This window comes from Henckelia pumila, chromosome 4, assembly GCF_033568475.1.
Source record: "Henckelia pumila isolate YLH828 chromosome 4, ASM3356847v2, whole genome shotgun sequence".
Classification (NCBI taxonomy): Eukaryota; Viridiplantae; Streptophyta; class Magnoliopsida; order Lamiales; family Gesneriaceae; genus Henckelia; species Henckelia pumila.
This window is the reverse complement of record NC_133123.1, coordinates 152,177,214-152,321,392: the sequence shown is the minus strand read 5'-3', so window position 1 is coordinate 152,321,392 and position 144,179 is coordinate 152,177,214. Positions and strand designations below refer to the sequence as shown.

The window sequence follows — 144,179 nt, the reverse complement described above, 5'->3', positions numbered from 1 at the left end:
GTGCACTACTTTGGCAAATAAAGAAGATGAATGCATTGTTCATCATTGAATGAGATCAATATTGGTGACATATTTATTTTATAATGACTACAAATTCATAATTACATGACATTATTATGGGGTCTCGGGTTGCTAATCAAATCTTGGGGCAATTAATCACTAAACATGATTACTTAACAAAGGATCAAAGATAAATAGAACAACAAATTTTTTTTTTCAAACATGGATGCGCTCGGTCGGTCAAAAACCGCCGACCGAGCGCCCCTGTTTTTCCTCAAAACAGTAAGCCAGATTCGGGGCTGCGCGCGATCTGCATAAATCAACGGCTCAGGCGCTTCCTGGGCAGAAACATGTCATGTTCTTCTACAGCAAAACTTGATCCTTCAACTCTTTTCAATTCATGGTTTATCAAGTTTAAAACCTGCATTGATCTATAAAAGAAGTTCTTATCATACTTCCAATCATTTGTTACATCTAACAAGTAACTTAAAGTACATCAAAAGTACTACAAAAAGCAATAAGTTACAAGTGTTCTTCACTAATCAAGTCATACGCCTTCTAGCATATTTGGCAAGATCTAAACTCTACGTTTCTGCTACAAACCCGAGACACCACGTGCTAAAACTCTCTCCCGAGCTATCAATGTCGTCTCTGACTAGCTTCTGCCCCACCTGATGTCATGCACACATACAAAACAAGACAACAGCCGGATAAACTTCGGTGAGAATATAATTCCCAGTATAAAAGACATATACATGCGTTAAAATATAAACATGTCAACTCTAACCATTTCAATTCAATGATAGAGTAATATAATGCATATATCAATTCGAAACATATCACTCAAGACTTCAAGACTTCAAATCATACTTCAAATCAAAAGATTTATATAGCGTGCTATCAAGAATTGATTCATATCAAATCACTGCCATCAAGATTTGTATCCGATCTTGACATGGATATCCATCTATCGTTGTCATATCTGACTCGAAAATAATGTTCATCAAACCTTGGCATTAGAATCAATTCATATCTCATATCATATCAAAATCAAAATCAAAGATCCAGTACCTGTGATGGATCGACAATAACATAAGTTCTAACTCAAGAACAAGTAATAAACAAGTATGTGATTTGTTCGGGATAACTCAAGAATCATCATTCTCGAGTATCGAATCCCTGACTCTCGATATCATCTTATACCTTTCAATCTTGGTTTTCAAGCTCTTCAATCTTCACCAAAAGTCTGCTCAAGTTCATCATCTCAAGTTCATCATCTAATCTTCAAGGTAGAGTAACTTAAACTTTGAGCTATTCGATATCGTTTCCCAAAAGCTAAAGTCTCGAGTCCGAATTGCTTCTTTACAAATCTGAAATATAGCATATCAAGCTATTTATATCAGCTAAAAACTCACATAAAAATCTGCTCAATCACATCTCAAACTTCAAGGTAAAACTAGTTACAAACTTTGCTCAATTCTTGGCCGATTCGAAATTTAGCTTCTCGAACTCGAAACATTCAAATACAATCTGATATGAAGTGTAAATATGCTGCATATATCAGCAAGAAACTCCTATCTAACTCAGCTCAAGCAATCTAAACTCAAACTTGATCAAAATCTTGAACCGACAGCATAATGATATAAAATCGGTAACCAAAACAATATCGAACTCGAATATCAATTTCATATGAGAATATATCACATAAAATCAGCAAGAATATATCCAAAATATCAGTATATCAGATGTACAAGGGTTTGAATTAATGCTGGAAATCATAACAATTGTAAACGGCATCCAATCTTTGAACTGATTTTGATATAACACTATATAGAAACTCGGGAACAATTATTCCTAATCAATTCTGATTTCTCCAACTTCCAAATCATGCTGGAAAGAAGATAAAACTTACTTCAAATCGAAACTCTCGTTGCAAGGATTCCGGAACTATGCTCGGTTCTGAAATCGGACGAACGGAACAAAAGATATCGACTTTGGAAGATTAAGTTTAGCTTCAAAAATCTGATCTCTCGATTTTGGCTGTTGTAATCTGATATAATTCATCCATTCTACCTAATTATATACAACTCACACGTGTGATTTCCCACTTGCAAGGGAAATTTCACTTTGGCCCCTAAACTGGTGCATAATTGCAAATCAATCCCCGTACAAGTGATTTAATTCAATTTCAATCCAAAATAATTTTAAAATATTAGAATTTAATTATAAACTCTAAATATTCTCAAATTAAATATTCTCAAATTAAAATTAATTAATTTTGGATCTTATCGCATTTTAGTCCTTGAAATTCTCAATATTTTAAATTTGATCCTTGCTCGGATTTCACCATCTCATTAAATCCTCTTTCATTCTCGGAACTCGGAATTTAATTCTTAAATTCCATAAATATTCAATTCAAATATTTTCATATTGTAATTTAAGAATCTCGAAATTTAAATCTCAAAATCCGTAAATTCTCAAATTAAATATTTCCAGCTCGGAAATTAAATCTCTAATTTTCATAAATTATCCAATTGATATTTTCCCAAACTCGAAATTTAAATATCAATTCCATAATTAATAACTTAATCTTTCAGAGCCTTACATTTCCTCCCCTCTAAGGAATGATTTCGTCCTCGAAATCACATTCAATCGGTATATCAAATGTTATAAACTGAATGACTATCTGAAGTAATTCTCACTTCAATCATCTATCTCAGACTTCTTTTATCACCTCATAATCTCTTTCCAGTTTATTTCTTCCTTCTGTGTCTATTTTCTGTTGTACTTTTGCTCAGTCAAGGATTTATCACGTAGTCGATTTAGCTCAGAATCATATCAGACTCTGGCTTGACTGATTAAAATACATAGGAAGAACATCATTGATACTTCCTTAACTTAGACACATAGAACATATTTGATCTTCTTGAGCTGAAGTACAATCAATTCTGTTAATGGAATTCTCAACTCTGGCTAATATCGTAAACAGTGTAATTCATCTTTGATGATGACGTATTTCTTTTGCTATATTGTTCTGCAAAAAACATATATCAAGTCTATATTGTCATCATACTCACAACTTAAAGATCAGTATCCATTCTTCATTTCAGTGTTGTGTGTTATAAATATATTTTCTGATATCTTTTCTTCTTCAATTTGATGTTCTCTTCTGTAATCATATTTATGTCATACTTCCGTACTCACTAACTGATTTCACATTTGAACTGTTCCTTTCTGAATCACAAACAGTATCAATTATTCAGACTAGCTCAAAGGCTGATTGACTTCATCTGAATACAGTTCACAGATAAAAATTTAGCTGATGTTCTTCAGCTGACACACTAAGATCAAGGATCATGTCTCATTTATCAAACAATGCATACTAGATAATGTATACATCAATGAGGTAAATTATCATCTCCGGACTAATACTCATGAGAATCCATTATCAGATCGTTTTTGGAATCTCTTTCAAAAGGAAACGATGCTTCAGAACAAACATTTCTCGCTGAACATTCTGTTTCAGCTTTAAAATCATTAATTTCTCAACTTTATCTAATATGTTCTGTTCGTAATCTTTACAATGCAGTCTTCACATTCTGTATTTTTCTCAAACCATATCGGGTCTGATAGTTGATAATTCAAAAATTCTATCTCAATACAAAGAATTTTTTATTTTCTTCTCATTTCATAATTAAAATCATCATCTCTATATTTCTCAGATAGCTGTCACAGGAATTATCATCATTAAGTGACAAAATCAATCAAATAGTATCAAATCGGATTATATAATTCTGAGCATTTCCTCAAAACTTTGGATAGTCATATCAGACAATCCATTGGTCAAGGATGGTATAATGCAATCACATTCAACCAAACACTCAGAATTCAGAAAATCAGTGCCACAATCTATCAAATAAACCTATAGTATCAATCTCAACCATAGATTGCAATCAATTCCTGAAATCTCATAACATCAGTATCTTCTTCACAGCTAGCTATTCATATCTATATCACATCTATTACATCACATTCTTGAATTTGTCGAAATATACTTTACTTCAAATCTCAAGCTCATGAAGATTCGAGTAATTGGAAACAAAAAATCTTTCGAATAGTTGCTCATATTTCGACTCGATAGTTGCTCATCTGTTCCATAGATTATCTGATCTCTTCTTTTCTACTTCATTTATTGTCAATTGAAGTATTGTAAAGTCAATTCTATCATATCTGTTTTCATTTTCTTTCATCAATACTGATTTCCCAGTCATTCATATACATTGGAGACACTTGAATAGATATTAATTCTGTGGTAATGCGCTTTTTCAGAATCTGATATTCCATATCTAAAATATCGAGCAAAATCCAACGATTCATCACTTCAATTCCATTCATTCTGATCCGTTGTCTTATCTCACATCGTAATTTAGCATTATCAATCAAATTCTAATCGTTTGATCTCATATCAATGTTGTTTTAAGCTTAAAGCTGATATTCATCAAACACTCAAATCGAGTAATGCTATCAGTCTCTATCAGTTACGAGCGAATCATATCACGATATATGGAATCAATATATCCAACTAGATGAAAGATAGCATGACAATGACCAATGAAAATCGATTCGAAATCAAGAATCAGATAGCGTCAAAGGACATTGATCAAAGTCGGATCGTAAAATCAAATAAATTCTAGACAACAATCTTTGCTAAGTGAAAACAACTCACTTGCATTTCAAACCTCATGGTGAACAAATCAAATTAAGGTTTGATAAATCAAAGAATACGAGCCAAAGAAAAATAATCACATCGGTGATCCAAGTCCATATCACTACTATTCCCCATATACCCCAAATCAAGGTTGATAGCGTGGCTTTACGATGAGATATCTACACACACTAATCAAATAGAACACCGTCCTTAGGCATATTTAGATAGTACAACAGGAGCTCTAGATCACCAGAAAGGATTCCAATTGAAGGATTCAATTATTCAAAGTTTACTTCATTTCATATCAACGTCCAAAAATAGGATTTATTAATCTATACTGAATAGCAAGAATATTCAAAATTAAGATCATGCAATTCATCAATGAGTCAATAGCATGCGAATCAAGAAGTGCATGCATCAAATATCGTCAAATAATTATAGGAAGGCTCAACTGTAACTGAATTCGCTATTGTTCTTCACATCAATCGTCACCACTTAAGCTAGGGACATAAAAATTCATTTTCTTATTCTCGAGAAGTAGAGAAGAAACATGTCAGATTCATTCTCCCATTTCATTCACTATCTCTGTGAGTCATTTCAGTTAATACATGTTCATGTAAAACTCAATCTTAGCATCCGTCATGTAAAAGCAATATCACATCATTCAGTACATTTCAAGATTTTCAACTAGCTTTCACCTGGTTTGCTTACTAACATCACTTCTCAAGATTCAATCAACTTAACATAATCAACTCATCTCAGAGCTAAGTAGCTAAACAAAATCCGTATCTTCATCATCATACTGCTACAAGCATCTAGCGTAATCCCAAGGACATCGTAAATTCAATGCCTTACCTGGGTATATCTCAATGTTGAGCAAGAGGAATAAGTCGATTCACCTATTCAGGATAAAATGTTGCAAATCACTAGCTTTGGTCTCCGAGTGTTTTACACATCATTCCAAAGCCTACAACTTATACCTGAATTAATCAATTCAGAAGAATAGAAATTCCATTCAAAGCTGGCGGAGTCTTACCATATCTTGCAGAGTCTTACCATATCTTGCAGTGCTATAAATCTCTGACATTCTCCATACCGAGGAGTTATCATTATTTTGCTAGAGATTTGAGGTTTTCTGACAAAATCAAGTTAAGTGTTGCTAATCAGCAAAATACTAAATCTTACCTCAATCCCAGCTTAATAAATTCTCGAAGCTGATAGAGCAACTCCCTCGATATAGGATGGTCTCCTTTTCATCTCAATCTCATGACAGCAATAGCCAAAAAGGCTCTTCCGCTTTTAATTCAGGTTTATGGCGATGCGTCATCATTTTCATGAGCTGAACATGCAGTCAATCTCAGACAAATATCCACAATCTGTATGCCCTAGTCAAGGTATACATCACCTAATCAGATTCTAAAATTCATAATCATTCATTGTATTGCCTGACATCATCACGTATCTGTTCTTAAGAGTGTTCAGCCAACAGAGCAATTCAACAAGAGCTAAGTTCAATTTACCATTTCTCAATTCCACTAGCTCCTACGCTGACTAATAAATGCAGTTATCTTCGTAGTCCAAAATCACACTTGCTTTATTCTCATATAGCAAATTTATCAAATTTATCAACTCTATATTATGATCAACCTCATAGTCCTCTCCTCATCAGCTTACCTCTGATCAAGACTCGATTCTGATATCTGAAGACAAATACACGTGCTTCCACTCGATTCAGAGATTCAGGTAAGCATGTAAGGTCAAAGAATTCAAGTACACCTGCTTCCAATCACTTCAGATATTCAGGTAGCATGTGATAGTTCAATATTAAAACATGTTATTCAACTAAAACACAGTATCATGTGATAAGTCCATAATACGAAAGCATGTACCATACTAGCAATTAAAGCATGAAATTCAACATGTAATTAAATCATCTCATGCTAGTATACAATTAATCAAGGAAGAAAACTCGATCTACCCCACTCACTAATCGTCTATCTTAGTCCAAAATTTTCTCGCTCTGATACCACCTATTGTGGGGCCTCGGTTTGCTAATCAAATCTAGGGGCAATTAATCACTAACATGATTACTTAACAAATGATCAAAGATAAATAGAACAACAATTTTTTTTTCAAACATGGGTGCGCTCGATCGGTCAAAAACCGCCGATCGAGCGCCCCTGTTTTTCATCAAAACAGTAGGCCAAATTCGGGGCTGCGCGCGGTATGCATAAATCAGCGGCTTGGGCGCTGCCTGGCCAGAAACATGCCCTGTTCTTCTACAGCAAAACTTGATCCTTCAACTCTTTTCAATTCATGGTTTATCATGTTTAAATCATGCATTGATCTATACAAGAATTCTTATCATAATTCCAATCATTTGTTACATCTAACAAGTAACTTAAAGTACATCAAAAGTACTACAAAAAGCAATAAGTAACAAGTGTTCTTCACTAATCAATTCATACGCCTTCTACCATATTTGGCAAGATCTAAACTCTACGTTTCTGCTACAAACCCGAGACACCACATGCTAAAACTCTCTCCCGAGCTATCATTGTCGTCTCTGACTAGCTCCTGCCCCACCTGATGTCATGCACACATACAAAACAAGACAACAGCCGGATAAACTCTAGTGAGAATATAATTCCCAGTATAAAAGACATATACATGCGTTAAAACATAAACATGTCAACTCTAACCATTTCAATTCAAGGATAGAGTAATATAACACATATATCAATTCGAAACATATCACTCAAGACTTCAAATCAATACTTCAAATCATACTTCAAATCAAAAGATTTATACAGCGCGCTATCAAGAATTGATTCATATCAAATCACTGCCATCAAGATTCGTATCCGATCTTGACATGGATATTCATCTATCGTCGTCATATCTTACTCGAAAATAAGGTTCATCAAACCTTGGCATTAGAATCAATTTATATCTCGTATCATATCAAAATCAAAATCAAAGATCCACTACCTATGATGGATCGACAATAACATAAGTTTTAACTCAAGAACAAGTAAATAAACAAGTATGTGATGTGTTCGGGATAACTCAAGAATCATCATTCTCGAGTATCGAATCCCTGACTCTCGATGTCATCTTATACCTTTCAGTATCGGTTTTCAAGCTCTTCAATCTTCACCAAAAGTCTGCTCAAGCTCATCATCTCAAGTTCATCATCTAATCTTCAAGGTAGAGTAACTTCAACCTTGAGCTATTCGATCTCGTTTCCCAAAAGATAAAGTCTGGAGTCCGAATCGCTTCTTTAAAAATCTGAAATATAGCATATCAAGCTATTTATATCAGCTAAGAACTCACATAAAAATCTGTTCAATCACATCTCAAACTTCAAGGCAAAACTAGTTACAAACTTTGATCAATTCTTGGCCGATTCGAAATTTAGCTTCTCGAACTCGAAACATTCAAATACAATCTGATATGAAGTGTAAATATGCTGCATATATCAGCAAGAAACTCCTATTTAACTCAGCTCAAGGAATCTAAACTCAAACTTGATAAAAATCTTGAACCGACGGCATAACGATATAAAATCGGTAACCGGAACAATATCGAACTCGAATATCAATCTCATATCAGCATATATCACATAAAACCAAAAATAATATATCAAAAATATCAGTATATCAGATGTATAAGGGTTTGAATTAATGCTGGAAATCATAACAATTGTAAACAACATCCAATCTTCGAACCGATTTTGATATAACACTATATAGAAACTCAAGAACAATGATTCCTAATCAATTATGATTTCTCCAACTTCCAAAACATGCTGGAAAGAAGATAAAGCTTACTCCAAATCGAAGCTCTCGTTGCAAGGATTTCGGAACTATGCTCGGTTCTGAAACATAGTTCCGAAATCGGACGAACGGATCAAAAAATATCGACATTGGAATACTAAGTTTAGCTTCAAAAATCTGATCTCTCGATTTTGGCTGTTGTAATCTGATATAATTCATCCATCCTACCTATTTATATACAACTCACACGTGTGATTTCCCACTTGCAAGGGAAATTGCACTTTGGCCCCTAAACTTGTGCATAATTGCAAATCAGTCCCCGGACAAGCGATTTAATTCAATTTCAATCCAAAATAATTTAAAAATATTAGAATTTAATTATAAACTCTAAATATTCTCAAATTAAATATTTTTGGATTAAAATTAATTAATTTTGGATCTTATCTCATTTTAGTCCTTGAACTTCTCAATATTTGCAAATTGATCCTTGCTCGGATTTCACCATCTCATTAAATCCTCTTTCATTCTTGGACTCGGAATTTAATTCTTAAATTTCATAAATATTCAATTCAAATATTTCCATATTTTAATTTAAGAATCCCGAAATTTAAATCTCAAAATCAATAAATTCTCAAATTAAATATTTTCAGCTCAAAAATTAAATCTCTAATTTTCATAAATTATCCAATTGATATTTTTCCAAATTCGAAATTTAAATCTCAATTCCATAATTAATAACTTAATCTTTCATGGCCTTACAATTATAAACTTTAGAAATTGTAAAATATAATATTTAGAAATTTATTATCTTAATTAGTAAGATGAAACTTATGAAATCAACTATTAAAAAGGCATGTCTGATCATGTTGTTTGACATAACACATGAACAATAAGAGTACAAATGCTTCATAATTCAGCATAAATTGTTTACTTACCGGGATAAAATTTTAGGCCACCAAGACCAACTTTTCCAAGAGAAAATAAATTAGGATCAAATTGTTCCGGATTCGGAATCATTCCATATTATTTTGGAACAATCTCGAATATTTAAGGCATAACAAAGAAACAATTGGGTATGAGATAAACTCATTCTCTGCACACAAACACACACACACACACACACACATATAAAGATGTTATGATTTTGTGCATAACACATATTATAATGTTTATAATATGTTTTCATTGTCGTAAGAATTGTCGTCAAACTACATTGGTATTGGTCATATAATATCATGTGCACTACGATGACAATGTAGAAGATGAACGCATTGTTCATTAATGAATGAGATCACATATGGTGATATTATTCATTGTAAAATTTCATAACTAGATGTTTATCCGCGGAGATTAGAGAAGAAAGTGTTTTATGAACAGTCTGAAAATTTCTTGAGATCTTTAAAAAACTTCATATCAATATCTCTTTCGCCGATGCTTTCCTACAAATGTCGAACTATGCCAATTTCTTGAAAGATGTAATGTCTAGGAAGTGGAAATTGGAGGAGCTCGAGAAAGTGAACCTGACTGAGGAATGTAGTGTTATCCTTCAAAAGAAGATACCACATAAACTAAAAGATCCAGGGAGTTTTACGATTCATTGCACTATTGGTTCTTCTCATTTTAATGAAGCACTTTGTGATTTAAGAACTAGCATTAATTTATTGCCTTTGTACAATGAATATATGTGATCTAATTCAATAATGAACAATACATTCATCTTGTACATTTACCAAATTAGTGTACAGATATTATATGACCAACACCAAAGTAATTTGATGACAATTCATATGACAATGAAAACTTATTATAAACATTATAATATGTGTTATGCACAAAATCTTAACATCTTCGAATGTGTGTGTGGAGAATAAGTCTCTCTCATACTCAATTGTTTCTTTGTTTATATCGTAAATGTTTGAGATTATTCTAAATTAATACAGAATGATTTTGAATCCGGGATAATTTGATCTTAATTTATTTTTACTTAGCAAGATTGGTCTTGGTGGCCTAAAATTTTATCCCGATAATTAGAACAATTTATGCTGATTTAGGCCACATTTGTACTATTTTTGTTCACGTGTTGTGCCAAACACCATGATCGACATGCTCTTTTAATAGTAAAGTTCAAATATAAGCTTAATCTTACTAATCAAGCTAATCAATGTCTAAATATTATATTTAAAATTTTTAAAAGTTTGTAATGGCATCTAGTTATACAATTGTAATCATTGTGTAATGAATAACATCACCATATGTGATCTAATTGAACAATGAACAATGCATTAATCTTCTATATTTGCCAAGGTAGTGCATATCATATTATATGACTAACATCAATGTAATTTGACGATAATTCATACGACAATAAAAACTTATTATAAACATTATAATATGGGTTATGCATAAATCATAACATATTTGTTTGTATGTGTGTGCGTGTGCGTGCGTTCGTAGAATGAGTCTATCTTATACTCAATTGTTTCTTTGTTTATGTCGTAAATATTCGAGATCGTTCCAAATTACTATGAAATTATTTTGAATCCGGGACAATTTGTCTTAATTTATTTTTACGTTGCAAGGTTGGTCTTGGTGGCCTAAAATATTATCCCAATAAGTAGAACAATTTAAGATGAATTAAGTCGTATTTGTACTCTTATTGTTCATGTGTTGTTCCAAGCATCATGATCAGACATGCTCTTTTAATATTGGAGTTCAAATATATGTGTTGTCTAATAAATTGGACTAATCGATGCCTAAATATCGTATTCGGAAATTTTTTAAGTTCATAATTACATTTACTTGTACAATTGTAGACATTGGACAATGAATGATATCAACACATCTGTTTTCATTCAACAATGAACAATACATTGATCTTCTACATTTGTCAAAGTAGCACACATGATAATATTAATATAATTGTGTGTAGACATTGGATAATGAATGATATCACTACATGTGACCTCACTCAAAGTCTTTCACTTTCACGTTGAAATTGAGCACAAATTCGTTTAACCATTTTTATCTCATCCATTTGTTCTTTCACATTTTTTTTCGAGTTTACAAGTATCATAAGTGCCTTCTTGTTGCTTCAAATCCGTCATACAAACTACAATAATATGTAATTAATAAAGTCTGAATTTTTTTTAAAAAAATATAATAAAATATGGACGTTGTCTGAATTACTATCATTTTTAAAAATATATAAAATATTAACATTATCATTTATCACACCATCAAATATACAATAAACAAAAACAAGAACAAAAAGATCAAATTTGGGAACAATATAATAATAATCGAGCACTATATCAAAATTTATGACCTTTAAGTAATCATTCAGGCAGTTCAAAATTTGATCAAATACAACCATGAAATACATTAATCTCTGGATCTCTGACAGTACCATCATAATCAATCTTAGCCTTCTTTATATGTGTCATGAATATCATGCCTCGCCAGCTTCTTGTCTTTCCACACTTTGTGGTAGTTTAACTCTACCCTATAATCTATTTGCAAGTTGTTCTGAATAGTAGAAGGATGATAAGAGATCTCACACCTCAATTTTTATTTCACCACATTCGCGAACTAATATGTATTTGCTCTACGATGTCATCTGCTATATAGCTTGTTTTCAACGCATGTATCCAATTTGTGATCTTTAGTTGAGTGTCTTCCTCACGAACCCTTATCAGTTTAATATAAATTAAAAATATCAATAAGATCAAACTGTAATTATAAAATCTCATATACAAAGAACATAATGTAAATAATATTATTACTAAAACATTGATCAATATACAAAACAATAATATTAAAAAATAATTTCAATCTTAATAGATGTAACATAGACCATGATCAAAACCAAAATATGAAGACACACACATATTACCTCTAAAAATTAAAAAAAAATGTTGAGATGTTCATGTTTGCTCTCTGATCTCAATTTGTTCATTGTGAGTTCATTCACATATAAAGATGAATTATAATAAGGACATTATCGTTATCATTTAGAACCATGAACATCTTATGATGTGGTGTTATGTATTGCATACTCATGAATTCCGGAGAATTTTTTGCACGTTTTTTGTCGAGACTCACAAATATATCCATCAAATACACCCACTATAGATTGAGAAAACAAATATATGTTATTGTATTCATAACAACAAAAAGTGAAAGGTTGTAAGAACCACTTCCAGATTTTATTTTCAACATAATCAATAAAAACATAGCATGCATTCAGTACAATAAGATCAAAAATAAAGATCATGACTTTATTCATATCTCATTCCGCAACAAAAAAAAATCAAAAATCATATTTTTATGTATCAGGTTCGAATACTATAAAGACTATCTATATAATCTTTATAATCAGTACTAAACTATAAAAATTGGCAATGAAATCGTTATAATCAAGAACAATAACGAATTTCAGATAATCAATCTATAATTGGTTGAGATGGATCATAACCCACTAAGATACGTAAAACCTAAATTTTGGCCATCAAATATGTATAATTCAATTGATGTATGAAACTTCACTGCACAATAAACACAAACCTCAAAGAATCACTCAATTGAAAAAGATTAAAAAAAGAAAATCATCAAGATGAAATTGATCTAAAAATTTTCTTAATTTTCCAGAAAAAAAAAATCATACCTTGAAGTTGTTGTTTCGATGACTGTTCTTCACAAAGATTTTTAAAATCCGACAGTTCGTCACTGTAAACTCCTTTCGCCTCATTTTTTGGCACCAAAATTCGACTTAAATGTACAAATACTTGCTAGTTTAGCTCTTAAGGATCAAGTAGAATGAGGTTGGGGAGACGGAATATTGAAGGTGAGAGAATTGTTATTAAAATATTATTTATTGTTCAAGTGGGCATTAATGTGTTCCATACTTTTTGAGGGCAATTTCATAGTTTATCTCAAATGGGGAGTTTAAACACATAACAATATTTTGTCAGGGAGTTGCAACAAATCAATTCTGGCGCGGGGGCTGAGAGCAAATCTCAAGTTTCTATTAGGGATTTATTGATCATTTCCCCTGTGTACTTGATCAATGCACTTAATTTCATCTAATTAATAGCAAAACGAAGTTAATATTTTTTTTTAGAAAAAAAAAAAAAAAAAAAAAACCTTACCCTTTTATCTAGGTATAAAGTTACATGGAAGTGGCTATAAATACTTAATTAGTCGAGTAAACTGATGTAATGTAATTAATTTAATATCAATATATATCTTCTATTTTATAATAGTTAAGAGACACATAATAACTACTATCTTGACGAAACCAACTTTTATTTTCGATTTTACTCTCTCATCCCATTTATATCCACTATCCTACTAAACATTTCACTCACTCGAGAAGTTCTATGCTAGCAGATGGATATTGTCCATTTGCCTAAATCAATGATTCTCAGACGATCTGCATATCAAATCAATTGATCTGAAGATCAATTTGGACCATTGATATGTCCTTGGGGTAGCAACCCCAACGGCAGCATAAAACTTCCCCACTCACTCCATGTACTCACAAAAAAATACAAATAAAAAAAATTTCTATTTTACACACGTATAAGCGTGTGAATTTTTTTTACTAGTAAATATAATGAGTCTAGGTACTAGATATATCAGTGATAACGAAATTAATTAGGAATTGAACTCTAAAACAATTCATTATGAAAAATAATAAAACGAAATTCAAAGTCATGCAACTAATTAAGCAATGTTTGTAATATTATAATACTAATAGAAAATTCTAAACACTAAGAAGGTGTTTGGTTACACAATCAATGAAAAAAATTATTTTTTATAAAATTTAGGCGTTTGTAAATGACAGTTTTTTTTAAAAAAAAAAAACACTTATTTAAGTGCAAATAATTTTTGTTAAAAAGTAAAAAATTTTGGTTTTTTTGCTTCTGCCTCTCTGTGTATTTAAAAAATCATTTTTCAATATTTATCCAAAATCTGAAACCCGGCCCTTTCAGCATTTTTTTTAATTTAATAAAAACACTTTTAAAAAATAGACTTATTTAAGTGTTTTTTTAAGCTAATGTTTTTGTATCCAAACTAAATGCAATCGATTCACTATTGGTAATTAAATAAACTTGTGATCTTTATATTAGTGAAATTGAACTTGGTTTATATGACTTATTCAATATTAATAGTTAATTAATAAATCTAGGTGATAAATATTAGTGTTACCCAGGCCCAAAACTATTTATAAAGATAGAGATCGATGGAATACCACTCAATTAATTATGTAAAATCTATACTATATTATATATAAATTTGACATCTTTTAGTATCATGTTTGTCTATTTTTTATTCATTGTGAAATTTATCCCGATCTGATTTAACATTTATTATTATTTAAAAATTTATTATCGTAAATTTATCGTTATAGAGTTAAAATAAATCAAAATCATTTAAAGATAATCTATATAATTTTTTAAAAGCTTTTACTTTTTTTCTTTCTTTTTTTTTGACATCACGTGCCGAACTAGTTTTAAGCGGAATTTGGAGATGAACCTAATTCAAAACACGAGCTACGTACCCTTGAATAATAACAAACTCACCATACATAAATGATAATTTATTCAAATGTTTAGTTAATTTTGTAAAAAATAATGTTGACAATTTATTATCAACAAGAGATTTATTAATTTAAAATTCTGTTCGATTCATTTTATTTTTATAACTCAGATATCTGAGCTTTTGTTCGATTTATTAATCTGAAAGAGTCGATTCATGCTCATTTTTTAGTTTGACACCTGATAATATTTTTTTTGTTAATGGCGTGGGTCGTGGGAACCCGCAAGAGGTCGTCGCTAATTTTCGGTAGCACTGATTTGAGTAGTGTTTGGTAGAGCTTCTAAAAGGTGTTTTTTAGTTTCTAACTGCATATAAGTGTTTTTGAGTATTTGTAAATGCTAAATTCTGCTTTAACTTCTATAACTTTTACCCAAAAGTAAGAAGCTAAAATTTGATATTTTTTTTACTTTTGTTTTTTTTTTGTTTAACACACAAAATTACAAGTTGACACTTATATCATTAATAAACTTATTATATTACATATGCTTTTATTTTTTAAAAAAAATATTTTTTAATTATACATTATTATTACACGCATTTTTTTAAAAAATATTTTTTAAAATTTTACATTATTATTACAAGAATTTATTTAAATATATATATATATATATATATTGCATTTTCATAAATTTTTGAACATATTTTGTATATTTATAGAAATTTTTTCATTTTTTTTATTTTTATTAATCTTATTTATTTTTTCAAGTATTCATGTTATAAAAAATAAAATATTTTTGATACAAAATATATGATGTAATAATAATATATAAACTCATTTTTTATAATGTGAATATCAAAAATTAAATAATCAAATAAGAGTATGGTTGTCATTTAATTAAAAAATTAAGTTTGGAAACAATTATTCTCCAAACACTAAACTTTAGCTTGTATTAGCTTGCAACTTCTATTTCCAAACACTTCATACTTTAGCTTCTCACCAACTTCAAAATAATATCTATTGGAATCATTTTTAAATAGTAGAAACTCTACAAAACACTCCCTTAATCTCTTAACTAACATAATAGCATGCAACCTGCTAAAATTATTTTTCTTAAATTATTACAAAATAGAAACTTATATTCGATCATTTATATTTTTATATGATCAATAATGGTATGTTTTCGTATCGAATATATGAGTAATTTCCGCCGGCTCAAATTCAGTTCGAAATTAAACAATTTAACGAGAGGAGTATGCATTGAACGTGTACATATAAATTTTGTTGAATAAAATATAATGAGGGATTAGTCGATCTAAGTAATATCAATGCGCCTAACTTGGAATAATGGTGGCTGCCTCTATGATCTTCGAATACAATTCACAAAGACATCTTCAAATATTTGGATTTTTTGTTTTTAGATTGATATGTGATATTAGGGAAAATTACACACACAAAAAAATCTCATAATTAACTGGATTTTTTTTTCTTGTTATTAGTCAATTCACGTTCTAATACTTACCATGCAATTTTTTAAAAAAAAAATTTACTAACGAGACACTAAGAGAATGTTTGAAAGTATGCTTTTGTAGAAGTGGTTGAATTTATAAATTATAAAAAGTTAAAAAAATCAAAAGTTGGTAGTGTTTGAAAACAAATGTGAAAATTTAAAAATCAAAGTTGGGTAGTGTTTGATAAATAAGTTATTAGAGTGATTTTGACATTGACATTTTTATTAGAATCACTTTTGGAGAATCATAATCACCATATGACTAGATTTTAGATTTCAATTAAGTTAAGCATAAACTAACACATAATTTGTGTTTAAAAAACACACAAAAGTGATTTTTTAAAGCCAAAATCTAAGAATAATTTTTTAGTGATTGCAAACATTCTCTAAAAAATTGTTAAAAGCAAAATTCAATTTAGTTGACTAATATGATGAATTGATCGATTCAATGACAAAATATTTTTAAAAAATATGCATATTACAAAACTAAAAATATTATTATCCTCTTACTATTATTAAAACGGGAACTTACTCTCGGTGATTTCGAATTTTGTATGGTTGATAATTTATGTTATTGTGTCAAACATATTTTTACATTTTTGTGTGACTCAACTTTGGTTCAAAATTAAAATAATGGACGGAGTAGGCTTCCACATATATAAATAAATAAATAAAATCTTGTTAAATGTACGGGTATTAAATATATGTAGTGTTTGGCTGCATTTGATTATCTTCGCCTCATGAGTCATGACCTAGGTGACTACATGCTAGGAGTCGTGTTAATACAATGGAGTCGATAGCTCACACTAGGTCGTGTTAATAAAATGGAGTCCGATATCTTACATTGGTGAGATATAATCTATTTTGGGTGTAATCATCATGATTTTTGCTTTTGAAATCACCTAAAAGACCTCATACAAATGAAAATACAATTCATTTATTAAATCATGATCATTTTTTTATCTACCAATATGGGACTTTGGTTGATAACCCAATAATTCTTCCCTCAAACGAAGTCCTACCGTTATTCACATGATCTGGACCTCCCTCACTCCGTCTCCAATCGAGTCCACTCAACTTCAATGTGTTGAGAAATGCGCCTTACATGAATTACCCATGAGCATTACCCATCGAAAACTTATCACTTGTTAACCAAGGAAATCCGGATATCTTCATAATAGTATGATATTGTCCACTTTGAGTATAATCCTCATGGTTTTGCTTTTGGAATCATCCAAAAGACCTCGTACCAATAGAGATGTCATATCATTTATTAACTCATGATCATTTTTTTGATCTACTAATGTGGGACTTTGGTTGACAACCCAACAAGTCGAAATGAATTATGCTATATAATTTTAAGAAAAGCATTAGAAGAGAGCAATATATGTATTTATGATATGAGTCGAGTCGATCTATATTTACATTAAAAATTCGAATTTTTGTTATAATAAGTAATGTTTTATGGTCGGGACGAAAATATGACTCATAAAATTGATCAATAAAACGATCTAATAAGAGTTTTTTGCGTAAAATAAAATATTCATATTGTTGTTTACTGGTTGGTTTGCTTGAATTTCAACATGAACTTTAAAATTAAAGAATTTTTTTTACTCCAAATAAGATTTAAATTCAAGTTCACTTAGCTTGATTCTCAGGACTTAGGAGTAATATAATATTTAAAATTTTATTTTAAAAATTGTTGGAGCCACTGCTCAAACAGGCAAACTTGTTTTGATTTAAAATAGTATAATACAATTAATAAGCATTATAGTTCAAATAAGTATTTAAAAGAATTGGATGTGTCTTACAGCTGATGCTATCTCACATCCTTTCGAGATCAGTCGTACTGTTCCATACCTTGTCCTTATAAGAGACAATATTAACCGTTAAGGTCTGGTGTCGTTCTCTTATAAATAACCCATCCAACCATATCAAACAACGCATTGTCATCAGTTTGACACACTGAAAATTCACAGGAGATCACTCATCACAGTACTATTCTCACCTATGCATAAGTAGCTATAATATGCAACTCCCAACCTATACCGTCTCAATATCTACTTGGTTCCGTCCACAGAGACATAGACGAGTTGGTAAGGTCCGAGGTGACGTGGAAAGAAATTTCTCAGCATTGCGGATTCGATTATCGTGTGAAACATATTCTCTACTGAAATATTGTGGGGTATGTTTTGGGGGTTGACCATGTTGCTTCCTTCCTCAGGTCCCGATCGCTCGTGCACATCCCTCGATTTAACCTCCTCATAAGCCAATAAACCTCTAACTCATGTGAAATAAAATCTCCTTCGAGGTTAACCCTTTTAAATATCTACTTGGTTCCAAATAGGGATGACAATTTCCTCCGAATCTAATGGGGAATCCGATATCCGACCCGAACGGAGGAGGGTATGGAGACATTTTTTGGACCCGATTAAATAAATGGGTAAATGGGTATGGGGATCTCGTAAATGGGGATAGAGAAGGATGTAGTGGTATCCTACCCATATCCGATTTTATATATATATATATATATATATATATATATATATATATATATATATATATATATATAGTTTCTTTCAGGTGCCCACCTACCATGCCTACTACCATGCCCACCAATGATGTGACATTATTCTATTGGACCTACAATTTATCACATCTTTATCACATCCAATAGAATAGTGCCACATCATTGGTGGGCATGGTAGGGGGCATTTGAAAGAAACTCTATATATATATAAACACACACATACACACAACATACATACATACACATATTAATTTATATTGAATAAATGCTAATTTAATTTTTTTGTTGAATTATGTTAGTTGGATGAAATAATGAAAACTATTAATATAAAGCTAATGCTATTTTTTAGAAGTTTTATTTTTTATATAAATCTTTGATGTAAATTTTCTTCGGCGTTTTATTTTTTTATTGTCTTAAAAATTTTGATATAAAAATCTAGTAAATAAGTATAGTTTTATCAAAATAATTAAAATTTTTAAAAAAAATTATTTATGGAGTATATACAGTAAATGGGTATATGAGTAGAGTATGGATATCCGATCATCTGACGGGTATGTGGATGAAGATGAAATTAAATATCCGATGGATATGAATATGGATATGAGGATGAATTTAATAAATGAGTATAAGGATGAAAACACAATATCCTACCCATATCCGACCCATTGTCATTACTAATACCAAATACACCGCATAAAGTAGCTATAATATGCAACTCCCAACCTCGTGATGGCCAATTAGCTATGGTATATTAAATTTGATAGCAACCATAGTGGAGTCACTTTCTGCATTTTAAAAATGAAATAATAACAAAAGTAATAAAATTATATTAACATAATTTCCACCACTCAATTTTATGCTATAAAACAATATATACGTGCTTCTCTTTACTTCTCTACCCATACAACCCTAGTAATACAAAAACAGCTGCCATCGCCGCCGCCGTGCTCCTCCACCGTCTATAATGGCGGCACCTGCCCCGACTTCCTCCTCCTACGCCGTGTGTAACCACTCTAAATTCTCGTCGTCTTCCAATTCGCCCAAGCTTCTTTCCCGATATGCCATCCGTTTCCCCATTAATACCCAGAAGGCAGCCGCATTTGTTTCCCGTCGCTGGGGGCTTCAAATCTCTAACGTTTTATCTTCTCCGGACAGAGACACCCGTCAAGAAGAAGCCTTTATCTCTCGATTTGCGCCTGACGAGCCGAGAAAGGGATGCGACATACTCGTGGAGGCGCTGGAACGAGAAGGCGTCACCGACGTGTTTGCCTACCCGGGTGGCGCGTCGATGGAGATTCATCAGGCGCTCACGCGCTCCAAGACCATCAGGAATGTCCTTCCCCGCCACGAGCAGGGTGGTGTCTTCGCCGCCGAGGGGTATGCACGCGCCTCCGGGCTTCCTGGCGTCTGCATCGCCACCTCTGGCCCTGGTGCCACCAATTTGGTTTCCGGCTTGGCTGATGCCCTCCTGGATAGTGTCCCGATGGTGGCCATCACAGGGCAAGTTCCCCGCCGCATGATTGGTACTGATGCTTTCCAAGAAACCCCCATCGTCGAGGTAACTCGGTCCATTACCAAGCACAATTATCTCGTGTTGGATGTTGATGATATACCCAGAATTGTGAAAGAAGCATTTTTCATTGCGCGGTCCGGCCGCCCTGGTCCGGTATTGATTGATGTTCCTAAGGATATTCAACAGCAAATGACGGTTCCGAATTGGGGACAGCCAATGAGTTTGACTGGTTACTTGTCTAGGTTACCTAAGCCACCTAGTGAGATGTTGTTAGAGCAGATAATTAGGTTGATATCCGAGTCTAAAAGGCCGGTTCTTTATGTGGGTGGTGGGTGTTTGAATTCGAGCGAGGAGTTGAGGCGGTTTGTGGAGCTCACAGGAATTCCTGTCGCGAGTACTCTGATGGGACTTGGTTCCTATCCTGGCTCGGATGAGGAATTGGCATTGCAAATGCTGGGAATGCATGGTACTGTTTATGCAAACTACGCCGTGGACAAGAGCGATTTGCTACTTGCTTTTGGGGTTCGGTTTGATGATCGTGTGACTGGTAAGTTGGAGGCGTTTGCTAGTCGAGCTAAAATCGTTCACATTGATATTGATTCGGCTGAGATCGGTAAGAACAAGCAACCACATGTTTCCCTTTGTGCGGATATTAAATTGGCTCTCAAGGGTTTGAATTGGATATTGGAGGAGAAAGGGAAAGTGGGTAAGGTTAATCTTGATTTTTCTTCGTGGAGGGAGGAACTAAAAGAGCAGAAGATGAAGCATCCCTTGAGTTATAAGACATTTGGTGATGCCATTCCTCCTCAATACGCAATCCAGATTCTTGATGAACTGACAGGTGGAAATGCAATCATTAGCACTGGTGTTGGACAGCATCAGATGTGGGCTGCACAACATTACAAGTACAACAGGCCTCGGCAATGGCTGACTTCTGGTGGCTTGGGGGCTATGGGTTTTGGACTTCCAGCAGCCATTGGAGCTGCCGTTGCAAGACCAGATGCTGTCGTTGTGGACATTGATGGTGACGGGAGTTTCATAATGAACGTTCAGGAGCTGGCCACCATACGAGTGGAGAACCTTCCAATCAAGATCATGTTACTAAACAATCAGCATTTGGGAATGGTGGTCCAGTGGGAAGACCGCTTCTACAAGTCTAATCGGGCACATACATATCTTGGAAATCCTGCGAAAGAGAGAGAGATTTTTCCAGACATGCTCAAGTTTGCAGAGGCATGTGATATACCCGGGGCTCGTGTGTCAAACAAGGACGATCTAAGGGCAGCAATTCAAAAGATGTTGGATACCCCTGGACCGTACTTATTGGATGTAATTGTACCTCACCAAGAACATGTCTTGCCCATGATCCCGAGTGGAGGTGCATTTAAAGACGTGATCACCGAGGGCGATGGAAGGACTAAATATTAATGCTATAAGTAGCAGGGCTGGATATGGATGCTTTGTAGTGGAGTAGAGGTGGTAGTAGAAAGAGATATGGGCAATATAAGTTTCGGCTCTTGAGTTAGTCATATTCTATGTTTTAGTCTTGTAAGATGAGTATGTTGTTATTTATGGTTGTTGGGTGTTTTGTGGATCCCCTTATGTTTCAACTGATGTTGAATAATACCTCGGTGTTGATGAACTCTTCCTATGGATTAGGTGCTTCTGCGGATGCATCTATGAGTCGTGATTATCAATACCACCTCTCTTGTTTGGTTCTTTATGTTCTGTAATGTAATTATATGATTGAATAAATCCCTTTCAGTTTGTATTTCCTTTGTACTTGTGACATTTTAAGGTGAAAACTTGAAAAGAACGATGAGCTCTAAATGAACAAACATTGATAATTGGCGCAGGTGAATTTCAGGAAAAGGATAATCGACTTCATCAATTCTTCTTGGAAGGCCTTTATTCCACGGTTTAAAAAATTTACAGCATGCTTGGTATGAGCAAACATTGTTAAAGGGGTTTCCTCGCCTGAGACTGCGAAGATTCTATGTAAATGGATTTTTTTTCCCCATTCCAAGTTTAGTTCTCGTCTTGAGCTCTCGAGTTCTCTTATTTGCTCTATTTTTTATTGAGTCAATTCGGGTTCGATTTGTCGTTTCAACCCACACCGTCAATAAAAAAGGTCGGGTTAGGTTGTGCTTTTGATAACCTATTTGAAGGTGGGTTTAAACCCAAACCGCCACTAAAAAAGGTCGGGTAAGGTCGTGCTTTCGACGACCTGGTTGAAGGTGGGTCGAAACGGACCTCCTGTCACATATATGTTTTTTTTTTTACAATTTTTAATTTTAAAATTACATTATAATTAATATTTTTATAATTTATTTATTAATTGTGATTGACAAGCTTTAAAGATTATATGATTTATAATAATTTATGAATAATTGATTAATTTTGAAAATTTATATTATAATTTTTAGTGCACGGTTTGTTTAATTTTTTTGGAATATTTTTTAATTTTTGGCAGTTGGCCTACCCAATTGGTAACCTTTTGGGTTGGATCGGGATACGGTTTGGTGGGGTTTTCCCAAACTGCAAAGGTAATATATAAACAAATTAAAAGCAAGAATCAAGATACCATTACTACATGAGATCACGTAAACAACTCACCGACTCTCCCGATCGAGGTGGTGCTACGTATCTCCATCCTCTAAACTTTGGTGCGACTATAAGGAGTATGCTAGCACTAGGTGAAACGGCTACACCCAGGCCACTCACAATATAGCCCCAAAAACGTCTAACATAAAAGGGTCGTCCTGCCCGCTGAAATCAAGGATTCTTAGCTCAAGATGAATGCAATGCAAACATAACTCAATCAACTAAATTCAAGTAAAAACAAATAACATGCAAGTATGTGATTCTTCGGAACACTCGAATCAAGTCGGATTCGAGTCACTCGTTCCATTCCAATCTAAGTCATCTTATACCTCTTTCAAACGTCGATGCTCCAACCTGGAAACAACAACAATTCCTCAATCAAGATTTAATCAAACTTCCTCAATCGATAATAAGAAAGTCGATATTATACCGGCTACAATCTTCAAAGCGATTTAACTCCTGAAATCTCACAACTCAACGGCCTTCGAACGAATCTGTACGGAGGCAAGAGAAGATCAACAACGACGATCAAACTCAATAGCCAAATATCATCAATTCAAAACGGAGACTTGGCTCAAACAATTCAAACCGATTGACAAAACAAAACTCAAACCGGCGGCATAACGACTGTATTCTGATCAAATCGGAAACGCAGACAGCATAATATCAATCCAAACAACTCACACCAATCAACATTCAACCATAACAATCCAATTCCAACAAATCATAAAAACTCAACTTTCAAAAATCCCTTCAAAAATCATAACAAATCCGAACGACGCTCTATTTCGAAATCGACAGAGAATAAACGATCAGAACTCTGCCAAGAACAACATACTCGAATCTCGAACGATTCTAACAACATCCGAAAAATAGAATGAACCTTATCGTAGAAAAACTTACGATAGAACGAAGCTCTCGCAGCCGTGATCGCTAATCTGCCTTCAGAAATAAATTCTAACGGACGGATCGAGCTCGGGAGGAAATCTGGAAGCTCGAAGAACTTGGGAGGTGCTTCAATGGAGGGAGACGTGAAGGAGGAGGAGGATGAAGTGAAAAAGAGAGTCAAAGCTTGCTTAAATATCTAACAAAGTCCAAAATTGCGTTTTAGTCCCTGAAAATTCTGAAATTTGCAAAAAGGACCCTGATCAAAATCAAGTCGGCTCTTGAACTCTGGAATCTCCGATTATCTCAAATAAGGTCAATTAAGATAAAATCGGGGCGTTACAATTCTCCCCCTCTAAGAAAAGATTTCGTCATTGAAATCAAACACTGTTCCAACGCGAACTGTGTTTCTCAAGTTACTCCTTCAAGTCCGTCAATCAAAAGTCGACTCCTTTTCGTCAGAAAATCTTTCTAAGCTCAGTTACAATCAAATCATCTCTGGTTCCAACTCAAGGCATAACATCTAATGTTCTACTCGTCTGACCTGGCTGTCCGTCGTTCTGAGGATATCGAACTGAAAAAGTTGCAATCAGACAACAAAATCTCATCGAAGTCTATGCCGAAAGAACGAGTGCATCAAGGATCTCTGTCTAAACTGACAGACTTCAGCAAATCATGCAATCTGACAAAATTTCTGACAGAAATCTAACATCTGATCATGTCTGGGAATCATTTTGTAGGGAAAACACGGCAGATTCATCAATCGATCAATCATAAGAGATAGTAGATAAAATAAGAACAAAGCTTTCGGCTCCAAAACATCCGCTGTTGCATACAATTCTTCAGATAAAGATTCGCAGTCAGAAATCTCATACAATCTAATCATCTTCTCTGCCTCCAAGTCAGTTCCGTCTGCCAAAACAAATACTTCAACTCTTAATATTAGAAAAGATCGCGGAAATTTCCTCATAAGACAATAGATAACAGATCTTCTAATCAATAAGATCGCTGCGAGCTCAAAGTCCAGATTCAGACATGGAGTCTCGAGCGTCTTCAGTTGTCTCAATGTCTAGACTAGAGCGCGATTCCTCTGAATAAGAATACATCCCAAAATCTCGATAAGAAGAGAGCGCTGATCGACATAAATTCCATCATCAAATCATACAATCGAAGAAGACCATTCGATCCAAAAAGAATTCAGACATCGAAGAATAACATACAACTGCTTGGTACCAACATCTGCTATACGATTCTCAAAAGCTCTGAAAGATCAGTACAATTCTCATTCCAAAAAGATAAGAAATCAACGATAAGAATTCCTAGTCTCAACTAATTCTTCTGAAAGATCCGGTTAATAGAAATTTAACAACACTGCAGGAGTGTTCGTCAATTCGAACGATTCAACAAATGTTTAGAGGCACGTTAAACATAAAACAGATTCTTCAATAAGAAGGCAAGAGACTCGCCAGTATCTAACAGTCCAATAAGAATGGAAAACCAAAATCAAACGTTACCTGATCTGTCAAAATCAGATGCAGCCTGAGTCTGCGGATCTCAGACAGAGCAAAAACTCGTGCATGCTGTCTGGGAGGCTGGTTTGCATACTGATTACCTTCCTGCTTATTCTGCTGCTGAGGTTGGAATGAGTGGACAGTAGGTGCTTGCTGCTGAGGCTGAGCTGTCTGTCTTGAAGAACTTCCACTCTGAGCTTGCTCAGGGACACGCTGAGGACACGCTCTGTCAAAGTGCCCCGCCTGGTTACAAATATAGAAGCTTCCAAAAATACCTCTACACTGATCACTGGAGTGACGACCTCCGCAGTTGGCACAAGACATGCCTGACTGACCCGAACTCTGTCCCGCCCCGAACTGCCTCGAGCCACTAGAGCTCGAAGAACTGCTTCCGTGCTTCTTAAACTGCTTCCCTTTCGAGATATAGTAATCTTTCTTATTACCTCCACTGCTACCACCTTCAGAACTCGGCGGTTGATTCTGAAATTGAAAAGATTGATTCTGGAAATGATATGGTTGGTTCTGGTATTGAGAAGATTGTGCCTGAAACTGTCCTTGCCGCTGCTGAGGCACAAACTGACCTCCTCTCTGTCTCCACAAACCTGCTTCAGCTCCTTTTGCATGATTCATTGCATCCGCAAAATTATCTGGCCTAGCAGTGTTTACCAGCGTGAAGATGTCAGGGTTCAGATCATTAATGAACTGGTCGACTTTTGCTTCTTCGTTGTCGGCAATGTGCGATGCAAAACGCAACAAGCTGTCAAACTTGGCTACGTACTCCTCAATGTTCAAGTTCTCTTGCCTCAGATTGGCAAACTCTGCTCCCTTGTCCTTTCGGTACAACACTGGGAAAAATCGCTTATAAAACTCAGACTTAAACAGATTCCAGTTAATAATTGTACCTCGGTTCTCCATGGATCTCTTCGTCGTGATCCACCAGTTCTTAGCAACACCACGAAGCTGATGAATGACCAACCTGGTTCTGCGGTCATCAGAATAGTCAAGGGAATCGAACAACTGATCAACGTCATCCAAACAACTCTCGCAGTCAACTGGATTTTCTGTACCCAACAACAAGGGTGGATTAAACGACTGAAACCTCTTCAGCAAGGTTTCCATTGGCGTCGCTGTGACATCCAATTGATAAACTTCAGTACTAGCTTGCTCAGTCGCAGGAGTAACTGGCGGTGGGTTCCTGTTAATAACTCACCGAGGACTCATCTGATAATCAAAGGTTAGGACACAAGATATCTCAATCGCTGCAATCGGTGCCCTTGCAACCTCTCAGAATTTGGATACCGGTCGATAACAGAAACAGTTATATCTCAAGTAGATCATGCTTTATAAATTTAAATCACATAATCATGTAACTCAAATAATTCTCAACAATAAAGCATGCTCGCATGGTATTTAAATAAATCAATTTAAATAACTCAATCACATGCGAGAATTCAATTTATGCGGACTCGATCTACCCCGCTCACTTCTAAATTCTGTCCAGGAATCTTATCGCTCTGATACCACTTAATGTGAGACCTCGGTTCTAAAAATCTAATCTCGGATTAAATAACAATTTAGCATACAAGATCCAAGACTTAAAAGCAAGCAAAACAAAAAAATTTTTTTAAAAAAAGTGCTCCACTCGATCGACTAAATCATGCCGATCGAGCGAGCCAAAAAGTTCTCATTTTCTGCCCGGGTAAAACCAGCTCCGCTCGATCGGTAATATTCAACCGATCGAGCGGGCACTCATTTTCAAAAAAATAGAAACAGGGCTGCAACTCCACCGCTCGATCGGTCAACTTCTACCGATCGAGCGGCCACTTCTGCACATAAAATCAGAAGGAATTCTAGTTCAATAATCCATTTCCAAAACAATCCAACAATGCATAAATCATTCATAATTCATCCAAACATCATACAAGCTTCAATACAAGGTAGTTCTAGAGTTATACAATTTCCAACTAGTAGAACATGCTTTCGTCTAGCTTATTCAATACGAAACATAACGAGTACGAATCCAATCTAAGTTCGATTACAAAATCAACTTCTACAATAACAAGATCTCACTCTATCAACTCGACCACCTATCCATGCGATCTCTGACTCGATCCTGCCCCACCTGTTGCCAAGCACACATACAAAGACAAGACAACATCCGGATAATCCGGTGAGAATAATATTCTCAGTAAAAGAGACTAGCATGCAATATCAAATAAGCATCTCAAAACGAAATACATCAACTTCCAGATACTCAAATATCAACCATGCAAATTCAAGACAAATCAAAATGAAATGCATGTCTTTAAAACTCTGGGATTATCAAGTCTGGATAATCACAACATTGCTGCTTTTGCTTTTGGGATCCCGAGAATGAGATCACGTAAACAACTCACCAACTCTCCCGATCAAGGTGGTGCTCCGTATCTCCATCCTCTAGACTTTGGTGCGACTATAAGGAGTATGCTAGCACTAGGTGAAACGGCTACACCCAGGCCACTCACAATATAGCCCCCAAAACGTCTAACATAAAAGGTCCTTCCTGCCCGCTGAAATCAAGGATTCTTAGCTCAAGATGAATGCAATGCAAAATAACTCAATCAACTAAATTCAAGTAAAAGCAAATAACATGCAAGTATGTGATTCTTCGGAACACTCGAATCAAGTCGGATTCGAGTCACTCGTTCCATTTCAATCTAAGTCATCTTATACCTCTTTCAAACGTAGATGCTTCAACCTGGAAACAACAACAATTCCTCAATCAAGATTCAATCAAACTTCCTCAATCGATAATAAGAAAGTCGATACTATACCGACTACAATCTTCAAAGCGATTCAACTCCTGAAATCTCACAACTCAACGGCCTTCGAACGAATCTGTACGGAGGCAAGAGAAGATCAACAATGACGATCAAACTCAATAGCCAAATATCATCAATTCAAAATGGAGACTTGGCTCAAAGAATTCAAACTGATTGACAAAACAAAACTCAAACCGGCGGCATAACGATTGTATTCTGATCAAACCGGAAACGCAGATAACATAATATCCCAAACAACTCATATCAATCAACATTCAACCATAACAATCCAATTTCAACAAATCATAAAAACTCAACTTTCAAAAATCCCTTCAAAAATCATAACAAATCCGAACGACGCTCTATTTCGAAATCGATAGAGAATAAACGATTAGAACTTTGCCAAGAACAACATACTCAAATCTCGAACGATTCTAACAACATCCGAAAAATAGAATGAACCTTATCGTAGAAAAACTTACGATAGAACGAAGCTCTCGCAGCCGTGATCGCTAATCTGCCTTCAGAAATTGTAGTAGCCCGTACCCTAATTGAGTAATTAAAGGATTAATGCTAATTAAATAAATTGGGTATCGGATGGATCAGAAGCTCCGAAGGCACGATCGGAAGCTCCGAACAGGATCCGAAGCTCCGATGAGCGATCGGAGGCACCGATGATATTATGTCATTCATGACGTGTGGTTAGATCGGAAGCTCCGATCAGGATCGGAAGCTCCGATCACCCCTATCCGAAGTCAACAAGTGATATTTTGACACGTGGCAGATCAGGATCTTCGAAAGCTCCGATGGCAGGATCGGACGTTCCGATCGAGGTTCGGACATTCCGATCGAGGATCGGAAGTTCCGATCGTTGTCTATAAATAGAAGGCCGAGAATTCAGTTTCAATTGCCAATTCCGGATTTCCTCTCTACTCTAGTCGTATTCGAGTTGTTCTAGCCTTCCTAAGCTTGACCCGGGAGTCGTCGAGGCGTTCGATAGTCGTAGCAGAGTTGTGCCCAAGTTCTGGAGGCATCGACATCAAAGGGCTAACGACGGACGAAGGTATAGCTTTTGCTTCCTATAAATATTTAGGAGTATGCAATAGCTTAGTTAAGGCTTTTAGAGCACTTTAATGATAGTAGTATCATTTGGCAGTGTAGAGCAGACTATAGGCGTGTACCTAGAGTTGGTAGAGCTTGCACTGTTTTGAGGTACAGAAGTACTGTTCGAGATATCCTGACTGAGTATACATTTATTATGTGACTGCATGGTTTATATGTCATTGATTTATGCTGCATTCATTTGCATACTGAGCTATCTCCTTCGAGATGTCTGTTAGTAGGGTTGTACCCTATCCTGTTAGTGGTTGGACTTCCATCGATTTGGGTCCGGCATATCCACTGGTATTATGGTATGGGAGCCACCTCCTGAAGCGACGGCACAGCGTGCTACATACCAAGGCCCGGTCTGTCTCTGTTATCTGATCCTTGACCTCGAGTTTATAGGGAGTTCACTTTGCATGCATGTATACTCATACTCTCGTACTGAGCGTCTTATGCTTACATCTCGTACTCTGTGTTTCTGGACACCCTATTCCATGGGACAGGTTTGCGATTGGACGAGGAGGGTGGATCCAGGAGGGGCTATTCAGTGGTTGGCCAGCTGGAGCTTCGTTTAGGTTTTATTTCTGTTGTTTTGAGGTTTATACAGCTATTCGATTTGATTGTATATTATTTGGATAAATTACAAATTCATTTACTTGGGATTGTATAATGTTTATGGTTTCCGCAGTTTTATTCTGATATCTGATTAATTAAGTTAATTGCATGCCTAAGTTCTGTTAGTAGGTGATCCGGGTAAGGGTCACTACAGAAATAAATTCTAACGGACGGATCGAGCTCGGGAGGAAATCTGGAAGCTTGAAGAACTTGGGAGGCGCTTCAATGGAGGGAGACGTGAAGGAGGAGGAGGATGAAGTGAAAAATAGAGTCAAAGCTTGGTTAAATATCTAACAAAGTCCAAAATTGCGTTTTAGTTCCTGAAAATTTTGAAATTTGTAAAAAGGACCCTGATCAAAATCAAGTCGGCTCTTGAACTCTGAAATCTCCGATTATCTCAAATAAAGGCAATTAAGATAAAATCGGGGCGTTACATAGTTGATCTATTGGAAGTTCATCAATTATCAGTATTTCTAAGAAACCCTCGGGTTTGATTGTTTTCTTTGACCTATTAAAATTCATTTGTGATAGATTTTGGTTGTTTTTGTGTTATGTTTTGTCCTCCTAATTTTGTCTAATCATAATATTTGCAGATAAGATTCGTTGACAATACAGATACAGCTAGAATCGATCATCAAATCTCGCAACTTGGCTCTGAGCTAGCATCGGCACTTGTCATTGTAGTTTCAGAGGTATCATCTATCTTTCCATTGTCAAATTGCTTGTCTGATTAGAACTATCTGTATGCTGCTGACCTGTCATTTTCCGTTCATCTCTTAGAGTGGAGGCAATCCTGAAATAATAAATGGACAACTTGAGGTTCAGAATGCACTAATATTCAACGCATTCTTCCTCTGTCAGGTATGGTGATAAGGCTTGTGAAAAGATTTCTTGCAGCTTATGATACTTAATTGTTGGAATTGTGTGTTTATGTGCACTATGGCTATCTACCAAGACAGGACATGAAACATTCCAAAATATACCGTTTGTTTTGGAAATATTTTGCTCTTTATTTAATGGTGTATGATATTTATGTGAAATTGTCTAGGAAAACTTATATGATTGTGATTGTAATTGTGATTGTGTGAATTACATTGTTAGATAATTATTAATGTTTTTTATATCTCATTATTCCTAATTCATAAAGGTGAAATGAGTATTGATTAGACAGTACCAAACTCAAAGCTGTAAGCATCTGTCTGTATGCGTGATGAATATTTGGATGGTTTTGGTTGTCCTTTGAAATCAATGTAATGCGTTGGTTGTCTTTTAAGATCTTTTTGACTCGATCTTTAGTAGATGGATTTCTTAACTCTTCGACTCAATTGTTTAAAATGAAATATTTAATATCCTCCACCAATTTTGAAATTGATTGTTTTTTTATTTTTTCGATCAAGATCTCTTCTCGTAGAAACTTTTTGCTGATAGAAGAAAGAATATCATATATGACTGCACAAAAGACTTGGGTATGTTGGTTTTTGTTATAAAAATTATTTATTTTTTATATTGCTCTATAAATCACTTGAAAATAATTGAGTGTTTAATTAATTGATATTAGTAGTTGACTTGATTTATTTTTTTGTGCGGGTTAATCTTCAATCTCAACTATCAAAGGAGAATTATTTTAGTTGCAAATTTAGCTTACATTCAAAATATCAGAAAGTAAGTGAGATCATATTAGATTGCTTGAACGAGGAGGAAATGATATTCATGGTTGAACAAACACAGTTTGGCAATTTGATCAAATATGCTGCAGAATATAATTTATCTAGTCATATTTTGTGGTTTATGATGATGAGACAAACTAATGTAACTGATGATTATGAAATGTGGTTTGTTGTGAATGATAGACCAATAAGATTTTTTAGAATGGAGTATGGATTGATAACAGGGTTGGAATGTTCTGATAATTTTCCTGAAGAAGTACTTGAAGTCTCTGATTTTTGTGATAGATATTTTCAAGGCAGAAATAAAGTTTCTGTGATGGAAGTTGAAATGAAGTTGAAGGAGTTGAAAAGTATGGATTAGTTGTTGACTATAGAGAGGGTGAAGATGGCTTGTGTGTATTTCGTCAGTGGTGTATTGTGGCCTCTAGCGCCAGTTAAGAATCCGCTAGTCGATAAAAAAAAACTTCTGCTTGATTGATAATTTTGATGTTTTTAATAAGTATCCTTGGGGTACAATAGCTTTCAGAGGAGCTGTTTGTGATTTAAAGTGTGATTTGAAGAAAAAAGAAATTGCATTGAGCAAAAAGTTGAGAAATGGTAAGTGTTCGAACAGTGGAACACATGATATGGTTGGGTTCGTTCACCCGCTACAGGTAAGTAAAATTTTTTTGTACCTTTTTATTTGTTTCGAACATGATTGATTGCATGTGTTCTTATAATTTTTTAATTGAATTTGAATTTAGATCCTTGCATACGAATGCGTTTGTGGTATTGGGGAGCGTTTTGCGAAACAAAAAAAAGAAAAAGACAATACATCTCTTCCACGCATGTGCCAATGGACTTCGAACAAATGGTCACAAAAAGGATCTCCTAGATATATTGATATTTTAAATGCATCAAAGAGTGGTAAAAAGGTTTGTGTATTTAGAATATGATTGATTTCTATTAAACAACTTATTTATTTATTTCTAATTTAAAATATGTTAAATTTACAGATTATTAGAAGTATTTTGTTACCAACGGATCAAGAATATACCGCTTCTTACATTAGCAATATTTTGATTGAAGATTCCACAGATTCTCATTTGTCATTTGTCAATTCATTGTTGTTGGCGGAAAAATCTGTTTATTGCATTAGGAATTCCGCTCTTTGTAAGACTCTTCAATCCAAAGAAGAAGGCCAAGAACGTAAGATTTGTCCCAAAAATAAGTCAACAAGGTCTTCTAAAATTTGTTCATCCAAGAAAGCACCAGAAATACAATGTCATCAAATGGAGCGAGATGATGTCCTTGGTTTATCAAATATTGTTGGAGAAGTTAAAGCTTTGCAAGAGCACATGGATAAAAATTTTGTGGAGTTGAAAAATATGATATCGAATTTGGATAGCAAGCTCAAACGTGTAATGCAAGTGTTGGACATTTTAAGTTCATCCAAAAGGCGTTTGAGTGAACCAACTTCTGTATTTGCACGATCTAAAAGAAAGAAGGCTCATGCATGTAAGTTTTTTGAAGTTTAGAATGTTGGAGATAATTATGTATTTGATTATAATATTATGATTGTTTGAATTGTAGTTGACCCCGTGACACATTTTTTCAATCAAGGAGTGTCTCTTGATCAAGAGGCGACCGTTGAACTATTCACATCTCCTTTGACACATCTTGGTATATTTTCTTTAACATCCAATTCCTAATATGTTATTTATTTATTTTAATTACCAATATTTAATTTTTAAAATCATAGATAACATGATGAAAGAAACAAATTTTGTCGCTCGATCGACACTTGAAAGAAGGATTGAGTCGTGAACAAGTGGTGGTCGATGAAGAAGTGACCAATGAACGAGATGTTTTTTTTATCCACCTCGTCTGTTTGATTTTTTTTAAATTTTTATTTAACTGTTTTCGTAGTTTTAATAATATATTTGTTTTTAGTAATATGATTAATTGAATTGTAGATGATCCGGCGACACATTTGTTCAATCAAGGAGTGGTTCTTGGGCAAGAGACAACCGTTGAACCGTTAACATCTCATTTGACATCTCTCGGTATATTTTCTTTTACATTCAAATTGTAGTATGTTTTTTTTAAAATTTTAATTATAATTATTTAATTTTTTAAATCATAGATTACACAGTCAAAAAAACAACTTTTGTCGATCGAGACTTGAATGAAAGAGTTAGTCGTGAGCAACTGGTGGTCAATGATGAAGTGAACAATGAACCAGATGTTTTGTTTAATCCACCTCGTATGTTTGATTTTTTTAATTTTGATTTAACTGTTTTCGTAGTTTTATTTAACCTGCTTAATTCGTTTCATCATAGACGAGCCACCTTCCAACGAGCGACAAAGATTTGGTAAACATATTTTTTTCTACACACGTTCCAAGAAAAAAATGGTAATGCATGCAAATATCGATGAAATTATATATTTGAAAAATTCGTTTGTTTGTGTATGATACATTACTTTCTTTTAGTTGTAGTTGAGTCTCAAATGAATCTTATCTCTGGTTGTTGTGTGAATGAACAATATGTTGATACTACGGAGATTTAATTCAAATATGATGATGCAAATGTCATCACAGTTGATGATGATGCAGCTATGAATGATCAAGCATTATCAAATGAGATCACACCATCCATTGCAGTTAAAAAGTGTATGCATTATATTTTGTTATAATTTGTTTGAAATATAAGTTTTGAAGGTATGCATCACTATCTAAAACACTTGCTTTCCATATGTAGATTCTCGAAGGAGTAAAAAGTCTCAATTTGTCGCTCTCCATATGTACAACTACCTGAGACACCTGCTTTGACTGCACTTGGATATACCGGTCCTTACAACGGTTCATTTGAACCAGTGCAGTGTGTTTACATCAAGAAAGTATTGTCAACTGTCACCAAAGAAGTAAATAGATTACATGATGGATTTAAAGCATGTACATATGGATCATATGGCAAGTCATGGTTTACGGACCTTCTTAATCCGAGGCACTGGCTTGATGAAAGCGTGAGTAGGATATTTTTTTCTAGTCGTGTTCTAATAATAATATTTTTTATATATAATATGATTCCATAACATGCAGCACATATACGAGAGCATGTATGAATTATCTGTCTTGCAAAAGACATACCCACATTTGGTGAAATAGGATGTTGCCATCAGGAGTCCGTATTTCTCTCAAGATATAGGTTTTGCATATCGGAATGCTCGTGATGATTTCAGCGATAGCATTTGGAAGAAGTTATTTGGCTACGTTGATGGATATTGTCGTCGTTGGACTTCAGTACCATGGGCAAATGCATCTTCAATATTGATTCCATTGAATTTGCATATACATTGGGTAGCAGTTGTAGTGAATGTGAAGGATGAAATCATCACTATATTTGATTGCAACCACGGCTGCTACATCGATGCTGAAATAACTGCTTATATTGATCCAGTAGAATATGTGGTTCAACATCTTCTATATTATTGCAAAATCAAGATTCCTGATATATGGACAGTTGCACGCCCCAAAGATTTCCCGCAAAATATGAGCAGGTATGTATGTTCTTGAATTTTCTGGAATTTTTATTACAAAACATAATTTATCATTTTATTTGATCTCAAAATATTTTGCGGGAGTCTAAAATAATTCATTTTTACAGTTCTGATTGCGGTGCATGGATGCTAAAGACTTTTGAGGTGGAGTTGTCTCAGCAGTCTCCATATGGATTGAATGATAATATTGTGAATTCATATAAAAAATATTTAGGAACATCTGTATGGTATGGTGAATAAATTTTATAGATTTGCACTGATGTTATATATTTGGAATTATTTTGTCGATTTATTTGTGTAGTTGGAAGATGTTAATGACGTGATGGTTTGTGGACTAATGTTGATGTGATGGTATTTAGAATGATTGATTTTGTGAAAATTGATTGATTGAATACACTATAAATATAAGCATAAGTTATTAACCGACTGAATATATACATTGAACCGATACTTTTACTAACCGACTAAAATATAAGCATACTTTTATATTTTACATTTAACCAACTGATTTAACACAATCAACCAACTGTTATATTTGAATTAACCGACTGATTTTAAATCTAACAAAATGATATATTTGCATTGGTCGACTGATTAAACAATTTGAACCAACTCAAATACCTTTATTAACCGACTTATTAAACACATTGAACCAACTGAAATTTTTAATTGCGCCTGAAATATAAGCATTACCGACTGAATATATACATTGAACCGACTGAAATACTTTTACTAACCGACTGAAATATAAGCATACTTTTATATTTTACATTTAACCAACTGATTTAACACAATCAACCAACTGTTATATTTGAATTAACCGACTGATTTTAAATCTAACAAAATGATATATTTGCATTGGCTGACTGAATAAACAATTTGAACCAACTCAAATACCTTTAACTTATTAAACACATTGAACCAACTGAAATTTTTAATTCCGCCTGAAATATAAGCATTAACCGACTGAATATTAACACATTCAACTAACTGAATATTAACACATTGAACCACCCGATGTATGTACAGTAACCGACGGATTTCACACATCAAACCAACTGATATATTTGTATTAACCGACTGATTAACACGTTGAACCAATAGAAATAGACTAAATAAACACATGAACTATTTGATATATCTCATTGAATCAGTTGAGAATATAGTTTACGTAGTTAAAATAATTACAAAAGTTCGGACAATCTTCTTTCGTTTGCATCGACGGACATAAGAAACTAAAAATATATCAGATGTAAGATATTTTTATATCATTGAACTAATTGACATGTAGGATTTAGCCAATTGAAGTGTGATTGTACATCATATTGTCATATGTAAATCGTGTAACATACTTCTATATTATATAGTTCTGATATTAACACATTGAACCAACTGAAATATGATTAACACATTAATCAACTAAAATACTTTAATGGTCAACATAGACTGATTAGTACTAAAGGTTTGTGATGGTGAATGTGATTATGCATTAACTACCCGATATGTATAGTAACCGACTGATTTAACACATTCAACCAACTGATATATTTGCATTAACCGACTGACTAAATACACTGAACTTGCATTAACCGACTGATTAAATACATTGAACCACCCGATGTATGTACAGTAACTGACTGATTTCACACATCCAAATACATTCACACATACATTTAAGAAATTAGATCATTTGCCAATAGAAAGTTTGATAACTTGTTTACAAAATACAACCTACTCGAAAAAAACTAATCAAAATCCAAATACAATCTTTTAAACAATAAACTAAACAACTTGTTTACATATCAGTCTGTCTCTGTGGGAATTTTTTCCGATAATGTCCTGATTCATGACACACACCACATTTTTTACTCAGTTTCCAGCAAACTCTCCAATATAGGGTATTCTTTTTTTTTGTGCTCTGCCACGTTTCCTATTGACGTATGGGGGAAGTACATCATATCTAAGATCATCTGGAATATTCCATTAACTTGCAATCGGCACTGGATATATAGTACCGGCATAAGCAAGGGCCCATATCTGAGACGAGTAGCAGGGCAAGCAAAAGTCATACAAATCTAGTTTTGCAAAGTAAATTGCTGCAATTGATACTCAAATGCATTAAGTTGAGATGCTTTTAGACGTTGCGACACTGTAAAATTAGCTCTCAAGATAGCCTTTGTCGAAGGAGTAAGTGTTGTCGTAGCTGAACCTATTAATTAAACACACTTAACCAACTTAAATATTTTATTTTTCGACTGAAATATAAACATACACCTACTGATTAAACACAACTAATTGACTGAAATATACGCATCAACCTACTGAATAAACACGCTTAATAGACTGAAATATAAGTAAAAAACCTACTGATTAAACACACTTAACCAACTGAAATAATTTTACTTTCCGACTGAAATATAAGCATAAACCCGCTAATTAAACACAACCGATTGAAATATAAGCATAAACCTACCGATTAAACACCCTTAACCGACCGAATTAAACACACTCAACCGACTGAAATATGAAAACCTACTGATTAAACACAGTTATCCGACTAAAATATACGCATAAACCTACTGAATAAAAACACTTAACAGACTAAAATAATTTTATTAACCGACTTAACCTGCTGCATTTCGATGCTTGTTGAACCACTTTGAAGTTAATTTGTGAATTGCATCCAACAACGCTACAACAAGTAACTCTCTTTCTTTTTTAAGTATTGCATTTATTGACTCCACTCCATTTGTCGTCATTATATTGTATCTAGCACCGGGAGAATGAGCTTTAGACCATTTGTCAGGAGATGAATGCATTTCAAGATACGATGCAATGTTAGGATACCTTTTTCTCAAACATCTGTACAACTCTTCAAATTTGGATAGTTTGTATGCATATGCTGTTCTCATAAACAAATCAATCCCATCTTTTCCACCAGACATTCTCTTAAGATTTTGTGAAATATGCCACGAGCAATGTACATGTGACGCATGCTCATATACAGTACGGAAAACATTAATAATAGATATATGTCTGTCAAAAATGATTACCAAGTCAGGATCATCATGAATAAACTCCTTCAATTTCTGCAAAAACCAAGCCCACGAATCATCATTCTCAGAATCAACAATGGCCCATGCTATAGGATACTGATGAAAGTCACCATCTTGTGCAGTAGCAACAAGTAAACAACCTCTATATTTGCACTTCAAAAATGTTCCATCAACAGATATAACTTTTCTCATTCGACGAAATCCATCAATGCATGCCCCATATGCTAGAAACATATATTTAAATCTACCCGTCGAATCTGTCACCAAATCAGTTATTGAGTATTTGTTCACTTGCTTCACCATATGCAAATACGAAGGCAAAATTCTATAACTCTCTTCAGGACTTTCAAGTAACTTATCCAAAGCAACTTGTCTTCCCCTCCATGCTTTGAAATAACTAATTTCAACACCTTTATTTTGCATCATCGTGATAATGGCTTTTGGTTCAGGCAAGTTGAGTTGTCCTTAAAATTTTCAACCAAAATATTTGCTTCAAAGTCTGAAGTTGCTTGCCGATGAATTTTCCTCCGATGTGAAAGATCACAAGTATGGACGTTGTGATAAACACGTATCGAGAATCATGATGAATTCTTTATTTGTGATGCACGTATTTTCCAACTGCAGCTCGGTGTCACACATCTAACATCATAAACTTTTTTGTTGGATTTTCGAACATCTATTTCAAAGAAGACATTTAAACAAGTCTTGAACAAATCTGTTTGAAATTCATCCTTGCTTTCAAACTCCTGACCGACAAAAAAATTAGACAAATCATTAAATGAATAAGTCGCATTCCCTTCAACATCTCGTATTTGTGTATTCTGTGTTGTGCACAATATGCGCTCATCAACATGATTCTCTTCATGATAAGACGATTCAACTCGTGTAGTTCTTGGAGTACACAATGTAAGCTCATCAACACGATTCTCTTCACTCATAACAAGCTCAACTATTTCGGTCACCGCATTATCAATCTCTCTTGTGTCATCCATCAAAACTTCATGTTCATTGATTCCATCGTCTAACTCATTTTCAAAAAATACCCCGTCAAAATATTCATCATATGTTCTCGTATCACCACCATATATTTCAGTATCATAATTGGCAACCCTCTCATCATTAAGATCTTTACAAACTTCAACATCTCTAGCATTATCATTTGCTTCATCAGTGGTTCTGAAGCCACTTGTTTCTATCAATTCAACATGAAGCAAATGTCTAACATTTGAAACGCCAAAAGACAGATATGTTGCCAATGCACGTGAGCTTTTTATATATATTGGTCTCGGATTGCATGCCTCAAATTTTGACAAGTAACTTAGCTTCAACACCCTATCATGCCTATCCAATTGAATGTCTCAAAAATTGCATCTTCAACATCTTCAATACTCACATTACTCTCATCAATAGATATAGCATGCCATCCCAAATTACTTCCATCACACCATGAATATTTACGTTCACCGTCAGCTTTCCACTCGCCACCAAAATCAATTAAGATTTGAATCATATCTCGGTCCACAAAATCTGTTACAAAAAAAAAAGAATAATAAATAACCAATTAAAAATTAATCAACTAATCGAATGCTATTAACCGACTTTAATATAAATCTTAACCTACTGAAATAAAACCAACCGATTTTATTCTTGAAACCGACTGTAATATATAACTAAACCGACTGAAATAAATGTTTCAACAAACTGAATGACATATCAAGTTACTCTTTCACTCAACCATCAAAATTAATTAAAATTTGAATCAAAGCTCAGTTCACAAAATATATTTTTAAAATAAAATAATAATAAATAACCTATTGAAATTAACCAACTAATTGAATGCTAATACCCGACTGTAATATATGGTTTAACCTACTGAAAGGTAACCTACTGATTTAATGCTTTCAACCGAATGTATTATATAATGTAACCGACCGAAATAAATATTTCAATAAAATGAATATGTCAAATTACTTGATAAATGGTTAACCCAAAAACATGAAAAATAAATGAAGAAACAAAATACCTTATCTTCCAATCATCCTATGAAAAATACATTTTGTGACAATGATAATTTCATTAAGCTTTGGTTTTCATCTACATTTCTTTGGAGAGAAGAAAATGAAGAGGTTGAGAACTACAAATTAAATGAAGATTGAGAGTGAAAAATATGGGAGAAAAAAAAACAGAAAATTGCGATGAACCAGAAGAAGAAATAAACGATCAAGAATGAGGAGCAAGATAAGGAAGCCGTTGTGATTTTGGCGGACCTAAACCCTATTAAAGATTAATTAAACTTAATATTAAATATTAATTTAAAATAGATCTATTCACTCAATTAAAAATGTATGGAGCCTTTAAACTTAAAATTTTTTTGTGTGGGGTCATTTTTGCAAACAACCCTAATTTGTTATATCTGTTTAACTTGAAAATTATTTATTTATCCTTCAAAATTATTTATTTTGTTTCATTAAAATTGAAATTATATAATAATAATTATTATTATTAAAAGAAAAAAACATGAAATTTTATTTAAAGACAACTCAAGGGGCTGGGCTTTCCTGGCGGGTGAGAGGGGGAGGTTTTGCAAGCCTATATATACTTAAACCCTAATCCCACAGTAAAACCCCTCTGAACTTGAAGCGGAGAGAGAGACGAAAAATACAAAATCGTAACAAAACGCTTTCAATTTCTCGAATCCCGGGTATGAAGATTTGTGAATGTGAATTACCACGAGGCTCAAAGTGATTATATCATTGTTGCACTATTTGGTTGTTAGTTAACTTTTAATCTATTTTTTCTGCAGGGAAAATCTGTAAAGTTTCCAAATTTTTTAATTTTAGGTCAAATTATCGAAGTTCTGAATGGAGGTTGATGATGGTAGTTTTTGTCTACAAACGGAACTTAGAAGGTTTCTCGACAGGCGTCCAAAGCTCAAGTCTCTTTCCCGTTTCAGTGACTTGTTAAACAAGGTACTGGACTTGTGGACAAGTGTTCCCGGATGTTTTGTTTTGTTTTTTGTTTTGCCTTCTGTATATTTTTGATCAGTGACATGGAATTAGGCATGCCTGTGCTCGATTGGTTACAGGGGGACCTAGTTACAGAAGTTGAGGTGGTTGATGCAGTTGGGCAATTGCTTCTGCACCCAAAATACACAATCCCGTTGTTGGGATGCCTCAGGCGTATTGCGGAGAAGATAGTGAAGAGGACCACAACTTTGGTTCACTCAGCTCGAAAACTAATGCCGGACGATGATTTCACACAAGAATTTGATGAGGAAGAGTTCCTCAGAGACTCTGAAAATGTAGACGGTGCCGAAGTTACTAACATTATGGATATTTATGTCTGTCGGAGGAAGGGATTGCGTCTTCATGAGCTTGCCTGCCTTGCCTTTTACCGAGCTCTTGATCTGCTTCCTTTTCTCTTGGGGTAAGCTAGTTAATGGGATTCCTCTTTTTGTACCCTTCGATAAACTTGTGAACATGCTAATTTAATATTGTGCGATTCTGCATTTACATTTGGTTCTCTAGAGATGTTTGAGGAACTAGATAAGAACAGAAGCTTGGACGAGTGATGGATTTTTTCGTTATGTTAACTGGTAATGGATGCCATAATAAACCCTAGATCTTGATTTTAAGGTCAATGCATTGTAATCGTTATTTACAGAAAGTAATCATGCACATGAATTCATATCTATGAACTGCTGAGCTGTGGAGCCACTATGTATTGAGGTCGCTTCAATGTTCAAACTCTCAACTTAAAAGTTAAAATGTATGTTTTAGCACTATATGTTTTGACAAATGGACAAATTTCTTCTTCACCCCCGTCCCCAAGAGAGATGTTATTTGAGATTTTGACCTCAACCTTTAGGTCTCTGCTCTACTTCTGTGCTTGGGACTGGTACGTGGGTCAAAAGATTCAAATTGCATTGGTACTAAAAGATATAACTTTTGGTAAAACTCGAATAGTTGTGTTCTGTAATTGGTATTAGCATCAATGTCACGTGCTCGATATAAGGGGGTGAAATAATTGCTTGTACCGAGAGAATCGTCAAAACATGATGCCTAATCTGTTACAGCTTTAGTAAATCGGCAAATATTGGATGTTACGGTTATTTTACAGGGTTGAGAACTTGAGGATCAATGATATAATTAAATATAAGATTTTATTTTCTCGTGCTCAACAGTTTATGTTTTCATTAATGCCGCATGGTTTGGATTTCTGGTTCAGATTGAGAAACTGATTATAGTATCTGTGTCACTGGTGCAGGTCTATTTTAAAGTATTTTGAAGATGCTCCTGCTCCTTTCGAAAGATTAGTGCGTTGTGAAACATTTTCGAAAACTGATTCTATGGTATATGTAACATTTTTTTAAAATTTATTTCCTTTGATATGAAGATTTCCATTGGTTAATGTCCTTTTCAAATTCAAATTTAATTTATTCTTCTTGTGTTTCACTTGCAGTTTCTTTGACTCGTATATTCGTTATTTTTCATATAAATATGTTAGCGGGATAAGGAAAATAAGCATAGAGTTAGATTGATGTGTACAACATGCACTGGTTAGTTGACTGAGCAATCATCCGACGATTTTTGTATTGGGACTTGGGTGCAACCCTTGTTTTGCAATTTGTATTGTGACTTGGGTGCAACCCTTGTTTTGCAAGCACAATGACAATAATCATTTCAAGTAACCACTAGGTAGTATGAAGCAGTAATATTTTTTTAACTATGTGAGTCAATGGTTGGTAGAATAACATGTTGTTTTGGTTGGCAGGTCATCTACACATTGATGACATAATGTGAACATGTGCTTGATAATATGATATCATGTCATTTATTTTTAGGACATTCTAATTTGTGGCTTTATCAATTTATATTTTCCATTATTGAAAATTATAGATGATTTTCTTTATCAAATAATTATCTTCTATTCTTCTATTTGTAGGGAGCAAATCAATTGTTAAATGTTGTCCGAGCTTCATATGGTCTTTTGATGATGGAGACAGATACTTTCATGGCATTTTGGGATTGGTCATGTTTTTTGGACCTTTTACAGAATTATCCAAATTCAGTCGCATCAAATAATGTATCGGACATGAGATTGAAAGATGAATTGAGGGAGATTGTGTCTGACATAAGATGGTGCAGCATAAATATCTTATCATTGGTTTTGGGGTTAAGCTTTGAAGCATCTGCAAACCTTGGTCATGACTCTAAACAATCCTTTCACAGCCTGATGCGGTAAACTCACACATTAGTTGTGGATGCATGCTATGAAATTTCTGTGTGCATGAGGATTTCATTATTTTAATTGACAAAGCGTCCATGGTTCAAAAGAGAGGGGGATGAATTTGATAACTTTCATTTCTCATCAGGATAATATTCATCTGAAGCTAAAAAATGGGGAGCAAGACATGTAGGGAATTAATATCAATGAGATCTTTTTTGTAATTGATATCAAATAAATCTTTATTAATATAATCTGGTTTCCTATGAAAAACAATGTGGAAGATAATTGACACCGTGCTAGTAGAAAAGAATTTTATTGATAGAAAGTTGGACAATAGCTTATTATTTTGAGTGTGTAATTATCTTTTCCTGACTTTTTTGTCGTCTGCAAATTTTGGTGTTCACATTCTGTATCTATTTGTTACTTTTATATTTATAGCTGGCAAGAATTTTGCATGGAAGTACCAATCGAGAAAGGTAGTTGGTATCTCGAATCTGTCATGGTTGGAAAAAAGGCCGATCCTGAGGCGAGGTATGTACTTCACCTAAATCCTCATCTTTTGGTCATTATTCTTTTTCCTTTGTTCCGATGTCCTTTTCGTCATTCGGTGTGTCTGAGGTCTAGGGGAAGAGTGGCAGCCACTGTTGAGTGAAAAGTCGGGTCTGTCGGGATATAACATCTTTGGGCCTGAGCCATGGGAGAAGCAATTTAAGGGGTGTTGAGGGGATGGATACGCGGTTGGTAGGATCGGATGGTGATGGTGACTGCCTGTTTAAGACGAGAGTCGAGAAGGTGGATTAAAGCTTGACAAAGGGTGCAGAACAAGTATGAGTGAAGTAAGTGCTTTAAAAAGGGGCAGCTGCGTACAATATTGAGAAAGGAGTGTGTCAAGGGGGTGGTGTTGTGTTTAGATGAAAATTTGTTCTAGGAATATTAAAGGCGGAGGGTTGGTTACACGAAAGGGTTCATTCGAGCCGTTCTATGTATGGAGAGGCCACCCTTAGTCGTTCTCCAAGAAAATGATGGATAGAAGATTTCTTGCTAGTGGAGGGAGGGGAGGACGTTCGGAGGTGGAAGTGGGATGATTCAGGAGTGTTTTCGGTGAAATCTTTCTTTGATTCTTTCTTCTCGGATGATTTGTTTCCAAAATTCGATTTTCTTCACAAAATCTGGAAGGCTCAGATTCCCTCTAAGGTAAAGGTATTCGCATGGACAGCAGCGTTGAGTAGATTGCCTATTGTGATGTGATTCAAAGGAGGTTTCCGAACTGCTCCTTGAGCCCTAATTGGTGTGCTGTGCAAACAAGGGGGAGAGAGTCAAAATCATTTGTTGGTTCATTGCCCTTACACAAGCTCCTTATGGTGGTTGCTGCTGCTGCTGCAGTACTTGGGTCTGTCATGGGTGACACCAAGTACCACGAGGGAGCTGTTCGCAGCAGATTTGGGATGGTCACTGGGAACAAGGGAGAAAATTATTTGGGGGGTTTTAGTGCATTGCGTTTGTTGGATTGTGTGGTTAGAACGAAACAGAAGGATCTTTGAAGATGGAGAAGATTCGATTGGAGAAAATTGGGACAAGATTAAGTTGAGAGGATCAACTTGGTTACATAATATAGAAGAATTTCAATCTTTTGCGATTTCTGATGCCGAGTTAGATGAGTTGACCGTTTTATTAAGAGAACTAGATAGGGTTGGATTGCTTGTAGGGGTAGATGATATCAGAGTGTGGGTTGAGTCTTTTTTAGTTAAATATTTCTTCGAGTCATTCTTTTCGAGCAGCAGTTTTCCCGTTTTTCGTGGATTGCTGTTCTTGGTAAGTTGTTGACTTCAGATATGAAGCAAAATAGATGACCCAAATGTGCTCTGTGCCCAAAGTGGTGTGTGCTGCGTCGGAAAGAGAGGGAGACACAAGATCGTATGTTGATTCATTGTTCCTTCACGAGTGGTTTGTAGACTAGAGCTTTCGACGAATTGAGGATTGGTGTGGGTGGTGCTGAGGTCAACACAATATTTATTCGCCATGGATCTTGAATATCTTCTTGGCAAGAGGGGTATATTTTTTTGGTGGGTGGTGGTTCATGGTCATATGTTGGTCGGTGTTGTTAGAGAGAAACAGAATTTTCATTAAAAATGAAGAGTCGAGCGAAGAATGCTGGAAAAGATCAAGATTAGAACATCTATTTGGATTGGTTCTCATATATAGTTTGAGAATGTCTCAATCATATATTTATTGGGCGATTGAGCTGTTGTTATCGTTGATATGATCAGCGGTCCACTAGTCAAATAATTTAATTAATAGTCTTAACTAAATATAGTAAATAATTTTTCTTATTAAAAAACGAAATTGCTCATATGCGGTCTCTACAGTGTCTCATGGGATTGCACTTACAAGGTATGATTAAAAAAATAAACAAACTAGGGGAATAATTGGAAGCATCAGTTTAGTTTCACAGCTTTGATTTTGAGCAAGGTCGATGTTTATTCACCCATTTTCCTTTTGCCTCTTTATCTTTGTAGTTTTACATACATGAGGGCAAATGGTTTCAAATTCTACCCTGGGCAATATGCTGGTCTTTAAATTTTTTGACATTAGGCAACTTTTTCCTTCAGGTATCCTGGGAATTCTTTTTTCTCAACATCTAATACGAGAAAAACTTTTGAACTGGTCTCTCGAGCTGTGAGTCAGAGGTGGCCTGTTCTTCTCTATGGACCTTCTGGTTCTGGGAAATCCACATTTATTAAGAAGTTGGCCGACAAGCATCGCAGCAGAGGTACACATTTTCGTTTTTATCAATCAAACTTACTTAAGAAAACTTTTTGTGTGGGCGTTCCCTTGTAATTAACTTTGAAATGCTACCGCAAAATACTCATGTTCGGCACATTTCCCATGTCTATCCCCTGGATGGGAACTTGAAAATCTCTGGTTTCTTTCTGAAACACAGTTTCATTTGATTAGGTAATGCATCACAGTTGATGTCATGAAAAATTTGAAAGGAGTGGAACACCTTGGTTGCATAAAATAATAATCATACGCACTAATTCTCATTGAGTGCTATATTCATAGAAATCTTTCATTGCAGTTAAATTTTGTTTCAAACCTAGTTTTTTTAACCTACTTTTTGATCAATATATGTTCAATTTAACATATTTTGTGTGAAGCATATTTTCCTGAATTTTCTGAAACAAATTTCCCCCTATGCATGTTTTTAAATGTATTTATTATATGATTGGATGGGATCATGGGAACTGCTTGAGTTACCCTCTCTTTCATTTGGTCACTTCTTTGCTGTATAATATCCCGAGTGAAGATGGTAATTTTTTTGATGATTTTTTGGCGCTCCACTCTTTTAGTTTGGCTAAGATTCATTTGATTTGGAGTACTATGACATCGTTGTCTGTGTACACTCCACGTGCAAATGAGAGCTATGAATCTTATTTTCATTAGAATAATGTCGAACATTTGGTGTGCAACTAATTGCAACTGACACTACAACAACACATCATCGCTTAAATGCGTATTTTTTTGTTTATATTTATGCATGTTATCTCCAAAATCTTATATTTAATGATCCGAGTAGTCTAAAATATTATTAGCGAACACTTGCCCTTCCATTCATCAATTGATGTTCATCCTGTATTCCTAATTTTGATTACGACCTAGTAGTTTGTGTGACGCTCTCTCGATGGACATGCTTCCTGTTATTTTGTTTGTCACTTTTGGAACTTTTCTGATTCCTAACTACCCAATTCATATAAAAAGTTCTACAGCTTCACATGGACGAGCAAATGGATGGAAAAACATTGATCGGCAGTTATGTTTGTACTGAGCAACCTGGCGAATTCAGATGGCAACCTGGTTCTCTGACACAGGTTTGAAATTAGATGCATTATAATAACCAGTGTCCGTGTCACACGCAAAGCGTGTGGAACCCAATATATGAATATTCACTATATTTAAATACAAGTTATACAACAATTCCCTTATATAATTTAACTATATTTAAATGGTGGGGCATGTACAATAACTTCTGTGAGTATTTATTGTTTTTTTGAAAAGTTGTATATAATGAACTAAAAATAAGGGTGGAAAATGCAATTTTAAGTGGTTATCCAAAACTGTTATTTTAAAGACCTCCCACTTTATTAATAAAAGTAAACATATGCATACGATGCGTGCACATTAGTTAAATTTTTTATCTAAAATATAGTTTTATATTTATAACAAACTTTTATATGAAATATAATAAAATATGAGTAATTTATATTTAATGTTATGTTTTTTTATTATTAATTTATTTTATTTAAAAAAAATTAGGTAGCTATTAATAAAGATATTTTGGAGATAAAAATTGGTATGGTACAACCTATCAAAAGTAGTTACTATCTGTGTCTTAAACTTAATAATATAAACTAGTGCTCTGACGCACTCATTGCGTGCTTGTATAGTCTTTTTTTGATTGATTTGATTGATATTCAAATAGGGGCAATTTCATAATTATAAAAAATAATTAGGGGTTAGTCTGCAATTAAAATTGGTGAGGTCAAATGATAAATATACAAACAAATAGGGATGATTGTGCAATTAAGAAAACAAAATAGTAAAAGGAGAAAAAAATGAGCCACACCACTGTTCCAAATGATGGGAGCGAACTTTAATAAGATAGAAGATAGAAGATAGATATATATATATAATAATAATAACAATATTGTAGCTTGACTTGTTTCAAATGATTGACAGGCAGTTCGGAGTGGTTTTTGGGTTGTGTTCGAGGATATTGACAAAGCACCTCCAGATATCATATCTATCTTATTGCCCTTGTTAGAAGGTTCAAATCTGTTCTCAACTGGACATGGGGAGGTAGACACTTTTTTTTTTTTTTTTGGCTTGGCTCTCTAGAGGAGCCTATATTTTGCCTTTCTGGTGCATTCGTTGAATTGTTACCTCATAAACGTATTTTATGTTTGTAGCACCATGCATATCTAGACGGTTTCTTGAATATTTGAATCTGGCAGCATGTGAATTTGCAGCTAGATCTAGCACAGGATTTACAGACGACTATCAACCTTTTAAAATGCTTTTCAATTTTATGGCTATTCACATTAACATCTGATGCCTCGAGCAGAACCCTGTAAATAATTTTGACCAAGACCAAGTGAGCTTTTGGGCATGTGCTTAGATCTTCACATTTGGTCTTCCGGAGGACTAATCACTTTCTGGTTTGGAACCTAACCAACGTGTGAGAGTCCACAAACTTTGATTGGAAGTGGCTATAAACTTAATTTATCTTAATTTCCTGAATGCTTTTTTATAATATTTCAATATACCCTCCAATAATAATTTTATTTTATTTTTCTAAGGGCGTTTAATGCAGACCACATCGTAATTTGGAATTGAACTGGGATGCTTTGCCTATCACAGTTGCGAGGTTTCGATGAGATTTGGGACTGTTTTGGGCATTGAACGATAGAATCAATTTATTTAAGTTCTAGGAAACTGGATGTTTGGGTTGCTTATATTCCTGTTCAAGCAACAAGCACGCTGATGTAGAAACATGCATAGTTGTCAAAAGCGAAGAAGCGCTCGCTTTAAGCGCAAAGCGCAGAGAGGCGCAAAGCCTGCGCTTCAGTGTGCTTCAAAGCGCACGACTTCTATGAAGTGTGCGCTTTTTTTGCGCTTTGCGCTTCAGAGAAGAACAGTTTTTTTTTAAAAAATTTGTTTTGAGAGATGTGAAATTGCCTTTTAAAGTGCAATTTACCCTCTATTTACCCTAAAAAAACACAGAAACCCCAACATCACATTGCCTTTCCTCCCCAACGCCTCTGCCCTTGTGTCATCTTGTCATTTGCCCTCTACATTTTAATATTTGATATTCAAAAGATGAAGATTATGATGAATTTCAAATTTGATGTCTTATGTTTCATAAATTTTATTTAAAAAGTGATTTTTATTTTATTTTTTAAGAATAATTTTTTATTGCGCTTTCGCTTTACTTCCGTAAAGCGTGCGCTTCGCTTTTTTGCGCTTTGCGCTTAAAGCCCGAGGAAACTTGAGTGCTTTAATGCGCCTTGCGCTTTTGACAACTATGGAAACATGGGCATATGCCAAAAAGTGCACGAACATTTTGTTTTATCTATAATCTATGTTAGTTTTCAATATGGATTTTTGTTTTTAAATTTATTTTTGGTTGCATGCTTGTAAAAAACCTTGCACTTTTTATCTAGACTAGATCACGATTTAGGTACTTGCAAGGATATGTTTGTTAATTGTATTGATCACGGAGATATGTGCAGGCGGTACGAGTGAATGAAAAGTTTCGGTTATTTTCCACCATAACAAGCTCAAATCAAGACATCTTCCGAGTTATTGAAGGTTTATTCTACTTCTTGTACTTAATGTTTGTGACATCTATGTCTGTGTTGTGATTAAATTATAGACGAGTTAATTTACTTGAACCTCTTTTGAGGATTAGTGGATCACTGGTCCACAAGTTGTACTTTAATTATTAATAATATTTGTGTTTCTGATCAAAAAAAAATTATAGACGAGTTATATTTTGAGAAAAAAGATGATTTATATAATATGTATATAGTATATATTTATACTATATATATTACATTATGATATTATATTTGTATTCCTGTTCAGAATATGAAATTTCCTTTGATGATTTTTCTTAGTCTTCAATGGTATCTCATTATTTTTAGATTTATGCAAATTGTATGTTGGTTGAAATGCAATTATATCCTTGAGCTGAAAATTGTTTTCAAGGAAACAGATATGGAGGAACTCTTTTATGCACTAATAACTTGGCAATATTAACCCTCCGGAATTTAAAATTGTGAATCAGAAATGCTATTATCAATTAACCAAGGATGTGGTAAATATTGCACCACTATTTCTTGTCAGCTTGTGTATAGTTTTCTGTTTCTGAGATTTTAGTAATGGGATTGCTTATGTTCTTTTCAATCTGATCTTGTATATGATCAGCAAGCTGTATGTTAAGGGACCAACTAATCAAAAAATACCGCACATCACTTACTGCTGACATCATAATTGTACCTAGATGATATGAGTTATGTTTCAAAATTTTCTGTACTGGGAAAAGATTAAGATACGGGTAGATATGTGGAGCAGAGCGTTTAAAGATTTCCAGAACCTAGCAATTTTGGATTTATTAAGGGATTGGTCTTTTGTGTTTTGTTGATATTATAGGAAGGTGTTAGGTTATTTTGCTATTTGCGGATATCTTGTCGGCATATATCTTGTAAATTTTTATATGATGATATAATATATAAAGTTTCTTATAAAAAAAAGATCATTTTAATCGAATGTCTTCAACATTTTTGTTGAAGCTTGTCAAGTAACTGTTTTTGGAGTAGTATTCCACGCGGAGGTTATAAAAAATGTCATCTCATGTAGGGTAAACCTAGCTTTCACATTTTTTGAAGTTAATAATAGCTATTGCAAAAATATTACTTCGAAGAAAACAGGGTAGTCTGGTTCCTGTGTCCTCAAGACGGGTTTTCTATTTTCGCTTGGGGAAATTTGATATGTTAGATAGAGCAGAGATAAAAAAAATTACAGACAGGAGTATGGAGTTATACGAGACAATACTGATTAAAAATAAAAGGTATTACAATAATCTGAGTGTAACACTCAGCCAAAGGATTAAGTCCTTTTCCAGAAACCCTAGCTCAAGCTAGTGAACTCACTAAACTGTCAAAAAACGTGAATAATCCCTATGACTCCTTGGCCCAATTCAATTGAGCCCTTTTCAATTCCATATTCTAAATTATTTGGGCCTAGTATAATTAGGTTCCTAACATTGCCTCCCTCTTCAAAATCAGCCTTTTCCTCATGGCTGGACCTAGGTAGTTGATAGCCTTGGGTTAGCTATTTGGTGGTTCTTCTTTTAGAATCTTTTTGGTGGACCACTGGTTCACAAGTTGTAAATTTCAATCTCTTTATTTATATAATATCAATATCGTTTCCTATAAAAAATCATACGGAATGGTAACTTATTCCAAAATCATAATCGAATGCATAAAAAGTCAATTTATTATTTCTGATTATATGGAACCTTTTCCCTTTTGGAATAGGCAAAAACTTACTTGGTGCTGTCTGGCGGAAGGTAATGATTGGCCCTCCAAATGATGATGACATTCTAGATATTTTGTTGGAGCAGTTTCCGAAATTGTTTCCGGAGCGGAATTTTGTTGCTATGAAACTTATAGGTTTGCTTTATTTCTTTTGATATAAGAATTGTTTAGGGTTGCAACCAGAATGACTTATTATTCTTCTCTTCCATGATCTTCAGATTTCTTTAAAAGAATTGTCCAGTTTACGAGATTTCAGCTGGGTTTGACAGCCTCATCAGGTTATCACGACAGATTGACATTGAGGTAGAACATTCTGGTGCGGTTTTTGAGCATTGTTCTTTTGTTTTGAAATGAGTTATTAGCTAACCTATTAATACCACAAAAGAGATCTTCTCAAGCTGTGCAAAAGAATGGAAAGTTTCAGTTTTCTCTTTGATCAGGACAGCCTCTCAGCTAATGCTTGCGACATTATCTATAAAGAGGTTGCATACATCGATTGATTTTCTCATCTTCGAATGTTGTTTTGTGGAACATTTGGCTTAAGTGTGGAACTGATCTTTTCAGGCTGTAGATGTTTTTGCGTCATTCAATACTTCAGTTGGTAATCGATTGGCGATCATGAGAGAGATCGCAATGTTTTGGAACTTGTCAGCTGCTGAATTGTTATATCCTATTAACAAGCCTATTATTCAGGTTTTTTCTATTTACGATATGACATATGTGTAATTGTTTTTCTCCACTGCTTCAGAAATAGTTTTTCAAAAATTTGAAGTTTGTGCACACAGGAATCAAGCTCTGGTTTGCAAGTTGGACGGGTTAGCCTTGATTATACTAAAATTGCAGTAAGTGATGATTTTTAGATATTCTTCATCTCCACCATGTTTTCTTTTGATGCTATAATATCATTCCTATTAAAAAGAATATGTCAACCTTTTTAAGTTGTCTATATTACAGTTAAAAAATGACAAGAAGCCATTCGTCCTGCTTCGTAGTTCGGTTAATGTTCTTGAGAAAATTGCTTGCTCTGTTAAGTTTAAAGAGCCTGTGCTTTTGGTTGGTGAAACTGGTACTGGGAAGACTACTATTGTGCAGACTCTTGCAACGAGGATTGGTCAGAAACTTACCGTTTTGGTAAGTTGGAGTCTAGAATTCTTTTGGTCTGATGGCTTCAAGTTTCATGAATTCTCATGAGTGTTGCTTATGTTTGTGATTCAGAATTTAAGTCAACAAAGCGATGTTGCAGACCTGTTAGGAGGTTTCAAACCTGTGGATGCATGGACTTTTTTTTTCCCACTTTATCAGGATTTTGAGACGCTATTCACTAATTCATTTTCATCGAAGGTACCATGTACCATAGTGTATTTCTTTCTTTCCCCGTTTTGTTAAAAAATATTTACTTACATTCTGGTGTTCTCTTTCTAGGACAATGATGGTTTTCTTTCTAGTTTAAGGAAGAACTTGTTTCGTAGGAAGTGGAAAAATTTATTAAGTGGATTTGAAAATGGCATAAAAATGGTAATAGAAATAATAAAATCCAGTCCTGGTAAGAAGCGAAAGAGACCTTTAAGTGTCGAGCTACAGGAAGAATGGGTCAATTTCTCAGTGAAACTGGAAAATGCTCGTGCTCAAGTGAATGCATCTGATGGAATAGTATTTTCATTTGTTGAAGGAGCTTTTATCAAGGCCCTGAGAAATGGTGAATGGATATTGTTGGATGAAGTAAATTTGGCTCCTCCAGAGATATTGCAGCGAGTTATTGGGGCCCTTGAAGATGTGAAAGGGTCAGTACTCTTGTCTGAACGAGGTGATATAGATTACGTAGATAGGGATCACAAGTTTCGCATATTTGCTTGCATGAATCCGGCGACTGATGCTGGCAAAAGAGACTTGCCTCTTTCTATTCGGGGCAGATTTACAGAGTACTTTGTCGACGATGTGTTGTTGAACGATGAGTTGGATAATGATGCATTAGTTAACGAGGACTTGTTTTTGTTTATTAATCAGTTTATGGATGATGATCCTTTAAACAAAAAATTAATAAGTAAAATTGTGAAATTCTACAAGGCAGCAAAGAAATCTGAAGAAAGGCTGCAGGATGGGGCTAATCAGAAACCTCATTACAGTTTACGTTCCCTTTACCGAGCATTAGAATACTTCACAAAGGCAAAACGAAGTTTTGGATTTGAAAGATCCATTTATGATGGGTTTTCTATGTTCTTTCTAGATTTATTAGATGAGTCTAGTGCGAAATTAATGAATGACGTGATTTGCCAAAATTTATTGGGAGGAAAACCACCTTCTCAGATCCCTTTTGGTTCATACTTAAAGATTAAAAAAGACTCTGTGGATGGCTATGTTTTAACAAGGAGTGTTGAACAACATCTCAAGAACCTTGCCAGGGCAATATTTATTAAAAGATATCCAGTCTTGTTGCAGGGTCCAACCTCTAGTGGAAAGACTAGCTTGGTTTGGTTTCTTGCCGAAATAACTGGTAATAAGTTTGTCAGAATCAATAACCATGAACATACTGATCTTCAGGAGTACCTTGGATCTTATATTACCGATCCAAGTGGTAAACTTATTTTCCAAGAGGGAGCACTTGTGAAAGCTGTTCGGGAAGGTCAATGGATTGTTCTTGATGAACTTAACTTAGCTCCTTCTGATGTTCTTGAAGCGCTGAACAGGTTACTTGATGATAATAGGGAACTCTTTGTTCCTGAATTGTCTGAAACTATTCGTGCTCATCCGGATTTTATGTTATTCGCCACTCAAAATCCACCTATTGTCTACGGAGGGCGCAAGTTGCTTTCTCGAGCATTTCGCAACCGTTTTGTGGAGATTCATGTTGATGAAATTCCGCAAGAGGAGTTGAGCACAATATTGGGGAAGAAGTGCTTGATTCCTGAAAGCTATGCCAAAAAAATGGTTGATGTCATGAAAGACTTGCAACTGCACAGGCAGAGTAGTAAAGTTTTTGCTGGAAAACATGGGTTTATAACTCCACGTGATTTATTTCGATGGGCTAATCGATTCAGAGAATATGGTAGCTCCTATGAAGATCTAGCTCATGATGGTTATTATCTAATGGCTGAACGACTGCGTGATGATGCTGAGAAAACAATTGTTAAGGAAGTTCTGGAGCGGCATTTACCGGTTAAACTTTTTGAAGACGACTTGTACAAGCCGGTGAGTAATTTTTTAAACCATTCCCATTGAAATTATTTACGTCCACCATATATATTAGCTGTTGGATTCTGATAACCGAGCTGCTTTTACAGAACTGTGCTGTTTGGAGGGTTAATAACTGTAAATGGCTAAATTTTCTGCACTGCACTTGTTGATTCTGTGCCATCATGATTTTTGGTTGGATAATAGGGTTTCTTTTAAGAACTGAACTTGAAATACATGCATATTTATCTCCAGAAAAGATGAAATGCATGAATTTTTTTTTAATGAGACACTTAAAAGTAATTGATATGCTATGAGAGAGTTGGGCTAAGATTCCGAAGTTGGTCATGATTATAATTTTATGACTGAGGATTATTTTGAATTATACGTCTATATATACTTACTGTTTGAAGCTGCTGTGTGCAAACACATTGTAACAAACCACAAATATATTACAATAATTTGTAATTTCGTTAGTGTCTCAATTTTGAACTTGCTTTTGTAATTGCTGCCATCATAGTGACTAACTGATCTGACTTTAAAGTTGTAGGCATTGCCAAATTGTTTAGAATTTGATTGTATCTTTCATTTTGGAAATTTTAGCTTTCTCTGGTGATCGTTATCATATTTTTGCATATAAGTGACTTTTTTGCTCTGGTCTGATTAAGTCTGTGAGTTATGGATCTTTCTTGAGTGAGGGAAGTTTCTGTAGATTTGACCAATCATTTTTTTTTTCCAATTGAGACTCACAATTGATATGCTATCTGTGTAAAGTGGGCTAAGATTCTGAAGTTGATCATGATTAGATTTTTATTTACTCGAAGATGAGTTTCACGATCATGATTGATATGCTATCGGTGTAAATGCTTCGAAGATGAATTTCACGATCAGTCCACAGTTGTTACAACCAAGAGTGTATATATATAATATATAATAAGACATGACTACACTGAAAATAGAAAGAAAACACCCAGAGATGATCTCTGTCCCTTGCCAAAGCTAGTCCATAGCACACACTAGTTAACACTCAACAAAGAAAAATGAACCTATCCCTACTAACTCCCCCCCTTTACATATTTATTTACTGCCCTATTTCTCGACTCTTCTACGCATGTGACTATTGGGCTGTTTGGATCCAGGCCCACCAATAACAGGTCCATAACAACAGTTCTTGGTGGAATAAAGATCTAGAAGTTATTTCTGAGTTACAAAAGTCATTTTATGCTTTGTTGTTTGAAGCTGCTGTGTTCAAGCACATTGTTAAAAACCACAAATATATAAGAATAATTTTTAATCTCGTTAGTGTCTTAATTTTGAACTGCTTTTGTAGTTGCGGCTAACATTTATTAACTGATCCGATTTTACACTTGTAGTTGCAGCCAAATTATTTAGAATTTTTATCTTTCGTTTTTGGAATTTTTTAAGTTTCTCTGGAGATCATTGTCATAAATTTGCATAATAAGTGGCTTTATGCTCTGGTCTTATAAATTCTGGGAGTTATATGTCTTTCTTGAATAAGGAAGTTAGATCTGTATAGTTTACCAGTTAATTGTTTCTCGAGTGAATTATATTGTTAGTTTTTTTTTGATAGGAAACTATAATATTATATATAAAATTAGATTAGAAGATTTACAAAAAGTGGACTAGTGGTCCACCGAAGCTAACTATTATTCAAAGCAAACAACTACAGTTATCAAACTAAATCAAAGCCAATTTCCAATCCCTAAACAAGTCTAAAATAGCCAAAGATTGAAATTTAGAACCCTTGTGGGCATACTGTCAATTTGATCTTGTCCCAAATTTCCTTCACTGATTCTTCACTATCTTCAAAAATTCTTCTGTTCCTCTTCAGCCATAACGACCAACACACGCAATGAACCACTATTAACCAAAAAACTTTCCCTTTCTCTCCAAGCCGAACTCTTAAATCAATTGCATAAAGGTCTTTTGTTGAGTTCGGAATTACCCAAGATAATCCCAATTCCTTGAGAACAAGGTTCCACAAGGAGCCAGAGAACGGGCAATGAATAATCATGTGGTCCTGAGTCTCTCCCCCCTGTTTGCATAGCACACACCAGTTCGGGCTAATGGAGATATTCGGGAGCCTCTTTTGAATCAAATCACAGGTAGGTAACCTTCCCAACGCAGTTGTCCATGAGAAAACCTGAACCTTTGTCGGAATAGGGGCTTTCCAGATAGGGTGAAAAAGAGAGAAGCTAGGGAATCGCTCCTCTGGAAAGAAGGACTCGTAGAAAGACTTTACTGAAAATACGCCTGAGCTGTCCCACACCCATTTCCTCACATCTTCCGCTCCCTCTATTAAGTTTACCCCCCTCATAACTTCCAGCAGATTACCTAGCTGGGCCAACTCATCATCCCTCAAATCGCGTCGAAAATGCAAATTCCAAGATATAGAGTTAGAGGAAAAAGATGGATCTCGACAAAGGAAAAAAGAAATCTGTCTATTGTGCTCCCTAGAAATCTGAAAGAGGTTAGGAAAAAGATCCTTAAAACTAGAATTCCCCACCCAGCAATCTTCCCAAAATCTAAACCTATCCCCCCCTAAAACTACAGCCCTCACAGAGTGACTGAAAGCGAGATACGTCCTCGATATGAATTTCCACGGACTTCTAAAAGTGTTGTGTCTAGCCAATCCCGCATCCCAACCGTTATCTTGAACTCCGTATTTGCTCGCTATAATTTTCTTCCAAAAAGTGTCCCCCTCCGTCGATAATCGCCACCACCATTTACCTAGCAAAGCCTTGTTTCGAAGGCAAAGATTACCTATTCCCAAGCCTCCTCTATCTTTGGTTTACAAACTTTATCCCATCCTACCAGATGACAATGGGTCTCCCCATCCGGTCCATCCCACAAAAAGTTCCGCATAATTTTCTCCATATCCTCTGCAACGCCTCGTGGAATCCTAAACAGCGACATAAAATACAAGGGAAGGGCATTCATGACCGCCGAAATCAGCGTGAGTCTGCCGCCTCTCGAGAGGAAAGCTTTCTTCCAACTAGCTAGCCTTTTAGACATCTTGAATATCACTGGTTCCCAGAATGAAACCCTTAATGGGTTCCCTCCCAATGGTACTCCAAGGTATTGAATGGGCCAAGATTCCACCCCACAACCAATCTCTCTAGCCAACCCTTCCTCCACTTCTTTCTCACAATTACAGCTCAACAGTGCACTTTTCTCCTTGTTAATCTTTAATCCGGACATGTCACAGAAAATGAACAAGATATCCATCAGCATTCTCACATGATTCTCATTATGCGCAAAAAACAGAGCATCATCGGCAAATTAAATGTGAGAGACCTCAATTCTATCCCTCCCTATCTCCCAACCTCTAAAGATATCTAAAGACTTTGCCTTGTCAATCAATCTTCCCAAAACATGCGCCACCAAGTTAAACAGGAACGGAGATAAAGGGTCTCCCTGTCGTAACCCTTTCTCCCCCTTAAATTTACCGGTTGGTCTCTCGTTAACAAAATCTGAATAACATACATTGCTGAGACATCCTTTAATCCATTTCCTCCATCTATTCCCATACCCTTTCTTATGGAGAACAAAATCCAAGAATCGCCAATTAACGTTATCATAGGCTTTCTCAAAATCCGCCTTGAATACCCAACCTCTCTTCTTCTTCAATCTGAATTCTTCCACCGCTTCATTCGCTATCAAGCAACAATCCAAGATTTGACGACCTTCAATGAAAGCGCTCTGTGAATGTGCAATGGTGATCTCTAGCACCTTCTTGAGACGCGACGCTAGTACCTTAGCGATTATCTTGTAAAGACTAGTGACTAGGCTAATCGGTCTAAAATCCTTAATGCGCAGTGATTCTTTCTTTTTTGGTACCAAACAAATATAAGTCTCATTCGTTACTCCGTTCACAATACCTCCCTCATAGAATTCCTTAAACACCCTCATCAAATCTTCCTTGATCGTATGCCAACACTCCTTATACACTTCCATTGAGAAACTATCCGGTCCCGGGGCTTTCGATCCTTCACACTCAAACACTGCTATTTTAATTTCATCCTCGGAAAAAGGTAGCTCGAGCTGCTCCATAGAATCTCTGTCAATTGCGCTCCATTCCACCCCCTCAACACCCCATCCCCCTCTCTCTGATTCGCTATAAAGTTTTGCGAAGAAGTCTATAATTGCCGAACTGATAATCTCTTTATTTGTGCTTACAGTTCCGTCTTCCAGTTCCAGACTCTCTATACATGTCCTGCTTCTCCTTTGATTTAGTAACGAATGTAAGAATTTTGAGTTGCAGTCCCCTTCCTTTAACCATTTCACCTTTGCCTTCTGAGCTTCCATTTGCAGTTTCCTACATACTAACTCTTCTAGCTCAGTTCTGAAAACTCTTCTGTCCTCCACCAAGGTATCTGATCCCGTTCCTTCCCACTCTTGAACGTCCAGTGCTTGAATCTTATTCTCCAGCTCATATCTCCTCCTATCCAAGTTCCCAAAACTCTGTACATTCCATCTCTTAACCTCCACTTTCGTTCCCTTCAATTTGCTCATAAATTTATATCCTTCCCAGCCTTGAGGATTTTGACTCGACCACCATTTGAAGAATTCCTCCTTGAAGTTCTTATGCTTAAGCCAAACATTTTCAAATCTAAAAGGTGTAGGCCCCCACTCTTCCTTCGATGTATTCAAATCAAAGGAAAGTGATCAGAAGTAATTCTCGGTAGCACTGATTGTCTGCCGCACCCGAACGCCTCCTTCCATCCTCCCGAGAACAGAAATCTGTCCAACCTGCACCAGATGGGTGAAGCCCGCATATTTGACCATGTGAATTTTGCATTCAACAACGGAGGGTCGCACAGCTCTAGCTCATTAATCAAAGCATCAAAGCATCTCATGCTGCTGGTTAAAGTGCTACTATTCAATTTCTCACTCAAAGTTCTGACCACATTGAAATCTCCGCCTACACACCATAATGGCCCGCAAATCACCTTCAAACCTGCTAATTCATCCCAGAAATTCTGTCGAGCTCTTGGTCCACCGGACCGTGGACTGCCGAAAACCACCACGTTGAGTTAGAATCCTTTTCTATTTCAATAGAGACCGAGAACTCCCCAATCAGATTATCCTTTACGACCACAGTCCGAGGGTCCCAAACCACCAAAATGCCTCCAGATCTGCCCCACGCTGGTAACTCCACCCATTCTATAAATCTGGATTTCCAGAGGCTCGCTATGTATCTCCTATCCACCCGCTGCCTTTTAGTTTCCAAAAGGACCACTATATCCGGTTTCTCTCTACGAAGGATTGTTCTGATCAGCCCTCTCCTACTACTCGATCCTCCCCCTCTAAAGTTACATGAAAAAATCCGCATTGATTAATTGTAACACCCTATGTAAACCATTCCTTGAACTTTCTTAAGGTAATACCACAGCCTCTGGATTTCCAAAGCTAACTCTTCTCACCTCCAATCTAGCAAGACAATCATTAATTAAGCCCTCCTTAACAGCCACTGTCACCACAGCCTCCTCCATTCCCGCCCGCTCCTCCGACAGTACTGGCTTTTCATTCACCCTCGGGCGTAGTTCTATCCCCCCTGCACCTACCCCCCTCCCATCAGAAAAGGACAAATGATTTGAAAGATTAAAAGGGCTGGAAATGACTGGAATAGCCATCGATTTTGACTTGGGCTCAGAATCGCTCACGTGCCCCTGTGAAGGATTAGAGGACGAACCTGGATAGGATGCGAAGATGCCCCTGATGTCCTCGAGACATGAGTTTGTCGGGGAATTGACAAGAGAATCACCTACCACTGAACTATCAGTTTGGAACGAGTCAGAATCCTCCGATGACAAATCGCCCCCTGTTTCTTGAAGAAATTCATCCTCCATTATCCCAGTGCAATTACTGGTATTGCCTTGTAAACCATTTCCCAACGGGTCTATGTACCAGTTGTCTTCGCTATTCCCCGTGTTTCTGATCACTGCAGCTCGGGCTCGTCTTCTTGAATACACAATCTCGAAGCGTGGAGGTGAAGGTCTCTCCAACACTTTGCCAGCCTCTTTAGGAGTTGTCTCTGTCCTAACCTCTTCAAGCTCCCTCAAGGGCTGTATTATTCTTCTCTGAAACTCGCCCACCACTTTTGGACATAACCTTTTGAGTAATTTAACTTGGCAACCTCCTAGAATAGGTTCTGAGCCCCACGATCTATCGCCGCTGCCTTCTGCTTCTGTTGAGATTCGATGAAGAATCCCCTTGTCTGTAGTATTCTCAGCTATCTCCTCCTCTTCACTATTTTGGTTGTTAACAATAGCCTGCCCCTTTAACTTATCTACTGGATGCACTGGTTCAATCTTTTTCGATCCTCTCTCACCACCAAATCCCGAAAAGATGTCCTTTCCTTTTTTTACTGCTTCCTTCCCTGCTCCTCGTCCTAGTGTCCCTTTAGGTCCGTTCATCACTGCTTGAGCGTAAGAGCGCTTTTCATAGTAATCATAGGCTGCTGGATTGACCGATACCACTTCAATTCGCACCATCATAAGGCCTCGAGGTGTTGAGATTTGCACAAAACCGTTGATGAATCCTCCTTGTGGCCCGACCACCTTAATTTTAGCGGCCGACAAATCTCGAAGCAAGATAGTGTCTTGGCTAATATCCAGTAAGCCCCCGCACTGCTCCCCCACGCTCCTGAACAGTTCTGTCGACCATAAGTCCCAAGGCAATCCGAAGATCCTCACCCAGCTATTGCAACAAGCAAACATCTCTACTTCCCTATTGACCTCCGTTCTCCATCCTTCGAAGAACAACGTCACCCCTTTGTCGAAATAGCCTTTCTTCAATCCCACAAAATATGACGCCTCTTCTGCATTGCTGGGCCACCATGCTGCCTTATTGGCTTTAAACGGGAATATCTCTATCCTCCTCTTAACGGCCTTACTTAAAACAGAAACCATCGCCTCCCATGATATGTTGACCCGTGCCTTAGTAATAATGATAGCTTTCTGCCAATCCTTGACTGAGCAGAGGCGGATATTCTCATTAGCCAGTAGGTCTCGCGATTCCATGCTCTCCAGATTCTTGGTGTCTCGTTGCTTAGATGTCTCAACCCCCTTTCTACCTCTGACATTAGCCGAAGCATTGACATTCTCCCTTTGTAAAAAGAATCGTAGATGATTAGCCAGCTTAATCCAGCCACCCTCTGCACGACCACTGGGAACGATTATACGCTGCTTGAATCCCCCCTGTGCTATTTTGAACACTTCCAGAAACCTGCCTCTACTGTTGAAGTAGTTGTGCGTAGATACAACAGCTTCCTGTCCTCGGAACTTATTGAAGACGGGACTTGATTTAGGATTTTTGATAAACTCCCAAAGTTTTGTCCATAGCCACCTCGCACTGATCAAATCTAACTCCAGAAGGAAACTAGCTTTCCTCGTTCTTTCTGTCAGGCAGATCGAAGCCCCTCTCTGGCCCATTCTGATTATGAACACCTTCTGCTCGATTTTGACGTCCTTCGTCGCTCGTGTTGACCTTCTCTCGTACGGCCCCGATCTGGACTGCCCACTCCCAGCCCGCCTCGGCATCCTACTCGACAAGTCTCGTCGGCTCAATGTCAGAGAAAAGCTAGGAAAAAGGGTAGAAGAAAGATTCTAGGAAGGTAATCGAGAGGAAAAGGGGTTCGGGATTCAGAAGGGGTAGGGAGGGAAGGAGAGAGAGAGAAGAAGAAGTCAAGACGGAAAGATAAGATACAGGCTTAGATCGGTCGGTCCTATGGCCGGAAGTCTGAAGGGAAGATTTGTGTTAGTATGATTTGGCTACCTTTGAAAAAAATCAAGGAATCGACGTCTTAATATATAATCATGGAATGATGGTTCTATTTTGGTTTCTCTTGATATGGTATACTTGTCAGATATTCAGAATGATTATTGTATATAATTGCATTTTCATAAAAAAAACTATTAGAATAAGAGTGTGAGTATCATGCATTGGTGTTTTTGAATAATTCAGGAAACTGGAGATGGATCCGGCACAATGATGTCCAGTGAGTACTCTGAAAATTCGGAAAATATTGGAAAGTAAGCCTCTGCCCTGATATACTTGTGCACAAGTTGTGAGTTCTCTGTCATTTTTAACGAGTTCTTATCTTTTATCTTTCAGAATTATTCTGACCAAAAGTATGCGGAGGATATATTTTCTGATCGAGCGGTGCTATAGGATGCGTGAGCCTGTACTTCTTGTTGGTGAAACTGGTGGTGGGAAAACAACTGTTTGCCAATTGCTTAGTGCCATGTTGGGTTTGAAACTGCACATATTGAATTGCCATCAGTACACAGAAACATCGGATTTTCTTGGAGTTCGTCCTATACTCTCTTCATATCACTTTTGTGTTTCCATTTGTTGATGAAGTCAATTTTATTTCAATTTTTGTGGTTATTGTTAATTAGGGTTTTTACCCCGTGCGAGCGAGATCAAGAATCGCAGCAGACTTCCAAAAGCTTTGTGAACAGTTTATCAATTCAAAGGCTTTTATTCATTATCCTGGAGCGCCTGTATGTTTGATTTCTTTATATAAATTGACTTTTACTTGGAGAGTTTCCCATTTTGACTGGTGAGTGTCATTTTCTATTTTGCAGAATATTTTTACGGACATTAACCAAGCATCACAGACTCTTGTTGAGCTAGACAAAATCGTCAGAAGTTATGAAGAGCTGCCTGGTTCTCATCCGGAAGTAATGGACAATGAAATATCTCGGATAAAAAAAATATATCAGGATTTATGTGTGCTGCATCAGACGTGGCAGACCATTTTTATGTGGCAGGATGGACCTCTTGTTGAAGCTATGAAGAGAGGTGACATGTTTCTCGTGGATGAGATTTCTTTGGCTGATGATAGTGTACTTGAAAGATTAAACAGTGTCTTGGAACCAGAAAGAAAATTGGTAACTTATCCATAATTTAGTCCTTTTGTCGATAGCTGAGCACTTGTCCGCTTATTGTAATTAATTGCCTTCATGTAATTAATATAATATAGTTTCTTTTTTTTTAAATTTTAAATTTAGTCCTTGTCATAGATACGCAATGCTTTTTTGTCATTCATTGTTTAGTCTTGGATCTTTCATTCATTGTTTAATCTTAAATATTTGAAAATATGCATCCAAACTAGGCTGGTTATTTCGGAATGTTGGACAACTTGTTGCTTCCCTTTGCTTCCCACCATTTTTACTTCAATTTATTTCTTGGTTTAGTTTACTTTATTCTAGCCTAGATACATTCTTTCACTTAGACTTTAGTTTGTGAAACTGTACTACTCCAAGCATAAGTTGGCATTTGCAGTTGTCAGACTGAGGAAAAGATAGATCGAGTTCAGGTTTAGAAGCTAAAATGGATAGCTATTCTGAACTTCAACTGCGTTTTAGTACAGCATGTTCAATAGATTATTATGCCTACATTAGGCTAGGACTTAGGTGAAATCGGAAAGATGATGGGAATAACAATGGAAGTGAACGATATACATCTCCTTGTTTTTTGGAACTGGATGAGTTCAAGAACTGTGTTTTGGTGGTTGTGGGATGCCATAAGCACTTAGAGTCACTACGGGAAACATAAAGAATGGTAACAAAGAGCTAAAGGGTAGATAACAATTGATGCCGATATCTTATTAGGCGGATTATACTTCCCCTTTTGCCTCGTTCATCAATTAAATGAATTAATATTTTAGTTTTACTATATGATTATAAATTTGAAAAAGTTATTGCTGTAATGGATAGTCAATGATGTTATGTGTAGATAAACATTAATTGGTATCTATGATATTTCTTTTATCAATACCTGCAGTCGTTGGCTGAGAAAGGAGGGTCTCACCTTGAGAACATAATTGCTCATGACAAATTTTTCCTCCTCGCTACAATGAATCCTGGGGGAGACTATGGCAAAAAGGAATTGTCACCTGCGCTTCGTAACAGGTTTACTGAGATATGGGTTCCTTCTGTCAGTGACGTTGAAGAGCTTGAGAGTATCGCCCTTAAGAGGCAAGTTTGTATTAATAAATATTATTCACTGTTTTTGTGGCTTTCTGACACTTATTCATTTGCAGAATATCAAACCCAGAATTTTCTTGGACTATCAGTATCATGCTAAAATTTTGGGAGGTATATTGATTTCGAATATTTTAATGCTTTATTCGTCTGTTATTCACGTCTTTCATCACAAATTATTGAATAATGAGGATGCACTGATCTTTTTTCCTTTTCTATTGCAATTCCTTAATTAAGTATGCTTCTTATATTTTTAGGAGTGTATCCTGTAAATTGTCCTAGTTTATACCAATTTTGAGACAAGAAAACTGTCTATCTTTCATTTTACTACTTGATATGGGAGCCATATCTGTCTGAAATTAGAAAAAGTCGTGATATCCTTCCCCCAGTGCAGCATTCACAATTATTTTTTATTATAAGAAACAATATTATATTAATTACGGTAAGTTATAGAGTACAATATGCAGACAAGTGATCCGCCATTTACAAAGAAGTTGTCAAGATCCTACCCCTATTCACAACTTTTAAGTTGCTCATGCAGCGGTAATTCAAAAACGAAGAGAAAGAAAGAAAAATGATTTGTGTTTAGCTCTGTTTTTAAATTTTATTTCATACAATGTTTTAGTGTTTCAATAAAATTTTATTTCTTGTAGCAACTAACTCCATTTGCACCGTCATAACTTCTTGTTCATCTTGTCTCGCTTTCATCCATTAAATAATATTTAGTTACTTGAAAAGTCTGTTTTAAATTGTCAATTTGCAAATAGTTGTTTACCAAGATCTGGTCATGAGTTAGTAGAATATAAAATGAATAAAAATTTGCAATTAGGAAGGCTGTTCCTAAAGACCTCAGCGGATTCTTAATTGAAATTAGAGGGTATAATTGTCATGGAAACACCCCAGCTGCCATTGTTATATCTGGTTTACTTGTAAGTTTTATGGAGAACGTGTTATATACGGCTTTTGGGCAACCTTCTCAACAACTAAGATATGCATTCGAGGAAAATGGGGACTAATTGAAATAGCAAGCCTCCCAATACTAGTCTATCTCTTGTGATCGCCTGTACTTTTATCCACCTGCATTCACCTCACCATTTGAAATAGCAATACAAAGAGCCGAGGTATAATATTGAAGAGTGATTATCAAACGAGATGGCAGCATGCGTTGTGGAGAGTTACCCCATTTTAAAGCATGCGGCAATGGCCAGCAGGGTTAGTATTTCGGAGGGAGGAGAAGATGTTAGGTGTTGGAAGTGGGATGCCTCAGAAGAGTTTTCAGTGAAATCCTTCTTTGATTCTTTCTTTCCAGAAGCTTTGTTCCCAAAATGTGATCTTTTTAGAACAATCTGGAAAGCTCCGATTCCTTCTAAGGTAAGGGTATTCTCATGGACAGCAATGTTGGGTAGGCTGCCGACCTGTGAAGTGATCCAAAAGATGTATCCGAAATGTATACTTAATCCTAATTGGTGTGTGCTGTGCAAGCAAGGTGGAGAGAGTCAAGATCATCTGCTGGTGCATTGTCCATACACAAGTTCCTTATGGTGGTTAGTGCTGAAGGATCTGGGTTTGTTGTGAGTGACACCATAGACCACGAAGGATTTGTTCGCAGCAGATTTGGGGAGCTCACTGGGCAAAAGGGGGAAAATTCTTTGGGAAATTATAATACATTGCGTTTGTTGGATCGTATGACTTGAGAGAAATCGGAGGATATTTGAAGATGACGAAATTCAATTGAAGAGATTTGGGATAAGATCAAATTGAGAGTAGCAGTTTGGTTACATAATTTAACAGAATTCCGATCTTTTGCGATTTCAGATTTGTATAGGGTTTGGAATTTGGTTTTGATTTAGCATAATCTTGGAACTATTCACCTAGACGAATTTGTGGACCTCTAGTCCACATCTGTATTTAACTCTTTTAACTTATTAATAATAATATTTATGTTTCTGATAAAAAAAAACATAGGCTCAATAAAACAAAGTAATTCATTTCTTGGATTTCTTGTTTTGACATATTTTCCAACAAGCATGGTCCAGGTTTTCAAGTGAGAATTTTCTTGGGTATCTTGTCCCATGGCATATGTTAAGACATTATTTTATTTCAATTATTTATTTATTTTTCCTAACTTTTTGTGTCTTTTATTTGAAACTCGTTCCTTGCTGAGATTACCATTGATGCAGTATTTTTCCTCTGAAGCATTTATCTTCTCAGTTCTGGTTCTGACTTATTCTAAATATCATTCTCAGTGGTTCAACCTGTTACAGACAGGAAGATTACTTACTGTGAGAGATATTTTGTCGTGGGTATCTTTCATCAATGTGACTGAAAGAAGTTTGCCGGCGGAATCTGCATTGATGCATGGAGCATTTCTTGTTGCCTTGGATGGACTTAGTTTAGGTATAAGTGTACTCTGGGGGCTCGAATTAATTTAGCTGTTTGAGAATTTTATTAATATTACCATGGTCAAGCTCTGAATTGTTGTCGCATCACCTGTACATCTGTCTCCAACTACCACGTAGATACACGTTGTGTTTGTTAGTAAGGGGAGGAAATTTTGCTGCTTTGTATAGTATGGTCAAGAGAAGTGAGAGAACTGGGGTGAAGTGTGTTTCCATCGACTTTCCATTATGTTAATGCTTCCTTGTCTTTTAAATTCACTCTTGAATCTCATCAACATATTTTTACATTTTGATGGTAATTGCCTTGGTTTGGTTGAAGTCCTGTTGGAAAACTATCGTTATAATGTATTTATGGGTTGTAAGATATTTGGATTTCTAGGTCAGTTATTTTTAAAATTTTTGGGCTCTTTTTATTAAATCACCAGGTTTTATAGGGTAGATGTCGACAGATCCACTTTGGATGGCAGATAATTGTAGTTTGTCCCATATAGCTGATTTTGTGTTTCTACCTTAACTTTGACGAGTGGAGTTATTATCCTTTTCTTAAAGTTAATTGACTTTTATCCATGAACTGTTCTATGTTGAGTTTATTATCCAGGTATGAGCATACGATTTATGGAATTGTAGCCCGGTGGGGTTTGCAAAACATATATATATTTTTGATTTGGTTGTTTTATGCTCATTCCCACTATAGTCTCTGAGTCATTGCTGTAGCTATTTTTGTTATGATATCTTCGGTAAATTTCTTCTGTCCTTGGGTATATTTGCTCTTCAGGTACAAATATATCTAAAAGTGATGCTGCACAGCTGAGACTCGAATGTCTTTGTTTCCTCCAGAATAAACTCAAGGTGAATAATTTTGTTAAAGGAATATCAATGATGAGAAAGGACCATTCTCTTTCAATTGTGTTTTTACTTTTCTTGTTCTTCCATCGAAGGTTGCCTTTGTAGTTTATTATTATTGTTAGTGAGCATCAGAACTGCATCGCTAGCTGTAGCCAACAAAAGGATGAGATTTATTATGCTAGAAACAGATTCTCTGATATATTACAGATTAGTTTTTTCCAATTTAGGGTTCCTTGTTAAATTCAATCGAATGCGGATTCTAAATTTTTCTTTATGTCAGACTTGTCAAGGGATTGGAATCTTCTTTTTTGTTAGCAGGCTGCTCATTTTATTTATTTATTTTTTTTTTTTGTAGTTCTTTGTTGTTGAGTTGACGGTCTACTTTTGTAATTATCTTTCTTTTTTATTAATTATGCAGTTTCCTATGGAAAAAAAGTATTTTCTGTTTTCTGTTTGCATTTCATACACAATGAAGACTTGTCTCACATTTTACCATAGCAAACAGCCACTTTCAAATTTGTAACGCAGTCCAATTATCTTACTAGGTTACCCATGGGAAAATGCGCCACGTGGAACAATATATGGATAGAAACTTGTCCTATGCTGTTTAAACAATTTTTTAGATAGAGATATTCAATTATGTTAAAATTTGACCCTACAGATTATTTTATGAAATGCTACTTTTCCTGCTCAATACAGGATCACATGAAATTTCCTAAGTCCCCAATTCTTGACACCCTCAATGACTATGGTTGGGCTGATTCTGGAAGTTCAGCAGTATTATCTCAGGCCGATGACATGGAGTGTGACAATCTTTTTGGAATCCATCCTTTCTACATAGAGAAAGGTACATAACTTGATTCTCCTGAAAACTTGTGAAGTTGTTTTCCTTTGACATGGAAGTTGTAATTATAATAAGGGGATGTATCGGTTCTAGACTTTGAATGAATTTTGTGGACTTTAAAAGATTATAGGTATTCAATCTAGATTTTTATACCCATAAAAGTTGTGGTATTCAAGATGAACATTTGTAGAATTTTAAAAAGTCATTTGATATTCAAACTTGACTTTTAAAAACTCTACAAAGTTTCGATGTATTCAAAATGTCAATAAAATTTTAAAGACTCCATGAATTTCTATCAAGTACAAGAATTAAAACATAAGGTACAACAATAAAATGTCAATAATTGTCTTTGGTTCAACCTAAAGATTTGGGTGTGTTGTAGAGTTTGAGAATGCCTCAATCTCATATTTATTAAGAGATTGGACTTTTGTCTATTGTTGATATGAGTAGGATCATGACAAGATTTTTGTCGATTGCGGATCACTTGTCCGTATATTGTAGTTCTTCCGTAATTAATACAATATTGTTTCTTATAAAAAAAGATTTGGGTGGGCATTTAATTTAAAAATGTTTCAAACTTATACACACTTTCATTTCTTTTAAAAATAATAATTATACAAACACTAATCTCATACATACTACTTATATTAAAAATAATTTTTGTACAAGCATATTTTTTTTCGATTTCAAATTTACAAAAAATAAAAATTAATATGATCATTACATGAGATTCCACAAGATTTTTATTTCAATTACACATTAAAATTTTGTAGAGTTACATTAATGGTTTAATTGCAATGAATTTAGTACTATTTATCGATTTTTGTAAATCAAATTGATAAGCAAGTAAAAAATTATTTATATTGATTTATAAAATATTTTAAAGAAATATAAATATAATTATTTTAAAAAATATATCAATAGAAGTTATTGAAACTTAACTACTAATTCAAAGAAATAATAAATTTTTAACAATCACAATAATAAATTACAAAATTCATAGGCTCCTAGAAAATGTTTGCAAATGTGTGTAAGAGTCATGAAAAACAAATCTTCAAGATTTTGTCAAAATTTTTAGTACGTGAGATTCTACAAAAACCAGTAGAAATCTATCAACTACAAAAAAAGACAATAATTTAAAAAAAGCCAGTAAATCTTTGTAACTAATACACCCCCTAAGTCAGTCAATAGATGTCTGCCCATCCTGTTCGTACACCCAAATAACCATCGAAGGCTGTTGAAGTGATTCATTCCTAGAAATTAGGCACTCTGCCTCCTTGATTTTTTACTTTTGATCCTTTTTTATTTACATTTTATTCTTGATTAAACATCCGACTCTTCATATATACACTAAACAGAAAAAATCACTTGATGTTGTATGGGTCATTCTAAATTTTTTTAATCATATCATAGATTTTGCATATTATGCTAGAACCTGCACAAAATTGATTAAGTTTTGGGTAAATAAATATTTCTTACATGTGAAAATGTATTAAGAAGTGTTAAATATCAGATTTATGGGTAAACATTTTCCATGACCAATCTTATGCAGAATGACCCGAACTATCTAATTTAGCCACCTAATTTTAACACAATCATAACACACATATATTGACTAATATAGGCCGCTTCACAATTAAAGATGAACTAGATTCATTTTCGTATGTACAGGAGTTGCAACAGAAAATACATCTCCTTGAGATCTTCCAAAGTTTCAGTTGTTTCTTTACACAGTTCCCAAGTATTTTTCGAGTGGCACCCAGTGAAATGTTAATCGGGTTGAATCTATCTTTGAATAAAAATAGGCTGTGTACATGAAACTTGAGAACAGAGTACAGTACACCACACACACACACACACACACATAAGAAACCGATAATATTAATTTAGAAATAAAGGAAATTACAAAACGTAGGTTGGACTTTTTTTATACTATTTGAGTTTATTCATGGGAAATCACCTATTCATTTTCACACCAGTATATGCAAGTTGAACTTTGTTGATAGTATTTGCAGAGTCTTTACATTTGATAATTGGATAGTTGGATTGCTTATGCATCCTTGTTTATCTTGTCTAGGTACTGACAATGTTGGTGGGGAGAGATTTGAATTTATGGCCCCCACCACTCGTAGGAATACCTTGAGGTTGCTGCGTGCCATGCAGATTAACAAGCCTGGTATTTCCCTCATGAACTTTATCATCGCATATTTGTGTTCTTGCCAATAAGTTGGTGCGTGTATGCAGTCTCCAAACAGATATACATTAAGATTCCTAATTTTGATGGTTTCCATGCTTTACTAGTTTTGTTGGAAGGAAGTCCAGGCGTTGGGAAAACAAGCTTAATTGTTGCCCTTGGCAGATCCTCTGGACATGCAGTTGTACGAATAAACTTATCCGAGCAGGTTTGTGAACTTGTTGGTTATAAACTCTCACTGCTTTTGTTTCTGTTATATCTGCTCAAGGTGTAAATTATTTTGATCGAAATTTATGCCGCAGACCGACATTATGGACCTATTGGGTTCAGATTTGCCGGTTGAAAGTGATGAAGGGATACAGTTTGCCTGGTCTGACGGGATACTACTTCAGGTTGGGTACTTGGTCTGCCTTCATGATTTTCGTAAGTTTTTTATTGTGAAATGCAATTTATTATGTCTTGTGAACCCAGGCACTGAAAAACGGATCATGGGTTCTGCTGGATGAACTGAACCTTGCTCCACAATCTGTCTTGGAGGTATTAGCCGTAGTTACTGTGACTCTTCTGTTGGAGTAGTTTTTTACCTTGATCTACGGACCATTAATTTTTGTTCCCTGTAACTTGAACTTGATAATTGACCATGGAAATTAGGGCCTGAATGCCATTTTGGACCATCGGTCTGAAGTTTTTATTCCTGAACTGGGTTGTGCTTTCAAATGCCCCACATCTTTCAGAGTTTTTGCTTGTCAAAATCCTTCTTGTCAAGGAGGTGGCCGGAAGGGTCTTCCAAAGTCCTTTCTCAATAGATTCACGAAGGTACACCCTTGTCTGCATTTGAACTGTGAGAGTTTAAGATTGAGGACACCAAAATTGTTCTTAAGAAGCTCCTTTTCAGTTTTTCAATGGTTGCTGACTTATATTGATGAATTGATTTTCCTCTTCCAATTGGTTTTAGGTTTATGTTGATGAGCTAGTTGAGGAAGATTATGTTTCCATCTGTCACTCGCTGTTTCCAACAATTGAAAGATCTTTGCTGATGAAGTTGGTGGCATTTAATGAAAGATTACACCAAGAGACCATGGTGTACCACAAATTTGGTCAACAGGGTTCCCCTTGGGAGTTTAATCTACGGGATGTGATTCGCTCGTGCGAAATTATTAAAGGTTTTTTATACTCAATTTCATAGATACAGTTAAAATGTGTTACAAGCTCAATTCTCTTCTGAATGATGATTGATATTTTCAGGTGCATCAGAGAACCTAAAACCCGACTGTTTCCTGAGCGTTGTTTATCTGCAAAGAATGCGCACTGCAACTGATCGAATAGAAGTTCTGAATTTATATGAGCAGATATTTGGCTTCAGGCCATTCATAAATCCATACCCTAGAGTACAACTCAATCCTTGTTCATTTGTTACTGGGAACATTTCCATTGAAAGGTACAGGTATCAGTCATCTTGCCTATCTGGTAAAGACCTTAAGGTTCTACCTTGTTTAGGTCATTGTTTGGAAGGGATGGCACAGTGTGTTAAACATCAGTGGTTATGCATACTAGTTGGTCCTCCATCTTCTGGTAAGACTTCACTGATTAGATTGTTGGCAGAACTGACTGGAAATGTACTAAATGAATTAAATCTTTCATCTGCCACTGACATATCTGATCTACTCGGATGCTTTGAGCAGCATAATGCGTCCCGTCACTATTTTTTAGCTATCGCTCAAGTGGAAAAGTATATGAATGAGTACTGCAACTTGCAGTTGAAATTTTCTTCAGAGGGATTAATCCGAAGGAAGGACCTAATTACTCGATGGTTAGCCTTCTTATCAAACATCAGTAACCGTCCTACCGCTTCTTCAGCGACATACATTGGCAATCCAAGAATGAGAGATTCTATTCCCCATTTAGTTGAAATTATTGAAGATTTAAAGCTGGACAATGACGCACAACAATTGTCTGTATCTTGGTCTAACAATGATCTGGATATCATTCTGAAGATGATTAGGAAATTGGAAGAAGATAATAAAAAAGATCGACACTCTAAGAAGTTCGAATGGGTAACTGGATTATTGATCAAAGCCATAGAAAATGGGGAATGGATTGTTCTAGAGAATGCAAACCTCTGTAATCCCACGGTACACAATATTTTTGTTTATTTTCGTTTTATGAATTATGTCAACCCTTGCTTCATCCTCTTTATTAATGAAGCTTAAGTTTGTCTCTTATTTATTGCATCCAGGTTCTTGATAGGATCAACTCTTTGGTTGAACAGTCTGGATCTATAACTTTAAATGAATGTGGGATTGTTGAAGGTAAACCAGTGGTTCTTCACCCTCATCCAAAGTTTCGGATGTTCCTCACTGTAAATCCTAACTATGGTGAAATATCCCGAGCAATGCGAAATAGAGGGGTTGAAATATATATGATGCAACCATATTATTTGGTAGATGAGAAAAGTGGTAAGAATCTTAATGAGATTGAGGTCATGGATGCGAAAAGATTCATTGCACTCTCTGGAATTCCTGTGGGTAAACTGGTCGAAATGATGGCCAAAGCCCACATTTATGCTATGCATGAAGGATCCCATCTTAATGTGAGCATTACATACCTTGAGCTTTCACGCTGGGTGCGGTTATTCCAATGGCTCATTACAAATGGCAATAGGCCTTGTTGGAGCATTCAAGTTAGTTGGGAGCATACATATCTTTCCTCTTTTGGTGATGGAAAAGGAAAAGATGTTGTTTCTCAAGCAGCTGCTGCTTATTTATCAAATCTGGAACTTTATAAATTCACTACATCTGAAGATTGCTTGTTATGTTTACCAGGGGGCTGGCCAACCCCCTTGAAATTAAGGGACTTCATTTGTTACTCAGAAGAGACTTGTGTTAGGCAGAATTGTATGTATTTGGAATCTATGGGATCTCAAATTGCATCTTTCATCCATAGCAGAACCTTGAACAGAGGTTCCAAAGGACAAACTTCTATCGATGGAGGATCGAGGATGATTCATTTATTGGATGCTACTTTTTTGCATGAGCTCATGTTCCCTAACACATCAGATAACAGTATTCTTGTAAATCACGGCACTACGAGTGAATTGGATTTTGTTTTAGCCAAGAAGAAACTCATTTTTGCTGCTGATTGGGTCATGGAACAGGCCACTCAAAATGATTATCATCTTTATATCCAGTGGTTTGATTGGTTTGGTACTCCATTACAGCAATTCTTTTCATTTTTCAATTGGTATTCAGATTTAATAAAAAAGGGCGTGGAAATGCGATTTATTGATCTTTTCCCATCTGTTGATCAGTTAAATTCCTGCCATCTTCTTGTAATAAACTTAATTAAGTGTGCCAGCCAATTGAGACTCAGCCTTCGACAATGGAGCAGTGAGGATTGTTACGATAAAAAGAATGTGACCAAACAAACTTTTGAACCCCTTTTGGCTTCCCTGAGAAAAATGGAAAAAAAAGTGCTTCATGAGCTTTCTAAGTCTCCTTCTTTTGATTTACATTTTGAATCTTTCTGCGACCTCCTGGAACATCATAAACTCTTCTGGAACAATATTTTTTCATCTCATATTGATTGCCAGCAGATTTATTGGCGGTCTTTGATGAAAGATGTAATGAAATTGCGCCAAATATGCCCTGCAGAAGCAAAAACTTGTCAGGTGAGCTACTGTGGTGTTCATATTCCATTTTCACTTTCCATTTATTTTGCCTTTTATAATTATCTTATTTTAGATCTATGATACATGCAAACTGTGTAAATACTTGGTATTATGTAGATCGAGATGAAAGATTTGGAAGCAGTCGCATCTTTGCATTTGAATTCCAGAAAGTCCTTGCTCTGGACATATGGTGGACATCCAATTTTGCCTCCATCTGCTGAGTTGTACCAAAAACAGTGTCAATTTTCTAGCCTTTGTGAACCGGTGTGGCCAAGAAAAAATAAGTTTCTGAAACTAGGTAGCTTGATGAAGCCCTTTCAAGTTATGCAGTTCATACTCAATGTTGCATATGACATTTCTGCTATAATATTTCTAATCTTTGCTTAAAACTGGAGAATTGACATGGCATACTCTCTTGTTTACATGTGTCGGGGAAAGATTTGGAAGACCGTGTAGAACGGTTGTGATGTTTCTGTTATAAAGTTCGAATTATAAACAATTTGTTGCCTAAAAAATGTTTTGCAGGTGGGATTGTTGTTAATAATGCTTCTTCAAACGGCAATGACAATGAAGTTACTTTAACTGTTGCTCTGTCTTCTAACATTGAACTTCGACTTCTCGCAATGCAAGGTAGACTCTTTTGCATGGAAAAATTTCTAGAGTATAGTTTGGTCTAGTCCTTGCATTTCTGTGTTTATTTTGGAAATATAAGATATTTATGCTATCTATAATTCGTTTCCTTTCCAAAAAAAATCATTTTATGCTTTTGGACATTGTTTGACGGCAATTTTTATGACAAGCTCATTGTCATATAACGACCGCTTTTTTGTATCAAACGTAGACTGAATTTCATTTTAATTTTACTTTTATGATTAAACTTTCTTAATTGGTATCCCTGTTCCTTGTATGCGATTCGTTTTTGCATCTTTCTTTCAACTATGTAGGAAAAGAACTTCTCTAAAGGAAAAAAAGAAAGGAAGTTCTATCATATTCTTTCAGGCTCCATATGGTTGTATAGGGCTTGATTTACTATTCAATTTGAAGAATGGGTAATAGAACCTGGGAACATTATTTATATCTGATTTTTGGTGAAGAATTTTTCATCGGGCTTGAAAATTGCTCATAGTGAAATCTGTTCTTACATTTTTGTCTTAGAAATATGCCAAGAAGGAACACATTGAAAAGGAAGTTACCGTTTCTTGTTTATATGTAAATAATTACTTGCACTAATGAGCTGATTATTGAGCTTAGTCATTAATACTCTTTGTTTTGATTGGATGATCTTCTTCCTGAAGGAGTTTGCATTATTTATATCTGATTTTTGGTTAAGAAATTTTCATCGGGCTTGAAAATTGCTCATAGTGAAATCTGTTCTTACATTTTTGTCTTAGAAATATGCCAAGAAGGAACACATTGAAAAGGAAGTTACCGTTTCTTGTTTATATGTAAATAATTACTTGCACTAATGAGCTGATTATTGAGCTTAGTCATTAATACTCTTTGTTTTGATTGGATGATCTTCTTCCTGAAGGAGTTTGCATGTCATCTTATATTATTGGCAATGCTGATGGTGATTTTGATTGTCTTCTGCAACTGGAAGAGATGCATCAGGTTTGTGTTCATGCTTTCATTTTCTTTTATTTAAATCTATTTGTAGTTTGACAATATTCTGGTGAATGCATCATTTCCCTAGGTGCTCTTGGGAAGGCTGAATTTTGAAAAGCGCAAGTTGAAAGTGAGAGCGGAGACTACTAAACATGAATCTGGGCCAGCTCATTGTTCTGCTTGTTGTCTCTTAACTTCTGATGCATTGTGTAGAAAGTCAGGCTTTGAGTGTTGGTTAGAGACACAACCTCTAGTTGATGAAACTTCTTTCTTCCTTGATTTCGAGCTACTGCAGCATCTTACAAAGATTGTCGTGCTTGATATTGAAGATCAACACAATGTATAATTTGTTTGAGTTCTTATTTTCATTTTGCAGTTGCTTTACATTTTGGTTGGATAAAAATCTTGCTCATGTCAGAACACCGTGTTTATTTTGTCACTCACTGCAGGCTTTATCTGATATGGCTTGTGATTTGGAATCATGTTTGAACTTTTCTCTAAATTATTCTTCAAGGCCTCCAACAGATTTCGTACCCCACCAGAAAATTATATGGACCTTAGATGCTTGGGCATCAGTTGATCGAGGTTAGTGTTTCTCTGTTAATTTGGCATTGGCGTGGGTGTACTTTGATAATTGATGTCTTATCTTCTGATGCAGCGACTGAAAAAATTTCTAGTTTTATTTCGGAGATGTGGCTTAAATGGCACGTAACTCTGTGGGAAACCTGCCCTATGCTGGCAGAGGTATTTACCTACATGTGAAATATTAACATTTCTGAGTTTCATATCCAGATGACTCAAATTTTGTATCCCCTCTCCCTGCAGATTCCAGGTCATGATACTTTGTTTCCTCACAAACTTTTCCGACCTCTGAAATCAGTATTGGTCAACCATATTTTGTAAGTCCTTTTTTGAATTAACGAAGATTACTCAACTTTAGTTTTGATATGCTGCCCACCTTTGTGAGCACCATTGAGGTGGCTCTCATTTATTGGATGTAAAATTCATCACATCCAATAGGTGAGTGCCACCTCAACGGTGCTCACCTTTCTCACAAAGGTGAGCACGGAAGGTGGACAACATATCAAAATTGTGCTTAACATACTACTTTGATTTTGTTTCCTTTTCTAGCCTTGCAAGGAAATGAGTGTCTGAATCAATTATTAACTGTTTATTATATTTCTATATAAAGATAATAAAAAGTGTCTGAAACAATTTAGTTTCCGTAATTTGCTAGTTTAAATTTGTGATTTTTATTTTTACTTTTCTAGCCTTGTATTATTAAAATAAGTGCTTTGTATCTCACTAAGCACCAATTCTGCTGACTCTTCTTCTCATCTCTTATGTTGTACTAGCAGTAAGTACATGCATTGTAGAGGTTGCAAATTTCATGTTAACAATTTCTGTTCAAATTTATGTAGAAAATGTAAAATACCGCTCATATATCAAAAGTGAAATAGATCAAATAATATATTGTCAGTTGAGTTTCATTTTAGATTTTAATATGGTTTTTTTATTTAAATTTTAACCTTTCAACATTATGGACAAAACTTCAGCTATTATTTATTTATTTATAAGAAACTTGAATATTATTAATAATGTAAAAAAATTTAGAGTACAAACATTGAACCATTGGTCCACAAAAGCGTTCTATTGCAAACAAAGAAATCAATCATCCTAAATCATGGCTAAACTCCAATCCCTATACAAGTCTAGTGTTGCCAGAGATTGAAAAAGTAAACACTTTTGTGCCCAAATGGATACTCTTAGCTTTATCTTGTCCCATAGTTCTTCCACAGGTTCTTCAATATCTTCAAATGTTCTTCTATTTCTCTCCAGCCATAAAGACAGACCAACACACGCAATGTACCACTACTGTCCAAAAAACTTTCCGTTTCTTTCCAAGACCAGCTCCTAAATCTGCCGCATATAAGTCTTTTGTGGAGTTCGGAATCACCCAAGATAGCCCCAATTCCTTCAGAACGCTGTTCCACAAGGAGCTAGAGAACGTGCAGTGAATAAGCATATGATCCTGGGTCTCTCCTCCTTGTTTACACAGCACACACCAACTCGGACTAAGAATGAAATTCGGGAACCTCTTTTGAATCATCTCGCAGGTAGGTAGCTTTTCTAACGCAGGTGTCCATGAGAACACCTGAACCTTCGTCGGAATAGGAGCTTTCCAGATGGGATAAAAAAGAATAAAACTAGGTAATCGATCCTCTTGAAAGAAAGACTCAAAGAATGACTTCACCGAAAACAAACCTGAGTTATCCCACACCCATTTCCTAATGTCCTCCCCCCACCTCTACTAAGTTTACTCCTCTCAAAACTTCCAGCAAGTTGCTTAGCTGGCCCACTTCGTCGTACCTATTGTGTTCCCTAGAAATCTGAAAAAGGTTAGGAAAACGGTCTTTAAAAGTAGAGTCCCCCACCCAGCAATCTTCCCAAAATCTTAATCTATTCCCCCCCTTGACCACTGCCCTCACAGAATGAATGAAAGCCGGATACGTCCTAGATATGAATTTCCACGGGCTTCTGAATGTGCCTTGTCTAGCCAACCCCGCATCCTTACCGTTATCTTGTACGCCGTATTTACTTGCTATGATTCTCTTCCAGAATGTATCCCCCTCGGTGGAGAAACGCCACCACCATTTACCTAACAAAGCCTTGTTTCGAAGGCAAAGATTGCCTATTCCCAAGCCCCCTCTATCTTTCGGTCTACATACTTTATTCCAGGCAACCAAATGACAGTGAGTGTCCCCATCCGCTCCATCCCACAAAAAGTTCCTCATAATCTTCTCCATGGCCTCTGCAACTCTACGCGGGATCCTAAACAACGACAAATAATACAGGGGGAGGGCATTCATTACCGCCGAAATCAGCGTCATTCTGCCTCCTTTTGATAAGAAGGCTTTCTTCCAGCTAGCTAGCCTTTTAGACATCTTGAACCTCACTGGTTCCCAAAATGAAGCCGTAAGTGGGTTCCCTCCAAAAGGTACTCCAAGATACTGAATAGGCCATGATTCCACCCCACAACCAATCTCTCTAGCCAACCCTTCCTCCATCTGTTTTTCACAATTAATGCTGAGCAGTGCGCTTTTCTCCTTGTTGATCTTTAATCCGGACATATCACAGAAAGTGAGCAAAATGTTCATCAACAATCTCACATGATCCTCATTCTCCGCAAAAAACAAAGCATCATCTGCAAATTGAATGTGAGATACCTCAATCTTCTCCCTACCTATCTCCCATCCTTTAAACTGATTTAAAGACTTTGCCTTGTCGATCACTCTTCCCAAAACATCAGCCATCAGGTTAAACAAAAAAGGAGATAAAGGATCTCCCTGCCGTAACCCTTTCTCCCCCTTTATTTTACCGCTCGGCCTACCATTGACAATTATTGAGCAAGTCACGCTGCTGAGGCAGCCTTTAATCCAGTTTCTCCACCTATTCCCGAACCCTTTTTTTTATGGAGAACAAAATTTAGAAATCGCCAGTTAACATTATCGTAAGCTTTCTCGAAATCCGCCTTGAATACCCATCCTCTTTTCTTCTTCAATCTGTACTCTTCCACCGCCTCATTCGCTATCAAACAACAATCCAATATTTGACAACCTTCAATGAAAGCACTCTGGGATTCTGCAATGGTCAGTGCTAACACCTTCTTGAGACGCGACACTAGTACCTTGGCGATTATCTTGTAAAGACTAGTGACTAAGCTAATCGGTCGAAAATACTTGATGCGCAATGAATCTTTCTTTTTTGGTATCAGGCATATAAATGTCTCATCCGTTACTCCATTCACAATACCTCCCTCATAAAACTCCTTAAAAACCTTCATCAAGTCCCCTTTGATTGTGAACCAGCACACCTTATAGACTTCCATTGAAAAACCATCTGGTCCTGGGGCTTTCGATCCCTCACACTCAAAAACTGCTTTTTTAACCTCATCCTCTGTAAAAGGTAACTCGAGCTGCTCCATGGAATCTCTGTCAATTGCACTCCACTCAACTCCTTCAACACCCCATCCCCCCAATTCTGAATCTCTGAACAGCTTTGTAAAATAATCTATAACTCTTTTTTTTTTGATAGGAAACTAGTATATATTATATGCAATCATAAAATCTTACAAAAGGCGGATAAGATATCCGCTCATTACAAAAGAAATGACGACTCCCTAATCATATCAACACAAAGCAAAAGACCAATCCCTTAGTAAATCCGAGATTGCTATATTCTGAAAATCTTTAAAAGATCTACTCCACATAGCAATCCGCATCTTAATCTTATCCCAACACTCTTCCGCCGTTTCTTCCCTGTTCTAAAATATTCTTCCATTTCTCTCCAACCAAATTGACCATAAAATTCCATGAACCGCCAAAGACCACAATATTTTCCCCTTTTTGCCTAATAGATAAGAGAAGGAAACTTGGGATAAAATCAAACTGAGAGTTGCCACGTGGGCTCTCAAGGGTTCTAACTTTAAATCTTTGTCTATGTTAGACTTGTATAGAGATTGGAAATTGGCTTTGATCTAGATTGTTAGAAGCACTTTTTGGCTTTGAATATAGCTAGCTAGCGTGGATCGCTGGTCCACTTTTTGTAATCTATCACTTTCTTTTATATATAATACATATGTTTCCTATAAAAAAAAAATAGATAAGCAAGATCCATGGCAAAAAGCTCCTGAATAGAACGAGGTGTTACCCACATCAACCCCATTTCCTTCAAAGCTCTTGACCACAATCCATACGTGAAAGAACAGTGTATAAGCATGTGATCCAGAAATTCCCCCTCTTTCCTACATAACACGCACCAATTCGGATTCAAAGCACAAGAGGGCCATCTTCTTTGCATCATCTCCGAAGTCGGCAATTTACCCAACACTGTTGTCCAAGCAAAAACTTGAATCTTCGAAGGAATTGGTAATTTCCAATTAACATTGAAGAAGGAAAACAAAGGGAAAACGCTACTAGGGAAGGACTCAAAAAAAGATTTAACCGAGAAAATACCAGACGGGTCCCCAACCCAAACTCTCACATCCTCAGCCCCATTAATCAATCTAACTGTCATCAGCTCATCTAACAGAACACCCACCTCATCAATTTCATGATCCCTCAAACCCCTCCGAAAGTAAAAATCCCAGGAATTTTCCGATGACACGAAATGAGAAATATGCATATTATGAGCACACGAAATCTGAAACAAGGCTGGAAAAAGATCCTGAAACGAAGACTCCCCCACCATCTATCTTCCCAAAACCTCCCACCCACAAATGCATTTTGTGACTCTGCTATCGTGGATGGAAGAGCCTTCTTTAAACGACCCGACAGAACTTTGGCGATTATTTTATACAAGCTCGTGGTTAAACTGATGGGTCTAAAATCTTTGATCTTAATAGAGTGTTGTTTTTTGGGGATCAAGCAAATATAAGTTTCATTGGTGATACCATTAATAATACCACCCTCAAAGAATTCGTTGAACACCCCTTTCAGATCATCTTTGACAACTTCCCAGCACTCTTGGTAAAAAGCCAAAGTAAATCCATCCGGTCCCGGTGCCTTTCCCCCATCACACTCAAACACTGCCACCTTGATCTCTTCTTCTGAGAACGGTCTTTCCAATTCTACCCCCATTTCGTCTTCCACAGGACTCCACTCTATCCCATCAACCCCCCATCCTCTTTCTGTATTTTTACGATATAACTCTTTATAGTACTTTACCACCAAGTCTTCGATATGAATTTGGTCACAGGTAACCGACCCATCCTCTCTTTCCAATTTGTTAATGGCTGCCCTACTCCTCCTATGACTCAACAGAGAATGAAAAAACTTAGTGTTATGATCACCTTCTTTCAACCATTTCACCTTCGCCTTTTGATTGCTAATCTGATAACTTCGGCATAATATCTCCTCTATTTCGTACCGAAGTACCTTCCTTTCCATGGCCACCTCTTCTGAGCCCAGCCCCTGACTCTCTTTCTCGTCCAAAATTCGAACTCTGTGTTGCATATCAGCCAGTTTAACTTCCACTAATCCAAAGACCTCCTCGTTCCAACTCCTAATATTAACCTTTCAAGCTCGAAGTTTCCGCATAAACTTATACCCTTCCCACCCCTGAGATTCTGCATTATTCCACCATAGCAAAGCTGCCGATCGAAAACTGTTATGCTTCAGCCATACATTCTCGAATCTGAAAGGGGCTGGACCCCATTTAACCTTCTCCGTGTCGAGTATAAGTGGGAAATGGTCCGAAGGAACCCTGGGTAAGACTGTTTGTCTATGAAATGGATAGATCTCCGCCCACCCTGACAGAAAAAAGAATCTGTTCAATCTGGAGCATGTAGGGGATGCCCTCAAATTTGACCATGTGAATTTTGCATTCAGCAAAGGTGGATCACACAACTCCAGCTCATGAATCAGAGAATCGAAGGCCCGCATACTTGCATTCAAAGTCGCACTGTTCAATTTTTCGCTCAAAGATCTTGCCACATTAAAATCCCCTCCCAAACACCATTGCTCTCCACATATGACTCTCAACCCTGCCAATTCATCCCAAAAATTCTGCCTCTGGCTAGGCTTGCATGGACCATAGACGGCCGTAAACCACCACCCGATATTATTCTCCAATTCAATCTGAATCGAAACTGAGAAATCCCCAATTAAATTATCTTTGACAGACACTACCCTTGGATCCCACATCACCAAGATTCCCCCTGATCTGCCCGCCGCTGGTAATACAACCCAATCCACAAATCTTGATTTCCATACACTTGCGATAAATTTTCTATCCACCATTTCCCGTTTAATTTCTTGAAGTGCAACCACGTCCGGTCTTTCTCTTTGTAAAATTGCTTTAATAATTCCCCTTCTTTTCCCCGACCCTCCTCCTCTGATGTTCCATGAGCAAATCTTCATTAACAACGATCTGGGCCCTGATTACCTACCTCTCTCTCACCTCTGCAACTCACAAAAAGCCTCTGAACCTCTCTGTCATCCCCCTGATCCAGGCTGCCCCCTTCCTTCTGCGTAAACGACACTGTTTTGACACCCATCTTTAGTAAACATTCACCACCCTCTAAAACTTCTAACACATCTGCACCTGCCCTTTCATTGACTCCCGAAATGTTACACTTCTGCTCAAGCCCAGGAAGGTTATCCCTCCCCTTACCCAACTCAACCCACGGCAAAGACTGCCTCTCCCCCTCCGATCCCCGATCAAAGACGCTTTTGGAAAAGGAAGGTGATGGAAGAGAAAAGGAAGGCATTATATGAGTTGACACCGAATTGGAAATGGAACGTACCTGATCGGTTTGAAGATTCAACATTTCATCGTAACACTTACAGTGATTAGGCAGACTGCCCGGCGAAGATGCAAAGAGACCCCCAATGTCCTCCAAACCCACAGAAGATTTTGTTCTCACCTCCGATTCTTCCGAATACTGACTACCAGATTCCTCAAAAACGTTCCCTGCTTCATCAGCATCCTCGATCATTTCCTTTAGCTCATGGTCCTCCCAATTTGCATCATCCGTGTCCCTTGGTAAATTGTCTGCCTCCCCTACCATCACTTCTCTTGCTAAATCCTCTGTACTAGAGCACTCCAACTCCGATATCTTCTTCGCTCTCCTTCTAGTATAAACCCATTCGAACGCCTGCTTCGGCTTTGATTCCACGATGCTTTGCTGAAAAAAATCTTTTGCTACTGCCACATCTTGATTAGATGACTGTATAAGCCCTCTGTAAAAATCCTCCACTCCTTTAGGCTGTAATCTCTTAAGGATCTTCACCTGCTTTCCTCCTCCCCATGGCTCCGATCCACAAGGTCTTTTCTCAGGGCTACTCAAAGCTATCGTGTTCTTTATAACCTTCTGTCCAGCCTTGTACCAGCCCTCTGTAAGATCATTTCTGATTGCACCTTCCAGCTCTTCTCTCCCCTTAAGTGCCTCAGCCTTATTGTACCCCACAGTACCCTTATCTACCTCCACTTTTCCAAGTTGGACCCGACATCCAGTCGCCTTTACGCCTCCCTCCCCTGTGCCTCGACCTCCCCACCCAGCCAGCTTTTTCTTCCCATCAACCACCACTTGAGCGTAGGATTGTCGTTCGTAAGCATCATAGGCATTGACATCTACAGAATCCACAGCTAGGCGGACTACCATAGGTTCTCTCTTCGTCATTATCTGTATTATATTGTTAATGAAGCCTCCTTCTATACCCTTCACCTTAATTTTTGCTGCTGACAAATCTTTGAACACGATAGTATCTTGGCAAATGTCTAGTAGAGACCCCCACACTGCTCCCCAACCCACTTGAATAATTCAGTCGACCTGGAACTTGCATCTTAGACGTGAGTTGAGGGATGATGAATTGAGCCAGTTAGGTAACCTGCTGGAAGTTTTGAGGGGGGTTAAACTAGTAGAGGGAGCGGAGGATGTGAGGAAATGGGTTTGGGACAGTTCCGGAGTCTTTTCGGTAAAGTCTTTCTTCGAGTCTTTCTTTCCAGAGGAGCGTTTCCCAAGCTTCCCTCTTTTCTACCCAATCTGGAAAGCCACCATTCCGACAAAGGTTCAGGTTTTCTCATGGACAGCTGCGTTGGAAAGACTGCCTACCTGTGATTTGATTCAAAAGAGGCTCCCAAACATGTCCCTTAGCCCAAAGAGGTGTGTTCTATGCAAGCAAGGAGGAGAAACTCAAGACCACATGATTATTCACTGCCCGTATTCAGGGAACTTGTGGAACCTGGTCCTCAAGGAATTGGGATTATATTGGGTAATCCCGAAAACAACGAAAGATCTTTTTGCCACTGATCTAGGAGGGTTGCTAGGTGAAAAAGGGAGAGTTCTTTGGCTAGTAGTGGTTCATTGCGTGTGTTGGTCGATTTGGTTGGAGAGGAACGGAAGAGTTTTTGAAGATAGTGAAGAATCAGAGAAGGAAACTTGGGATAAAATCAAACTGAGAGTTGCCACGTGGGCTCTCAAGGGTTCTAACTTTAAATCTTTGTCTATGTTAGACTTGTATAGAGATTGGAAATTGGCTTTGATCTAGATTGTTAGAAGCACTTTTTGGCTTTGAATATAGCTAGCTAGCGTGGATCGCTGGTCCACTTTTTGTAATCTATCACTTTCTTTTATATATAATACATATGTTTCCTATCAAAAAAAAAAAAAAAAAATTCAGTCGACCACAAATCCCACGGAATCCCAAAAATGCTCACCCAACTGTTACAGCATTCTAGCACTTCCTCGACCCTATTAATATCTTGCTTCCATCTCTCGAACGACAAAGTCCCTCTCTGCTCCAGGAAGCATCTCTTCATGTCCAAATAAAAGGAAGCTTTCTCCTCACATGGTGGCCACCACACTGCCTTATTGGCTTGGAATGGGAAAATCTGAATCCTCTGTTTAACTGCCTTACCAAGAACCTCTTGCACCAAAGCCCAAGGTATATTTACCCTCTGTTTTGTAATAATGATTGCTGTGTCCCAATTTTTATTCTGGCCTCCCTGATCGGCTTCCCTGACTTCCTCTACACCCCTAAGAAACGTGCTCTCCTGGACTTGCCCTTTCGAGATAGACTGACTCGCCTTTGTGATGACTTGTGGATAAGCTCCCTTCCCTGTCTTGCCCCTAAGGAATTTGTCCACATGATTTACTAAGCATTTCCATCCCCACAACGCACGCCCACTCGGTATTATAATACGCTGTCTCTTGCCTGCCTGAATACATTTAGTAATCTCCAAGAAGCATCCTCTGCGATTGACAAATTTATGAATGAACATCACTGCTTCTCTTCCTCTAAACCGATTAAATACCACTTTCGAAATCGGGTTGGCAATATGCTCCCCTATAATCGCCCTTAACCATCTAGCACCCTCCATGTCCATTTCCATCGTATAGCTTGCGTTCCTCGTCCTTTCTGTTAAGCATAATGAATCTCCCCTCCTTCCCATTTTCATCAAAAACATTTTTTGTTCAACTCTGAATTCTTCAGTTGAACTGTAAGTTCCTCGATCAAGTCGCCTCCCATACTGATCGAAATCTTGCCTTCTCGTGTTTCTCATCAGCGTACAGTAAAGAACGAAAGTGGAAACCAGATTTTTGACGATAGCCCACTGCACCCTCCGCACCCAGCTTCCAAAAACGATTGTGTAGTATATGAGAATGCACTAGCCCACACAACCCAGAATTCACAGCCCACAACCCCAAATCTAGAGCCTTGTTGTAAAAAGCCCAAAAAAGAAAAGAAGGACTATCGCTGCTGCAGAAAACCACGACAGAAGAGGAAGAGAAGAAAGGAGAGAAAAAAGAAAGGAAAAGAAACCAGCCCAGCAACCCAAGGCTAGCAAGGAAGAAAAAGAAAGGAAGAAGAGAGAAAAAAAAGAGAGAAGGGAAGGCCGGAAAAGGCGAAGAAGAAGTAGAAGAAATGAAAAGAAGAAAATTTAAATTTTGAAACCCTAAATCCTCGGAAAAGGTCACCACCGATGATATAGCCGGAACCCTAGACGGCCGGAAGAGGCCACCGTCGCCGTCTGCCACCGGAATAAGCACCGACGTGGTTGGGTCAGGTGTCGGCTACCCCATCCGTAAGTGAGAGAGCTTTTGTAGAGAGAGAAAATATTTTCCCTGGTTTCACTCTCTTAAATTTAGAATCATCTATAACTCTCAACTTGATATTGTCTCTGTTTGTGCTTACAGATCCATCGTCCAATTCCAAGCTCTCTTTACATGTCCTGCTCCTCCTTTGATTAAGTAACGAGTGGAAGAATTTTGAGTTGCAGTCCCCTTCCTTTAACCATTTGACCTTCGCCTTTTGTGCTTCCATTTGCAATTTCCTGCAAACCATCTCCTCTAACTCATTCCTCATAACTCGTCTTTCCTCCACCAAACTATCTGATCCCGTTCCTTCCCACTCTTGAACATCCAGTGCTTGAATCTTGCTCTCCAACTCATTTCTCCTCATATCTAAGTTCCCATAATTCTGTACATTCCATTCTTTTACCTTCGATTTCACTCCCTTCAATCTGCTCATAAATTTGTAGCCTTCCCAGCCTTGAGGATTTATACTCGACCACCAACTGGAAAATTCCTCCTTGAAATTCTTATGCTTAAGCCATACATTTTCAAATCTAAAGGGTGTCGGCCCCCATTCTCCTTTCGAAGTGTTCAAAATTAGGGGAAAATGATCAGAAGTAATTCTTGGTAGCACAGACTGTCTGCAAAACCCAAACATCTCCTTCCATCCTCCCGAGAACATAAATCTGTCCAATCTGCACCAAATGGGTGAAGCCCGCATATTAGACCACGTGAATTTTGCGTTCAGCAATGGAGGGTCATACAGCTCTAGCTCATTGATCAAAGAGTCGAAGCATCTCATGCTTGTTGTTAAAGTGCTGCTGTTCAATTTCTCACTCAAGGTTCTCACCACATTGAAATTTCCACCCACACACTAAAGTGGCCCGCAGATCTCCTTCAATCCTGCTAATTCATCCCAGAAATTCTGTCGAGCTCTTGGACCACACGGGCCGTAGACTGCCGAAAACCACCACACTGTGTTAAGATCTTTTTCTATTTCAATTGAGACTGAGAACTCACCAATTAAGTTGTCCTTTAATACTACAGTCCTAGAATTCCTCGCCACCAAAATGCCTCCAGATCTTCCCAAGGCAGGCAACTCCACCCATTCTATAAATCTAGATTTCCACAAGCTAGCTATGAACCTCCTATCCACCCGCTGCATTTTTGTTTCCAGTAGGGCCACTATATCCGGTTTCTCTGTACGAAGAATAGTTCTAATCAGCCCTCTTCTACTGCTCGAACCTCCACCTCTAATATTCCATGAAAAAATCTTCATAAAACAACTATTGTGCCCGATATATACCTATCTTTGAGAATCTATAATGCACTGCACTTAGCTTCTGGATTTCCAAAGTTAACTCTTCTCACCTCCAACCTCGTAAGACAATCATTAATAAAGCCCTCCTTAAAATTCTCTAATACCACTGCCTCCTCTACTCCCACACCATTCTCCCTCGTCTGATGCACCGGCTTTTCATTCACCCTGGAGTGTGATTCCTCCCCTGCCCCTGCCCTCAACCCAGCAGAAGGAAAAAAGATATTCGAACGGCTGCTTAAAGGATTGAGATTGACTGGAAAGCTTATCGAAACCGACTTGGGCTCAGAATCGCTCACATGAACCTGTGAAGGTTTAGGGAACGAACCTGTAGGTGATGCTATGCCCCTTATGTCCTCCAGACAAGAGTTAGTAGGAGAATTAACAATAGAATCTCCTACCATTGAGCTATCAGTTTGAAACGAATCTGACTCCTCCGAAGACAGATCTTCGCCCCTTTCCCCACTGATCTTCATTCCATCTCCCTTCGTATTTCCCTGACTTATTGTTTTCTGCATCTTGAGCCTTTCTTCTTGAGTACACAATCTCGTATCGAGGAGGCGACGATCTATCCATCTCTGTGACAGCCGTTTTAGAAGTTGTCTCTGTCTTATCCTCTTCAAATTCCTTCAAAGGCTGTATTGTTTTTTCTCTGAAACTCACCCACCACTTTTGGACACAACCTTTTGAGTATTTTAACCTGGCAACCTCCTAGAGTTGGTTCTGATCCCCACGATCTATCGCCACTGCCACTCTTATCTTTGATGTTCGCCTTCTCCTCCTCCTCCTCCTCCCCCCTGACGTGAGCCTTGGCTATAGGCTGCCCCGCTGAATCAGCAATTGGCTCAACAAAATCAATCTGCTTTGGTCCTCTATCAACACCATACCGAGAAATTGTCCCTACCATTTTCCACCGCTCCCTTCTCTGCTCCCTGTCCTATCGTCACTTTTGTTCCATCCGCCACTACTTGAGCATACAAGCGTTTTTCATTGTACTCGTAAGCTGCTACATTGACAGAAATTACTTCGAGTCGAACCACCATAGGGCCTCGAGGTGTCGTGATTTGCAAGAAGCTGTTGATGAATCCTCCTACTGGCCCCACCACCTTAATTTTGGCAGCAGACAAGTCTTTAAGCAATATAGTGTCATGATTGATATCCAGTAATCCCCCACACTGCTCCCCCACTCTCCGGAACAAGTCGGTTGACCGTTGACCATAAGCCCCAAGGCAATCCGAAATTTCTCACCCAACTATTTCAACATTCAAGCATCTCTACTTCCCTATTGACCTCCGCTCTCCATCCTTCGAAGAACAAAGTTACTCTATCCTCAAAAAAGCATTTCTTTATCTCCAAAAAATACTACACCTCTTCTGCTGTATGAGGCCACCACACTGCCTTGCTAGCCTGGAACAGAAATATCTCAATCCTCCTTTTAACAGCCTTCCTTAGGGCAGAGACCACTGACTCGTAAGATATATTAACCCTAGCTTTGGTAATGATGATTGCTTTGTGCCAATCTTTAATTGAACAGGGATGTATGTTAGCGTTGGCCAATAGATCTTGCGGGATAACACTCTCTGGATTCTTGTTGACTCGCTGCTCAGGGACCCCAACCCTATTTCCTTTTATTACAGGGGCCGAAGCCTTGAAGTTATTTCTTGGTAAAAAGAAGCGTAGATGATTAGCCAGCTTAATCCAGCCACCCTCTGATCGGTCACTGGGTATAATGATGCGCTGTCTGAAGCCCCCATGCGCCAGTTTGTTTACTTCCAGAAACCTGCCCCTAATGTTGACATAGCTGTGCGTAGATATTGCAGCTTCCTGACCACAAAATTTGTTGAATACAGGGCTAGAATTTGGATTTTTGATACTCCCTAAGTTTCGTCCATAGCCATCGTGCACTGACCAGATCTAATTCCATACGGTAGCTAGCTTTCCTCGTTCTTTCTGTCACACAAATCGAAGCCCCATTCGAACCCATTCTGATTATGAATAATTTTTGCTCGATTTTGACGTCTTTCGCTGCTTTGGATCTTTGATACTCATGATACCCCGAGTTGGACGGCCCACTCCTGGCCGACGTCTCCATCTTATTATATGAGTCTCGTCGGCCCAAATGAAGGTTTCAGAGTAGAAATAAGTAGTAAAAAAAAAGTCCAGAGATTAAGAAAATAGGTGAGAGAAAAAAAGGAAGAGAGCGATTTTGGAAAAGGGAAAGCCCAGGAAGAGACGGGAAGGAAAGAGGGAATGTGCAAAACTCATGTCGACGACTTCCGCTAGGTTGACTCTAAGCTAGAAGAATTTTCCCTTATGCAGTGGATATACAACCTACAAAGACTTCATCACACTCTAATAATCGTCTAAATGACCTGTTCACCTCATTTTATATTTTATATGCAATTTGCAAATGGATAATGTATCCGCGTCAATTGGTTTTGTCAAGTTCTCTATTTTAGAAATATTTATTATCATTATCGCTGCAAGAAGTTGATTTGTGAATATCATGTCAAATTTTCAGACACATTTACAAACTCTATATGTTGGATAGACATGTCCACCCCATTTTTATATATGTACTGTGAATCTTAAATCTTTAAGGATGCTACTTGTAATTATTGTTGAATGCTGCCAGCTAATGTTTTTTCTCACTTAAATAGTACTTGTGAGGTTCCTTCCTGTTATTGTGTGATTTGTTTGTTTGTTTGTTTTTTTAATTTATTTCATCAACTGTTCAAGACTTCCAACACTTGTCAAATTTGACCCTTTTATGCATTCCTATAAAACTCAGGCAAAACACGGCATCTGTTAGAGAGTACCCTGCGCATCTGCTCAAGCTTAGGGTTGCTTCACATAATATTTGGCACAGTTCTGCAAATGTGGTTAAATCACACGACATGCTGCTCTCTGTTGCGCGTTCTCTCTTCCAGCAGGTATTCGTATTGATCTGATGAAATGATTTTGATCATCAATATCATTTTCAAAGAAAACCTTGGCAGATCCTGATCCACCTCCCATCTCTATATTGTACTCGTAGATTATTTATGCACACAAAAAATCATTTGAAGATTCCAGTTTTGCAAATATCAGATCTGCCTTTCAATCAATCCATACCTCAAACGATGCGGTACATCTCCTTTCTTGGTTACCTTTTTGTACTTCATAAATTTCACTTTCTAGAGGTATTATGTGGATATGCTTTTGTGGTTTTGAGGTGTGAATTTTTTATTCGTTCGGAGACGTTGCATTTGGCACTAGAGATGGTTCCCCTTAAAAATTAATTTAGCCTTTTGATTGCGTGGTAGTTTCTTGCCAATATTATGTTGGCTTATCAATTCTTGGTTTCAAGTCCATTTGTGTGACTTGGTGTCTGATATTGCAGAAAGAAAGTATCAAGAATCTGGTTTCTCTTCTGGGTTCATCAAACCACCATGTATTTACATCATTGATTGATTCCTTAATCGAGCCATTGCTGAATAAACTTTATCTTCTGTGCGCCTCTGATGGTTAGTACATAATATACTACTGCATTTCGGTTTAGATCTTAGGTGGCGATGCTTTGCCTCATCTTGTGGCACTTTCTTTGCTTTCGGTTCAATATAGTTGTCCTCACGTTTTCACTTGAAACTTTTCAATGTAGTGCAAAGTATCGGATATGCGTTGTTACGAATTGGTTGCTTGCGTTACAATCTTTTGATCTGCTGTGATGACCTTGATCCAACTGTAAAGTATTCTATCAAGTATTCTGAAGTAACGGAAATGATATCTTCACTTGAGCTCGAGATTCAGGTATTGTCCATCATTTGATTCTTGCAGCAAAAATTAACCCACAATGTACACTTCTGCTCACCTGCATGTCAGTTTGATACGGTTTACTTTTCTTCATGTAAGGGGGAGGTCTACTTTCTTGCACACTGATTAACGAACTGTGGGACAAATAAAAAATGAATTCTATTTCTGTGGGTTTACTTGTCCAAATTGTATGTATGATCTAATAGTTGGTGGTTTGGTTTATTTTTGGCTGTATTTTACCTTAAATGCAGCCATTCATTATGGCTACTTCTGATTTTTACTTTGTGGTTCGGGAATGATTAGAGACATATCCTTGGATTCATAGCTTATATAGGTGTCATTTTTTGGAACCCTTGCCTTGGTTTTGGATCCATTTTATTTTCTGATCTCGTCGTTATCACAGGTTCGGAAAGAATGTATGTATTTAGCTGGAAGTACACCTTTGGGAGAAGCTAGTATTTTGAACAGAATAAAGTTGCTAGAAAAACTCAACACTGAGAGGAGAAGGCTGAGAAGAAAGGTCCACAAGTCTCCTTGATTTTTTCTTCTGATAAATATTTTTATATGTATTTTATAAGCATCAATGAATAGGTTGAATTATGTAGTAATTGCTGATTGTATCCACCTCTTTCATCTTCACCAAGTTCCCTTCAAGCCTCAATTGTTCTGAAATGATTTTTCTCATTTGAAAAATTAGAGGCAAGGTACTGAATCTCAACTTTAAATGAAGGCCCAAGTGTTAGTTCATTATATTTGCAGCAAGTTGATACTCTAATATGTGTTACTGTGATTGAGGTCTTTTATACCTTGAGATATTTTGTCAATTTAAGTGTTGCTATTATGTTTTTGTGTGGAAAAGCGATTCTCACATATAACTGCTGATGCCTACCCCTGTATCAGATGGTGTTTCGTCCCAATCCTGAAAAATTTAAAAAATTGAAGCATGAATGTGATGATTTTCTTAAGTTGGTTGCAACTTTGATTGACCGGACGGAGAATGTTGACAGTCCGAAAACTCAACTGATCATTGACCAATTGTGTAACCAATTGCGTAACTGGCAGGTAGTTGTAATTTGGTGATCAACTATTTTCCTTTCGTTTTGTGTTGTTTGTATGCAAAAATTCTGTTTTTTCCCTTCAATTTTTTTTGTTATTTTCAGGGGACTACATCGTGTTTCATTGATAGATTATCAAATGAATACTCAGCGTACCTTGATGTAATTGAACCTGTTCAGGCTGCACTTTATGAAATGAAATTAGGCCTGTCATTCTTTTTTCCTCGTGTACTGTATAAAGATTGCAATGCTAATGGAATGCAGAATATGGACCTGTGTCTGGTTAGTTTAAGATATGTTTTTCTATCAAAACTATCTTTCTTTTTTTGCCTATCTTTTTCTTTGAACGCTGGAAGTGTCTTCGACAGGGTGCAATCTATGAATTTATGAGATTCCCTGGAGGCTGTGCCTCAAAAATCATTTTAGTGAATGCTGGGGGGAAGCCTGAACTTTCAATTCATGATATGGATTTATCACCGAGTATTGCAGAAATCAACATGGATTTGCTGAAAAAATCAACCAGCTCTACTTGTGACTCGGTTTGTGATAAAATGGTATGCAAATTTGTGCTGTCATTGGGATATTTGTGTTTCCTTCTTGTTTAATGAGCGACGTAGTATTACTGTATTAGTGATAAACGTCACGGTCTGCTAATATGAAGTCAGGGGATGACCTTGCTATTCCACCACGCTTCTGAATTATCACAATGCTTAATATTTTTGTATCTCCTAAGCAGGAATCAAGTTTTCGATTCAATATTGCTGTTTACCACCGCGTTCTGTCTCGAATTAAAATATCTGCAGCTGATGCACATATTCTTGGTGATGCTCCCTTTGAGGTGAGAATTCTTGCCTATGTTGCTGAGCGGTAGTTCACCCATTGGAATGATTTGATCCTGTACCATGTTTTGCCAGGTCTTGCAAGAGATATTCGATAAGGTTTCCCAGTATTGGTTAGATTGGATGGATCAGAAACATCAGATAAAAACGAAGGAGGTTTTATGGTTCAAATTCAGAGCTCGTGCTTTCAAAATAGAGAGCATCACACAAATTGATGTATCAAAATTTTCAAATTTGCTTGCTGAAGATAGCTTGTTGGAGTGGCAGGAGATACTTTCTGAAGAACTAGATGGGAAGGTAAAAATACTTTGGGCCCCAATCTTGCCTTCTCTCTGTCCCTGCAGTGACAGAAACACAAACATCTATCGTGTAATCAGTTTTTTTTCAATGGACATGCATATGAATGTGTGGGTCTACACATCAAAGCGTGAGATCTATATGAGAGAGTACCATTTTTTCCATGCAGATTGAAACTATGGAGAATGATTGGAACTTAGTTGAAGAAACCGATTTGGGTGGCATGGTCGACATTCACAATCAGTTATTTGGTTCGATGGACCTTATAAAAAAAGTAAGCTTACTTGGAACATTTTTCGGATTCCAAAACTAAATGTGTGGTGTAAGTTCTTAATGTCAAACCTAAAATATGTTCTACAAGTCTAAATGCCAACATTCATATTAAAACAGAAAATATCTTCTCAAAAATTTGTTTTCTGGAAAACATTTATAATCTGCTAACAAATATACTTTAATTATAGTAATAAAGAAATGTTTGAGACTTTTTCAAAACTGGAACATTGGTTTTGGTGGAACCTTCAATTTGTTGTCATTATGGATGTGGCACCGTGCAGAAGCTGTTATGTCACCTACATATATGCTCATGAAATTTGGAGATAGTAATACATATGCTTTACCCATCTGACTTGTAGTGATTGCTTTATAAATATGTTTCTTGTTTGGTAGTGATTGCGTCCTAAATATGTTTTTTGTTTATTTTGGTTTTTGTATTACCTATTAATATGGTATTTGTCGTGTGATTTTACAACATGCCCATGTTTCTCGGAGCTTAAGGACAGATTTGTTATGATATGCAAACGTAAGTTATCAATTATCATCTTTGTTGGAAGCACAGTTTGTAGTTTGAGTTTAGGGAAGATGAATGCTATTGCTTGTTCTTGATTCGTATATGTCAATTTCAAGTAGATCTCATTGATTTTATTTTCTGGAGAATCTGATTGAATTTCATTAAAGCTCATTTTCTCTCACCTACTTACCGACAAAATTTCATAATCAGTTTTCCAGTAGTCAAGTGTCTGAAGTAGGGAGCATGTATGAAGGAAAAAAAGTGTCTGATGCAGAAAGGCTGTCTTCGTTCCATGACACTTATATGCTTGGAATAGAATTGATGCAAGGTGATTATTGTTGCATGATTCGTCCCTAATATTTTTTTCGTACGTAATCAAAATTCTTATGTGATATTGATTCCAGGTTTAAATGGTTCATTCTCCTCCATTTACGATGCGAAGATTGCTCCTGAGCACTTACTCTGCCTCTGTTTGGAGCATGCTAATAAGTTCGGCCATTCTACAAAATCAACTTCTGCATACAACTTTTACAAGGTGACTTTTTCCTTTCATAAAGTTTGCTTTTCTATTTTTCTTACCACACGGTTTATCGAAAAACTTTTCTTATGTTTCCACTCTCTTTCCATTTGCATTTCAGGACTCAAATACGTCCGTGTTGGCAAAATTGGTAGAGCCGGTTTCCATTCTTAAACAACGAATATTGTTATTGTTGAAAGAATGGTTTGATCATCCCGCTCTCCAAAAAATTTTGGAAGTTATTGACATGATTTTAGCTCTACCTCTCAACACTCCACTTGCCAAGGTATAATATTTTCATAGTTGTTTACAGTGAGTTGCATGTGAAAATATGCATCATGTACTGGAGGTGATCCTTTTTTTTTTAATATAGGAAATGTTATTATATTAATTAATAGAAAACTCCACTTGCCAAGGTATAATATTTTCATGGTTGTTTACAGTGAGTTGCATGTGAAAATATGCATCATGTACTGGTGGTGATCCTTCTTTTTTTAATATAGGAAATGTTATTATATTAATTAATAGAAGTGAATAATTACAAGAAGTGGACAAGTAATCCCTGCACGCTAAAAGTGGGGAACAGAAACCCTAATATGATCAACATATATAACTCCAATCTCTCAACAAAGTTGACATCGATAAATGTTAAACTCTCTTTGCTTCCCAACCCAGCTTAATGCTTGAATCTTGATTATATCCTAGCATTCTTAACCGAGTGTTCTGAGTTATCAAAATTCTTCTATTCCTCTCCAACCAAACCGACCAACAAATACAACGAACCACCCGTTGAAAAGTAAGTCCGATTCATATATGCAGCAAATATGTCCTGCACAGATCCACCTCCTTGGTCAGATCAATGTAGTATCACAAGATATTAACCCCATATACAGTGTTCTATTCTAGAATGAAAACTCTGGATTTTGAACAGTAGATGCGGACTTGAGACAACTTTTTAGGCCTTATCCAAATCCTATATCCTCCCAACTCTGCTCCCAGTCCCAGAGTCCCCAGTTGACAATGCTTCAATATATCATATTCAATTAATTCTAAGATCAGTTGTTCTGGATCTATTTTTTTAATTAAATGTTCTGACGCAAGAACATGGCATACCTGATGTAGCTCCTAACATTCAAGTGTCCCTCAATTTTCTTTTGAAGGCTCTTTCGGGTTTGCAGTTCCTGCTTAGCAGGATACGAACTGCGCAAGAAACAGTGGTGAAATTTCCTCTATCAGGTAACTTGTGTACTTTCAAATGCATTATTGTTAACTTTCTGGTAGAACATAAATAATCTTGTTTGTTGTCCCTCTGAATTTTGTATTTCTAGATCAATTGGAACCAATCTTCGCTGTGATTTCTTTATGGCATAAGTTGGAGTTGGAATCTTGGCCTGCACTGCTCGATGAAGTTGAATCTCAGATTGAAAGAAGTGCTGCCAAAGTAGGATTCTAATTCCCTGTTTTTTAATTTTTCTTGAGTACTGTCTAGTTGAAGCGACAAACTGTTGAGTTTCCTTTACAATGACAATCATATGAACCAAGTATAAAACAACACACTACACACAAAGGCCTTTATCCCACCAGGTGGGTTAGCTCATATAAACGTACAAAAGACTAGGATATATGATGTAGAATGACTTCCTTTCTAATGCATTCGTTAAATTCAAGAATGACTTCCTTTGCTTTTTCAGATTTCTAGATCTCACAATAAGCCAATATCTCATTTTAATTCTTTAAATTCAGCCTTTCCGTCCAGTTCATTATCTTGGGATCTCCACTTCCATCGGGATCTTAGGGACGGGGAAATGAGTGACTTAATAACTTTACTGGATATCTTGGGCAGGGTTAGTATTTCAGAGAGGGGAGAGGACGTTAGGCTTTGGAAGTGGGATGCTTCGGGAGAGTTTTCAGTGAAATCTTTCTTCGATTCTTTCTTTCCAGAAGCACTGTTCCCAAAATTCGATCTGTTTCGAACCATTTGGAAAGCCCCGATCCCTTCTAAGGTAAAGGTATTCTCATGGACAGCAGTGTTGGATAGGTTGCCGACTTGTGATTTGATCCAAAAGATGTCTCCGAAATGTCTTTTCAATCCTAATTGGTGTGTGTTGTGCAAGAAAGGGGGAGAGAGTATAGATCATCTACTGGTGCATTGTCCATTCACGAGTACCTTATGGTGGTCAGTGCTAAAGGATTTGGGATTGTTGTGGGTGACACCAAAGACCACGAAGGATTTGTACGCAGCAGATTTGGGATGTTCATTGGGCAAAAGAGGGAAAACTCTATGGGAAATTACAATACATTGTGTTTTTTGGAACGTATGGCTGGAAAGAAATCGAAGAATATTCGAAGACGTAGAAGACTCGATTGAAGAGATTTGGGTTAAGATCAAACTGAGAGTAGCAGTGTGGTTACATAGTATTGGTGTGTTTAGTTTGCCCCACATCGGTTGGGTAAATAGTTTGGGAGTTTAATATAAAGGCTTGGGCAAACCTCCCATCTTGAGCTAGCTTTTGAGGTGAGTTAGGTCCAAGTCAATTTCTAACATGGTATCAGAGCCAAAAACGATGCTGAGGGAAAAAGAAAGGCCCAATTCTTAAAAGCCCATCCTTCTCTGCCTCGTTTTTTTGCCTCCACCGCTCAACCCATCGCAGTGTTTGTGATTGCGACTACACTGCCTTCGTCGCCCAGCCTGCGTGTCTCATCCCTTCCCCTTTGGCACCTCGGCTCTTAGCCCAAACCTTTGCCTTTGCTCACCATGTCGGAAACTGACTCTGGGTCTTCATCTACTGTGCACCAAACTAAAGCTGCTGAAACTCGAGTCCCGTTCTCTGACCAGCACTCGGTCCAAATTACAACTATTCGACTGAATGGGGAAAACTTTATGCGCTGGTCCCAATCTGTAATGATGTATAAGGTAGAGGGAAAATCGGCTACCTGACTGGAGAAAAAAAGGAACCAAAGCCCGATGAGTCTTCCTACGCCACTTGGGATGCAGAAAACTCGATGGTCATGACATGGCTGGTCAATTCAATGGCTGAAGACATCAGTGTCAATTATATGTGTTATCATACGGCTCAAGAACTTTGGGACAATGTAAATCAGATGTATTTTGATTCGCCAAGGTGAAGATAATGTCACAAAATATTTTAATTCATTGAAAAATTTGTGGCAAGATCTTGATTTATTCAGCAGCTATGAGTGGAAATCACCCGAGGATGACAAACACTACAAGAAAATGGTAGAAGACAATCGGATTTTTACATTCCTTATTGTGCTAAATGCTGAATTTGATGAAGTGCGAGGCAGAATCATTGGGCGTCAACCACTGCCATCAATTGGTGAGGTTTTTTCTGAAGTTCGACGAGAGGAAAGTCGCAGACTTGTGATGCTTGGAAAGAAAGTATCAACAGGAGCTGTAAATATGGAGACTTCTGCCCTTGTTACATGTGAGGCAAATTCAGGCCAGAAAAGAGATGAAAAGTCTTCTGTTTACTGTGATGTCTGTGAAAATCCTTATCACACTCGTGGAACTTGCTGGAAAATTCATGGTAGACCAGCAAATTGGAAAAGTAAACAAAAAGGCAGAATCATCGTTTCTAGATGGTATCAGAGCCCGGGTTCTACCGTTATGTGTTGGACGGCCCATAGTTGGCCTCACCCATCCCATAATTGGGCCACCCATTAATTTGATCTCCACGTAATGAACGTGAGAGGGGTGTGTTGGTGTGTTTAGTTTGTCCCACATCGGTTGGGTAAATAGTCTGGGAGTTTAATATAAAGGCTTGGGCAAACCTCCCATCTTGAGCTAGCTTTTGAGGTGAGTTAGGTCCAAGTCAATTTCTAACACACAGTTTAAATGATTTCCAAGCTTTTGCGATTTCAGATTTGTATAGGGGTTGGAGTCTGGTTTTGAATTAGCATAATCTTCATATTAGATCCCTAGACTAACTCGTGGACCTCTGGTCCACATTTGTATGTTTCTTTTAACTTTTTTACCTATTAATAACATGACATTTGTTTCTGACAAAAAAAGAAAAGAAAATAAGTGACCTCAACTTGGTATGCAAACCAAGTTAGTACAGTGGATGATATTGTGGCTCCTTGTTTTAGGCGATCTAACTCTCCTTTTCATGTCCTGTCGTGCAATTGATATTTTAATTTCTTCTTGTACTTCCTTGCAGCTGTGGTTTCCTTTGTATTCAGTTTTCCAACGTCGACATACTGATGATATCAATCAATACAAGCTATCAATAATTGGAAGGCACGTGTTCGACTGTTTGGTTTTTATTTTTCTTGAATTTTGGTTGAAAAATAGCTAATACTAAATAAATATGCAGCATGGAAGATTTTTTTAGGACATCCAGGGTTGGTGACTTTAAAAAGCAACTTCAGTTACTTCACTCTCTCCATGGGCATATTAGAAAAGAGATAAGACAGATGTCTTATGTAAGGTAAAGCTGAATTGTATGTTTTTTGTTTAGTGTTTTCTGTGTAGCAGTCTTTCAGTTGTCTTCTTGCCGTAATGTTGCGCTTTGTCTCTCTGGCAGATAGACATAACATTTTTTTTTTCTTTCTTTCAGTAGTTTGCGCGAGAAGCCATTTTATTTATTTCAGAAGGATAAAGATTGTGTTGGCAGCCCTTGCCAAGAGGAGAATGTTAAAATTCTATACAATACCTTTGGCTTCTTTGTGCAATTCTTGCCAAGGTAAGAGTTCAGTTCCCTGAAATTTGGGGGCCATAATGCTTGTCTCATAACATCTTATGTGGGTTTTTTAGAAGCTAATATTTCTTTATTTCTGCCAAAGAATTTTGGAACATATCCAAACAAATAGAAGAAACATCGAGAAGGAGTTGGCAGAAGCTTCAAAATTGTGCTGTGTGGACCACATTGAGAATCACTTGGCCTTCGAAAACATGAAAAGAACCAGACAAAAATTAAAAAAGATCGTACAAAAGTTTATGGTATTGATTTCTATCAACAAGATAGATTTTGAATCAATGTACTTCTACAAAATATTGTGACCTATGTTGTGTGTGTCTCCGTTTGTTTGCTGATAGATACATGTCTGTTTTCCTTTTCAATCCCTTCTGATTTATATTCTTTTTCCTATCACACAGGATCTTCTCCAACAACCTCTGATGCCTTTTCTTGAACAAGTCCCTCGGATGGATATAAACAGCCAATCTATTGAAGACATTGGCCACCTTCCTGATCCCTTTGATATCAGAAGGAATCTTCTTGATACTGTCTGCAACCAAACACAATGTAAAACAAAAGACAGGTGGACTTTTATTTCCTTTTTTTCATGTATGTTTTCTGCATCTTTGCATGAGGTATTAAACCTTAACCTTTTGTAGCAGCTCGGTGTGGTTTTCTGAATTGTGGGACACTGTAAAGTTGAATTTGCACGGTGTAGAAGGTAGTCTTCAAATAATCTGACCTTACTTTGCATATGGCCCTTTCCATTGTTTGTTGAAATGCTTCCAAACCATGCAGAGATTATGGTTGACATCAACTGCAGTATTCCTTCACAATCTTCAAGCTTTTTGTACTGGGAAAGAAAGCAGTCACTGCATACAATTGGAAAAATTTGCACCTCTCTACTTCACTCTGATGAACTTTGGGAGAGTAAACATAAGAATTTGAGGAAAAGGAGAGCATTCTCTGACCTTTTGAGTCTCCTTGATAATTGTGGTTTGTCCAAGCGTAGAACATTTGTAAAGGTATTATTGTATTTTATTTTTGTTGTTGACTTTAGAAATCCGTATTCTATTTTTCAATCGATTTCTGCTATGTAGGATGAATTTAGGAGATCCTGGCTTCTGCAGCCATCCTATGAGGTGCAACATTTACTGTTGTCTGAAAGTGATCTTTCTTTTGGAAATGTCAACTGTGATCTCGACCCCTGGAATGCAGCCAATAAATATTATTTCAAGAGCATTTCTTCAATGCAAACTCTGCAGCAAATAAGTCAGAATTTCCATAAGGATTTTAGCCTCGTACAGGTACACGGTAGAAAAATTATTTCAATTTGATCAGCTCGTCGATTTTGTTGTTTAAATCTCTATGCATAGCTTGTTATTTAGGTATAACTAAAATAATCTTTTTTCGTGACTCAGTAAAGAAGATGTAAGAGCTTTTTCTTGGATGGGTGTATTTTTCTCCAGTCTGCCTTGTCTAAACATCTTTTATCTTGTGGAAAAAAAAACATTTTTACCTTTGTTAGTATGATAGTTTCGAAATTGTTACTAAATAAAAAGATATTTGGTTCCTGTCTGTATTTCATCAGTGATGATGTAATATTATCCTCTCATATATAGGTTGAAACATCAGGTTCTTACATTGATCATCTACTTGAGATTCAACAAGAGCAAAGGTCTGCTGCATATCATTTTGCAAAACAACTTGAGCGCTTGAGAGAATGCATGCTGCCCCTATCAAATATGTCGTCAAGCTCCATTAATTCGGCTCAGGACACTACCAGCAATTTTTCTGTTTTGAAGATCCAATACCCCACCTTCAAATGCATGAGGCTGCAAAAGGTACTCTACCTGTAACTTAACCTGAAGTTACTAGCTGATATTCTTTTACCTCAAAAGTCTAACCTCTTATTCTGCAACTGTTGCAGAAACTCTTCGATGGTTTCTATACCATGATGTATGAGGCAGATTTGTTGCTACGAACAGTTGAGAACACTCATCTGAGCACTTGTTCAACTGTCAAATGTGGAGCCGAAAAGATTCGTTTGTTCATTCAGAACATCCTTCCTGAATTTCAGACATCTAAGGTATTATAATTATCATGCTGCTGGGTATCTATATCTTTCTGAGTTTTAAAAAATGATATCTTATTTTAACTGACACTTACTGACAGAATTTGCTGGATTGCCATCTTCTGGGAAGTATCGGACACATAGCAATGAATGACATTAAGTTGCAACCTTACGGTGTGACTAAAGAAATGGAGCTGTTGGTAAAAAAAAACTTTGAGTTAGTTAAGACCTTCAAAAACAATCTTTCCACACTCCGTGATACAGAAGATGGAAAAGCGGCTGTTACAGATGTCCTTCTTGGGCATTTCGAAAATTTATTTACAGAGGTAAATGCTAAATATATTATATTATACTAAAAATGCAGTCTTTGAGCTTGACATCATGATAATATTTTGATGAAGAAAATGCTTGATAGAAATTGAACATTCCTAACATTTTTCAGGTTCAAATGATTTCTGAAGTGTATAATTCTTCTTTACAAGAAAAAGATCTCCCAAATAGTGGTGACAGGAACCCTGATCATGGTGATCAAAATGTAACTGAATTAGAGAGTGATTTCAATGATGCCCTCAAGGGCACATGTAAGAATGTCCTGGATGTATTTCAGGGAGTTGCGTCTTTGAAGTGTGATTCTGCACTTACTGAAGAGTCACTGATTGATATGAAGAAGTGGAAAACCTTATTTGAAAAAGATACAGAGCTTTTACAGTTGGACCTCATTTGTGATAATGTTACGAAGACTACTAAATCTGCTGTAAGTTCATAACTTATATATTCACCTTCAAGAATTTCAATTTTTATGATATTGAAGTAGTTGCCTGCTATTATTATTTTCTCAGGTAGGACTTCTGAACTCTTGTGGAGATGGAGATTGGAGTGTAACTTCTACCCTTTTTCGACATTTGGGACATCTGTATGCCTTACTGAAGGCGATACTGGCCTTTGGTGATAATCTTTTGCATGATTTTCTAGGGATCCACAGTATGGTAAGTTAATGGAACTTCTATTTGTAATTGAATTATTTTTATGTTTTATCTATTAAGCGGATGATACGCAGAAAAGTAGGCTGGATGTTTGAAAAGTAAGAGAGGAAAAAATATTAACAATACGAAAAAAGTAAGCTCACCTCAATTATAGCTTGCTCACTTCTGATTCTGCGTCTAGCATAAGTTGCTTTTGTTCTGAACCGGAAGAAGGAAGTATATGCAGAGATTGAAATGGCTCGGTGCTTTAAAACAATGAGATGGTATGTCTAAGCTACTTTATTTCCCTTGCATGTAGGTGTGTATGTTAGCTCATGTGCTTGCCAACATGTTTGCCTCATTATTTGCCAAAGGATTTGGCACTACTGAAGATCAAGAAAATGAGATTGTGAAAGAAACAACTCAAGATGGAAAGGGCACTGGTATGGGTGAGGGCTCTGGACTGAATGATGTCAGTGATCAAATAAGTGATGAAGATCAGCTTCTGGGAACCTCTGAAAAGGTATGAAATGATGTGTTTCAAGCTGTCGGAGTTTTGTTTTCACAACCAAACATATCTTGTGATTTTTGTTCTTTTTCTTTCTTATCTGAAGCCGAATGAAGAGAAAGGTGATATGTCTGACATTCCGAATAAAAATGAGAAAGGGATAGAGATGGAACAGGAATTCGATGGAGATACATTTAGTGTTAGCGAGGATTCTGGAAGTGATGGAAATGAAGATGATCAGTATGAGCAACCGGAATCTGCTATGGGAGAAGTTTGTTCAAACAGAGACATAGTTGATGAGAAACTTGGGGGTGCAGATGGTGATAATGAGAATCACCAAGCAAATGAGAAGTACGAGAATGGGCCATCTGTGAAAGACAAGACTTCCAATGATGAAGAGCTTCGAGCTGGGGAATATTTTGACGCTGTTAATGAGGATGCTGGAGATCTTGATGAAAACATATCTAGTGAACACAAGGATGAAAATGTAAATGAAGAAGGTTGTGATGGTGCAGAAGATATGAATATAGATAAAGACGATGCTTTTTCAGATCCTTCGGGGATAAATCTTGATGAGCTGAATCAACAGACAGAAGAAGATGTTCACATGGATGAGCTAGAAACTACGGAACCCATGGAAGATGGTGAATCATCAGAGGACTTGAATGCTTTGGATTCAAATAATGACGAGAAAAAGAGTGATGTAATGAATGAATACCCGGAAAACACAGACTTGGAGCAGTCTGGCAAGAATTCTGAAACAGCCGCCACTGAGGAGAAAGGCTTGGAAAAGGATACAGGAATGGATATTAGGATGCCAGAGAATGATGTTCTTCAATCTACCACTAATTTAGTTCATGACAATATCGCGACTGTTCAATCTTTAGGACAACCTAAAGAAGATTTTGAACTACCTGATATAGGAAATTTTGCAGCAGATGAAATGTTATCCAATTTTAACGAAACTATGAATGATCTTGCTCCATCAAGTGGTCTACACAATTTTTCGCAGTTCGAAGTGAAGGTTGCTGACTCTGAAAACGGGAAGAAATTAAGCCAAGAACAACACCGAACATCACTTCCGCCTTCCGAGTCTGTTATTCCGAAATCTCTGCCGAACCCTTGTCGCAGTGTTGGCAATGCTCTTGACGGATGGAAAGAGAGAGTTAAAGTGTCTCTTGACCTTCAGGATCAAATTGAAAACTCGGATGATTGTATGGATGATAACATAGAGGAATATGGATATACTGCTGAATATAAGGAGGGCAGTGCTCAAGCACTTGGACCCGCAACAGCTGACCAAATCAATGGAGATGTAGCTCAAAATGATGCCAACAGGGATACAGGAAATGCTAATGGGCAAGATCCGTCCACTGATATTAACATTGACGAACTGACTTCTGAATCCGGCCCAAACAAAATTTCTGCTTTGCCTTCTGTGGATGATAATAGAAGGCAGCAAGGTAAGTCAGATTTAGGGAACCAGCTGAAAGAATCCGTAGAAGGTGATGGTATTGATGACCTAGATCATACTAGAGTGTCGAGTTTGGTATCTGCACAATTGTTGTTCATGCATGAGGACTTCAATCAACTTACCTTGTTTCCAGTGAGTGATGATGAGCTGGGTAAAGCCCAGTGCTCCGAGCGATCCGACGAAGCAAGGGATGATGCGGTCGCTCTGTGGAAAAGATATGATTTGCTCACGACAAGGTTGTCTCAGGAGTTATCTGAACAGTTACGTCTGGTCATGGAACCCACTCAAGCTAGCAGGCTCGAAGGGTATTATCGGACTGGAAAAAAAGTTAACATGAGGAAGGTAATTGCGTCGAGATCTAATTTTTTAAGTGTGTTTGATTTTGCATGATTTGATCCATATCACATTTGAATTTCCAGGTAATGGCATGTGTTGCCAGCGGTTGGATCAAAGATAATATATGGCTCCGGCGGACCAAGCCAAGTAAACGTGATTACCAAGTTGTTATTGCTGTGGATGATTCCAGCAGCATGTCAGAAGGTCGTTGTGGAGGTGTGGCCATTGAAGCATTGGTGACAGTTTGTCGGGCAATGTCCCAGCTGGATGTGGGAAAAATGGCTGTTGCAAGTTTTGGGCAGCAGGGTAACATCAAATTGCTGCACAATTTTGACCAATCTTTTACTGCTGAGGCTGGGATCAAGGTTCGTTTCGCTGCCACTACCTTTAATTTGTTATAATTATAATTCAGAGGAATCTTCTTGTATGTAAAACTCTTCCAAGGATAAAATACTTTTTGAGTTTAGCCAATGCTTCCTGTAATGGAAATCATACTTGCCTATGTTGTCACCATGGGACAGATTATATCAAATTTGACCTTTAAGCAAGAGAACAAGATCACTGACGAACCCATGGCTGATCTACTGAAATATCTGAAGAACATGCTTGACACTGCCGCCATGCATGCACGACTCCCTTCAGGGTACAATCCCCTCCAGCAGCTTGTACTTATTATAGCTGATGGCCGCTTTACGGAGAAGGTAAACTTCCCAAGTTCTTGTTTTCCTTTATTTTCTGTGTTCGAAAAGAAGCAGCATCTATGCATTACCTGTGTTATTTTTCAACTAACAACCTTGTTATGGTTTATTATTTTCGGCTCACCCTTGCAGGAAAAATTGAAACATTATGTCAGAGATATCTTGAGCAAAAAACGCATGGTCGCGTTCCTGCTCCTTGATAGCCCAAATTCAAATGAGTCCATCACAGACCTTGTGGTAATTCATGCCTATTCAATCATTCCCTTAATTTCTTTTAATAGCTAATTATATCCCCGCCTTTGTATGGATACTGACGTGATTGCGACATCCAGGAAGTAGCTTTTGAGGGAAAAGAGATAAAGCGCTCCAAATATTTGGACTCATTTCCTTTCCCATTCTATGTTGTTCTGAAGAACATCGAAGCACTTCCCAGGGCACTTGCAGATCTTTTGAGACAAGTAAGTTTCTAATAATAATCTGATCTAGTTGCATCTTTCTTTAAAATGAAACCTGGTCTTAATACTTGTCAACTTGTTCCAATCAGTGGTTTGAGCTTATTCAATACTCAAATGAGCAATGACGAGGGACGAGTACATTTTGCCCCACTTCTCACACCAACGGATGGGGGTTGTGCACGGCGGAGTCTTCAGTACAAGCTCGAATTTCTTTGCCAACCAGTTAAACATCTATCGTCAAGGCTAGGAATGATTTAGAAATGGGCATTGGAGGAAGAACGCAGTTGCACACCGATTCATCGTATATAAGCTCGATCATATCGAATATTTGAAGCCGATCAGTGACGACACTGGGAACGTGGCCAAAAAAACAGAAAGAAAGATGACCGGCGGCCAGAAAAACACCCAATGCGTACTTAAATGGCCATCCATGCAATGAAACGTTTATCATTTTATTTATTACTAGCAAAAAGAACAGGATACACGTTGATACAAATTAAAAATATTGTGAATTAAAAACATATATATTTTTAAAAACTATAAGCATGACATAAGATTGCAGTATTTAAAAGTCGATATAAAACAAAAACAAAAACTCCAGTAATACAGTTTCATGAGTCAACTTTGTGAGATTGATTTTTTATTTAGGTCATGCAAGAAAAATTATTAAATTTTATGTCAAAATTACGATTTTTTTTGGTAAATATGACCAAGATTGTTTGGTTTCAAGGATAAAGATTCGTGAGACCGTTTCACAAGAGATTTACGTCAAATTAATTAACTCAATAAAAGATAACAACAATAGTGTTAAATTTTAACAATTTATGTTAATTACTCGAATTAACCAATTTGGAAAAAAAATTTAAAAAAATTGATTTTAAAAAAATTTGTACTAAATTATTTCTCTTATCTGTTTTTATCGTATCATTTTTTTGTCATATTATTATCGTAATGGTTTTTACTATTTTTTATTAAAGTAATTTATAAATGTAAATCACAATAAAACATTGGTTGGAAAAAATTATTACAAATTAGAAAATTTAAAATTTTAAAAGAATCATATCAAAACAATCTTTTATTGTGTTTTATTTAAGTAATTTATAAATAAAAATTGGAAAAATTGTTTTTTTGATGCTGTATTTTTGTCATTTTTCGATTTTGGTCATCTATATTTTCAAATTTTAATTTTAGTATGGTATCTTTATTATTTTTTTGACAATTTTGGTCATTTTTTCGACGTGGAGCTGATGTGGTACAAATACAGTGCTGATGTAGAGATGATGTGTACAGTGCCACGCAAGCATTTTCGAAAAAAGACCGAAATTTTTAAAAATCAGAACATCCGAGAAATTGCAATATTCCCAAAAAAATCACAACAAAATGCTAGTTGTAAAAAAACTTTAATTTAAATACATAAGTTAAAATAGACGTAAGATTCTCATGTCTAAGTGCAACAGAGTTTCCTGAGTTATTCAGTCTATATTTGAGTGTTTCTAGCCATAAGAGCAGCGTGCTACTGAGGTCGTAACAAAAATGTGCTCAGTTGTGGGACTCTCGACTTCTACTGACTAACGACAGATGAAAGTATAGCCTCGATTACTTAATAGTTATTGGGAGTATCTATTGGATCAACAGAGACTGTTAGATAAAAAAAAATAGTGATATGATGTTCACTTATATTTAGACTGTGACTTTATAGACTGTGTGCTACTAAACCAATTTTTTTTAGAGATATGCAAGTACTTGAAAGGAATATTTTATTCCTTAAAATCATCCTAGTTTGAAAAAGATTTTATTTAATATCTTTTGCCTTTCTTGAACATGAAGTTATTTATTTCTTTCTTTGAATAACTTGTTTTAAGTTTTAAATAAAGTTATCAGAATATTATTATCATAATGATTTAAATTCCTTTTTGTGTAGATTTGTCTTGAACAAGATCTAGAGTCCTACGCTTACAAGGAAACATTCTAAAGGAGGATTCTTGGTCTATTTATTGAAGATTTGCGTGCACAAGGAAGGGACTGAAAAAAGATAGAGAGACCGATACATAAAGAGATTGAGAGAGTTTTTCAGAAAGCTGGAAGATACGTACGTTGAGTAAGATCTGCTGAAGCTTGTACCGGTCGTGATTGCTTGAAACCGTGAAGAACATTCAAAGATTGTTGATCGAAGAAGTGTGCTACTCACGTGTTTTGACTTCAAGAGTTTCTCTCCTTAATATGTTTTCCATTATTCTATTTCATATAGAATGTTTTTAGGAGAAACTTTACTGTTTATTTTCTCACTTGTTTTTGAGAAATTGATTTTACAATAGTCACTAGTTTTAGGGTTTGTAAAACTCTTTGATTTGTTTTTCTAGTGAAGTTTTGCCCTGAGGCGCTGCAAGAGTATTTTATACTCTTGCTTAATTCATTTGAGTCTATTTATTTGGTTGCTTGCTTATTGTATACACGCTTACATTATATTCCGCTGTAAATTACTCAAGGTGTTATTGTAGGTGTTGTCAACACCTTGTGAGAACATCTCAAACTGTTTATGTGCAACCATTATTTCCTTTCAAGTGGCATCAGAGCCATATTCTTGATACACTAAGAACTGATCTTGGTTGCTTATTTTATTACAGGAAATAAGATGGACTCATCATCTGTTTCGAATTCGTTTCTCAAACCTCCAATCCTTGATGGCGCAAATTACGCACTTTGGAAGCATAGAATGAGGTATACTATTAAAGCTATGGATGTTCGTGCGTGGTAAAGTATTTTGACTAGTTGGACTCCTCCAACAACGCAAGATGACGACGGAGACTATATCATCAAGAAAGAAGAAAATTGGACTGCCGAGGAAACACAAAGCTCAAGCTACAATGCTAAGGCACTCAATGCAATCCTTGCAACTGTGGATATGAGGATGTATGGGATCATATCTGACTGCACTATTGCTAAGGACGCATGGGATGCTCTTCAAGAACATTGTGAAGGAACAGATAGTGTGAGAAGAACAAGATTGAGATTGTTAAACGCTAAATTTGAGAGAATCAGGATGGATGAGAATGAGACTATTGCTGAGTATGATAAGAAACTTAGGGAGATAGCTACAGAGGCTCATGCTCTTGGAGGACCTATTGCGAGTGAAGCTATGGTGAACAAGGTTCTTCGATCCCTGCCTAAACGATTCAATGGGAAGATATGGGCGCTTGAAGAAGTAAAGGACACTTCAAAAATGAAGATGACTGAACTGATTAGCATCCTTCAAGTCTTTGAGATGAACAATACAGAACAAGAGAAGGATAAAGGAAAATCAATAGCTCTTCAAGTTTCGAAGCCCTCATATGAGGAATATGTTAAATTTCATCAAGAAGTTCATCAATCTGATTTAGAAGAGGATTCGATCTCTCTCATGACTAAGAAATTTAATGACTATCTGAAAAGGATGAAAGAGTCAAGAAAGACGGATAAAAAATTCAAGACTCCAATGTTCTCCAACAAGCCCTTAAGGATTACTGGACCAGAACAATCACCAAAGAAACCTACTGATTCTTCTAAGCCTCGGATAATAGTGGATAAAAAGAAGAAGTTTGTCTCAAAGAAGTTAGACACGGTTCAATGCCATGCATGTCAAGATTTTGGACACTATGCAAATGAGTGTGCCAACACGCTTAGGAAAGGGATGAACACATCTTTGAGTGATGAAGAGTCTGAAGAAGAAGAACATGAAGATGAAGAGAGTCATACTGCCTTACTGGAAAGCAAGAAAAAGTTTCAAGTCAATCCTTTAGGTGTTGCCGCGGGTGTTGCCACACCTGGCCGCAGCATCTCTCAAAGGTCAGTTTGTTTGAATTCCTCCACTACTGATAATATGTGTGATAATGATACAGGTGAAGAGACAATGTCCATAGAAGAAGCTCAGATGATGTTTGAAGAATTACATACTGATTGGATTGAAAATAATAAATTGAACACTATCCTTTCAAAGGAAAATTCTGATTTAAAGGCTGATGTGTCAAGGCTGGAATTCATGCTGAGTAAGAAAGACATCGAGTTAAGCCAAGTGAAGGAAGAGCTCGAAAAAGCAAAAGCTACGTTGGCTAAGTTTAATTCAAGCACTACCAAGATTGATTCTTTACTCATGATGGGAAGAGATGGTACAGCTGGTTTAGGTTTTGAAAACAGCATATTTGAGATTGAAGAAAGCTCGAAAGGGCCTGTGTTTGTCAAGGAAAGTAGCAGTACAAAAAGCTCAAGCAAAAAGGTCTTGCCAGTTGATCCTTCAAAACCAAAGCCACAGCCTGCTGCTCTTTCAAAATCCAAAAGGAAACGTAGGTACATATGTCACTACTGTCATAGACCTGGTCATATCAAACCATACTGTTTTAAGCTGCAGGAAGACTACTGGAATAGATCTGCATCTAAGGTGTTGCCTAAGGTGTTTCCAACACCTCCCTACAACATCCCTAGAAACAGAACATATGTAAGAAAGGTTTGGGTACCAAAAGCTGATATTCAATGTCATATGATTTATAATTCTTTGAGGACTAATGTTTCAGGTTCATGGTACTTTGATAGCGGTAGCTCTCGTCACATGACAGGTTCCAAGAAGTTTCTCACTGATTATGTCGAACAGAAAAGTGGAAAAGTGACTTATGGAGGAGGTTCAAAGGGAAACATTGTTGGAAAGGGAACTCTGAATGTTGCTGGACTGCTCAAGCTTCGCAATGTGCTTCATGTTGAAGGATTAACCGCGAATCTAATAAGCATAAGCCAACTTTGTGATGATAATTTGCATGTACAATTTGATAAGAAATTATGCAAAGTTTTTTATGAATCAAATCTCTGTGTCATGACAGGTACTAGGTCATCCGACAACTGCTATCAACTCGGAGAAGAGATGGCTTGTAGACACACCAAATTTAATGAGTTTGATCTATGGCATCAAAAATTAGGTCATGCAAATTTCAAGACATTAAAGAACTTGAGTAAGTTAGATGCTGTGAGAGGTATGCCTAACTTAAAATCTGGTATTCCATTTGTGTGTGAAGCATGTCAGAAAGGGAAGCAGACTAGGGTGTCACACGAGGTGTTGCCAACATCTGTGACAACACGCTGCCTCGAACTTTTACATATGGACTTGATGAGTCAAATGGATGTTGAAAGCTTCGGTGGTAAGAAATACTCTTTTATTTGTGTGGATGATTTTTCACGATATACTTGGGTAAACTTCTTAAGAGAAAAATCGGACACATATGATGCATTCAAGAAGCTGCTTACTAAGATTTCAAACCTATACAATCTGAAGTTAATCAGAATTCGTACTGATCATGGTAAGGAGTTCGAAAACTCTTCTTTTGCTAGCTTGTGTGATAAGAAAGGTATTTCTCATGAATTTTCTGTCCCTAAAACTCCACAACAAAATGGGATTGCCGAGAGGAAAAATAGGACTTTGCAAGAAATGGCAAGAGTGATGTTAAGTTCTAAAAATATTTCAAAACGTTTTTGGGCTGAAGCCTTGAATACTGCTTGTCATATTTCAAATAGGGTTTATTTGAGGAATGGTACCACTATGACATCCTATGAAATCCTCATGGGAAAGAGGCCAAACCTTAAATATTTTCATGTTTTTGGATGTGTATGTCACGTTTTGAATGATAGAGATCATCTTGCTAAATTTGATGCAACGAGTGATAAGTGCATGTTCTTAGGATATTCATCAAATAGCCGAGCTTATAGGATGTATAACTTGAGAACAAGGACTATTTTTGAGTCAATTAATGTTGTTTTTGATGATTCTGCAGATCTAAAGAAGAAAACAGCTGAGGATGATGTTGATGATCTGCTGGATAATTCTGGAAATATAGATGTTGTCAAAGGAGTGTTGCCAACACCTCCGACAACACCTCCTACAGATAATCCAGAACCAAAAGATGAAAAGCCTACTGATGAGAATATTGATGAAAACAGTGAGGTAAATGAAACTGGACAGAATGTTCCAAGCAGAATTCAGAAGAATCACCCAACCTCACAGGTTATTGGAGATGTGCATGGAGACTTGCAAACTCGAAGGAAAGAGAAAGTGGATTATCGAAAAATGGCAGGTTTGTTATGCATGAGTTCTACGTATTTTCAGGTAAGATTCTCTTGTTTCGTGTCAAACATTGAGCCCAAAAAGGTTGAAGAGGCATTAAAAGATGAATTTTGGGTCAATACTATGCATGAAGAACTAGAACAATTTGTTAGGAATGATGTTTGGTACTTAGTACCGTGTCCTGCTCATGGTAATGTCATAGGAACTAAGTAGATTTTCAAGAATAAAACTGATGAGTCGGAAAACATCATTAGAAATAAAGCTAGGTTGGTAGCTCAAGGGTACACACAGGTTGAAGGGGTGGATTTTGATGAAACCTTTGCTCCTGTAGCCCGCATTGAGTCTGTTCGACTTTTGCTTGCTATTTTATGTAACATGGGAATGAAACTTTTTCAAATGGATGTAAAAAGTGCCTTTTTGAATGGGATCCTAAATGAAGAAGTTTATGTAAAACAACCTAAAGGTTTTGAGGATCCAAATCATCTTGATTATGTGTACAAATTGAAAAAGGCATTGTATGGATTGAAGCAATCACCACGTGCATGGTATGGAATACTCACCGAGTACTTGTTAAATATTGGTTTCAAAAGAGGTGAAGTGGATAAGACTTTATTTGTACAAAAGTCTCAAGGTAATATCTTAATTTGCCAAATCTATGTCGATGATATAATCTTTTGTGCTTCAAATGATAAACTTGTTAATGATTTTGTGAAGTGCATGTCCTCTACATTCGAGATGAGCATGGTTGGTGAATTAACTTACTTTTTGGGATTACAAGTGAAACAAATGCATGATGGTATCTTTTTTAGTCAAAGCAAGTATGCTAAAAATCTTGTGAAACTAAACACATGCGCACACCTATGGGGGCTAATGAAAAACTGTCCAGAGAGGATGTTGTCGAAGGTGTTGACAACACCCTCTACAGAAGCATGATTGGTAGTCATTTATATTTAAGTGCTACTAGACCTGATATCATGTATAGTGTTTGTCTGTGTGCTAGATACCAGTCTAACCCAAAAGTTACCCATTTGAAAGCCGTGAAACGCATATTGAAATATGTAGCAGGAACTTTGAATTTGGGTTTGTGGTACACTAAAGAAACCAATTCGAATTTGGTAGGGTTTAGTGATGCTGATTGGGCTGGGGATTTAGATGAGAGAAAGAGCACTTCGGGAGGATGTTTCTATTTGGGGAATAACTTAGTGTCATGGTACAGTAAGAAACAAAACTGTGTTTCACTCTCTACTGCCGAGTCTGAGTATGTTGCTGTTGGTAGTTGTTGCTCACAACTTCTGTGGATGAATCAAATGCTAAATGATTATGGTGTTAAGAGTGATACTCCTATTGTGTACTGTGATAATTCTAGTGCCATTGATATATCCAAAAATCCAGTACAACACTCTCGAACCAAACACATTGACATTAGACATCATTTCATTCGAGATTTGGTCGAGAAAAGCATGATCTTAATTGAGTTTGTGGGAACAAATAACCAATTAGCTGATATATTCACAAAAGCTTTGGATTTCGAAAGATTTTCCAGTCTAAGGAAGTCTCTCAGTATGTGTGCATTTTAGACAGAACTTAGATGTTGTCAGAAGTGTTGCCAACACCCTGTGACAACACCTTTTCATGCATATGCATGTTAGGACCTTAGGCATTCTGCATTCATGCATTCATTTTGTTTTGTGATGTGTTTGATACTTTGTAACCATTGACTGGTTTTCACTCAGGATTCTGTGCAAAATTGTTTTACAGTTTAATGAGATTTAATTGAAGAAGAGTTCTGACTAAATCACGAAGTAGCGGAGGGATGTTCGTGTATTCCATGATCCTGTCCCAAGTAAAAAGTGATTTCGCAAATTTAAAAACTCAAAATAACAAAATGGTTAAATAAGATCATCTCAATCATCAAATTTGATTGAAAACAGAAGCAAATGGAAAAGCTACCTAAAGGGGTCCATTGAAGATCGTTCCTTTAGTGTGCAGGCTACCACTTCTGTAATAATGAATTTAATGGCTATCTGGAAATAAAGCTTTTTGAATCCTGAAGTGTTGCTGGAAGATGTTGCCAACATCGTGGATAACACCTCTCTTGTCAACATATTTTTGTGCACATAATTGCATTTTAAATTTATGTCACATTCTGTTTTAGACATAATTAGGACATGCATATTTTAATTTGTGAATATCTTTGGCCAAAAGGTTATGAATTCCAATCGAACAAAATTTGTGATTTTTTGCCATATCCTCTGAATTTTTGAATTTGAATGTGATTGGATTTTGTTTCAGTGGTGTTATATTCAGATGAGGAGTTAAAATTGGAAAGATTTGGGGAAATATTTGGGCCAAGATTATCGGAGAAAATCAAAGGGATTTATTGCCTAATTAAGTCGGATTTGTTACCATAGTTACCGTTGAGATTTTGTTAACGTTGGGGGCCTCCAGAATCCAAGTTAGAATAGGAAAAGGTTTGAGGGATTATATATCTGTGTTTTTATCTTCGTTTGGAAATATTTTATTTCCTTATTTTCATCCCGAATTCCTTATTCTCGATACTCTCTGATTAATATTGCCCTATTCCATTCTCAATATTTTATCCTCACACATTTTCATGGCAGGAAAGGGTTTTGATCCCCAAGATATTCGTTCTGAGATGGGATATTTAGAAGATGCTACGGAAGGTGTTACAGCACCTACATCACCACACCCCATGGTTGAACAAGCTATTGTTCCAGTTGCTGAGGAACCGATGCCTCTGGACTCCATCGCTCCAGGAGAGCCTGACAATGCTATCGATGTGGAAAATATGCCAGACATGAGCGTGCTAAACAGGGTGTTTCCCACGAAACCCTTAACCCGCCGATCCAAGAGACAAGCTGGATATAATCCAGATTACACTGCCTCCAAACGATTTCGTGGAAAGGGTCAATCATCAAGGCCTTCTATGTTAGATACAGAGTATTCTTCAGGAGATGCAAGCGATGATGAAGATTACAAATTGGTGCATCGAAAAAGGGGAAAAGCCTCTGTGATGGAACCCTCGGGACAGGCTATCTCAGTTCCATTTGCTACTGTTGAGGCGTCTGACAAGGATTCAAGCTCTAAAGATGATGGATCATCTTCCTCTGAGGCTCAAGACACTGTTTCTGCTAATAAGAAAGATGCATCTGCATCCATTCCTACTGTTGAGGAACCATCCTCTGTCATTCCTCCTGCTCTGTCGGATGATGAAGAAATTTCAATAGCCCAATTCATGGCTAAGATGAAGAAAGCTAAAGGCAAGGTGCCTTCTTCCTCGGTTACAGCTACTGTTGAGGAATCCAAGGATGAACCAGACGAGGAGATGCTCGCTGAATTTGCTGATAACCTTCCTCATCCGTCTGATAGTTCCAGCACTGAGTCAAGTGAAGATTCAGATGCCGAGAAAGAGTTGGAAGAAGAGTCAAATTCTGATGACTCTGAAGAAGTAGAGTAAGGTGCTGAGGAAGGTGTTGCCGACACCCTGGACAACATTTTAGGAGAAGAATACCAGGTAAACTCATCATATTCATCTGCTTTTTACTCCAAGGAGTTTGCTGACTGCTGGGATCAGTACTCTGATCGTGAGTTTCTTGAGGAGCGTAACATTGATGTGGAGAATTATGGAGCTCAAAATATGATAAAATTCCTTGAAGCAAGAAATCTGCTTGCCACTGTTACCACTGCTGGTACGTATAGCAGGGAAATCATTCGAGAGTTCTATTGTAATCTTACTGAAGCTGTGAAGGACCTACGGTATGTCAAGTATGGTACAGTATATGTGAGAGGTCAATTGTTCCAGTTTAGTCCAACTATCATCAATGCTTTTCTTCACACGTCGTCTGTTGATGATGCTCCTCTGCCTACCTTGAATGAAATGACTACTGTCATTACTGGAGTTCAAGTTACAGAGTTTCCAGCTCATCCCAAGAAGTTGCAGGCTGGCAAGCTTACTGCCCTATACTCTGTTCTTCACAAAACGTCTGTTAAGACTTGGACTCCGTTTGGAAATTCTTCTGTTGTTACAAAGCATCAAGCTCCAATCTTGTATGCGATTGGAACTGGCATGGCCTTCAATTATGGCAGACTTGTGTTTGACACAGTCATGGCATTTGCAGATTGTGCTCAACCTACCTTGAAGCTGCCTTATCCATCACTCATCTACTCTATGATGTTGTCTCAAGAAATTGAGAAGGATGATGATGAAGTTCTTATTGAGCCTGGAGAACTGCTAAAGATTGCACCAGCCCTGCTCAAAGGAAATAGGAGGATAGACTTCCTTGGTCTGAGACTGCTGATTATACAGGTGTCATGGCAGGTGCTGCCAACACCTCATCTGCTACTGCTATTTTTGTACCTCCTTCTGCTGCTCAAGTTGTTGATTTCACGTTCATTCAAGCTCAATTGGTGCATGCTGAGCAGAAGATTGCACAAGCAAAGGCTGATCTTGCTTATTACGAAGGGTTAAAGGCTCACTATGAGTCTCTTTTAAGAGGAGCTAGCCCTTCTGAACAAAAAGGGGGAGAAGAAAGTGATGAAGCGAACTCCGAGAGCAATCAATTCTAATTTTAATTTTTTTGGTTTATTTGTTTTTACTAGGTTATAAGTTTTGTTGGTTTTTATTGCTCTGTTTTGCTCTGCCTCTAATCAAAACTGTTTTGTTGTTTTTCACTGTTGTTTTGTATGGATCATTCTCCTTGCACTTATGTTTCCTGATTTAAGGTGTCATGGCTAGATGTTGCCAACATCTTAGGACAACACCTCTGCTTATACTGAGGGGGAGAATCTATTCAGGGGGAGTTTTGATTAAGGGGGAGTTTGGTTGTGTTTGGTCCAGAAAGGCAAAAAGGGGGAGATTGAAAGGAATATTTTATTCCTTAAAATCATCCTAGTTTGAAAAAGATTTTATTTAATATCTTTTTCCTTTCTTGAACATGAAGTTATTTATTTCTTTCTTTGAATAACTTGTTTTAAGTTTTAAATAAAGTTATCAGAATATTATTATCATAATGATTTAAATTCCTTTTTGTGTAGATTTGTCTTGAACAAGATCTAGAGTCCTACGCTTACAAGGAAACATTCTAAAGGAGGATTCTTGGTCTATTTATTGAAGATTTGCGTGCACAAGGAAGGGACTGAAAAAAGACAGAGAGACCGATACATAAAGAGATTGAGAGAGTTTTTCAGAAAGCTGGAAGATACGTACGTTGAGTAAGATCTGCTGAAGCTTGTACCGGTCGTGATTGCTTGAAACCGTGAAGAACATTCAAAGATTGTTGATCGAAGAAGTGTGCTACTCACGTGTTTTGACTTCAAGAGTTTCTCTCCTTAATATGTTTTCCATTATTCTATTTCATATAGAATGTTTTTAGGAGAAACTTTACTGTTTATTTTCTCACTTGTTTTTGAGAAATTGATTTTACAATAGTCACTAGTTTTAGGGTTTGTAAAACTCTTTGATTTGTTTTTCTAGTGAAGTTTTGCCCTGAGGCGCTGCAAGAGTATTTTATACTCTTGCTTAATTCATTTGAGTCTATTTATTTGGTTGCTTGCTTATTGTATACACGCTTACATTATATTCCGCTGCAAATTACTCAAGGTGTTATTGTAGGTGTTGTCAATACCTTGTGACAACATCTCAAACTGTTTATGTGCAACCATTATTTCCTTTCAGTACTGACCGGAGATATCCATCTAAGTATGCATCTTTATATATTGCTGTATTATTTGTCATATGATGCATGATTTCTTGTAATCGCGTTGAGTCTGACATCCCTTTAGGATAGTCAGTTGAGTAGGGTCTTTTAGCTTGTGAGGTCGTCTTATAGGGGTTGTTCTTTTATTTTTCTTTCGAATTCTAATTACTCCAACGTATATTCCTCACGTCTGGGATCCACTATTATTCACTCGATAAACATGTAATTAACTTAATTAAAATATTAACATATATATAGTTGAATATAACAGAAAACTTGAGAATTAACTATACAACCCAATCTAATTACTTAAAAAATAGAAATATCCTTAAATTAAAACCAACGGTATGCCCAGGTCCTAATAATTGACTAAACATTGATTCACCTCCTGAACAACTTGCAAGTTGCACCATCGAATGTGGTGTCCATGATAGAAGCAAGGACATGAGTGAAATTTCCAAGTACGCAATGTATGAGTACACGATTTTATATACAATTCATAAAGCAGGACTGCTTTGGTAAATCGGGATTAAAAACTTTGAACTCATGCTTAGAGTGTAGGAACCCCGATTTGAGCTCGATGTTCCGAAAATCTATTCGATGCCACAAATACTGACCGTGATCATGGATATACATTTTCATGGATAACCGCACACGTTTGTTCTATGAATCCAGTTGGTGTCACACTATTACAAAAAACAAGAGTTGACCGACCATGCTCAACTGACTATCTCATGGGATATAAGACTTAACGTGATAGCACATGTTCATACTGTCGGACCGTCCGATCCGTACTTCGGATCGTCCGAACTGTATCTTCGTGCCCTCCGAGCTTGCCTCCGAACAATTTTTAATCCCTGGAAAATCTTCGGACCGTCCGAACTACATTCGGATCGTTCGAACGTTGTATTCGTGGCCTTCGAGCTGTTCATCCGATGAATTAATAAATCCTTGAAAATCTTTGGATGGTCCGAACCTGACTTCGGACCGTCCGAACTCTGGCAGTTTCGAACACTCAATTTTTTCTTCAATATTTGGCTTATCGGTTCTTTCTTCCAATAATTTTCTTAGACAAGAAATTTTATTATCTGCAAATTTCTCACTTTAAATTATAGTAACAATTAACTGAGTTTTGTAATCATCAAAACATAATATTTTGAGACTTGTTAATGCATTAAAAACATTAATCTCATAACACAAGATTTGTATGTGTTTAAGGCGTAACAAGATGCAATGTGGTTTGTCTTTTATTCACACACTATTAGACAATAGTTACTACAGAGTCACCGACTTTCGTTATACTCCTACATTAATTTCGTAAATATATATTTTTAACTCTAAATTGTAATATTATTACACTAAATTTTTAGTTTTAGTTTTGTTCTTTTCAATATTTTTATTCTTATATTTTTTTAATTCTAACTTTTTATATTAATACCGTAAGTTTTAGTTTTTTTTTTTGTTCTTTTCAAGATTTTCAAATTCATTCATCTCTCATATTCTGAATTGAGATGCAATGTGATTTGTCTTTTATTCACACACTATTAGACAATAGTTACTACAGAGTCACCGACTTTCGTTATAACTCTTTTAATGAACACATATGATGAACTAAAACCAAACTCTACAAAATTTACTGACATACTAAGTGCATGAGATATATATATATAAATACTAGATAACATGCACGTGTGTTGCACGTGCGTTGCAAACATACGATAGAGTAATTAAAATTTGAAACAAAACTAAAACAAAAATTTCAATAAAAAAGTCTCACAAGTCAACTTTGTAAGATTGATTTCTTATTTAGGTCACCCATAAAAAAATATTAATAATTTTTCTGTCAAAGTTTTTATTTTTTTTTGTAAATATGAGCAAGAGTGACTGTCTCAAGGATAAAAATTGTCTTAAAAGATACCTGAGCCAAAATTAATTAACTAAACAAAAAATAATAACAATAGCGTCAAATTTCAACAATTCATGTTAATTACTCATATTAACAAATTTGGAAAAAAATAACATGTTTTTTTTTAAAAAAATTAATATTTGTACTACTAAATTGTTTCTCATATATGTTATTATCATATCATTTTCTTTTGTCATATTCTTATCGTAATGATCTTTTACCATGTTTTATTAAAGTAATTTATAAATGTAAATCATAAGAAAACATTGATTGAAAAAAATGATTACAAATTAGAAAATTAGAAGCACTAAAAAAATCATATCAAAACGATCTTTTATTGTGTTTATTTAAGTAATTTATAAATAAAAATCATAACAAAATGTTGGTTGCAAAATATTTTAATTTAAACACATTAGTTAAAATAGATGTGAGATTCTCATACCTAATTGCAACAAAGTTTCTTGAGTTATTCAGTTTATATTTGAGCGTTTCTAGTCATATTATCGAGGGCTAGCAAGGAGTAGTGTGTTATTTAGGTCGTAACGAAACTATGCTCAGTAGCGGGGCTCTCGACTTCTACAAACTAACGACAGATGAAAGTATAGTCTCGAATACTTAATAGTTATTGGAAGTATCTATTGGAATAATAGAGACTGTTAGATAAAAAAAAATAGTGATATGATGTTCACTTATCTTTAGGCTGTGAATTTATAAACTTTCTGCTACTAACAAGTTTTTTATAGATATATAAGTATTGAGTTAGATATCCATTTGAGTATGCATCGATCTTTATATTTTGCAGTGTTATCTGTCATATGATGCATGGTTATCCTGTAATATATGTATGAACATGTGCTAATCACATTGAGCCTGATATCCCTTGAGATAGTCAGTTGAGTAGGTTGTTCAGCTCTTGTTTCTTGTAACCATTTGACACCCGCTGGATCCATAGATCGTGTTTGGTTATCCAGGATAGTGTATGTCCAAGATCACGATCAGTATTTGTGGCATCCAATAGATTTTCGGAACATCGAGCTCATGAGTTCCATTTTTTTTTAATCCAGGTTTACCAAAGTAGTCATGTTTTATACATTGCATATAAACTTGTGTACTCATATATTGCGTATTTGGAAATTTCACTCACGTCCTTGCTTCTATCATGGACACCACATTCGATGGTGCAACTTGAAAGTTTTTTACGATGCGAATCAAAGTTCAGTCAATTTGTAGTATCTATTGGATTTATCAAATACTTATAGATTAAAAAATAGTGATATGAAGTTCACTTATCTTTAGGCTGAGACTTTAGACTCTTAGGTCATAAACCATTTTTGAAGAGGTGCGTATGTATTGACATAGGTATCGAGCTGAGTATGTGTAGTAACCCGGTCCTATTTTACAAGAATAACTTGACTAAACATGTTTAGACTTAATAAACATGATTAAGAAAATTTTATATGATTAAAATAAATCGGATCCAAAATGTCCAAAAATAGTTGGCTTAGATTCAGGTAGTTAAAATGGTCCGAACTTCATAGCTTATGGGGTTTGGAAGGTTCGAAGTGTTCGGAAGAGGCGATGGAGTTCAGAAGCTCAGGGTGAGTTCGGATCGTCCGAACCAGGGATCGGAGCATCCGAACTCAGTTATAACATGCAGCTGGTGAGGTATCGTCACTTTTGGGACATGCAGGAGTTCGGATCATCCGAACTATACATGCTGCAACGTGGCTTTAATGCGAGATCGGATCGTCCAAGGTAGAGGATCAAATCATCTGATCTTTGCCTATAAATAGGGGATTCGAGATTCACATTTCTCACACCAAAATAGTAGTTTTCCCTCTTTATCTGAATTGTTTGGGGCATTTCCATCATTCCTCGGCGTGGTCCAGGGCGTTGGCGAGGTGCTTCGGAGTCGTAGCAAAGTGGTGCCCAAGTTCTGGGGCTATCTTCTTCAAAGGGCTGATGACTGACAGAGGTATACACGATATCTTATAAATAGTTTGAGCGTATCTATTAGCTTAATTAATACTTTTAGATATTGTTTAGTGATATAGTGATATGATGATTATAGGCTTGGACAATAGAGCTGGTGTAGCTTTCCTAGTAGAATTAAGGTACGAAAGTACTGTTTGAGATATCCAAATTGAGTATGTATGTATTATGTGTTGTATTGTATATGTGTCATTATTTTATCTATATATTACCTATCACGATATTATGCTTCATGCATTAGCATATTGAGATTATACCCTTGAGATAGACGATAGTAGGGTGCTCACCCTATGTGTAGTAGATGTTTGGACACGTGAACTCATGTCAGGTCATCGATATCCACATTGGGTATATGAGCCACCTCCTGGTGCGACGACGCAGAGTGTTATGTACCCGGGACCCAAGTCAGTGAGAAGGATTCTTGACCTAGTGTCTTGGTACCCATAGACTTGCATTCATGCTCATATAATATTGTATACTCTTACTTTCGTACTGAGCATTTTTTGCTCACGTACTCGTAATGTTTTGGACACCCTATTCCATGGGGCAGGTCTCAGACTTGATGGAGCAGGAGGCTCAGGGAGACCGTAGTTGCGACTTTGCAGCTAAGGTGGAGATAGGTTCCGGTGTAACTTTTTATTATTTGGTTTGACTTGTTGATACACAGTATTTCGATATGGTTGTATAATAATTTCAGATTTCCTTTGGGATGTTTAAATTATTTAAGTTTCCGCTGATTTATCTTTGATTATGTTTAATTAAGTTAATGACATGCCTAAGTTTTTGGTTAGTAGTTGATCACAGAGCTGGTCACTACTGTATGTATGTTTATGTATTGCATTATATCATATGATGTATTTTTATTTTGTAATGTTATGTATGAACATGTGATAATCATGTTGAATCTGATATCCCTTGAGATAACCAGTTTTGCTGGATCGCTCAGCTCTTGTTTCTTGTAACCGTGTGACATCCATTGGATCAATAAAGCAGCGTGTGTGGTTACCCAGGACAGTGTTTGTCCAAGATCACTGTTAGTATTTGTGGACAGTACATTCGAAAGAGCAACTTGCAAGTTAAGTATATGGTTAATTATCAACTTATTATTAGTGGATCCAGTAGGGTAACAAGTAAAATGATTTAAAAAGTATAAATTTTAAACAAAAAAATATCAGATTAATTTTTTTGGCCATATTTTATTAATTAGTTTTTAAATACAAACTATAAAATTTAAAACAAACTACATATCCAAAAGTAAGCAACATGATATAGGTGTGAAAAAATAAGTTTTAGCTAACACAAACATCTAATTAAAGAGATAAGAAAGAAGAATTAAATGAGAAAAAAATAGCTCACAATAATTTTTTCACCATGTTTTACGCAAATAATGTATAAACATAAGCCATATAAATTAAATTAATTAGAAAGATAAAAATAAACCTCATTAATTAAAGTCATTAAACAAACAAGAGGATATTTGTAAATTGTATATTTATATATATAAATAAAAATTAATATTTGAAATCATAAGTTTTAGCTAACAATCACATTTAAAGAAATAAAAAATAATAATTGAAATGGGAAAAAAAATAGCTCACAATAATTTTTTTCATCATGTTTTATGCTAGTAATGTTTAAACATAAACGATATAATTAAATTTATTAGAAATTAAGAAATAAAACTCATTAATTAGCGCCATTAAATATACAAGGACAAAAATGTAAATTTACAATGAAACCTACATATTTATATATTACAGCCATAAAATACACAAGGACAACAATGTAAAACGATCTCACGAGTTAAGACAGATTTTATATTTGAGACACCGATGAAAATTATTAATCTTTATTTCAAAATTATTATTTTTATTTGAACATATAAGCATAGTTGACTTTTCTCAAAGATTTTCAGAACAAAGAATATTGACAACAGACATCACTTCACTCTAGACCATGTTATGATAAACGACATTCAAATTGAATATATTTCAACTAAGCAACAAGTGGCAGAAATCTTCACTAAGTCTCGATGCTATGTTTTCATAATTCATGGTTTAGTTTATTTAAATTGATTACACATTGACTCAGGGGAATGAAAATTATAACGAATAAGACATTTCAGATAAATTTTAAAAATCCATCCGGTATATCTCGATTTTGAACTCAAGCTGGTAACATTTGATTTTGAACTGAAGATGATACAATTCAATTTTGAAATTAAGCTTATACGTATCAACATTTCAAAAATTAGTCTAATCTTATCCAATCGTTCAAAGTAATTAACATTTACTTCGTAAATATTAATTCAATATGAAACACTCAAAATTATTTACTAATTTTAATTTTAATTTATTTTAATTTATGTTTTATTTTTACTGTTTTTTTAAAATTCCCTCTACGTGGACCGACAAATTTACCTAAGTGAACGTATATATACTCAATATTTTGAAACTCAATCTCTTATTCTTATTGTTCCTAACAATAGTTGGAATTTTTGTTCTTAAGAATATCTATCTACTTTAAGTACTCAATGTTCTCCATTGCACAAATTTATGTTGCAACCATGTCTTCAATCACCCAAAATATTCTCCAGGTCGACTTTCACACTATGTACGATCTACAGGATGCTGATATGATAGAGATGTTATGATCTCTATAAGCCTTTGGGATGCAAAAACTTTTGAGATGTGACAACCAGATCTACAAATAGGCGTCGCCCAAATTTTTCCAGGTCTAATATAGTAGAAAGCTCTATTGGTGGGATATCAGTCTCCATTACTAAGGGTTCATTCATCGAGGCATTTGCCCTACCCACACCTCCCAAATTTCTAGGCAACTTCAAGAAGAAATGTAGTCAATATACTCCATAACAAATGTTCCTATCAAGTCATCACGCAAGAAAAAATGCATAAAGATGGAGTACATACTTCTTGGTGATATTGTAGCGAAGTCTATTTTGGTGAAAGCGGGTCGTTTGATACCATCACTGTGAAAAAGATGGATGTGACGACTGTTATCACTGCTGGATCCATATCAACTTGTCCGAAGTTTTGTTCAAAAATCTCATTATATAATCATCATCCGTAGTTGCAATATGAAGGTTCATGGCCCAGATCAATTGTAATTTGAAGAATTTTGACATTCACTTACTTCAACTCTTCACATGCACGAGATTTTGAATAAGATATTGATAAGTGCATTTTGTGTTCATTGTTTTGTGTTAGTTTTATATCTATTTTGCATGCATTCATATTTTTTTATGTGTGTTTTTATGTGATTTCTTGCATATGTGTGCATTTCACTCTTCAGGTTGATTTTTGTAGAAATATTGAAGAAATCAAAATTTTTGGAGCAAGAAAAGAGCCCGCAAGCATGAATTACGGAGCAGCAATGACCAAAAATATATTTTTAATGCTAGAAAAATCCAAATCCAATCTCTACCATTCCAAATCAAGTTCAAGATGTTTTGAAGCTTCTGTCCAAATTTCGGCTCGATCCGACAGCTAGAACTTGAGACATTATTTTTTCAAGAAAACTGCGCGCTGTCACAAATGTATGCACGAACCCATGCACGGATGTGGCACGGGGTCCGGACATGTCACGAGGAAAAAAATAATTTGAGGTAGAGGGCACCCGGAGGTGGGCACGGACCCTGGATCGCAGAATCAGAAAAATAAAATTTTCGAAAATTAAAAGTCTTACTTTTCGGGCTTTATTTCGTGGGCTTTCAAAGACATATAAATAGGAGAGTTGAGATCAGATTGAGGGGGACAATCGCACACAGAGATCATGAGGCGGCTAGGGCGGAGGATTGGAGATTGAAGAATGTTCCATTCGAGTTCTTCTTCCTTTCTTCTTTAGATTATTAAACTTTTGTTGAATGTTGTTTTTGTTATTTGAGTAGTTTTTCTTCAACCAATACCGCGAGATTGGACCAGACAATTTTATGTTGAATATTTGGATGTTTATTTAGGATTTTAGGATTTTTGTTAATATTATTGATTGTTAGATTTAAATTTTGTCTTGTGAATAACCTGATCAATTATTTACTTGCTTGTTAATTGATTTCAAGTCAACAGAGGAGGAATTGATTTTGATCGCGCCAATAATTGACATATGGTTAAACCGACTAGAAATAGTATTCGGTTTCAGTATGCAGTTTTAGGTGAAAACTGAATTATCACAAATATTCAATGCATTCATGTTTGATTAAAATTATGAAAATTAATCCGTCATAATTTGAATAGGTTTAACATGTTCTAGAAATAGACTGTTAAACAAGATAGGATAATTCGCCGTGATTTAAGATTAAATTTGGATCCTAGATTTGCCACTTGTTTGCATAATTTGTTTGGTACCTGCGTGTGTCTTGGTTGTCTCAATTTAATTATATTTATTTTTTAGTTATTTTAATTCTTATTATTTTTAGTAATTTAATTTTTATTTTATTTGTTTCATCCTTCTTTATTATTTTTGTCAAGATTAAGTAAAATAATTAATTCTTGAGAATTGACTACAGTCCCTGTGGGATCGATACTTGGAATCTCTTTCCACTTTACTATTACTTGACCTAGTGAAGTTGCCAGTTGATACCGAATTAAGCGGTCAAGTTTTTGGCACCGTTGCCGGGGACTGTTTAGTTAATATTAGGATAGATTATTTGCTTGAGACTAGATTTTTTTTTTCTATCTTTTCGTTCCTTTCCTTAATTTTTAATTTTAATTTTATTCTCTTTTGCTTGTGAGGTACTTGGAGATGGATCATCGACGGGTATTCATAAGTTTTGGTCAACAATACTCGGAGCCATTCTATGTTGCTTGGGGGAGATTCAATTATTTGGTAGACAGATTTTGGTGCCATGATTTTTCAACTCTATGGTGGTTTGGATGCACCAACAAGACATTGGGTATATTATGGAGCTTTGGCCACTGGCAGCCATTTGTTCAACAGAGATTACGACAGTGCTATGCACTTGTTAAATGATATGACAGATTTCGACTACCATTGACATTGTGATTCTTCACTACATGGTTGGTGTCACCAATATCCTCAAGATATCAACTCTAAAAATTTTGCGAACCAACCACCTGAGCATCAAGAAGAGTGTATAGGGCGTTCTTAAGATTATGTGGCTCAGTTGGTGAAACGACTAGCTACTAATACCAAATAATTTGAAAATAATAATACGCGAATTTTCTAAATAATTAAAATTTTCTAAAAAAAAAAAATTCGGCATGGCTTGTCTATTTCTAGAATAACCAACAACACAGACAACAATTCAAAATATCATAAATAACGATTCCCAACATTCAACCAGTATCATAAATCAGTGACAAAACCAAGAGTGCCACACCGGGCAACCAGAAAGTAAAAGTGAAACAAAGCATAAATCCTAAGCAGGGAAACACATCCTGCTACCCAATAAACGAAGAAGTACGAAATGTATAATTATTTCAGACTCTAGGACTCAAAGGACACAACGGAAATATAAATGGAGCCACGGTCACAGGCCTGCGCCTTCGGGAACCTCGCCCATGGGATCCTGCCCCTCAGCCCACAGAAACTCATCCTCACCTGAAAGGAAGAAGGAAGCGGAGTGAGTCTAAAAGACCCAGCAAGACTATGGGGGGGGGGGGGGGGAATAACTAGTACTATATAGGTACAAGCACACCCAGCAGTTAAAATAGTGCGTAATAAAATAACAGTTAGTGCCCGTGAAATTCAAAGTAATGAACATGTAAAAGATGCGAGTACATGAATATGACAAGTGCAAGGCTAAGTCAAATAACTCAATAAATTGCATATCATGGTTCTGAAAATAATCATATAAATAGTGAACTTAGATCCTTGAGTTGTGACCCTGTGGTTTCGATCATGATCATGGCTGCAGTGCACTATGCCGCAAGGAAGTCAGGATAACACCTAACTCGATCTTGCCCTGTATTTGGTAAGGTAGGTCAAGATGCCTCTCAACCCCACACATACACGTCATTTCTATATTTGGTAAGGTAGGTCAAGATGCCTCTCAACCCCACACATACACGTCATTTTTATAGTCACAATCAGTTCACCTCGTTCGAAAAGTAATTTTCTTTCTTTATTGGTTATAGGACTTAGCATGCACAAGCGAAAGAAATGAACTCAAAGAAAATATATTTACTCAGTTTACATGCAAGAGACTCGATGGTGAATGACTGAAATGGTGATTTAGGGAAGTACCAACGGTGGGAACTAAACCATGATTAAAGTACTTAGGATAACTCGAGCGATTCACCTCTAAAATTTATAACTCCCTACGTTCTAAACCAAAATGGGTTCCGCTTGAAATCGTATCTTCCACCCACATACAACTAAACATAGGAGTGATCCCCACTGAATTAATCCCATTACAACCATTCTATAAAATCCTATTTCTGGACAGCACCCTCTAGCTTCAATTAAAATTCTTCTCACCTTCATTCAAAGGCCTAGAAACTTGATCAAATCTTAATTGAATTACTTCCCGCTTTCGCCAACAAGTTCTCAACACCTAATACTAAATCCTACCCGAAACCTCAACCAATCAAAGCCAGAGTTTAACCCATGAATCAAGACCAGCACTCGGACAGCCCCTTGTATATTCCAAAATTCTGCTCAAACCCATCCTTAGCACCTAATCGAAGACTTACCAAGTTTCAAGGCTCTAAACTAGAACTAAGATCAACACCTAGGTTCTCTCAACCTCCTAGGCCTCTCCTATAAACATGCCTAAACTAGGCTTCCAAGGCAGCCTCCCCCAACTCCAAGAAACCGAGCCCAACCAACTCCCAAGCAAGGTGCCTCAATTCCAATCTTCAAGCTAATCAATGAGCCAGCCTAAGCGCTAACACGTGACCTTCGTATCAACCGTGGTAGCTTCTAAGACACCAATCCAGTCAATCCATCATCAACACCACAGCAAGAAATCGAAACATGCTAACTCAAAAATCCAGAAATTCAAAAATTTGCCAGCATGACCCCCATTGCATTTTAAAAGCATTAAAATCATACATGCTTCACATATGAACTTATTAAATCTCCGGATGATCAAAATTCCCAGAAAACACTACCATAGCCGTGAAGAAATAATGAGCAGGGCACGCATAATCTTATATCTTCAAAGAAATGGGGAGGGCAGCAGATAATAACAAATACAGCGCACAATAATCGTAAAAATGAGTGCAAGAACGAATCCACAATCTTGCCTAGACTAAACCAAGCAAAAATCGAAAGACCCGAGCAGAAAAGATGGAGCCGTGCGTGAGAGAGGCGAGGAGGAATGGAGGGAAATTACTGATTCCCGAGCTCAAGCCATCAATCTAGCTCGCTCAGGAATGTGTTTTTGTTGGGGGAAAGGTTGTAAACTCGATCGCCTCTTGTGAAGATTTGCGAGTCCGAGAGTCGCTCAAGAACAGGGGAGTGTGAGTGAGTCGGGCGGTGTGTGTGTGTGTTCTAGGTGTTTTGTATGTGTGTGTGTGTAAATTTATGCCCAAGTGATAAAGTAGATAACCCTAGAAAAATTAGAGTATTATGAAATTTAGGAAAAAATAAAATGCTAAACAAGTAAAGAAAATTAGGACTATAATTGAAATTGCACTAAATAAATAATAAAAAGAAAGTGTGAGCTTAGAATCCTAATTTAAAATATAAAATTTGATTTTACTAGTCCGGAAATGAAAATACTAATTTTCGAAAAAGTTTAAAAATAGTAAATTCTAATGCACGGAAGAAATATTACATTTAGCCAATTAATCACAGAAAATTAAAATAGTTAAAATTATAAATATTAAAAGAAAATGGGTTTAGGCATGAAACTCAAAGTATGAAAATTCTAGGCGTCACAGTTGGAGAGCATTGTGCGACAACAGACACAGATAAATAATATCTTAGAAAGTCGCATCAACTCTTGGAGTCTTTTGGATGAACAGATCGCGCTTCTTACAGAACCATTTTCTGAGATATGTCAAGAGAATGAAGTAATTGCGCCAGTTCAAGATTAAAAAAAAAAATAGGAATCCTAATGTGAAGATGAGCTAAAAGTGACAGTGGATGAGGAAGAAACATTCAAGGCAGAGGAATTGAACTCGTCAATGGTCTTTACATGTGCACCATTAGAAGATTCGTTCTTCCCATTGACGCCAACTCCACAGTATTACATCCTCTATGAGTTTCAGCCTAGAATCGGAGTCTCACTCCATAATAATCAGTTTCTGCCGAGTGTTGTTGGACCGACGAGCTTACAAATTCAATATCACTCCAAGCTTGAGGGCGTAGGAAATCAAGACCCATACGTAGAGTCGTATGATTCTTACTTTGGGCGGCAGCCGCTCTTTGATGGTTGCTTCTGCATAGTCGGGCTTAGACTATAAATTTAGCGCTGACTGGGAGGCAACCCAGTGTTTTATTTTCTTTATTTTGTTATTTTCCATTTTGTTTTTTTTTTGTTATTTTTATTTTTCTAATCCAATGCCTTACCCGTCGCTTTTTCATGTCCAGAGTGTTGCCATAACAAGAGGATTTGCTGCCACCGTAGGACCACTTGAGAGAGAAGGAGGACGCTACTGAGTGACCAGGGGAGTGTCGTTTTCGTTTTTGTTACTCATTGTGTTGTCGTTAGTTTTCTTGTTTCTGTGCATTTTGTGTTGTATTTGAAGCATTGAGGGAAATGCTTTGAATAAGTATGGGGGACAGTCTATTGCGCCATTTTGTGTTGCATGTTTGTTTAAATGTTTTAGTAGTTTTTTTTATATACTGCATGTTTGTGAGTCAAGTTAGGATGAGGATATGGGAGCCAATTATTGTGAAGCATTTAATTGAATTTTTTTGAAAATATATTTTCCCTTGATTTGACATGAGAAGCCTTAGATTGAACCGTGAATATTCTTATGCACCACGGTTAAACCAGTTAATTGTAGCAAAAAGTGATGAAGTTTTTGACTGATTGACCATTGCACGACACTAGGTGTTTAGTGATGTCAAACGTATTCTTGTGAATTTTGGTGATACTCTAATAGTGCACTCATGATCTCGGATTTGTTTTTTGTAACTCCAAAATTGAGTGATTTGTACGCGCACTTAAAAATAAAAAATTTAACAACTCCATCCGGGCCATAAATAAGGGATTGAAATTCTAATCTCTAAATCCAAGGCTAAGTATGCGGATGCAATGGGGTTGAAGCTCCATCCGGGCTATAGAAAAGGGGATTAAAATCCTAATCCTATCAAAGTTGTAGCTAAGTATGCGGGTAATTTATGGGGCGGTGGTGCGTTAAAAATATAAATCACCCACATTTTTTTTGTTATTTAATAATTTTGAGGGAGGTGTAAATATTAGAGGTATCTGGAAGGAATGGATACATAAGAGGGAACTTGCACTGATGTTTTATTAGGTCACTAAGAAGTCGTGTAAACGGATTCTATTTGAGTCGCATGAAATTGGAATAACGTCACACACACGTTCACGCTAAATCGACGGTGTATTGTGAAGAGTCGAGGGTTTTGTTTTTGAGCTTGGAATGTACTTAGACTTCACGGAGGCAATTAATTTCCCATGGAATTTCCCTAATTTCATTGTGTGTTTTGCATTTGCATTTTTTTTTTATTTTTGCTCGAGGACGAGCAAGATTTAAGTATGTGGGTGTTGATAAGTGCATTTTGTGTGCATTGTTTTGTGTTAGTTTTATATCTATTTTGCATGCATTCATATTGTTTTATGTGTGTTTTTATGTGATTTATTGCATATGTGTGCATTTCACTCTCCAGGTTGATTTTTGTAGAAATATTGAAGAAATCGTGATTTTTGGAGCAAGAGAAGAGCCCGCAAGCAAGAATTACTGAGCAGCAATGGCCAAAAATATATTTTTAATACTAGAGAGATCCAAATCCAATCTCCACCATTCCAAATTAAGTTCAAGATGTTTTGAAGCTTATGTCCAAATTTCGGATCAATCTGACGGCTATAACTCGAGATATGATTTTTTCAAGAAAACTGCGCGCTAGCACATATGTATGCACGGACCCATGCATGGATTTGGCACGGGGTCCGGACATGTCACGAGGAAAAAAATAATTTGAGGCAGAGGGCACCTGGAGGTGGGCACGGACCCTTATCCATGGTCCGTGCATGTCGCAGAATCAGAAAAATAAAATTTTCGGAAATTTAAAGTATTACTTTCCGGACTTTATTTCGTGGGCTTTCAAAGACATATAAATAGGAGAGTTGAGATCAGATTGGGGGGGACAATCGCAGGCAGAGATCGTGAGGCGGCTAGGGCGGAGGCTTGGAGATTGAAGAACGTTCCATTCGAGTTCTTCTTCCTTTCTTCTTTAGATTATTAAACTTTTGTTGAATATTGTTTTTGTTATTTGAGTAGTTTTTTTTTCAACCAAGAACGCGAGATTGGACCAGACAATTTTATGTTGAATATTTGGATGTTTATTTAGGATTTTTGGATTTTTGTTAATATTATTGATTGTTGGATTTAAATTCTGTCTTGTCAATAAAACTGATTAATTATTTACTTGCTTATTAATTGATTTCAAGTCGACAGAGGAGGAATTGATTTTGATCGCTCCAATAATTGACATATGGTTAAACCGACTAGAAATAATATTCGGTTTCAGTATGCGGTTTTAGGTGAAAACTGAATTATCACAAATATTGAATGCATTCATGTTTGATTAAAATTATGAAAATTAATCCGTCATAACTCGAATAGGTTTAACATGTTCTATAAATAAACTATTAAAAAAGATAGGATAATTCGCCGTGATTTAAGATTAAATTTGGATCCTAGATTTGCCACTTGTTTGAATAATTTGTTTGGTACCTGCGTGTATCTTGGTTGTCTCAATTTAATTATATTTATTTTTTAGTTATTTTAATTCTTATTATTTTTAGTAATTTAATTTTTATTTAATTCGTTTCATCCTTCTTTATTATTTTTGTCTAGATTAAGTAAAATAATTAATTCTTGAGAATTGACTACAGTCCCTGTGGGATCGATACTTGGACTCTCTGTCCACTTTACTATTACTTGACCTAGTGAACTTGCTAGTTGATACTGAATTAAGTGGTCAGAGATCCAATACAACTTATTGGGCCAAGAATCTATATCGACGGAGGTAGCTTGGTTGTCAAGACAGAATGAAGTTCAACCGAGAAACCGGCTCAGAAGAAGCAGACCAGACCAGACCTCCCAAGACTCATCACCCAAAGAAGAAAAAGAGATCCAAGCTGATCAAACATGTGATCACTCGAGCAATTCAACTCGCTCCTATTACAGCTATCTCAATCTCTACGATACGACATTGAATTGTGATCACGGGGAAGAATGTGGTCAAAACATATTCTAGATTGGAACAATTCAAAACCAAATGAAAGAAAACTGCAACTGTGGCTCCTTCCAGTACCCAAACTTCAATCAACCTGAATCTCCAAGAAGTTGAAAACCAAATCCAAGAACAGATGAAATGTTTTAATAAACAAGCGAAGTAAAGAGAGTTATTTACTTTCAGCATTTCAAGACTTAGAAGTTTCTACAAAGCCTTGTTGAACAAGCAAACCAGTTTGAACAAAAAAATATTGTGTATAACATTCGATCTGATGTACTCAAGGATTGTTCGAAAATATTCTCAATAAAGACAAAAGGATTAAAGGAGCCGTTGATTTTCATATTTTGCTATAGTCAAAATGACATCCGTGGCACTAAACTATTTTTGAAAAGAAGACAGACAAATGTTAAACTCTTTTTAAATGTCATTTATTTTGGGACATATTTAATCTACGAAGTCTCGATAAACTCAAATTAGAAAATGAGTAAGTAATAAATAGTTGATGCGTAAAATATGAAAGTGACCACAAAAAATAATGTGTAAAAAACAAAAACATTTAAGTTATTTCACAATTATTACTCAAATATTTATAATAGTAATAGAATTAATAATAGATAGATTAATAGCAAAAATAAAGTACACTATGAAACTTTTTTTAATTTAAAGTATACATAAACTCCGTTAAAAAAAAAGTATACATAAACTATTTTGTAAATTTAATAGAAAATATTGTGTATTAAATAAGTTAAATTATTTATTAAGAGAAACTCGAATAAGAAAAAATAATAAGTAATATATGCATAAGATATAAAAGTGGAGAACAAAGAAATAGACAAATAGTGCGTAAAAAAATATTTAAATTAATTTATAATTGTTACTCATATATTTATAATTATAATATAATAATTAATAAATTGATTAATAAAGAAAAAAGTGCGATGTGAAATTTTTATTTTAACTATCTATATATTTTTAATTCACAATAAACATTATTATATGTTTTAATTGTCCGTCCATATTCACTTACAAAACTCAATCGATATAATTTATATTTTTTCAAATTTATGTATAATTATTTTTGTATATTATACTATCCTACATTATTTTAGTATTGGAAGTTAATAAAAAAAATTTAATTAAAAATTTTGAAATTTTATTTTTTTATTCACATATATATAATTAAATGTGGAATAGAAGGAAAATTTTGAAATTTTATTTTTTTTATTCACATATATATAATAGATAAGTGAATTCTTTTTTTCCCATAGATGTTCATATAAAATGCATTGATACTTGATCACACTAAAAATATAAAAATGAAAAATATAAAAATATAAAAATATTTAAAAGTAAGTTATATATCAAAATATTTTTTTCATTAAAATTTTGTTTTTTATTTACACTAAAAATATATAAATGAAAATTTTAAAAGATAAAATGTTAAAAATAATTGATCGAAATTTTTTTTCATTAAAATTTTATTTTGTTATTCACACTTTTATTTTAAAGTAATTCATCGAAATATTTTTTATTAATTTTTTTATTAATTATCATCAAATGAAAATGATAGACTAAATATAGTAGTAGTTGTGCAATAGGTCAACCTACTAATTGCAATTAAGTTATAGTCATAAATGTATATAACATAAATGTATTATATTTAATAGATAGAATATATATTTACTTTTATGCCCTAGTTAAAATGGGACTATTTACTTTTAAATCCCTATCTATATTTATGTAACCTACATAAAATGTGGAATTGAAGGACAAATTTGTCAATTCACAATTGTAAAACTTTGCTCTTTTATTCACATTTTTAAAAAAGTAGTTGTTGGGTTTTTGGAATACAAGCAATCTTGATTTTGATGATAACAAAACTTGTTATTGTGTTTCTAACATATTTACTCTAGTGTGAAGTTGTCAACTCAAGATGGAAGCCAAAACTCGAAATTAGCTAAACTGAATTTCTTGCGAGCTCTAGTGTTTCAATGATATCTTACATCTCAGTGATCCAAATGATTAGCCGCCAAAGAAAATGCAAATAAAACTTAATTTAGAACATATATTATTTCATGTCAGTTGAGCCAAAACGGATGTTATCTAGATCAAACTGACGTCGCAATACCAAACTGAATCGGATCAGTTTAGCAGAAATACAGAAGCAGTTTACCTCGAGTAGTTCTGGTATATTGGCCATATCTTGCAGCTCGATTATCCGAATGGAACGATTCACCATGCGTTGGAAAGATAAGATAATGATCTACAAATCATATTCACAAGTCAAAGACTAAATCGAATTCTAAGGAGATGATAAACTGCGTTGCAGTTACTAGTTTGGAAGTGAAATTCTGCAGAGCATAATTTCTAGAACAGTCTGGTGTATTAAGCATAACTTTCGCATTTGAACTCCGAATTGAGTGATTATTGATTCCGTGGAAAGCTAAGAGAAAGGGCTACAACTTTCATGTTTATCACTTTGCCCAAAAATCAACGAATCAAGAGATATGATACTAAACTGATCGTATGATTACTAAACTGCTCCAAAATCAGTTTAGCTCCTAAACTGATTTTGTGCTCAACCGAAATTTTGTGCAGCTCTGGTATTTCGAGAATAACTTTTGCATATGAACTCCAAATTGATTGATTCTGGTGGCGTTGGAAAGCTAAGATCAAGGGATACAACTTTTGTATTCATCACTTTGCCCAGAAATCAACGAATCAATAGATACAGAGCTAGACTGATCACATGTCTCGGAAGTTGCTAAACTACTACCTAAACTGAAGTTGACCAAGAGTAGTTTACCCTCCCAAACTAAAGATCGCTCAACTGCTACAGCACCCAAACTACTCCAAGTCCAGTTTCACACCAAATTTCAGTTTAGCAAGATCAATTTCTCTTAAGATCAGTTTAGTGAAATTCAGTTTAGCTCCAGAAAAGGTACAGAAACAGTACAAAAGTATTTTAACGGCTCTATTTCTGTGTCTAACGGCTATATCACTCTTGGAGCCTATAAATACAACATCTTGGAGTTCAAACACAAGCTTTTGAAGGAGATTAAAAGTATGGGCAGCCTACTTGAAGAAATCAACTAGTTGAGAGCAAAGCCTAAGGTGTGAAAAACACATCAAAATTCTTGAGCGTGAAAAGTCAAGTTCATCACACCCAACTCACTCACATATAAAAGAGAGATGCATTCATAGATTAGTTGAATAAAAGTCTTTACACAAAGACGTTAAAGATTATGTTTGTAGTCTTGGCATAAAAACGTAAAACATTATGCGGATTGTGAGGTTGCGGCCTACAATTGAGTGGTGGCTAGGAGTTCTTGTTTAGGCAGTGGGTAAATCCTAAATCGGATTGGGTTTGTACAAATGACTTGTATAAATCAAAGTCTTCTAGAGGATCCTTCCGAGGAGGAAGAAGGGGTGACGTAGGAGTTGTTGAAATCTCCGAACATCCATAAACAAATCCTTGTCTCTTTATTTCTTGCATTTATTCATTGCTACTGTTTTGAATTACATTGTTGAAGCATTTTATGTGTTTGATAAAATACCCAAATGTCGCATTCAAAGTGTTTGATAAAATGTTTCAACTAAACCGTTTTCATTACTTCAACTTGCACCCTTTTAAATTGATTTACAAAATGTTAAATTAGTTTCTACGAAGGATTATTTCGAGTGTCTTCCGCTTGGTTTGAAAACCAAACTCGATTTAATTCATCGGTGCTCAATATTTCAAGAACCGAGCTATTGTAGCTCAAAATGTTTTAAAAGTGTGTATTCACCCCCCTCTACACACCGTATCCGATCCTATCAATTGGTATCAGAGCGGGTTGTTCTTGAAATAGCATTTGAAACTGATTTTGACCTTTAAAATTCGTTTTTCATGATTTTTCTAACATATATATGCATAGTTGAGTTTTCTGGCAGCTTGTAGCGACTTTGGGAAAAATGGCATAACTCTCTGCTCAAGTGTCCAAACGACAAACCGCTTTTTTCATTGCAAACTAGACACATAGAGGATCGCAGCGGTATAAAATTTGCAGCCTGGTGATGCACGAGAAAAAGCAGTTTATTCTGTAAAGATTGAACCAGTGTGCTGCCGCAAAAATAGAGCATAGGACATGAGTTGGTGTTTTTGTCAAAAAGCTCAAGGATGTTGCACTCATCGATTGAAGACACTTATTGCCTCGAATAACAGCCATACATCGTCAAGAAAACCTCGGTACACTTATTTTAAAATTTTCTTCTAGAGAGCACTTGAGTTTGACTGTCAATATGATGTTCTATTTGTGCTAGCATGTTGTTGAATCAAGCATGTCTAGTCAATTCCCTTACATCAGTAGTTGTGCTTAAATATATAAAAGGGATGCTTAAATGATTTATGAATATTTCAGTTGGCATGTCAATCTTGACTTTGTATTGCTTGGCGGTTCGAGTTAATTTTGTCAATTTTTTATGAAGCTTGATAATTGCTCAACTTGATTATTTGTGTTAGATATTTTTGTGCATTTCATATTTTTGGAAAATTTAAAATTTATGAAATGTCATATGCTACAACAATTTTTGTTTGCTCTTTAAAATTATTTTATGATCATATTATAAAGATAGGGAGAGTAATGATTTTTGACTTGCAATCGTATCTTCCATATACTTGCACTTTATAATTTCAAATATCAAATCCGTTTATTCGAAAAATGATTTGAGTTCCAATGTATTTTCTCTACTTGCATAAGTAATCACTAGTGTTTGTGAAAAAGAGAAGAAATAATATCATTGTGAGATCATTATTTTTCTATGTGAATACCCTCTACATGCTTAAATCTTTTTAGAATCATTCATTAAAGGGACACATCATAAGCTTACTTGTTTTGGGATCACAATGATATTTTACAACTTCTTGATCTACTTATACTTGTTGACTATATATGGTGGCAAAAGTAGAGAAATATGGAAGATGATTTGATCAAGTCAATTTTTAATTATCTCTTGATCTTTGTGAGTGACTAAAATTCATAGCATGTGATATTTTCAAGCACTTCCCTCGATTATTTTTGTTTCGGCATTGTTGTTCGGAAATGCGATCTCTTTTACCAAAATAATCAAGTGGAGATGAAAATTTTTTTTGCATACATATTTCATTGAAGTTGTTTTCATGAGTTAGTCACCCCTCTACCTTTATAAAATATAGGGGGAGAGCTAATTATAATTTTAAGGGGGAGAAATTTTTTTTTGTTTGTTTAATTTGTGTCTTTTTGATTCACACAAAAAGGAGGAGAAATATGTTAGTTAAAAATATGATTTTTGCATTACTTGAGTTTAAATGTTCATATTTTTATCCAAGTTTTGTGATCATAAAAAAGGGGGAGATTGTTGGGTTTTTGGAATACAAGCAATCTTGATTTTGATGATAACAAAACTTGTTATTGTGTTTCTAACATATTTACTCTAGTGTGAAGTTGTCAACTCAAGATGGAAGTCAAAACTCAAAATTAGCTAAACTGAATTTCTTGCGAGCTCCAGTGTTTCAATGATATCTTACATCTCAGTGATCCAAATGATTAGCCGCCAAATAAAATGCAAATAAAACTTAATTTGGAACATATCTTATTTCACGTCAGTTGAGCCAAAACGGATGTTATCTAGATCAAACTGACGTTGCAATACCAAACTGAATCGGATCAGTTTAGCAGAAATACAGAAGCAGTTTACCTCGAGCAGTTCTGGTATATTGGCCATATCGTGCAGCTCGATTATCCGAATGGAATGATTAACCATGCGTTGGAAATATAAGAGAATTATCTACAAATCATTTTCACAAGTCTAAGACTAAATCGAATTCTAAGAAGATGATAAACTGCGTTGAAGTTACTAGTTTGGAAGTGAAATTCTGCAGAGCAGAATTTCTAGAACAGTATGGTGTATTAAACATAACTTTCGCATTTGAACTCCGAATTGAGTGATTCTTGATTCCGTGGAAAGCTAAGATAAAGGGCTACAACTTTTATGTTTATCACTTTGCCCAAAAATCAACGAATCAAGAGATATGATACTAAACTGATCGTATGATTACTAAACTGCTCCAAAATCAGTTTAGCTCCTAAACTGATTTTGTGCTCAACCGAAATTTTGTGAAGCTCTGGTATTTCAAGCATAACTTTTGCATATGAACTCCAAATTGATTGATTCTGGTGGCGTTGGAAAGCTAAGATCAAGGGCTACAACTTTTGTATTCATCACTGTGCCCAGCAATCAACGAATCAAGAGATACAGAGCTAGACTGATCACATGTCTCGAAAGTTGCTAAACTACTACCTAAACTGAAGTTGACCAAGAGTAGTTTACCCACCCAAACTGAAGATCGCTCAACTGCTACAGCACCCAAACTACTCCAAGTCCAGTTTCGCACCAAAGTTCAGTTTAGCAAGATCAGTTTCGCTTCAGACCAGTTTAGTGAAATTCAGTTTAGCTCCAGAAAAGGTACATATATAAACAGTACAAAAGTATTTTAACGGCTCTATTTCTGTGTCTAACGGCTATATCACTCTTGGAGCCTATAAGTACAACATCTTGGAGTTCAAACACAAGCTTTTGAAGGAGATTAAAAGTATGGGCAGCCTACTTGAAGAAATCAGCTAGTTGAGAGCAAAGCCCAAGGTGTGAAGAACACATCAAAATTCTTGAGCGTGAAAAGTCAAGTTCTTCACACCCAACTCACTCACATATAAAAGAGAGATGCATTCATAGATTAGTTGAGTGAAAGTCTTTACACAAATACGTTAAAGATTGTGTTTGTAGTCTTGGCATAAAGACGTAAAACATTATGCGGATTGTGAGGTTGCGGCCTACAATTGAGTGGTGGCTAGGAGTTCTTGTTTAGGTAGTGGGTAAATCCTAAACCGGATTGGGTTTATACAAATGGCTTGTATAAATCAAAGTCTTCTAGTGGATCCTTTCGAGGAGGAAGAAGGGGTGACGTAGGAGTTGTTGAAATCTCCGAACATCCATAAACAAATCCTTGTCTCTTTATTTCTTTCATTTATTCATTGCTACTGTTTTGGATTACATTGTTGAAGCATTTTATGTGTTTGATAAAATACCCAAATGTTGCATTCATAGTGTTTGATAAAATGCTTCAACTAAACCGTTTTCATTACTTCAACTTGCATCCTTTTAAATTGATTTACAAAATGTTAAATTAGTTTTTACGAAGGATTATTTCGAGTGTCTTCCGCTTGGTTTGAAAACCAAACTCGATTTAATTCATCGGTGCTCAATATTTTAAGAACCGAGCTATTGTAGCTCAAAATATTTTAAAAGTGTGTATTCACCCCCCTCTACACACCGTATCCGATCCTATTAGTAGTATAGATATAGATATAGATATATAGATTACTAGTAAGAAAGAGCACACATGTAGGGTGCATGTGAAAAATGTATAATTAGATAAATGTTTTTTTTATTATCTAATACATAATAGAGAAGTTGTTATTGTATATTATTTGGAATTATTTTCTCTCTTTTCTTAATAACACGTATTATGGTTTAAAATCAAAATCATTAAAATAAAAATTAGGAATGACGAATTAGCTAGAAATTAATTATTTTTGTCATGCAATTGCGAAACATTATATTGTTAAATAAATATTTTTTTTGAAACAAACATATTTTAAATTGAAAAAATCATCTGTAGAAGGCGTGGATCAAAATTTTGATGAACAAAGTTTAAATTGTCAGATAAACTATAATGTTTGGAAAACACATAGGCACAAGAAAGAGCTCAAGTCAGATACACCCTGAGATGTATTACTAGTACTGCAAAGACTTGGTTGAAGGTTAACTAACCTCAAATATCATTAATAGTAACGTTTAATTAATGTCTGATAGTATTCAATTGAATCAAATCATTTGTCAAGATATTTACGAAAAATTATTCAAGGAACAAAAAAAATAGATTTACCTAAAATAAATTATATTCTGTTTTTTTATAACAATTCGACTCAACTAAAATATAATACCGAATGCAGTGTTAAACAGAAGTCATTTTGAAGGCAGGAAACTCTTATTTTCATTCGACGATTCTCTCAAATGGTATAAACATTTTTTATATAATAAATTTTTATAATAAAATTTAAATTTAAATAATATTCATTAAATCAATTGAATAATTTAAAGTAATTAGATATTTACTAATTTAATAAACCAATTACAATAACACAAAAACTCTTATGAAAATATGAAATATCGTCTCGCCTATCAATTTTATAATATGGATCTACGACATGAGCCAAACATGAAAGTGTATTATTTTTTACGTCACAATATTACTTTTCATGGTAGATATAGATCAAGTCAATCCATATATACGCGAAAGCGTCTCACAAGAGACTTGCTCTTGTGTACGAGATACGAGTAATAGATAATATATTAGTTTGTAAAACAAAAATTATATCTATTTTTACTATCTATTACCTATCTAAAAGTGTGAATAAAAGGGCAAAGTTTTACAATTGTGAATTTACAACTTTGCCCTTTTATTCTACACAATTTTATGTAAATGTGAATACAAATAAGGATATAAATGTAAAAGCTAATTATTAACTAGGACATAAAAGTAAATGTATAAAATTTTATATAAATAAATACAAAATACATGGCTTGTTAATTATTACACATTAACTAAATGCATTCATTAGTGAGTAATAGTGTGTTGATTAGAATAAATGAATCAAAAAGATGTTACAATATAATGAGCATAAAATAATTTTCCATAATTTCATGTTTTTGGTGGGATTTTTTTCATTAAATTAATTGATTAAATAAATAAAATAAAAGGAAATATTTTTGTAACGAAATCAGTTTTGAAAAGAGAAAAACAAAATGGGTGGGATTTGTTTTTATTTAATTAATTAATTAAATAACTAAAATAAAATGAAATAATTTTGTAAAGAAATCAGTTTTGAAAAGAGAAAAACAAAAAATTAAAAATTCTCATAGTAATTTGAAAAACATGTTAAAATTAAAAATAAAAAACGGATATATATTTATAAATGTATACAAATTTTATGTAAAAGTGAATACAAATAAGGATATAAATGTAAAATTCAATTATTAACTAGGACATAAAAGTAAATGTATAAAATTTTATATAAATAAATACAAAATACATGGCTTGTTAATTATTACACATTAACTAAATGCATTCATTAGTGAGTAATAGTGTGTTGATTAGAATAAATGAATAAAAAAGATGTTAAAATATGATGAGCCTAAAATAATTTTCCATAATTTCATGTTTTTGGTGGGATTTTTTTCATTTAATTAATTGATTAAATAAATAAAATAAAAGGAAATATTTTTGTAATGAAATCAGTTTTGAAAAGAGAAAAACAAAATGGGTGGGATTTGTTTTCATTTAATTAATTAATTAAATAAATAAAATAAAAGGAAATAATTTTGTAAAGAAATCAGTTTTGAAAAGAGAAAAACAAAAAATTAAAAATTCTCATAGTAATTTGAAAAACATGTTATAATTAAAAATTTAAACGGATATATATTTATGAGTCTTATATATTTTTGTATAGAAATGAAGAGGTTATACAAATAAGAAACTTAATAATTATATCAGTCTGATTACTCATTTTTTAATTGGCTAAAAATAAATATTTTTCACATCTATGAACAATGTAACACGTATTTTTTCAACCAAAACAGTTAAAAGAAATATTTTTGTAAATAATTTCAAAATATAAAAACAAAAAATTAAAACTTCCGATAGTAATATTTTTAAAATAGAATTAAAAATTTTTGAGACCTTGATATTTTTGTATAGATAGATATGAAGACAAAATGTTAAATAATAATTATACAAACTTAATAATTATATAAATCTAATATTACTCAATTTTTTTGGTTAAAATAAATATTTTTGAATTCATGAGCAATGTAAAATGTAATTTTCTACCAAAAGCAAAATGTTCAAATTGTGAATGAAATGACAAAATTTTCTAAGATAAAACAAAAAGTTAAAAATTCCGATAGTAATTTAAAAACAAATAAAATTAAAAAATATTTTTTGAGACCTTGATATTTTTGTATAGATAGATATGAAGAACAAAATGTTAAATAATAATTATACAAACTTAATAATTATATAAACCTGATATTACTCACTTTTTATTGGTTAAAATAAATATTTTTGAATTCATGAACAATGTAAAATGTAATTTTCTACCAAAAGAAAAATGTTCAAATTGTGAATGAAATTATAAAATTTTCTAAGATAAAAACAAAAAGTTAAAACTTTAGATA

General features: G+C 35.8%; 3 protein-coding genes across 9 annotated transcripts; 2 read left to right on the top strand and 1 right to left on the bottom strand.

The window, feature by feature from the left end:
* The first annotated feature begins 19,942 nt into the window (after positions 1–19,942).
* On the top strand, positions 19,943–22,349 carry LOC140863018 (acetolactate synthase 1, chloroplastic). The gene has a single exon (XM_073266098.1). The coding sequence runs from the start codon at positions 20,030–20,032 to the stop codon at positions 22,004–22,006; it is 1,977 nt and encodes a 658-aa protein (XP_073122199.1). The 5' UTR covers positions 19,943–20,029; the 3' UTR covers positions 22,007–22,349.
* A 14,821-nt stretch (positions 22,350–37,170) lies between these two features.
* LOC140862093 (uncharacterized) lies at positions 37,171–38,787 on the bottom strand. The gene is made up of 3 exons (XM_073265097.1): positions 37,935–38,787; positions 37,321–37,401; positions 37,171–37,235 (listed from the first exon to the last, which is right to left on the bottom strand). The coding sequence occupies exons 1-3, from the start codon at positions 38,785–38,787 to the stop codon at positions 37,171–37,173; spliced, it is 999 nt and encodes a 332-aa protein (XP_073121198.1).
* A 2,145-nt stretch (positions 38,788–40,932) lies between these two features.
* On the top strand, positions 40,933–107,353 carry LOC140865320 (midasin). Of its 7 annotated transcripts, XM_073269922.1 has the most exons (79): positions 40,933–41,062; positions 41,165–41,330; positions 41,447–41,787; positions 42,628–42,712; positions 43,306–43,601; positions 44,029–44,121; positions 46,200–46,360; positions 47,350–47,459; positions 48,328–48,447; positions 49,881–49,959; positions 51,690–51,824; positions 51,908–51,992; positions 52,075–52,171; positions 52,254–52,382; positions 52,475–52,531; positions 52,644–52,820; positions 52,905–53,030; positions 53,112–54,875; positions 62,847–62,914; positions 62,997–63,192; positions 63,284–63,388; positions 63,473–63,778; positions 64,674–64,867; positions 64,933–64,987; positions 67,120–67,270; positions 68,048–68,121; positions 68,818–68,965; positions 71,040–71,138; positions 71,264–71,364; positions 71,459–71,548; positions 71,628–71,693; positions 71,808–71,972; positions 72,112–72,319; positions 72,402–73,288; positions 73,393–74,823; positions 74,941–75,121; positions 75,349–75,453; positions 76,355–76,434; positions 76,517–76,768; positions 76,878–77,013; positions 77,087–77,172; positions 77,254–77,327; positions 91,114–91,255; positions 91,360–91,449; positions 91,705–91,828; positions 91,963–92,111; positions 92,518–92,634; positions 93,015–93,176; positions 93,275–93,451; positions 93,538–93,723; positions 93,906–94,007; positions 94,084–94,305; positions 94,475–94,579; positions 95,303–95,420; positions 95,497–95,627; positions 95,731–95,895; positions 96,770–96,845; positions 96,938–97,050; positions 99,791–99,870; positions 99,947–100,060; positions 100,190–100,315; positions 100,416–100,572; positions 100,729–100,892; positions 100,972–101,030; positions 101,108–101,334; positions 101,410–101,616; positions 101,932–102,153; positions 102,240–102,398; positions 102,485–102,709; positions 102,826–103,137; positions 103,223–103,369; positions 103,665–103,868; positions 103,960–105,316; positions 105,461–105,669; positions 105,747–106,028; positions 106,185–106,364; positions 106,494–106,598; positions 106,694–106,819; positions 106,906–107,353. In XM_073269922.1, the coding sequence occupies exons 2-79, from the start codon at positions 41,223–41,225 to the stop codon at positions 106,939–106,941; spliced, it is 16,098 nt and encodes a 5,365-aa protein (XP_073126023.1). In that variant the 5' UTR covers positions 40,933–41,062; positions 41,165–41,222; the 3' UTR covers positions 106,942–107,353. The 7 variants fall into 7 exon arrangements, 6 of the variants coding, with proteins under 6 accessions (XP_073126023.1, XP_073126025.1, XP_073126022.1 ...); XM_073269924.1 differs by having other exon boundaries at positions 54,228–54,875; positions 103,960–105,669; XM_073269921.1 differs by having other exon boundaries at positions 67,138–67,270; positions 103,960–105,669.
* Positions 107,354–144,179: the final 36,826 nt, after the last annotated feature.

Bases quoted from the DNA above. Each gene is read 5' to 3' on its own strand.
- LOC140865320 (XM_073269918.1), top strand. From the start codon at position 41,223: ATGGAGGTTGATGATGGTAGTTTTTGTCTACAAACGGAACTTAGAAGG. The intron at 44,122-46,199 runs GTATGTACTTCA...TTTTTCCTTCAG, and splicing joins AAGGCCGATCCTGAGGCGAG to GTATCCTGGGAATTCTTTTT. The intron at 106,599-106,693 runs GTAATTCATGCC...TGCGACATCCAG, and splicing joins AGTCCATCACAGACCTTGTG to GAAGTAGCTTTTGAGGGAAA.
- LOC140862093 (XM_073265097.1), bottom strand. From the start codon at position 38,787: ATGATGCAAAATAAAGGTGTTGAAATTAGTTATTTCAAAGCATGGAGG. The intron at 37,402-37,934 runs GTTAAGTCGGTT...TATCAATTGCAG, and splicing joins CAAGCATCGAAATGCAGCAG to CAATTTACTTTGCAAAACTA. The intron at 37,236-37,320 runs GTACTATATATC...ATACGTCAATAG, and splicing joins ATGGGCCCTTGCTTATGCCG to GAAACGTGGCAGAGCACAAA.
- LOC140863018 (XM_073266098.1), top strand. From the start codon at position 20,030: ATGGCGGCACCTGCCCCGACTTCCTCCTCCTACGCCGTGTGTAACCAC.